Source organism: Phyllostomus hastatus, unplaced genomic scaffold, assembly GCF_019186645.2.
Source record: "Phyllostomus hastatus isolate PE091 unplaced genomic scaffold, TTU_PhHast_1.1 phas_scaffold_216, whole genome shotgun sequence".
Classification (NCBI taxonomy): domain Eukaryota; kingdom Metazoa; phylum Chordata; class Mammalia; order Chiroptera; family Phyllostomidae; genus Phyllostomus; species Phyllostomus hastatus.
Genome location: NW_025334018.1, coordinates 1221678 through 1365856, shown reverse-complemented (window position 1 = coordinate 1365856; position 144179 = coordinate 1221678). Strand labels below are relative to the sequence as shown.

Sequence of the window (144179 nt, the reverse complement as noted above, 5' to 3'; positions counted from 1 at the left end):
TGTTTGTTTGGAATGTTTCTAACTTTTTTAGGTGGGCCTGGATCCCTACAAACTTCCCTCTCAGGACTGCCTTGGCTGTGTCCCATAAGTTTTGGGTTGTTGTGAGTTCTTTTTCATTTTTTTTCCAGAAACCTTTCGATTTCTTCCCTAATATCATTCTTGACCCATTCATTGTTTAATAGCATGCTATTTAATCTCCATGATTTTTAGTGTTTTGGGTTTTTTTCCTTGGGGCTGGTTTCCAGCTTCAGTTCCTGTGGTCCGAGAAAATGCTTGGTATGATTTCAATTTTCTTGAAATTCTTGAGGGTTGTTTTGTGTCCTATTATGTGGTCAACCTTCGAAAATGTTCCGTGTACATTTGAAAAGAATGTGTATTTAGCTTCTTTTGGATGGAGGGCTCTGTATATATCAGTCAAGTGCATTTCATCAAGGGTATTGTTCAATGCCACAATATCTTTGTTGACATTTTGTTTGGAAGATCTGTCCATTTTTGATAGTGGGGTGTTAAAATTCCCCACAACAATTGTGTTGTTGTCCATATCTTTCTTGAAGTCCTCAAAGATTTTCTTTATGTATTTGGGTGCTCCTATGTGAGGTGCATATATATTTACAATATTTATCTCTTCTTGGTGGATTCTTCCCTTGAGTATTATGAAATGACCTTCTGGGTCTCTCTTTATGAACCTTTTTTGGAAGTCTATTTTGTCTGATATGAGTATTGCTACCTCAACTCCTTTTTCTTGTCTATTTGCTTGGAAGATTTGTTTCCAGCCCTTCACTTTCAGCTTGTTCAGGTCTTTTATCCTGTGGTGGGTCTCTTGTAGGCAGCATATATGTGGGTCATTTTTTCTTATCCATTCAGCTATTCTATGTCTTTTGAATGGAGCTTTTAATCCATTTACATTTAAGGTTATTATTGATAGGTATTTATTGTCTTTTATGTACGAGTGTTCCTCTCTCGCTCTTTCTTTTCCTTCTCTTCCTTAAAGCAGTCCCTTTAGAATCTCTTGCAGAGCAGGTTTGGTGGAGGTGTATTCTTTTAGACTTCTTTTGTCTGGGAAGCTTCTTTTTTGGCCTTCTATCTTTATTGAGAGCCTTGCTGGATAAAGTAGCCTTGGTTGCAGACCTCTGCTTCTTATTACATGGAGTATTTCTTGGCATTCTCTTCTGGCTTGAAGTGTTTCCATTGAGAAGTCAGCTGTTTGGCTTATTGGGGCTCCCTTGTATGTTACTTACTTTTTCTCTCTTGCTCCTTTAAGATTCTCTCTTTGTCTTGAAATTTTGCCATTTTAATTATGATGTGTCTTGAGGTGGGCCTCTTTGGGTTCCTCTTGATTGGGACTCTTTGTGTTTCTTGGATTTCTGTGACTTTTTCTCTCTTCAAATTAGGGAAGTTTTCCTTCATTACTTTTTCAAATAGGTTTTCTATGCCTTGCTCTTCTTCTGTTCCTTCTGGTATCCCTATTATACAGATATTATTATGTTTCATATTGTCTTGCATTTCTCTTAATCCCTCTTCATTCTTTCTGAGCCTCTTTTCCTTTTCTTGCTCTTTCTGGGTGTTGTTTTTAACTTTGTCCTCTAGCTCGCTAATCCAATCTTCTGCTTCATCAATCCTGCTTTTCATTTCTTCTACTGTGTTCCTCAGTTCAGAAATGGCATTCTTCATTTCCTCTTGGCCCTTGTTGAGAGTTTCTATTTCCTTTTTCATGTTTATATAGTTTCAGTGAGATTTTTGTAGCTTCCCTCTAGTTTCTGATAACTCATTGTGAGTTCATTGAATTTCCTGATAATCATTGTTTTGAACACAATATCTGATAGTTGAGTTGCCTCTATTTCATGTAGCATTTTTTTTCTGAGGCTTCCTCCTTTCCCTTCAGTTGGGGATTGTTTCTTTTTTTTTTCTCATTGTTTGTGGGTTTCTCCTTGTTAGCCTCTGTTTCTTAAATTGATCTGTTCTGGTTCCCTGTAATTATGGTGTGAACTTCTGTGGTAGAATACTTGTGAGATTCAGTGGTGCAGTCTCCTTCGTGTATCCTGGTGTTCACAACTTCCCCCTACTCTTTTTTGTGATCAGTTGGAGGAATAAGGCAAAATGGTTTAAGACAGCAAGACAGTGTACTATGATATTTACATTAGCAGCCAGTAGAGAAGAGATGGGATATCCTTTGGCTCCTTATAGTGTTAACCGTGATCCTCCACCCCACTATCCACATTTTAGAAAGGATGGAAAGAAGGTAAGACTCTTATTGGGGATGCAAGGATTGTTAGTTGGATCTAGCAAGCTGTGAGGCTGTGGGAGGTCAGATTCTAAGGTAGGGTTGAAATAAAGATTAGTAAATAGGAGTAGTGTGTAAAAGAATAGAGACAACCCCCCCAATAGTATAGGTCAGGAAATTGCAAAGTGGGCTGAGATCAGGTAGGGGTATTGAGTAGTATTTACAATTGTATGGACTAGGTCTTATTAACTGTAATAGTAAAGCAACAGTCTTATGATAGAATTGATGAGATCTAGATAACAAGAATAAGGAGTATATAACCTTGAGAGGTGTATTAATGGAACACAGATGAAGGATAGTAAATTATCAACACACTGTGATGGAGATAACAGGGGGAACCTATCAAATGACAGTATAACTAGCCAAGCAAAGAAGATTATACAGAAAGAAAAAGAATACCAAAATACTATTAAAATAAAAAATGTCGGAAAAGTGAGAAAAAGATAATACAAATTTACAGTAACTTGCAAGATCAAAATAAACGAAAAAAGGCAGAAGATGGAGTGCAGGAGAGATAAATTTGGAGTGGAAGGAATAATACTAGGATGAATGGAAGAGAAACATAAGGGATTGAGAGATATAAAAATAGTAAGAATTGAAAAATAAAATGTCACTTAAAACACAAGATAAAATCAATCAACCAACAACAACCACAAAAAGAAAAGAAAAGAAAAGAAAAGAAAAGAAAAAACAAAAAAACCTTTTGTTGGTTTCTAACTGGCCAGACCAGTTTTTCTGATCTTGCTGGCTTCAGCTGACTGAGGGAAGTTTGAAATGCTTATCACTCTTCCCAGCCAAATCTCAGTAAGTCTCTCAGGTACTATCCCCAGGGCCAATCTGACTTTCCTCTACAGGACCCTGGGCGTTCCCGAGCACACTGGCTCTCCGGAGCTCACTGCTAAGTTCTCCCCGGTTCTGGGGTCCCTGCAGGGTTCCTGCGACTTTTCGGTTTCAGGATGCAAGCTCCCGGAATTGAAAAGAGACTTGCCCTTCCATCAAATTACGCCACGGCAAGCTCTGTGATCTCAGGAAGCACTTGCGGTGTTTTGGGATTCATGGTGCCATCTCAGGGGATCATAAAAGGGCGCGCCCACCCACCAAATTTTTGAGTTTCAGGCTCTAGGAATGCACTAAGTGCCGAGTCCCTTCCAGGTTCACAGCGCCAGAGTCAGGATTCCCGATGGGGGCGCGCTTCCACAGTTCAGCACCGCAGGCTCCAGAAACCTGAGAATGCCCTGGATTGGGGCTGCTATGTCTGGGTTTTCCACCGATCCACGCTCCCACCGGGCTAGGGGTGCAGGCGCACTTCCAGGCTGCCCCTGGTTGTGCCAGCTGAAGGCACTCACTTTTTTCCAGTCCAACTGGCCTCTCTGTGCCTTCAAGCAACAAGGTCTCCCCTGGTGTTGCTCAACCCCCGTATTCCGGGGAGGGAACAGCGACTCCCCTTTCCTGGGATCCCTGAGGCAGACCCGGGAGCACCGGGCCTGGGGACTGCAATCCCCATGGTCCTTGCGCTGATCCCTGCGTCCCTTTTGTCCTGAACCAGTCTCCTTACCATCTGGTTTTTCAATGATCGCTATAATTTTTGATGTCCTGTTTTCAAAAATGTTTTGGTAACCTAGGCCACTTGCTCTGTTCCTCCACCGATTCCCGAGTTTCCCTCCTCTTCACAGAAGCTGAGAATCACACTGCATAGAGAAAAGCTGCCATCTTTCCACCCCTCCATAGTAATTTCTTACATAGTTATTTCTTACCTTGTATTTCTGTGATATCGGTTGTCATTCTGCTTCTTTCATTTCTGATTTTATTTATTTGGGTCCTCTCTCTCCTTTTTCTGATGTCTGGTTAAAGGTTGGTCAATCTTAGTTATCTTTTTAAAGAACCATTTCCTGGTTTCATTGATCTTTTGTATTGTTTTTTTAGTCTCTGTGTCATTGACTTCTACTCCAGTCTTGATTATTTCCTTCTGCTTTCTCTGGGCTTTATTTATTGTTGTTTTTCTAGTTCTTTTAGGTGTAGTGTTAGATTATTTGAGATTTTTCTTGCTACTTGAGGTATGCCTGTAGTGCTATGGACTTCTCTCTCGGGACTGTTTTCACAGTGTCCCATAGGTTTCAAGTTATTGTGGTCATTTTTCATTTGTTTCCAGGAATATTTTGATCTCCTTGGTTTCACTGGTTACCCATTCATTATTTAATAACATGGTATTTAGTCTCCAAATATTTGACTGTTTTTGAATCTTATCAAGATTGATTTCTAATTTCATGCCATTGTGATCTGAGAAAATGCTTGATATGACTTCATTTTTTTTTAATTTGTTAAAGCTTGTTTTATGGCCTAACATGTGGTCTATCTTTAAGAATGATCAATTTGCACTTGGGAAGAATGTATATACTTCTTCTTTGGGGTGAAATGTTATATAAATATCAATTAAATCCATTTTAGCTAGTGTGTTGTTTAATGTTGCTATATTCTTGTTAGTTTTTTGTTGGAACTCTGTCCATTGTTGACAGTAGTGTGTTAAATCCCCTATTATGCAACATTGTTATCAATAGCTTCCCTAAAGTCCACCAAGATTTTTTTATATATCTAGGTGCTCCTATATTGGGTGCATATATGTTTACAACATTTATGTCTTCTTGTTGAGTTGAATTCTTAAGAATTTTATAATGCCCCTGCTTGTCACTTTTGATGGATTCATTTTGAAATCTATTTTGTAAGATATAAGGATTTTTACCCTCACTTTTCTTTTTTTCATTTCCATTTGCATGGGATATTTTCCTCCAACTCTACTCTCAGCCTTTGGGAATCTTTTGCTCTGAGGTGGGTCTCTTGCAGACACCATATATATGGATCATGTTTTCTTATCCATTCAGCTACTCTATGTCTTTTGATTGGAGTTAATTCATTTATATTAAGGTTATTATAGATAAATATTTATTGGCATTTTTTTATATTGTACCTATATTTTCTTCTCCATTTCTTCTTAACATCTCTTCCAATGCTGGTTTGGTGGTAATGAACTTCTTCAGGCTTACTCTGTGTGAAAAGCTCTTTGTTTGGCCTTCTGGGTAGAGCAAGCTAGGCTGCATGTTCTCAGCTTTCATTACTCTGAATATTTCCTCCAATGTCTTTGGCGTATAGTGTTTCTGTTCAGAATCAGCTGAGATTCTAATGGGGGCTCTCTGGTATGTACTAACTGTCCCTCTCTTGCTGCCTTTAAAATATTCTCTTTGTCTTCAAGCTTTGCCATTTTAATTACGATATATCTTGGTGTAGGTCTCTTTGGATTCATCATTATTGGGACTCTCTGAACTTCCTGGACTTGTGTGCCCTTTTTCTTCATCAGCTTTGGAACATTTTCTGCCATTATTTCTCCAAATAGGTTCTCTGACCCTCTCTAACATTCATTTCTTTCTGGCACTCCTATTGTTACAGGGTGCAGCCAAGAGGGGGGACCCCAAATGGGCATTTGAAATGGGGTCCAGAACTCAAGGTGTCCAGGAGATTTTAAGATGTCTCCATCCCCCCCACCCAGGGTGTGGGTTGGGGGAAGGGACAAATGGAGCAGGGCCATTGAGAGCTGTTTTGCATAGCAACAGCCTTGCAGCTACCCTCTGGCATGGTCATTTAACATATCTATAGCCTTTGGCTGGTTGCTTAGATATGTTAAATAGCTGTGATCATCTCTGAGCCGGGGGGGAATGGAAGTAACTTCCCCACCAACACGTGATGGGGGACAGATCCCCCCCGCAAGCTACAGCGCCTGCGTGGGAGCTTGGAGAAGATTGGCTCCAGGACATGAGGCCACACCTGCCCAGACTCATGATGGCAACCCAGTAAACCTGGAAGGATACGAGTTCTGGCGTGTGAAGCCGAGTGTGGGAGGAGTCGGAAATGAGGCTGCAGAGGAAGATTGGCCGCGGGGATTTAAAACCCGGGCTTGGCGGCCATTAAAAAGAGAACCACGTGGCTTTGGCAGAGTGGGGACTCTCCCCTTCCCACAGCCCTGAGAAAGAGAACCACGCGGCTTTGGCAGAGTGGGGACTCTCCCCTTCCCACAGCCCTGAGAAAGAGAACCACGCGGCTTTGGCAGAGTGGGGACTCTCCCCTTCCCACAGCCCTGAGAGGGAGAACCACGTGGCTTTGGCAGAGTGAGGACTCTCCCTTCCCGCAGCCATAGGAGAGAGAACCACGCGGCTTTGACGGAGTGGAGACTCCTGCATCCCAGAGAGAACCGTGCTGCTTTAGGAGAGAGAATCACATGGCCTGGACAGAGTGGGGACTCTCCCCTTCCCGCAGCCCTGAGAGGGAGAACCACGAGGCCTGGACAGAGTGGGGACCCCCACAGCTTTAGAAGGGGAACCACCACCTGGTTTTAGCAGAGATCCTGGCGACTCAGCCGAGGGTGCCGGGAACCCAGGGAGGTCTCCCAGCTGAGATGGAGGACCAGAGGACTGTCTGAGCCATGGACTTCTATTTCCTTTCCTGAAATACGGTACTCTGGACTGGGCAAAGGGGGAAGGAAGGAAGGACTGTGTCTGTTTGTGGGTGTTTTGGGGGACTTTGGGATTTTTGATAAAGACATTAGGTCACTACTTTAAGTTTGTATAACATTAAATAAACATTTCCTTTCCTTTTCACGAATCTCTGGCATTGAGAGACGTCTTTCCTCGGGTGGCGGACATGACGGACCTGGGGGCCTTTTCAATAATAGTATATCGTCCCAGGCCCCACTTGTTCTGTTCTGTAACACTATGATGCAGATGTTGTTACTCTGGATGTTACCCCAAAGGTCGCTTAGGCTTTTCTGTTTCTCTTAAGTCTGTTTTCTTTTTCATTTTCTCTTTGGGTGGACACTGTCATCTTGTTGTTTAATTTGCTGATCTGATCCTCTGCTTCATCTAACCTATTGTTGATTGCTTCAAGCAAATTCTTCATTTCAGATATTGTAATCTTCATTTCTTCAGATTCTTATTTGTGTTTTCTGTATGCTTTTTAATGCTTACTGTCTCATTACTTAAGTTCTCACTAAGATAATCTACTCTTCCCCTAAGGTCATTGAACATCCTTATTACCATTATTTTAAACTCTGTATTGGTATCTGTGATGCTTACATTTCTTCTATATCTTTTCTTTCTTTTTGTGGGGATTTCTGTTGTTCTTTTGCTTGGGACCTTTTCCTTTGTTGATCCACTTGATCTGTCTGTTAGGTAGGTGTGCTATATTTCCCAAACCTACTTTGATTATTTTATGACATATGCATCTTGCTGGGATTAGTTGCCCAATCCTTTAGAACACTTGAACTCCATGGTTCAGAAGTGTCTCTTGTGGGTTCTGGGACCCTCTTTTTGTACTTGTGTCTTAAATGTCAATGGCTCCTTTGTGAGCAGAGTTTTCTCTTTGGGTTGGGTGACTGTAAGAGTAAACCTCGTTCTGTGTGCATGGAATGTTGTGCAGTTCCCACCCTTTGATATGGTGTTGTTCCCAGCAGTGCCTGGATCCTCCATGAATCCAACATTTGGGTATACTTATTGTGTGGCTAGTTTGTTCAAGCTTTGGTGTGGGCTGAAGCCTACCACTGGTTTTGTTTATTCTGGGTTCAGATGGGTAGAGTTCAGAAAAAGGTCACTTTGAGATGTTGTATGAAACCAGACATCTCTTTGTAGCTACAAGGCTGTTTGCTGCCGTATCTGTGTTTACTGGACCTGCTTGTGCATGTGAGGGCAGTGTGTAAAAGAGTCAACTCCTTTCTTCTTGGATCTGGTGGCAGCTCTGTATAAGAGCTGAGGTTCCCAAGGTCAGCCTCCTTCTTTCAGCCTCTCTGTACTTCCCTGAGGTTATTGGGGTTTTTTTCTCCAGCATGTTTGATAAGGGTTTGTAAGGTGAGACCAGGTCTGTTGAAATAGGGTTAGCAGGTGTCTGCTTTGTTATTCCTGGAGATTGTAGGTCATTCAGTGAGTGAAGGGTAGTAGCCCCTACTCATACTAACCCCTTCAGTCTTTGCCAGAGACTCCAGCACTTGCTTCCTCAGTGGGGCTAACTGCTGCTTCAGGATGGGTACATTAAATTTTCCTCTTTGCCAGAGCGAGCTCAGCAGTTCTTCAGGCGATAGATCAAAGAAGTCTCCCATTGGGGTTGAGGCAAGACTAGACTGAGGGTGGGCTGAACTCTTTCTCATTCCAAACCCTCAGTAGGATGTTAAGCTCTCTGTCCTGCTCCCAGGCGATAACCTCCAAAATTCTCACACTTTGAAATTCCTTAGTTTCTCTTTCTTCCCTCTGTGGAAATGCACCCAGTGGATGAATCTTGGACCTGTGAAGGCTGTTCCATAGAGTTTCTTTTTTGGAGGTGGTGTCTGCAACCCTGCAGGAGGGGGGTGGGCACTCCCTTCCTTTCCCAGGGGATTTTAGACTGCCAGGGGATTTGCTTCACTGAAAAGTATTACAGGCACTCAACTCTTACCCTTCTAACTCCCAGCCTACAGCCTTTGCAGGAGACACAATCCAGAACTCTCTATTCCATACAGCTCCCGGGTTGCTTGCAAGTCAAGCTGTACAGGGCCCAGAAAACCCCAGATGTGTACATTTCTGATTTTTCTGTCCAGCTGGTCTCAGTGGGAAAGTACCCAATGATCAAGAATGTCTTGGCATGGGTGAGAAAAGTTCAGAATGGGTCAAAAAACAATTTTACCATTTTGCGAGGTTTCTCTTTGCAGCCTCAGCAGCAGCAGCAGCAGTTTGTTTTCTCCATTCACTCAGCAAGCTATCTGTTTTGCTCCCCTCCCCTGCATTGCACAAATTTCTGATCTCTGGCCAGCTGGTCTCAGTGGGAAAGAACCCAAAGGTAAAGTACTCAGAACAGGTAAAAATCCCCCCACATTTCATTCATTTTGTTTATTGGGTTCCACTTATAGGTGAGACCATATGCAAACAAGCAAGCAAAATATAGTCAGAGACATTGAAATTAAGAACAAACCGACAGTAACCGGAGGGGAGGAGGGAGAGAAAAAATGGGGGGAAGAAGGGAAAGAGTCATAAAGAACATATGTAAATGACCCATGGACAAAGCCAAAGGAGGATAGGATTGAGGGTGGGAGGAGGAGGTGAGTTGGATTGGGGAAAGTGGTGGTGGAAAATGGAGACAACAGTATTTGAACATTAATAAAAATATCTTAAATAAAAAAACACAACTTTTTTCATTCTGCTAGATTTCTTTCTGCAGCCATAGTAGCTGCAGTAGGGGTAGTGCACAACGGGGCAGGGTGACAAGTTGCTTCATAGAGGCTTGAGAGTGGAGAAACTGGTTTTCTTCCACAATCACTGTTTTAATCATCCTGAGCTCGTCCCATGCAGTCAGTGATGCCCTTTGTACAATTGCTGTCTGCTATTCTCAAAACCTCTGTCGCATCAGTGTGATTTTGAAACTGAAAAAGACACCTGCGTTCGGGCTGCTTGTCACTACCAAACCCAATAAGCAATGACAGCGATTGAGTCTTTATGGGTGCTTTATTCAGATGGCCAGTGATCTGAGAAGACAGTGAACCATCTTCCCTTTTCTTTCCAGGTCAGACTTTTTACAACAGGGAGTAAACAAGGTGTGGTGAGGGCTTTTGAAATCCAGGGAAGATTAGGTGAAAGAAACTGCAACATTCCTGTCCTGGGCAGTTAGCTGTTCCCAGGGGCAGGTGGTCATCTGTCTCTCCCTGGAACACAATGGCCTGGATGCCTCCACTTGTCCCCAGGTGGTGATCTTTAGCAGTGCCCCAGGGGGGTTCACTGTTTTCCTAGGAGTCAGGGTGGGCCTTATCTATATGTAGTCTCTGAAACAAAAGTTTTAACATATACATTACTTGTTAGGCTTATAACTATTTACCTTAAACTAAAATTTTCCATCTCTTGAGTCCCCTATCATTCCCCACTGTTAGTATTAAACTATCTAATTTCTATGTGATCAGCTTCATATGGAAGTATTCACTTTGTTGTTGGGCATGTAACTTAGCATTGGACTGTCTGGTGGGGGTTTAGAAGTACACCTAATTGCAGACCCACATAAAGAGGCACATTGCATGCAACAACAAGCTATGATACTAAAGAAAATGACAAGGATAAAAAACAATAAATGCCTCTTGAAGACCGGGTATACAAGGCAGCCTGGAGGTTAGTTTAGAAAAGTCTATATGAAAGAATCCCTCTCTCTGTTTTATACTGGACACTACATCATTTACTAGCTGTACTTTATGCTCTATGAGCTGCGAACTATCAGTTAGGTTAAACAGCACAGTCCTTCAATTTCTTCACATCCATGGTTATGCCTTAAAAGAAGGTAGTCTATAGGTGCACAATTCCCCAATACTGCTTCTCTGACTTGTTCTAGTTCTTGACATTCAAATAGGTTACCACGGCTGGCATTGTAAATATATTTAGAGACACATATTCATCAGGGCTAAAAAGGCATAAATCACTGTTACGACTGGGTGTAAGGGAGAGGTCCCATCAAACCCAGGTCAGGTGGGGCTTCTGAGCCATAAACACCATCAGTCCTCCCAGAGAACATGGTCCCCCAGAGCTGTTTGATGGAACATAGGAATAGACAGTCATTCTACATATCAGAAACCATCCTGTTGGCAGTTTAACATGAGCATAAGCATGAGATACATCAGTGGTGGTGGTGCAATTCATCTTCATAACTGCTGAGAGTACAAGACAGCTTTAGTATAGTTGACAAAAGTTGTACACTCTCTAGCTGGGGGTACATTAGTGACCTTTAAGGAAAACATTTCCCTGTCCTTTATAATCACCACTGGTCCCTAGCTATAAACATCAGAGTAAGTCCTTTTCTTTTTGATATGCTCAAACACAGTATAATTTCTAAGGCTTTCCAAAGGAGTACAAACACCTTTAAGACATGAAGTGAAAGCTTGTTCAACATAAGTTCCTCCTGCAAGACAAAAGTCAGAAATGTTCAGAACATTTTTTTTTTGCCACATATACCCAAATATTTTCACCCCATTTGAAGGGAATAAGTTGTCCATAACAAGGGGTTAAACAAGAGGTAAAGAAAAGAACATAAGTCATTGTTTCCGAAAGATGACTTTTAGGTCTTCCCTCAGTGCTTTCTTTATTCTGGTGTGATGAGGCCAAGGTTTTATTTCCACCAGCTTCACCATAGTGGGAGTGGTCAGAAGTATGTCCCAAGGTCCAATCCACTTTCCTCCTAGTTGGCTTTCTGGAGATGCTGTCACCCAAATCTTGAGTAGCACCTTGTCTGCAGACTCAAAGGAATGCAGCAAACCTGTGGGGGGAGAAGAAGTCTCTAATACAGGCAAGACCATTCATCACAGCTAAGGTCTGACTTAAATGTTGTACATTTTCTTTACCATTAGTTTTTTTATCTATATACATATCTCCCACACCAATTGTGACCTGAAATGGCCACCCATACACAATTTCATAGGGGACTCCACTGAATCCCACTTCGAGGAGCCACCCTCATCCTGAGCAGGGCAGTAGGCAAAGCTTGATCCCAATGGAGATGAGTTTCTTGATGCAGCTTGGCCATATATTTCTTCAAGGTGTGATTCATCTTCTCTACCTTCCCAGAAGCCTGAGGTCTCCATGCCATGCAGAGTCTCCACTTGATTCCTAAAATTTGCTAACTTCCTGTGTAATTTCTGAAACAAAAGCAGGTCTGTTACCACTCTGGATGTTGCCAGGGAGGCCAAAGTGAGGGATTATTTCCTTCAGTAAAGCCTTCAGTTCTTCCAAGGATTTCTTCATTCTGTAGGATAAGCTTGCTTATCCTGAAAAGGTGTCAACAAAGACTAACAAGTATTTCCACTCTAAGACTCTTGGTATCCAAGTGAAGTCTATTTGCCAGTCCTAAAGTGGACACTGTCCTTGGTATTGCTTTCCTTCTCTCCTTTGATGGGGATCTCTTTTGGGGTTCTTCTGGCACATAACCCATCTAGCAATTACTTTTTTTATGGCTTTAGAAATTGCAGGACCTATAAGCCATGGTTTAACATAGGTGGTTAATGAATGTAAATGATTCATGACTGGGTCTACTAAATGTTCAGAAAAACAGTACAGCTCTTTTCTTACTCTTTTTCCATCCACTATCAGGACTTTCTTCATCAGTTATTTCAGCACAGTCATAGATTAGTGCAGCTGAGTCAGGATCCAGTAGAAGAGAGGCAGGATTTAACTTACTTACAGTTTTGAGGGAGACACTGAGATCATCAGGAAGAATGGTTTGGTACCTGCCCATTCTTCCAGCAGTGAGCCACATATTTCTCTTTTGCTCCAACAAGCTCAACACTTGCTGGGGCACGTAACTGAGGCAGGAGCTAGTTAGGAAAGAGAAAACACCAGAGGTGCCGCAGGGGCTAAGATAAAGGCTATCCATACAAGACAGAACCCTGTAAGACTGGATGTTTCTGATTTCTGGAAAAGCGCTGAATCATGGTGACTCGTGAATGCACATGCTCAGAAGACACTACATACCCCTGCTTCATTATAATAGCATTATAATAAATTAACATTGTGTGACCCCTTCTCCTGTGGCCAATCAAGGAAAATCATGGGAGACCACATGCACAGTAGCTTTAAAATACAACTACTTGTACATGCGTGATAAAAGCCTGCCAAAACTAGCCAGGAAGGATCCACCCTATAAGAATAGAATTCCTCCAGCCCATGAGGTCAATCTCTGCTCAGAGTTGGCCTACTCCCATGTTCTGTGGAGTGTACTATAGCTTAATAAATCTGCTCTTTCTCTTTACGCTATAAACTCTGTGTGTTCAGTTAAATTCTTTGTCTGCGATCACCAAGAACCTGGTTACCTGTGCCCACCTGTGACATAACTGGTATAGGCTGTCTCAAGGAAAACTTTTTCAGCTTCCTGTAAGAGCTCGCAGGTGGCTGCCACTCTTAAGCAGGCTGGCCACCCCTGGACAGCATGATTTAATTTCCTTGACAATTATGCAATGGGCTGCAAATGTCACTAAGCATTTGGGTGACAAATCCTAGGGCAATGCCCTGTCTCTCACACACATATTATTGAGAGGGCTTCAGTAGGTTTGGAAGCCCCAAGTCTGGTGCAGAAGCCAGGTGTACCTTTGTTACAGAACAGACCCAGGGGGTGAACAACACACTATTACCAAAAGGATCCCCCCTTTTTTCTCCAGGGGTTCTTCCCATGTACTTGGTTCTCTTTGCCCCCTGCCAGGGGAAAGACATCCCTCAATGCCAGAGATTGGTGAAAAAGAAACGAATTACTTACTGAAGGGTTACACCGACTTAGAGTAATGATGTAATGTCTTCATTAAAATACTAAAGTTCTTTAGAATATCCACAAATGCACAGTCCTTCCTTCACCCCTTTGCCCAGTCCGGGGTACCAAATCTCAGGGAAAAGAAGTAGAAGTCCGTGCCTCAGGCACCCCCTCAGTTCTCGCACCATCCACGGTGTTGCCCCTGCAATCTCCACGTGGTCCCAACCTCTGCTGAAGCCGTGTGACTCTTCTCATGGCTGCTGCGTCCAGGTTTAAATCCCAGCACCAATCTTCCTCTGCAGCCCCATTTCTGACTCCTCCCACAATCAGATACACCTGCCAGCATTCCTGTATTCATCCCAGCTTTACTAGGCTGCCATAGTAAGTCCAAGTAGGCATGGCCCCATGGCGTGGAGCCAGTCATGTCCAAGCTCTCATGCAGGCGCTGTAACCAGGTGGAGTTGCTTCCCAGTTACATCCTGGGTTGAAGTCACTTCCATCCCCCGGGCTCAAATCATGGCCACAGCTATTTAACATATCTATGAAACTGATAGGGTCTTAAGACTTGGGAAAATTTAGCTTAAGGTAAATAGTCACAAATCTAGCAAGTAATGTGTATGTTAAGTTTTTGTTTCAGTAACTACAGATAAGGCCTATCCTGGCGCCTAAGAATAAGCAGCTGACCTCCTAGAGACATCTGTACCAGGAAGAAGCAATCGACTACCCTTCCCCCTTGGAGGCAACTTGAATTTCAAAGGCTTTCGATGACACCTTGTTTTCCTTCCCCCAACCCCCTTATAAAAGATCTGTCCGGGGAAGAAACAGTAAGATGGTTTGTTAGGGTATAAACCCGCCATCTTCTCAGATCGCCGGCCATCTGAATAAAGCGCCTATAAAAGATTCAATCACTGTCATTGCTTATTGGATTTGGTAGTGACAGGCAGCCCAAACACTGGTGTCTTTTCCGGTTACAAAACCAGTTAAAGGTTATAGACATGTTAAGTGACCATGCCACAGGTTAGCTGCAAAGCTGTTACTGTACAAAACAGCTCTCAATGGCCCTGCTCCAGGTGCCCTACCCCCCAGCTCAGACTGGTGGGGTGAGGAATATATATATTTCTAATATTTCCTGAACACCCTGAGTTCTGAACCCCCATTACAAATGCCTATTTGCCACCCCCTCCACCTTGGCTGCACCCTGTTACACCTTCAGGGACTCAAAAACCTGAGAGCACTCTTTGTCCACTCTAAAGGGCTATATTCCGGTCCTTTCAGAGCCTCATACAGTGGTTTATCAATGAGCCCAGACTTTGGAATTCAAATGTGGCAGTCATTGCCATCCCCAGGAATCTCCTTAACTGTTTTCCTGGTGTTGGGAGGGGTACTCTGTGGACTTATTGCACTGCTTGCACCACATTCAGACTTTTCTGCTCAGGGACACCTTTCCCCATTCCCTCAAGGAGGCATCTCTTATGATGCTCTAAGAGAGGAAGGCCATTCCCATCAGGGTCCCAGTTGGGCTCAGTTACAGGTATTGCCCTAGTAGGATCAAGAGCCCCCTCTGGATTTTCTTGGTGTAACCTCCGAGCTTCTTCATTTGCCTTATCTAACACCAGCCTCTGCTCATCCCCAGCAAGCAAAGAATTCAGTAAGGCTTGTATGTCTGCCCAGTTGAGATGATGAGTGGCAAAAATTGGTGCAACCAAGTCAGTCATTTTAGCAGGATCATCTCTATAAGAAGGGTTTGAGCTTTTCCAGTTTAACAGATTTGATGTAGAAAACAGAGTACGTGCCCAACAATATCCAGCAGGCTGGCCCTCTGACCCTACTCCCACTGGAAGTCTCTGAAAAGGATATTGCCCCATCCTGGTAGGGGCTTTTCCTCCACCGAATCTTGAGACAGTGCTGCCAGTTCAGGCACACTTTCCCTATTTCCCTTATCAGAGTATGTCCTGTGGGGCTGTGGGAACTCTGACCAGCTCCGAGGGGTCCTAATATCTAGATCTTCCTGGTCCCTCTCTTCTGAGCTTCTATCTTCATATGCAAATTTCCTTTTCTTTGAGCCATTAACTGACTTCCTTATCTTTTTTTTTTTTTATTCTGTGCCTTTATCATATGAACTCAAAAAAACTTCTAGGCAAGGCATTTTGTCCCACTTCCCTGATTTTTGACAAAACAACTCCAGTTACAGTATAATACAGTGATTTAAAGACCCATTCAGTAGCCAGAGCTCTCCTGAGTCTAAATTATACAGGACACAAGCAGAACAGTACTACAATAAAACTATATTCGGTCTAGTTATATGCTCATAAGTCGATGAGTTAGCCAGAACTGGCCCCAAAGGGCTGTTTCCTCAAATGGAGGCTTTACCCCTCATTCTACCAGATGGAGCTCCAAACAACAGGTACCCAAACCAAATCAAAAGACGTTCTTTTCCACACAGACAGAGAGCTCCTTCAGACAGAAGGTACCCAAACCAAATTAGATGTCATTTTTTTTCAGAGTGAGCTCTGTAACCCAGAAACGTACCTTTACTAGATGACCTAACTTGTCACCTGGGATTCTAACCTGAACCAGAAAGTGCAACAATTGCATCAAATGTGATACACAACTAGAAGTGCTGGGAGTGAGGGCGAGAATCCCCAAGTGAAATCACTTGACAGCTGCTTGGGATTCTCCGAATCCAAACCCCTGGGGCCTCTTATGCCAGGCAGCCAACGGGACTCCCTGCCAGATACCCAGACTTACTGGAAAGCCCAAAGTCAGTGCCAGAACAGAGTTGCCAAAATATGAAACCAGAAAAGACATTGGCGTTCGGGCTGCTTGTCACTACCAAACCCAATAAGCAATGACAGCGATTGAGTCTTTATGGGTGCTTTATTCAGATGGCCAGTGATCTGAGAAGACAGTGAACCATCTTCCCTTTTCTTTCCAGGTCAGACTTTTTACAACAGGGAGTAAACAAGGTGTGGTGAGGGCTTTTGAAATCCAGGGAAGATTAGGTGAAAGAAACTGCAACATTCCTGTCCTGGGCAGTTAGCTGTTCCCAGGGGCAGGTGGTCATCTGTCTCTCCCTGGAACACAATGGCCTGGATGCCTCCACTTGTCCCCAGGTGGTGATCTTTAGCAGTGCCCCAGGGGGTTCACTGTTTTCCTAGGAGTCAGGGTGGGCCTTATCTATATGTAGTCTCTGAAACAAAAGTTTTAACATATACATTACTTGTTAGGCTTATAACTATTTACCTTAAACTAAAATTTTCCATCTCTTGAGTCCCCTATCATTCCCCACTGTTAGTATTAAACTATCTAATTTCTATGTGATCAGCTTCATATGGAAGTATTCACTTTGTTGTTGGGCATGTAACTTAGCATTGGACTGTCTGGTGGGGGTTTAGAAGTACACCTAATTGCAGACCCACATAAAGAGGCACATTGCATGCAACAACAAGCTATGATACTAAAGAAAATGACAAGGATAAAAAACAATAAATGCCTCTTGAAGACCGGGTATACAAGGCAGCCTGGAGGTTAGTTTAGAAAAGTCTATATGAAAGAATCCCTCTCTCTGTTTTATACTGGACACTACATCATTTACTAGCTGTACTTTATGCTCTATGAGCTGCGAACTATCAGTTAGGTTAAACAGCACAGTCCTTCAATTTCTTCACATCCATGGTTATGCCTTAAAAGAAGGTAGTCTATAGGTGCACAATTCCCCAATACTGCTTCTCTGACTTGTTCTAGTTCTTGACATTCAAATAGGTTACCACGGCTGGCATTGTAAATATATTTAGAGACACATATTCATCAGGGCTAAAAAGGCATAAATCACTGTTACGACTGGGTGTAAGGGAGAGGTCCCATCAAACCCAGGTCAGGTGGGGCTTCTGAGCCATAAACACCATCAGTCCTCCCAGAGAACATGGTCCCCCAGAGCTGTTTGATGGAACATAGGAATAGACAGTCATTCTACATATCAGAAACCATCCTGTTGGCAGTTTAACATGAGCATAAGCATGAGATACATCAGTGGTGGTGGTGCAATTCATCTTCATAACTGCTGAGAGTACAAGACAGCTTTAGTATAGTTGACAAAAGTTGTACACTCTCTAGCTGGGGTACATTAGTGACCTTTAAGGAAAACATTTCCCTGTCCTTTATAATCACCACTGGTCCCTAGCTATAAACATCAGAGTAAGTCCTTTTCTTTTTGATATGCTCAAACACAGTATAATTTCTAAGGCTTTCCAAAGGAGTACAAACACCTTTAAGACATGAAGTGAAAGCTTGTTCAACATAAGTTCCTCCTGCAAGACAAAAGTCAGAAATGTTCAGAACATATTTTTTTTTGCCACATATACCCAAATATTTTCACCCCATTTGAAGGGAATAAGTTGTCCATAACAAGGGGTTAAACAAGAGGTAAAGAAAAGAACATAAGTCATTGTTTCCGAAAGATGACTTTTAGGTCTTCCCTCAGTGCTTTCTTTATTCTGGTGTGATGAGGCCAAGGTTTTATTTCCACCAGCTTCACCATAGTGGGAGTGGTCAGAAGTATGTCCCAAGGTCCAATCCACTTTCCTCCTAGTTGGCTTTCTGGAGATGCTGTCACCCAAATCTTGAGTAGCACCTTGTCTGCAGACTCAAAGGAATGCAGCAAACCTGTGGGGGGGAGAAGAAGTCTCTAATACAGGCAAGACCATTCATCACAGCTAAGGTCTGACTTAAATGTTGTACATTTTCTTTACCATTAGTTTTTTTATCTATATACATATCTCCCACACCAATTGTGACCTGAAATGGCCACCCATACACAATTTCATAGGGACTCCACTGAATCCCACTTCGAGGAGCCACCCTCATCCTGAGCAGGGCAGTAGGCAAAGCTTGATCCCAATGGAGATGAGTTTCTTGATGCAGCTTGGCCATATATTTCTTCAAGGTGTGATTCATCTTCTCTACCTTCCCAGAAGCCTGAGGTCTCCATGCCATGCAGAGTCTCCACTTGATTCCTAAAATTTGCTAACTTCCTGTGTAATTTCTGAAACAAAAGCAGGTCTGTTACCACTCTGGATGTTGCCAGGGAGGCCAAAGTGAGGGATTATTTCCTTCAGTAAAGCCTTCAGTTCTTCCAAGGATTTCTTCATTCTGTAGGATAAGCTTGCTTATCCTGAAAAGGTGTCAACAAAGACTAACAAGTATTTCCACTCTAAGACTCTTGGTATCCAAGTGAAGTCTATTTGCCAGTCCTAAAGTGGACACTGTCCTTGGTATTGCTTTCCTTCTCTCCTTTGATGGGGATCTCTTTTGGGGTTCTTCTGGCACATAACCCATCTAGCAATTACTTTTTTTATGGCTTTAGAAATTGCAGGACCTATAAGCCATGGTTTAACATAGGTGGTTAATGAATGTAAATGATTCATGACTGGGTCTACTAAATGTTCAGAAAAACAGTACAGCTCTTTTCTTACTCTTTTTCCATCCACTATCAGGACTTTCTTCATCAGTTATTTCAGCACAGTCATAGATTAGTGCAGCTGAGTCAGGATCCAGTAGAAGAGAGGCAGGATTTAACTTACTTACAGTTTTGAGGGAGACACTGAGATCATCAGGAAGAATGGTTTGGTACCTGCCCATTCTTCCAGCAGTGAGCCACATATTTCTCTTTTGCTCCAACAAGCTCAACACTTGCTGGGGCACGTAACTGAGGCAGGAGCTAGTTAGGAAAGAGAAAACACCAGAGGTGCCGCAGGGCTAAGATAAAGGCTATCCATACAAGACAGAACCCTGTAAGACTGGATGTTTCTGATTTCTGGAAAAGCGCTGAATCATGGTGACTCGTGAATGCACATGCTCAGAAGACACTACATACCCCTGCTTCATTATAATAGCATTATAATAAATTAACATTGTGTGACCCCTTCTCCTGTGGCCAATCAAGGAAAATCATGGGAGACCACATGCACAGTAGCTTTAAAATACAACTACTTGTACATGCGTGATAAAAGCCTGCCAAAACTAGCCAGGAAGGATCCACCCTATAAGAATAGAATTCCTCCAGCCCATGAGGTCAATCTCTGCTCAGAGTTGGCCTACTCCCATGTTCTGTGGAGTGTACTATAGCTTAATAAATCTGCTCTTTCTCTTTACGCTATAAACTCTGTGTGTTCAGTTAAATTCTTTGTCTGCGATCACCAAGAACCTGGTTACCTGTGCCCACCTGTGACATAACTGGTATAGGCTGTCTCAAGGAAAACTTTTTCAGCTTCCTGTAAGAGCTCGCAGGTGGCTGCCACTCTTAAGCAGGCTGGCCACCCCTGGACAGCATGATTTAATTTCCTTGACAATTATGCAATGGGCTGCAAATGTCACTAAGCATTTGGGTGACAAATCCTAGGGCAATGCCCTGTCTCTCACACACATATTATTGAGAGGGCTTCAGTAGGTTTGGAAGCCCCAAGTCTGGTGCAGAAGCCAGGTGTACCTTTGTTACAGAACAGACCCAGGGGGTGAACAACACACTATTACCAAAAGGATCCCCCTTTTTCTCCAGGGGTTCTTCCCATGTACTTGGTTCTCTTTGCCCCCTGCCAGGGGAAAGACATCCCTCAATGCCAGAGATTGGTGAAAAAGAAACGAATTACTTACTGAAGGGTTACACCGACTTAGAGTAATGATGTAATGTCTTCATTAAAATACTAAAGTTCTTTAGAATATCCACAAATGCACAGTCCTTCCTTCACCCCTTTGCCCAGTCCGGGGTACCAAATCTCAGGGAAAAGAAGTAGAAGTCCGTGCCTCAGGCACCCCCCTCAGTTCTCGCACCATCCACGGTGTTGCCCCTGCAATCTCCACGTGGTCCCAACCTCTGCTGAAGCCGTGTGACTCTTCTCATGGCTGCTGCGTCCAGGTTTAAATCCCAGCACCAATCTTCCTCTGCAGCCCCATTTCTGACTCCTCCCACAATCAGATACACCTGCCAGCATTCCTGTATTCATCCCAGCTTTACTAGGCTGCCATAGTAAGTCCAAGTAGGCATGGCCCCATGGCGTGGAGCCAGTCATGTCCAAGCTCTCATGCAGGCGCTGTAACCAGGTGGAGTTGCTTCCCAGTTACATCCTGGGTTGAAGTCACTTCCATCCCCCGGGCTCAAATCATGGCCACAGCTATTTAACATATCTATGAAACTGATAGGGTCTTAAGACTTGGGAAAATTTAGCTTAAGGTAAATAGTCACAAATCTAGCAAGTAATGTGTATGTTAAGTTTTTGTTTCAGTAACTACAGATAAGGCCTATCCTGGCGCCTAAGAATAAGCAGCTGACCTCCTAGAGACATCTGTACCAGGAAGAAGCAATCGACTACCCTTCCCCCTTGGAGGCAACTTGAATTTCAAAGGCTTTCGATGACACCTTGTTTTCCTTCCCCCAACCCCCCTTATAAAAGATCTGTCCGGGGAAGAAACAGTAAGATGGTTTGTTAGGGTATAAACCCGCCATCTTCTCAGATCGCCGGCCATCTGAATAAAGCGCCTATAAAAGATTCAATCACTGTCATTGCTTATTGGATTTGGTAGTGACAGGCAGCCCAAACACTGGTGTCTTTTCCGGTTACAAAACCAGTTAAAGGTTATAGACATGTTAAGTGACCATGCCACAGGTTAGCTGCAAAGCTGTTACTGTACAAAACAGCTCTCAATGGCCCTGCTCCAGGTGCCCTACCCCCAGCTCAGACTGGTGGGGTGAGGAATATATATATTTCTAATATTTCCTGAACACCCTGAGTTCTGAACCCCATTACAAATGCCTATTTGCCACCCCCTCCACCTTGGCTGCACCCTGTTACACCTTCAGGGACTCAAAAACCTGAGAGCACTCTTTGTCCACTCTAAAGGGCTATATTCCGGTCCTTTCAGAGCCTCATACAGTGGTTTATCAATGAGCCCAGACTTTGGAATTCAAATGTGGCAGTCATTGCCATCCCCAGGAATCTCCTTAACTGTTTTCCTGGTGTTGGGAGGGGTACTCTGTGGACTTATTGCACTGCTTGCACCACATTCAGACTTTTCTGCTCAGGGACACCTTTCCCCATTCCCTCAAGGAGGCATCTCTTATGATGCTCTAAGAGAGGAAGGCCATTCCCATCAGGGTCCCAGTTGGGCTCAGTTACAGGTATTGCCCTAGTAGGATCAAGAGCCCCCCTCTGGATTTTCTTGGTGTAACCTCCGAGCTTCTTCATTTGCCTTATCTAACACCAGCCTCTGCTCATCCCCAGCAAGCAAAGAATTCAGTAAGGCTTGTATGTCTGCCCAGTTGAGATGATGAGTGGCAAAAATTGGTGCAACCAAGTCAGTCATTTTAGCAGGATCATCTCTATAAGAAGGGTTTGAGCTTTTCCAGTTTAACAGATTTGATGTAGAAAACAGAGTACGTGCCCAACAATATCCAGCAGGCTGGCCCTCTGACCCTACTCCCACTGGAAGTCTCTGAAAAGGATATTGCCCCATCCTGGTAGGGGCTTTTCCTCCACCGAATCTTGAGACAGTGCTGCCAGTTCAGGCACACTTTCCCTATTTCCCTTATCAGAGTATGTCCTGTGGGGCTGTGGGAACTCTGACCAGCTCCGAGGGGTCCTAATATCTAGATCTTCCTGGTCCCTCTCTTCTGAGCTTCTATCTTCATATGCAAATTTCCTTTTCTTTGAGCCATTAACTGACTTCCTTATCTTTTTTTTTATTCTGTGCCTTTATCATATGAACTCAAAAAAAACTTCTAGGCAAGGCATTTTGTCCCACTTCCCTGATTTTTGACAAAACAACTCCAGTTACAGTATAATACAGTGATTTAAAGACCCATTCAGTAGCCAGAGCTCTCCTGAGTCTAAATTATACAGGACACAAGCAGAACAGTACTACAATAAAACTATATTCGGTCTAGTTATATGCTCATAAGTCGATGAGTTAGCCAGAACTGGCCCCAAAGGGCTGTTTCCTCAAATGGAGGCTTTACCCCTCATTCTACCAGATGGAGCTCCAAACAACAGGTACCCAAACCAAATCAAAAGACGTTCTTTTCCACACAGACAGAGAGCTCCTTCAGACAGAAGGTACCCAAACCAAATTAGATGTCATTTTTTCAGAGTGAGCTCTGTAACCCAGAAACGTACCTTTACTAGATGACCTAACTTGTCACCTGGGATTCTAACCTGAACCAGAAAGTGCAACAATTGCATCAAATGTGATACACAACTAGAAGTGCTGGGAGTGAGGGCGAGAATCCCCAAGTGAAATCACTTGACAGCTGCTTGGGATTCTCCGAATCCAAACCCCTGGGGCCTCTTATGCCAGGCAGCCAACGGGACTCCCTGCCAGATACCCAGACTTACTGGAAAGCCCAAAGTCAGTGCCAGAACAGAGTTGCCAAAATATGAAACCAGAAAAGACATTGGCGTTCGGGCTGCTTGTCACTACCAAACCCAATAAGCAATGACAGCGATTGAGTCTTTATGGGTGCTTTATTCAGATGGCCAGTGATCTGAGAAGACAGTGAACCATCTTCCCTTTTCTTTCCAGGTCAGACTTTTTACAACAGGGAGTAAACAAGGTGTGGTGAGGGCTTTTGAAATCCAGGGAAGATTAGGTGAAAGAAACTGCAACATTCCTGTCCTGGGCAGTTAGCTGTTCCCAGGGGCAGGTGGTCATCTGTCTCTCCCTGGAACACAATGGCCTGGATGCCTCCACTTGTCCCCAGGTGGTGATCTTTAGCAGTGCCCCAGGGGGTTCACTGTTTTCCTAGGAGTCAGGGTGGGCCTTATCTATATGTAGTCTCTGAAACAAAAGTTTTAACATATACATTACTTGCTAGGCCTAAACTTTTTACCTTAAACTAAAATTTTCCAACTCTTGAGTCTTCTATCAGTTTCTGTCTTAGTCTGAGCTCATAGTGAACCCTTCTACTTGGTGCCCAAACCATGGAAGCACTTCATGCTTTGTTGGGATCTCTGCTTTTCAGGGGTGTGGTGGAACTTCACTGCATCCTAGCACCAGATACCCCACAGCCTTTCATTCCCTCCCTATTGCTATATTTTTAGACCCTACAGTTCAAAGGGGAGGGCATTCCATAGCTGCAATTTTAATCTGTTCTCTGTTGGCAGACCAGCTATGTGTGGGGTCCTTGGCCAGCCACATTTCAGTTCCTTTTAAAAAGTCCCTCTGTGGTACCCACACTGCAATACTGAGTCACTCTCTGGTTCTCCACACATACAACCTCCCAAAAAAGCAAAATGTCTCTTAAATTCATGGCTAGATGCAGCCTGCAGGTGCCTCTGAGACTCAGAAGCAGCAACATTAGTACTTAAGCTAAGCAGTCTTAGCCTCTATCTGGAGCTCACCAGGTTAGTACTCCAGTTATGGAAGTGCTGCTCACTGTGTCTATGTAGCCTAGGTCTCACAGACTCAGTAGATACCCCCAAGTCTCCCCCTGATTAGGGTTGGGGATCCCTGCATGGGACTAAGGCCCCCTGCTCTGAGCGGGGAGGGAGCTCCAAAGCTGCAGTTTCTATGTGTCTCTCTGCTGCTACAGGAGAGAGACCATACTGGATATTTCCCCTTCAACTTATAAAGTCCCCTTATTGGATAGTATTAAGCATCTTCTGTGTTCCTTGATTTCAAAACATCATATAAGCTAAGATCCCATTGACTATTCAGGTTAATTGTTGGGAGACAACCTGAAATTCCAGGTTGGGGCAGAAGCATGTGGACTTAGCTTCTACCTACTTAGCTGCCATATTCAGCCCCCTCTCCCCATGTAAAAGTTCTTATCTTTCTTTTTAAAAAGCTGTTGTTCGCTTTTGCTCTGGATTCTCTTCTCACTTTGCTCCAGAAGTCCTTTTTTTAACTAGTATTGTAACAGGACCACTGGATTCTATTGCCTGCCACCAAAAAAAAACCAACCCAAACCAAAATAACAAAAAAAAAAAAACCCCACAAAAAAACCCCATGACTCCTAATGCCAGAGTCTTATGAAAAGGAAAGAAACTATTTCAAAATTATACAGGTTCAGAATAATGGCAAAATTCTGCTTTTAAGTCCCAAGTTCCTTAAAACTAAACACCCATACACAAACACAGTCCTGCTTCCCCTTGCCAAACCAGGCCAGTCAGAGGTACTGTCTCTCAGGGAAAGAGAAGTCAGTAACGTAGTTAGGCAGATTCCCATTTTAATGTTCCACCATCTCCCAATTGTCTATGGCAGCTAGGCACCAGCTCTTAATCAAAAACCACTTTGACCCCTCCTCATGGTGGGCCAATGTGGGTCCTTCTGCATCCTTTCAAACCATGTGGCCAAGACTTAGCTGGCATGTGCTTCAGTTTAAAGATTTTGTTCATTTATTTTTAGAGAGGGGAAGGGAAGGAGAAAGAGAGGGAGAGAAACATCAATTTGTGCTTGTTTCCTGTGTGCCCCCGACTGGGGACCTGACCCACAATCCAGCCTTGAGCCTGATTGGGATTTGAGCCAGCAATGTGTTGGTTTGGAGGCCCTTGCTCAATCCATCAAGCTACACAAGACAGGGCCACATGCTTCAGTTTAAATTCCAGTACAGATCTTCCTCCATTACCCCATTTCCAATTCCTCCCACAAATGATTACAACTGCCAGTATGCTGGTTTCTTATGCCTTTCTCAGCTACAATTTTTAGTCCAGGGAACTTGGATTAAGAATAGGGGAACTGCCTTCCTGCTCTTGCATAGATTCTCTTGAATAGGTATTTCAGGATTCTTAGGGTATAATCTCAGTAGTGGGATCACTGGATCCAAAAGCAGTTCCATCTTTAGCTTTTTGAGGAAATTCCATACTGTTGTCTGCATTCCCACCAACAGTGTACTAGGATTCCCTCTTCTCCACAGCCCCTCTAGCACTTTTGTTTCTTTTATTTGTTTATGATGGCTATTCTGACTGGTGTGAAGTGGTATCTCATTGTGGTTTTAATTTGCATCTCTCTGATGGCTAGTGATGCTGACCATCCTTTCATGTGTCTCTGGGCCCTTTGTATGTCCTCCTTGGAGAAGAATCTGTTCATGTCCTTTGCCCATTTTTTGATTGGATTATTTGTCTTACTGGTGTAGAGTTGTGTGAGTTCTTTATATATGGGGATCAAAGCCTTCTCCAAGGTATGATTGGCAAATATAACTTCCCATATGGTTGGTTCTTTTTCATTTTGCTGATGTTTTCTTTTTTTTAATAAATAATTCTTTTCTTAAAGATTTTATTTATTTATTTTTAGAGAGGGAAGGGAGGGAGAAAGAGAGAGAGAGAGAAACATGAGTGTGCTGTTGCTGGGGGTCATGGCCTGTAACCCAGGCATGTACCCTGACTGGGAATCGAACCTGCAACACTTTGGTTTGCAGCCCGCGCTCAATCCACTGAGCTACGCCAGCCGGGGCGCTGATGTTTTCTTTAGATGTGCAGAAGCTTTTTATTTTGATGAAGTCCCATTTCCTTTGTATTTTCTTTATATCCCTTGCTATGGGGGACACAGTGGTGAAAATACTGCTGCACAGAATATCTGAGATTTTCCTGCTTATGTTCTCCTCTAGGACTTTTATGGTGTCACAATTTACATTGATGTCGTTTATCTACCTTGAGTTGATTTTTGTGTATGGTGTAAGTTGGAAGTCAAGGTTCATTTTTTTGCATGTAGCTGTCCAGCTCTCCCAAAACCATTTTTTAAAGACTTTATTTATTTTTAGAGAGGGAAAGGAGGGAGAAAGAGAGAGAGAGAAACATCAATGTGCAGTTGCTGGGGGCCGTGGCCTGCAACCTAGGTGTGTGCCCTGACTGGGAATCAAACCTGCGACACTTTGGTTTGCAGCCCGCGCTCAATCCACTGAGCTATGCCAGCCAGGGCTTTGAATAATAATCTTAACTATCTTATGTATCTCAAAGCCTAGGTGAGTTTTTGAGGGTTTTCATATACTTATGAGATTGCTGTCCAGGAATCACTGTACTAACTTAAATTCTGTCCAGTATATGTTCCTGTTTTACCTCATTTTTACTAATTTAAGAGACAATTACAGAACTTCTAGTCAAGATGGCAGCACAGGTAAACATGGCTTCCTCCTCACGCAACCACATCAAAATAAAATTACAACTAAACTACAGAATGACCATTCAGAACCATCAGATAATGAGCTGAATGAAAGAGGAACTATTTAAAGAAGAAACCAAATACAGAATTAAAGAAGAAACTGCATGAAGACTGGTAGGAGGGGTGGACATGGAACAGGCTAGTCCCTCACCCACATGTGGCAGATAAAAATCAGAAGGATTATCTCAGGAGAAAGGGGTCCCAGCCTCATACTAGGCTCCCCAGCCCAGGGTTCCAGTGCCAGGAATGTAAGTCCCCATAACTTCTGGCAAAAACTAGTGGGGAATGAGGCTGTGGGAGACAGAAACTGTGGGATTCTCAGGCAGTTCCTCTTAAAGGGCCCATGCACAGACTTACTTGGACTCACTGCCTCTGAGCTCCAGCATGGGACAGCAGACTGAAAGGCATCAGAACATACAGGAAGGAACTGAATTGTCTAGTATCAGGGCAAGAGCTGAAGGGCAGCATTCTCCCAGACAGAACTGCTGGCAGAGGCCACTGTTCATTTTCGGAGGCTTCCTGGACAAAGCCACAGAGCCCCATACCCCTCACTAAGTTGCCTCAGACCCAGCACTAGCAGAAACCAGCCTTGGTTTATGACTTGGCCTTACCTGGGCACCTCCAAGCCCAGCACAAGTAGCAGCCATCTGCAGATCACTTTGCAGCTTATGCCGTGTGATCTTAGAGAGAACACAGGTGGTGCCCGACCTTGGATGTGCCAACAGCAATCAAGGCTCACCTATAACAGGAGGGTATACACAAGACACATAGTGGGCATAACTTGAGTATCCAGCTTGGGTAATAGGGGAGGCTGTGCTCTGGACTCTACAGGACACCTACTACACTAGGCCACTCTACCAAGCTTGGGAGTTGTAGTAGCTCTACCTAATATACAGAAACAATTGCAAGGAGGCTGTCAACATGAGGAGACAAAGAAACATGTCCAAAATGAAAGAATAAAACAAAACTAAAAAAAAACCCCCACACACACACTAAACTAAATGGAGACAAGCAATCTACTAGGTGTAGAGTTCAAAAAACTGTAATAACAATACTCAAGGAACTTAGCAAGTACCTCAACAGCATAAAAAAATCCAGTCAGAAACAAAGGATACACTAATGAAAATAAATAACAATTTACAGGGAATCAACAGTAAAGTATATGAAGCGATAATCAAATCAGTGCTTTGGAACATAAGGAAGAAAAAACAACCAATCATAACATCAAGAAAAAATAATCCAAAAAATGAGGATAATGTGAGGAGCCTTTAGGACAACTTTAAGCATACCAACATTCTCCTTCCAGCACCCCCAACATTTGCATCATTGGGGTGCTGGAAAAAGAATAGAGAGCAAGAAATTAGAAACTTATCTGAAAAAATAATGACAGAAAACTTCCCTAACTTGGTAAAGGAAATAGATGTACAAGTCCAGAAAGCACAGAGTCCCAAACAAGATAAACCCAAAGATGTCTACACCAAGAGACACATCATAATTGAAATGCCAAAGATTAAAGACAAAGAGAGAACCTTAAAAGTGGCAAGAGGAAAAGTTAGTTGTCTACAAGGGGAGCTCCCATAAGACTGTCAGCTGATTTCTCAATGGAAACTTTGCAGGCTGAAACAAAGCAGTATGGAGATACCTCAAAAAAATTAAAAATAAATCTGCCTTTTGATGCAGCAATCCCACTTCTGGGAATATATCTGAAGGAACCCAAAACACTAACTTGAAAGAACATAAGCACCCCTATGTTCATTGCAGCATTATTTGCAATTGCCAAGATATGGAAGCAGCCCAAGTGTCCATCAGTAGATGAGTGGACTGAATAACTATGGGACATTTACACAATGGAATACTACTCAACCATAAAAAAGAAAAATTTTTACCCTTTGTGATGGTATGGATGGACCTGGAGAACATTATGCTAAGTGAAATATGCCAGTCAGAGGAAGACAAATACCATATGATTTCACTCATATGTGGAATCTAACGAACAAACCAAACTAAAAAGGAAAATGGGGACAGACTCATAGATGGAGAGAAGGATGACAGCTAGTTGGTGGGGGGGAGGTTAGGGGGATAGAGGAACTGAGTGAAAAGGAAAAAGGACTTATGAACATGGACAACAGTGTGGTGATTGCTGGGGGAGAGGAGGGTATAAAGGGACTAAATGGTAATGGAAAAAATACAATAAAGATTTAAAAAGTAATAACAATAATAAAAAGAAGGAATTGGCAAGAAATAGTCAAAGTGATAAAAATCAAGGACCTACAGCCAAGATTACTCTACCCAGTAAAGCTATCATTTAGAATTGAAGGACAGATAAAGATTTTCCCAGATAAGAAAAAGCAAAAGGAGTTCATCATCATCAAACCAGTATTATATGAAATGTTAAAGGTCTTCTTTAAGAAGAAGATAACAAACAATAAAATGGTAATAAATACATATCTATCAACAGTTGATTCTAAAGGACAAAATTAATGAACAAGCAGATCAAAAACAGAATCATAGATACAGAGAATGTTGTGATGATTGACAGATGGGAGGGGGGTCAAGGGGATGGGTGAAAAAGATAAAGGGATTAAGAAGTACAAATTGGTTGTTTCAGAATAGTCGTGGGAGTGTAAAGTACAGTATAGGCAATAAAGTAGCCAAAGAACATATATACATGACCCATGGACATGTATGATGGTGTGGGGATTGCCTGAGGGAGTGTGTGGGTAGGAGCTGGGTGGAGGAAACCAAAGGAGGGAAAACTGGGATAACTGTAATAACATAAACAATATAATATAACTTAAAAAAAGTCACCCTGGCTGGTGTAGCTCAGTGGTTTGAGTGAGAGCCTGTGAACCAAAGGGTTGCCGGTTTGATTCCCAGTCTAGGGCACATGCCTGGGTTGCAGGCCAGGTCCCCAGTAGTGGGTATGTGAGAGGCAACTGCACATTGATGTTTCTCTCTCTCTCCTTTTTCCTTTCTCCCCTCTCTAAAAGTAAATAAATAAAATCTTTTTAAAAAATGTCAATTACTCAGTGTCAGCAAAAATGAAGTAAAATTGAAACTTATGCTGGACAGAGTGTATGTAAGTTAACACAATGTGCTTTTCCACCACCAGTCATACTAACATTAGGATGAGATCAAGAATTGATGGAAACTAATGTCTTGAGAACTTATATACATGGCAGTCCCTCCTTATCAGCTTTTTGCGGTTTCAGTTACCTGCAGTTACCTTTGGTCTGAAAATAGTAAATAGTAAAGATGAACAGTAAATGGTGAATAGTAAATAGTAAAGATAGAGTTCCAAAAATAAACAATTCCTAAGTTTTAAATTTTGTGCTATTCTGAGCAGCATGATGAAATCTCATTCTGTCCTTCTTTGACCTGCCTCAAAGAGATGAATCATCTCTTTGTCTATTATATCTACACTGCATATGCTCCCTAGTCATTTATAGCCATCCTGGTTATCATATTGACTACCAGAAGTATTGCAGTGGTTGTGTTCAAGGATCACTATTTTACTTAGTAATGGCTCCAAAGTGCAAGAGTAGTTTTGCTGACAGTTCAAATGTGCCAAAGAGAAGCCATAAGTGATTTAAGTGAAAACTTGAGTATAATATAGTAAGATATTTTGAGAGAGACCACATTCATATAATTTTTTACAGTATATTATAATTGCTCTACTTTATTAATTATTGTTGTTAATCTCTTCTGTGCCTAATTTATAAATTAAACTTTATTATAGGCATGTATGTATAGGAAAAACCATAGTTTCTATAGGGTTTGGTATTATCTGTGGTTTCAGGCATCCACTGGGGATCCTGAAACATAACCCTCATAGGCATGGGGGGATAATTATTACTAGGACTTTTCAGCAATAACAAGAAGGAGGCAAGTGGTGAATCCTACTCCTGTTTGGCGGGTGGAATAGAGAAAAAGAAATAGAGATAAGAAAAGAAAATGCAAGTGATCGTATTTGAGAAGAAAAAAATACATGCTGTATCTCTGGGATCTCTCTCAAAAGAACAGATATTTCTGACATATATATACACATATACATAATATAATATCTCATATATATTAAAATACATGTAAAATATGATGTATAATATAATAGACACAGATGTGCTCTGTCTTAACATAAGTCAGAGATTTATGATAAAATATAGCTTATTTATTTTCAAGGAAGTAGTTTATAACGTGTTGAAATTTTGCCAAGAGGATAATTAGAAAAAAAACTTCAAGTTAAGACTATCAGAGAACAAGGGTAAACCACTTTGGAGATAAAAGACAAGTACCTGATGATTAGGTAGGGTGGTGGACCCTGGGATGGTGATTTCATACCTGGTCAGTAGCTGCCACATCTGGCTAGGATGTTTACCAGAGACACCAAATACATGGGCCCCACTCCAGGTCTACTGAATAATAATAACTGACACATAACACTTACTTGGTAGGTACCACAGTTGTTAATAATTGACACAATTATTCATGCACTTAATCTCCACAATAACTCTATGAAGTGCGTAGGTACTGTTTGTTATTTTCTCCTTCTTAGAGATGAAGAAACAGAAGTACAGAGAGGTTTACTGATTTTCTCCAACATGACACTGCTAATAGGTACAGACATAGAATCTGAACCCAGACTATGCTATTAAGTTCTACACTACGTTGTGGCTAGATTTCAAAAAATAGAATTTTCTATTGACTACTAAATACTAATTAACAACTTTTTCGGCCAATGCCCAAGACTGATGATGAAGACTGACTGATAGGGGAGGTGTGTGATTTGCTAAAGGATATCTACTTTAGAACTAAATAAGGACTATTGTTAAATAGAGTTAGTCCTCCAGAACAGAGCCAAGATGCAAAAGGACTGTACTGCTCAACTAAGGAATGCTATGAAGCCACTTTTAAGGAGCTGGTCAACACTGTGTCAGTTTTTATGAAATGTGAAACATATATGGATATCCCAATACCATTCACTGGTTTAGAAAGTGAGTTTAAAAGCAAACTCAATGCATGTCACTTTGGAGATCAGGAAAGGAAGTTACTATTATTTGTCATATGATAAGCTTGACTATCATTGAAGTAGATAATACCTGAACTGCTAGTAACAAGTTACAGGTCTGGATATGCATGCTAAAGCAACTCGACTTTAAAACTGAATATTTGCAAAGACAAGAAAACCCAGGTGCAGGTGTTTTTCACCTTCTTCTGAAGACAGGGCTTTGACCTACTGATTTGATTTCTCAAGTGAAGGAAAAGTTCAAAGAAAAGAAGGCAGCCAGACTTTATATTCTACCAAAGGACAAGGATTATGAGAGAATTATGTAAAGTGAACCAGAATTCAAAGAAAGAAAGGAAAGAAAAGAAAAGGAAGAAAGAAAAAGAAAGAGAGGAAGGAAAGAAGGAAGGAAGGAAGGAAGGAAGGAAGGAAGGGAGGGAGGGAGGGAGGGAGGGAGGGAGGGAGGGAGGGAGGAAAGGAAAAGAAAGGTAACAAGGTTAGAGAAGATTAAAAGGGGAGATTCCTGGAAGGAGTTGTAAGCAGGTGCTTTACATCACTTACCTACTAATGCAGACCAGGAACAACCACTCTAAATTTTCTAACCACTTTACATTTTTCTGTTTGTTATTTTGTTTTCCCCTTACTACCACCCAGTGTTCCCCTCTTCTGGATAGCAGCAAGACTCGGTAAGTGAAATGATCTCTGTGCCATTTTTCAGGACGTCGGTAAAAGAAAAACAAATGATACCTGTATTTCATTTTGCTGCCAGCCTAGGGAAAGAGGAAATCTGTACAGAAGTGATGGCTGCAGAGAAAAGGTCAGCAGACTGAATTCTAGCACATTTAACCACTGTCAAGGCCATCATATTTCCTGACACAAGATAAAATGTCACATGCTCCTACTTGCAACGAGGGTTCCAAGTATCAATAAACCAGGAGATTTACCTGGAACCTTCAGAGCCCTCAATCCACTGAGCTACGCCAGCCAGGTCTCCAAAACCATATTTTGAAGAGGCTGGTTTTACTCCATTTTATGCTTCTGCCCCTTTGTCAAATATTAATTGACCACAGAGACTTGGGTTTATTTCTGGGCTCTCTGTTCTGTTCCATTGGTCTACGTGTTTGTTCTTGTGCCACCACCAGGCTGTTTTGATTACAGTGGCCTTGTAATACAGTTTGATATCAGGTATTGTGATCCCTCCTACTTTGTTCTTTTTCCTCAAAATTGTTGTGGCTATTTGGGGTTGTTCATAGTTCCATATAAATTTTTGAATTGTTTGCTCTATATCTGTGAAATATGCCACTGGTACTTCAATAGGTGTTGCATTGAATCTGTAAATTGCTTTGTGTAGTATTGACATTTTGATAATGTTAATTCTTCCAGTCCATGAACCTGGGACATGCTTCCATTTGTTTGTCTCTTCCTTAACTTCTTTCTTCAGTGTTGTGTAGTTTTCTGAGTACAAGTTTTTTACTTCCTTGTTTAGATTTATTCCTAGGTACTTTATATTTCTTGTTGCTATATGGAATGGGATTTTTTCCTGATTTCTGCTTCTGATATTTCATTGCTGGTGTACAAAAATGCCTTTGATTTCTGAATATTTACTTTGTATCCCACTGTTTTGCCAAATTCATTTACTAGGTCAAGTAGTTTTTTGGATTATATGATTTTCTATGTGCACTATCATGTCATCTGGAAACAATGGCAGTTTTGTTTCCTCCTTTCCAATTTGGATGCCTTTTATTTGTTTTTCTTGTCCGACATTCTGGCTAGGATTTCCAAAACTACATTGAATAGAAGTGGCGAAAGCTGATATCTTTGTCTTGTTCCTGATCTTAGTCGGAAAACTTATAGTTTTTGCCTATTCAGTATGATGTTGGCTGTAGATCTCTCGCATATGGCCTTTTTTATACTGAGGAATGCTTCCTCTGTCCCCACTTTGCCTACTGTTTTCATCATAAATGGGTGCTGTACCTTATCAAATGCTTTTTCTGCATCTATTGATATGATCATGTGATTTTTGTCTTTCCTTTTCTTTATGTGATGTATTACACTTATTGATTTTTTAATATTGTACTATCCTTTCATCTCTGGGATGAGTCCCACTTGATCATGGTGTATTATACTTTTAGTGTACTGCTGGATGCGGTTTGTTAATATTTTGTTGAGTATTTTAGTGCCTATGTTTATCAGTGATATTAGCCTGTAGTTTTGTTTCTTTGTTTTGTCTTTACCTGGTTATGGGATTAGGATAATGCTGCCTTCATAAAAAGTGTTGAAGTCTTCCATCTTCCTGGATGCTTTGGAACAGTCTGAGAAGGATAGGGGTTAGCTCTTCCTTAAATGTTTTGTAAAATTTTCCTGTGAAATCATCTAGTCCAGGGCTTTTGTGTGCCAGGAGTTTTTTTGATTACTGATTCAACTTCATCAGCTGTTATTAGTCTGTTTCAGGCTTTCTGATCCTTCTTCATTCAGTTTTGGAATATTAAATTTTTCTAAAAATTTGTCCCTTCACCAGGTTTTCACATTTCTTGGCATATATTCATTCATAGTATTTTCTTATAATCCTTTGTACTTTTGTGGTATCAGTTGTAATCTGTCCTCTTTCCTTTCTGATTTTGTTTATTTGGGTCCTTTCTCTTTTTTCCCTGGTGCGTCTGTTAAAGGCTTGTTCATTTTGTTGATCTTTTCCAAGAACCAGATCTTGGATTTATTGATCCTAAAATTATACTTTTAGTTTCTATGTCATTTAATTCTGCTCTGATCTTGATTGTTTCCTTCCTTTTTGTCACTCTGGGATTTGTTTGTTGTCATTCCTCCAGTTCTTGTAGGTGTAGGGTTAGGTTGTTTATTTGAAAGTTTCTATGTTTTTTAGGTAGGCCTGTTTCACTTTGAACTTCCCTCTCAGGGCTGCCTTCACTGAGTCCCATAGGTTTTGGGTTGTTGTGTGTTCATATTCATTTGTTTCCAGAAACTTTTTGATTTCTTTCTTAATTTCATTATTAACCCATTCATTGTTCAAGAGCATGCCATTCAGTCTCCACAAATTTGAGTGCTTTTGAGTTTTTTCCTTGAGGTTGGGTTCTAGTCTTAGGCCCTTGTGGTCAGAGAGAATGCTTGGTATGATTTCATTTTTCATGAATTTGCTGAGGCTTCTTTTGTTTCCTGTCATGTGGTTTATCTTTGAAAATGTTCCATGAGCATTTGAAAAGAATGTGTATTTTGCTTCTTTGGGATGACAGGTTCTATATTAAAATTCTAGATCAAATTTAAGTACATTTGATCTAGGGCATTGTTCAATGCCGAAATACCCTTGTTGATATTTTCTTTGGAAGATTTATCCATTTCTGACAGTGGGGGTGTCAAAATCCCCTAGTGTAAGTGTATTGCTATCTATATCTTTCCTGAAGTCCTCCAAGATTTTCCATATGATTTTGGTGCTCCCATGTTGGGTGCATATATATTTAAAATGTTGATGTCTTCTTGATGAATTCTTCCCTTGAGTATTATGAAGTGTCCTTCTGTGTCTCTTTTTAGTGGCCTTTATTTTGAAGTCTATTTTGTCTGATATAAGTATTACTGCCCTGGTTATTTTTCCCTGTCCATTTGCTTGGTATATTTTTTTCCCCAACCCATCACTTTCAGTCTGTGTAGGTCTTTTGTTCTGAGGTAGGTCTCCTACAGGCAGCATACGTGTGGGTCATGTTTCCTTATCCATTCAGCTGCCCTGTGTCTTTTGTTTGGAGCATTTAATCCATTTACATTGAAGGTTACTATTGATGGGTTCTTATTCATTGCCATTTTACTCCCTTTGTACCTGTGTTCTTCTATCTCTCACTCTTTTTCTTCCTTAAGCAGCCCCTTTAGCATATCTTGCAGTGCTGGTTTGGTGGAGGAGTATTCTTTCAGCTTTGTTTTGTCTGGGGAACTCCTTATTTCCCCTTCCATTTTAATTGAGAGCCTTCCTGGAGAGTGTAGTCTTGGTTGGTGGCCTTTGCTTTTCATTACTTGAAATATTTCTTGCCAATCCCTTTTGGCTTGTTGCATTTCCATTGAGAATCAGCTGATGGCCTTTTTGGGGTTCCCTTGTATGTTATTTCCTGTTTCTCCCTTGCTGCCTTTAAGATTCTCTCTTTGTCTTGAAATTTTGCCATTTTAATTATGATGTGTCTTGGAGTGGACCTCTTTGGGTTCCTCTTAATTGGGACCCTCTCTGCTTCCTGGATTTGTGTGACTTTCTCTCTTATTAAATTAGGGAAGTTTTCCATCATTACTTTCTCAAACAGGTTTTCTATCTCTTGCTCCTCTTGTTCTCCTTCTGGTGTCACTATTATACAGATATTATTATGTGTCATGTTGTCTTGCATTTTCCTTAAGCCTTCTTTGTCCTTTTCAATTTTCTGGCTCTTTCTGGGTGTTTTTTCTACCTTGTCCTCCAGCTTGCTAATTTACATTGTTTCTTTCGTCTAGCCTGTTTTTGATTCCTTCTACTGTGTTCCTGAATTCAGAAATTGTATTCTTCATTTCCTCTTGGCTTTTGTTGATAGCTTCTATGTCCTTTTTCACACCTGTGTAATTTGCAGTAAGTTCCTTATAGCTTCCTTGTAGTCTTTGGTAAATCTCAATAAGCTCATTGAGCTTCCTTATACCCGCTGTTTTGAACTCAACATCTCATAGTTGATTGCCTCTACTTCATTTAGCATTCTTTCTGAGAATGCCTCCTCTCCTATAGTTTGGGTGTTGTTTCTTTGTCTACCCACTATTTGAGATACTCCTTTTGTTTGCCTCTGCTTCTTAAATTGATTTGTTTTGACTCCCTGAGTTTGCAGTGTGAACTTCTGTGGTAGGAGACCTGTGAGATTCAGCAGTGCAGTCTCCTTGATTTCTTGGACTTGCTGCTGTTGGGATGCCCTTTGTGCTGTTTATGTTGGCTTTCTGGATGTAACTGTTTTTTTTTTTTTATTGTTTTGGAGTAGTTCTTTGTTGGGTCATTCTCTCCAGCTGGTTGAGTGAGGGTCCCTTCACCCACTATATCTTAGATGGTGTTGTGCTGGTGCTGCCAGAATAAAACCAGAAAGCGCAGGGAATAAACTAACATCTGTAAAAATATTTCCCCCCAGCAATCCCACTATCAACCAGGTCAGGATGACCACCTACACCAGTGTTATTTAACAAAGTCCTGGAAGTTCTATCTAGAGCAATCAGTAAAAGGCATCCAAAATGGGAAGGAAGAAGTAAACTTTCACTTTTTGCAGATGAACATGATGCTTTATATACAAAACCCTAAGGACTTCACCAAAACACTTTTAGTAACAATAAACAAATATAGCAATGTTGCAGGATACAAAACCAGTATACAAAAATTCACTGCATTCCTATATACTGATAATGAAACTTCAGAAAGAGAAATGGAAAATACAATTCTTTTTTGATCAGAACGAAAAAAGTAAATACATAGGAATAAACTTAAGAAACGATGGTGAAGGACCTATATACTAAAAACTGCAAAGCTTTGTTGAAAGTGATTGAAAAATATACAATGAAAAGATATTCCATGTTCATAGACTGGAAGAATCAATATAGTTAAAATGTCCATATTACCCCCTAAAATATACATATTTAATTCAATCCCCCTGAAAATCACAATGTCATTTTTTAAAGAAGCAGAACAAAAAGTCATCAGATTTGTATGGAACAACAAAAGACCCCAAATAGTCAAAACAACCCTGAGAAGTGAGAATGAATCTGTAGGTGTCACAGTCCCTGATTTCAAATTATACTACATAGCTATGATAATCAAAACAGCATGGTATTGGCAGGAAAACAGATACACAGACCAGTGGAACAAAATTGAGTCCAGAAATACACCCACATGTATATGTACAAATAATTTGGAAAGGAACCAAAACAAACAATGGAAAAAAGAAGGCCTCTTCAATAAATGGTACTGGGAGAATTGGAAAACCACATGCACTACAATGAAACTAGATTATAGTTTTTCTGCTTGTACAAAAATTAACTCAAAATGCATCAAACACTTAAATATAAGACCCAAAACAATAAATTACATAGAATAAAACTCATGGACCTTGATCTTAGAGAGGATTTTATGAATTTGACCACAAAGACAAGGAAAGTAAAGGCAAAAATAAATCAATGGGACTACATCAAACTAAAAAGCTTCTGCACAGCAAAAGAAACCAACAAGAAAGCAAAAAGACAACTGGCTAATAGGAGAGGATATTTGCAAACAACAGCTCTGACAAGTGGTTGATAATAAATAAAGAACTCATGCAACTCAACACCACACATACAATCCAATTAAAACATGAGCAGAAGACCTAAACAGACACTTTTCCCAAGAAGACATACAAATAGCCAACAGATATATTAAAAGAAGCTCAACTTCATTAGCTTTTAGGGAAATTCACATCAAAACTACAATGAGATACCACCTCACACCTGTTAGAATAGCTATTGTAAGCAAGAGAGGTGATAACAAGTGGTGGAGAGGTTGTGGAGAGAATGGAACACTCATTCGCTGTTGGTGGAAATGTTAACTGATACAGCCACTCTGGGAAACAGTGTTGGGAGATGCCCTGCCTGGTTTCAGGAGCTGAAATCTCCCCATGGCTAAGGCTGAGTGAGTGACCTTCAGACCATAAGCCACTAAGGAGACAAAGCTTATCTCCTTGGCAGGAGCGCTGCTTCTGCTCCTTTTTCCATAACTGGCCCCCAATGCTTGATCAGTTAGCCAATGGTGGGTAAGTTTCCCCAAGGGGGGAATGACCTAAGATAGGCATGATCACATGGAGGCCCCAGGAAAGGACTTGGGGGGCTATGGAGAAAGGGGGTGATGGACCCTTGCCCCTCAGCTTTGACAAAGCCTGAGTCCTCATTCTGTCTGTGAGAAGTCTAATCTCTTGGCTGCCTTACATCCCCTGTCTGACTTAAGCCTGAAACAATGACAGAGGGTGATGCAGTCCTGTGCTGGAAAGGGCAGGCTCCCGGGGTGATCAGGCCTGAGAAAAATACATAAACTCCTGTGAAACCTGCTTCACTAAGAATGCTCTTAATTAAATGATAAAGGTCTGAGCAGGAAATGAGTTTGCTCCCATAGTTTTGTAGCCCTTTAGCTAATAGACCCTGCCTCAGAATAGGCCCTCAGAGTTTTTTTGTATGTTATCTATTGTTTGATCCTTACTGTCTGACAATGATTAATGAGCTTTACCTGTATTCCTGTGCAAATTGATCACAATAAAAACCTGTCAAGGGAAGGATGGGAGCGTCCTCCTCTTGAGAGAGTTGCCGGGCCACTCTGAGGCACCCTCCCCTTGAGAGGGGCCGTCCCTTTTCCTCCACAGGATTTGGTAGTCCATGTGAATGTCTTATGTCTCATCCATAATGCCTCGGACACTGTGGGCTGGTGTCTGTGTCAAAATAGTATGATGGTTCCTCAAAAAACTAAAATAGAGCTACCATGTGACCAAGCAATCTGTCTTCTGGATATCCACCTATAAACTTGAAACCATTTATTTACAAAGACGTATGTATCCCTATGTTATGTTAATCACAGCATTATGCATGGTGGCCAAAACCCGGAGACAACCAAAATGTCTTTCTATAGAGGACTGGATAAAAAAATACAGTACATATATACTATGGAATACTAGTCAGCCATAAGAAAAGATGAAATACTGCTATTTGCAACAATATGATGGACCTTGAGGATATTATGCTAAGTGAAATGTCAGTCAGAAAAAACTAAGAACCATATGATTTCATACTAATGTGGGATATAAAACAGAAACTCATAGGCATAGACAACAGTATGGTGGTTACCAGGGGAAGAGGTTTGTGGTGTAGTAAAGGGTAAAGGAGTCAATATATGGTGAAGAACGATGATTTGACTTTGGGTGATGGGCACACAAGGCAATACAGATCATGTATCATAGAAATGTACACTTGAAAACTATATGAACCTATAAACCAATGTCACCCCAACAAATTTAATGAAATAAAAAAAACCCTCAGAACATTAAAGACAAAAATTGCAAAGAAATATTTCCAAAAATCTGTAACATTATGATGATTGGAACAGTGTAGTAACTGTTGTGTGAAAAGATAGCTTCATGCTATTTCAAGTCATTGGAAGATGAATTTTTAATAAGTGATGTTTGTTACCTAATTGGGGAAAAGTTAAAGTTAAGTCCTGCTTTTGCACTATCTAGAAGAACAAATTCCAAAGTTAAATGTAAAAAACAAAACTAGGAAAATACTAGGACAAAATACAGATAATATTTATATAATCTGTGAGAAAAGGAAGGCCTTTCTAAGACAAAATTCAAGAAAAGTGAAGGAAACATTTTACACTCAGAAATTCAAAACTTTTGTACATAAATAATACTAGACAAGAAAAAAATCTATAAGCAGAACATATTTGCAACATATTCAACAAAAGATAAAAGTTTATGATGTGTGAAAAGCTTCCACAGAACCATAAAATATAACACAACAGAAAATAAGCAAAGGATATTAATAGACCATTTAATAAAGAAGAAATTAAAAATGGCCCATCATTTTATGAAAAGATCTTCAATCAGATGTGTAACCAAAGAAATTTGGCAATGAGATATCTGTTTTCACACTCAAAAACACAACAAAACAAAAAGATTGGTCATATTCAGTTTTGGAGAAGTGATGGAAATGAACCAACCACTGTGGAACAATTTTATCAAAATTGTATGTCCTTTTACCTATCATTCTCTTGCAGGATTTCCTGTGGAAATAGTTGCACATATGTAAAAATAAAAATGTTTATTTCAGGATTGTTTGGGGTATAACTTAAGTGATAGAGCCAGACTTTGTGGACTCTACCATCATCTAGTTTTCTAACCTAAGGCAAGTTAACATTTTTGTGTCTAAGTTTTCTCATCTCTAAAATGAGGATGCTGCAATGAACCATAAAGTTGTTATGAGAAACAAAGAAGATAATACAGAAGACAATACTAAAACAAAGAAGATAAGGTGTTCAGCACATGTCCTGGTACAATACATAGAGTTCAACAAGTATTAACTAGCATTAATAGTGAAAATTTTGAAATAACTTTATAATGTTCATCAAAATAGGGAAGGACTCTATGATGAATACCATACTATGGACTCATATATTTTTAAAAGTTTATTTTCAATGACATGAATTTGTGCTGACATAGTTTGGGAAAGATTTTAACCAGCGTGGCCCCTATTTGGTTTGTATAGTTCTCATAGCAAAGGATAGAAACAATCTAACCAAGCACATTTAGGGTTTTAATTTTTTTTAGGGTTTTAATTCATAAATTAGAGAACATCACATCCACTTGAATTTCACTGATCAAAGCAAATCACATGGACTCTGCATATTGGGAGGCACTTGAATCACATGGGGAAGGGCATGGATGTACAATCATGTTACTAGGGAGAAAGTTAATGGTAGGAAAAGTAATACAGTCTACCAAAGCTGACTGCCCATGACGTGCCATTGGGTAGATATTCCACACTGTGTGTGTGTGTTGTTCCTGTTGACCTTTAGAACCTGTATTTATGAGTCATGTGTTTGAGGAAAAACACTGTGAAACATTTGTGTGTGTATTCACCAAGAAAATGAAGTTATGACGGAACCTCAACATGAGAGATAACTCCCAATTTATTGTGTCTCCACAGGTGAGATGTAGATGTAGATACTTGGTTGATTACCAGACTCATTCCCACCTCAAGTTTGGTAAGTAGTAGAGTGTATTAAGGGAAACTTACATATGGGGTCTGTCTCAGTTGATCTGCAAGACAAAATGTATTTCCACACCATTTGACAGGTGTCAAAGAATTATACAGGGTATAAGGGGTGAATAGTAATGGGTACAAATACATGAATGCTACCAAGTATGGGAAATTACTTTACATGCTTGATCAGAACAGGACAATGTCCAGGAACCAGCATGTAGTAGGAGGCAGGAGCATGGTGCTGATTTATCTCAGAATGAATATCAATTATGGTCAAACAGTCTCTAGGCAGGGTTTGTGGTAAGCAATCTTCATTTCGACCTGTGTTTGGCTTGCAGGTCCAGAAGCAGTTACATGATGGATCAGTCTCTCCTCTTCCACACCTCTGGTTAACTCTATATCCCCTTTCAGTTACTGGTTCCAGTAATTCTTTTTCTTTTCACAGCAAAACTCTTTGAAAAAGGTGTAAGAATTCTGTCTCCACTTTCTTTCCTCCTATTCTCTCTTTTTAAATCCATTCCAGTTAGACTTTTTATTCTACAACATACAGAAATTGTTCTTGTCAAGGTCACCAATGACCACCATATTGCTCAATCAACTGGTTATTTCTCTACATGATCTTTACATTTGACACAGACATCCCACTTCCTTCTTTTTGTAACTCCTAATCATTTGTCTTCAGGTACATCACATTTTTCTCATACAATCTCACAAGCTGCTCTTATTCTCTTCTGCTGGTTCTTCCTCATCTTCCTGACTTCTAAATACTGGTTTAATTATCCAAGGCTTTGTCTCCTTTATAATTCCAGTCATCCCTCAGGTCATCCTATCTAGTATCAAGGTTTAGGGTCCATCCTATAATCATGACTCTCATATTTATATATTCTCTCCCCTGAACTTCAGACCAATCTATTTGATTATCTATTCACCATCTGAACTGGGATGTCTAATAACTTTTATGCTACTGTCAAAAATGAATTATTGATGTTTCTCAAACTTCTCATTTTCATTCTTCCCCCCTTTCATAAACAGCATCTCTATCCTATTGGTTGCTCAGGCCAAATCCCTGAAATCATCCTTTATTTCTGTACTTCTCTCAGATGCTTGATCAGGGTATCTTATAGGCTCTTCCTTTTCAACATATTGATAGTATCTGACCACTACTCACCACTCCACTGCCACCATGCTGGCCTGACAACTATCATCTCTTGGCCAGACTCCAACAGGAGTTCGTAAATGGGCCTAGCTGCTTCTACCTTTTTCCATTCTATAGACTCTGTTTCATACAGCATACAACGTAAAACTTTTATAGGCATCATCTCACAGGCTGACTTGGAGCCTCTCAGCTACCTTTCTTCGTTGTATTTTACAATAGATACCAGGCTCTCAATACACCAACAGAACACTTAGCTTATAGCTAGGACCCCTTCTCTGGTATAATGCTAAAACAAATGTAATTTAAGTTGATAATAATAAGCACCCGTTTGTTTGAGTGGCAGGTGGTTAATATTGATGCTTTAGTGGGTAAGTCTGTAGGGGAGAAAGTCAGTCAAACATAGAAACACCAATACAAAATCCATTCACAACAGCCACACAGAACAGAAACCCCTTCAGAAAAACAAGCAATGGATACACATCTATTTTAAGACTTTGAGAAAACACCCAAGTGGGAAATCAATGTAGCCCTGTTTCTCTTCCTTTTTAACATTGATCACTACATGGCTTTTATTTGCTTATTGCCTATCTCCTCCTTTAATATATAAGCTTAATTTAATTATATTGTTTGTTATTTGTAGATTCTGTCTCCAGTGCCTAAAGAGTGTGTGGCACATAGTAGGTGCTCAATCAGTATTTACAGAATGACTCAAGACACAAAATTAGCTTCACAAAACAGTGCTTTGGTTTTGAGTTTTTATAAATCAACCCAAAGTCATTTCTTTTGTAGGTCACAACCAATTTCCCTGTTCTATTTTGAGTAGGTGAGGATATGGCAAAGTGCAATTTTATTATTATTATCTTTTTAATCCTCACCTGAGGATATGTTCACTGATTTGAGAGAGGATGGGAGGGGAGGGAGGGCAAAGGAAGAGAGGAAGAGAGACAGAGAGAGAGAGAGAGAGAGAGAGAGAGAGAGAGAGAGAGAGAGAGAGAGAGAGAGACAGAGAGACAGAGAGAGAGAGAGAGAGAGAGAGAGAGAGAGAGAATATCAATCTGTTGTCTCTCCTAGGTGCCCCTATGGAGACGAACCTTGCAACCTTTTGGTGCAGGGTAGGACACTTCAATCGACTGAGCCATCAGCCTAGGGCTGAAGCGCAACTCTAATCTGAGTTCATTGAAGATGCAACCTCAAAGATTAACCTAAGTGAGAACAGTATTCTAATCACATTACCCAGAGAATAACATGGTTTCTGTTCCAACTTTGCCAATTACCATGTGCAATTTCCTCATCTGCAATGTGAGGACAATTATAGTATTTTTATGGGGTTATTGTGAGGGTTAAATGAGAATATAAATACATGTTAAGGCCTTAGGGAAGTACCTCTAACTACATCAATAAATGCAGCTATTTGGTTGTTATAATATTTGTATTGGTGGTACCCTACTAATCATAAATTACTACATTATAAATCCAAAGTTAATGTTGAGTCATGATGACCCCTAACCTAACACACTGCTTCAGTTTGCTCCCCATAATTCACTTGAGAAATCCATCTTGGCAATGACATCTTTGCGACTTTAATGTACTACGATTGGGAGGTTCCTGACTATGGCCTACAGTCAACAGTGAATAAATAAGATTTCGGGGCCCAAACCAATTTATTTTTAGTGTAAAGTGAAAGCACTCTGGCCTTTACAATCTCCCTGTCAATAACTGCAAGGCAGGGATGAAGTCTTATTGAATTCTATAGTCCCAGGTCCTAGCAGAGCACCTGGTCCTATACAATTTTGTTAAGTGAACAAGGAGCTCGTGCTAACTCCCTAATGAGTATCTCCGGCCGCAAATCGCCTACAGCGCTCTTAAGCACCACTAGAAGCACAGGAGTGAGAATCCAGCAGCCCTGGGTGCACCCACGTGCAGGAAATTCTGGGTGAGTCTGAAGGGTATAACTAACAGCTGCTATCTTCCGGAACTCAGCACCGGACGCTACGCGGAGGTGGCTGCGCCTCCGGGTCTGCCCTGCGCGTCTGGAAGGAAGTGTGGCTGGCCGGTAAGGGGCGGAGCCTCTCCGGGCTGGATGGAGAGTGCAGAGGATGCGAGAGGCCGAGGCCGGGGCGGCCTGCCCAGGTTCTTACTTCCCCTTAGGACCAAGAGCCAAGCAGTGCGGGTGCAGGAAAAGGACTTAAGGCAGTGGGGCCTTACAGGTCAGTTGCTCCGGGCGAACTTCCGCCCTGCCTGCCAGGTCTCTGGGACTAGCCTTAAAAGGGCCCGGTCCCCGGCCACGATCGGTGCTGGGCATCGCGAGTGGATCGTCCTGTGGGCTCTTTTTCCGCAGACCACACGGTCTGGTCTTTCTTCGCGCCTCTGCAGTGGGGGCTAGGCGGAGGAAGAGCTCCGCTTCGGGCCCAGTGGCCGGTGACCCCGCCTGCAAAGAGGGCGGGGCCGACGGACCTGGCAGCTCCGGGATTCCGGGCGCCAACCCTTGGCCCTGGCCTAGGTGGGGGTGGTGGGGGTGAGTAGGATCTTGGTGAAGTCTTGTCCTAAAGGGAAGACCGTTCCCTGAAGAAAAGGACGTCGTGGCGCTGCCGGGCTTGGATTTACAGTTTCTGTGCTGGCGGGTTTGCAGGCCTGGCTTGGGTGTTTCAATTGTTAGTTCTGTGGAACTATCACAACTCGGCTTCCTGCTCTAAGTGTTTTCGTTTACTGTGCACGCGCAGTTCTCGGAGAATTCTATCGCCACTGGCTAACTCCACGCTTCCCGCCCCCCCCGTGTTTTAAAGTGTGCTGTTAAACCAGGTTTACCGGTTATTACACGTAACTGCCCATTTTACACTAGTCCTTACTTTCCTAAGGTTTCCGAAGAGCAAACCTTCATTCCCCGAGGTCTGCAAGAAGCGAGGCTGAACTCTGCTTCGAAGGGAGAGCCAGTTCCTATTTCCTGGCTTGTGCATGACCTAACCTCTTCCACCCTCTTTTTCTATATTTGTAAAGTGGGGAACACAGTGCGTACTTTAACTATATGACAGAATCTTGGGTTAATAATATAGGGTGTAATGGTTAATGATTTATTGTGTGCCTCACAGAACCACATACTGTAAGGTGTTGGTACAGAGGTGAGCATAACGGGCGCTGACCTCCTAGAATTGTGGACTGACTAGGTTCTATGAGTGCTTTTAAAAAAAAAGCACAAAATAGTAAATGAAAAGTAAATACGTAGAGAGATATGGAACCTTGTTGATGGAAATGGATAAATTGGTAGTGGAGGTAAAGAAAAAAGTAGAAAACAGGTATACTAAAGTAATATTGTAACTTGAAATTTCTGTTTCTATTTACCAGATAAATTAGTATTCTGAGAAACTGTTCTTTGTGAGTTGGTTTAAAGTGCTTACTGAGCCTTCACTGTTGGGTGTCATTCAGCAGAGGAAGGGCCACTGGTTCATTTCTGGTCAGGGCATGTGCCTGGGTTTCCGATGCATCCCACGTAGGGGCACCAGCAAAAGGAGCCTGATAGATGTTTCTTTCTCACATCCATGTTTCTCTCCCTTTCTTTCTCCCTCCCTTCCATTCTCTCTCAAAAAAAATATCTAAAATCCCTTTAAAAATACTGATTTTTCTTCCTTCCGATTACAAAAGTAGTACATGATGTCTGTAGAACATTTAAGGTAATAGTCTGGGCATGAAAAAAGGTTTAATCTCCATATTTTTCTTACTGTTAACTGTTAATTATGTGTCCTGCAAGTTCGTGTTCTACACATGGGTCATATATCTTTTTTTCTTTTCTGAGTCACAGCAGGGAGCCAAGGAGGGGTGCAAAAACAGGGTCTCATGTACATATCTTTTTTTGAAACCATAATTAAAAAAATTATCACTTAGTTCTCCCTAATATCACTGTAGTGGTTATAGGTATTTCACTGTATGGAAGTGCCATAATTTAGCCAGCCTGTCTACTTAGATATTTAGCTTCTTACATTACTGCTGTTGTAAATAATATTAATAAATATCATTGTAACCAAATATTTATTAGAGTTAGGAATTTTAGAGTTCCTCAAAGGCAGCGTTTGTAGAACAAGGAGCATATAAAATTTAGGCTCATTTCTCCATACTCTCACCAACACTGATGTTTTCTAATTTGAGAAGTTAAAAATGCTGTTTTATTGTTTAATGTTTGTTTACTAGTATTGATACACTTTGATATTTGTCTGTCTTTTGTTCCTTTGTTTATGCTCCTAACCCATTTTCACTTTATTTATTTATTTATTTATTTAAATTGAGGTATTTGTTGCTTTGTAGGATCTTTCTTGCATTGACGGTGTTAAATATTTGTTATGTGTATTGGGACTATGGTTTCTAGTTTTTTATTTGCCATTTGAGTTTGGTGTATGTTTGTATTTTAGTGGTAAAGTTTAAGATTCTTTTGCTGTCAAATCTTTCAGCCTTTTCCTAGATGATTTTGCCGTTAGTGTTCCACATAGAAGGGGCTTTACCACTCTGAATTTGTAATTATTGACCTAATATTTTTCTTCTAGTATAATTATGACATCTTTATATTTTAAATTTTATTTCTCCAGAAATTTATAGAAAGAAATTTGATTCTATTTTTCCCCTCAAATATGTAACCGATTATTCACTTTTTGCTAGCTGATGACTTAAAAAATATTTTGTTCTGCAATATTTTTCTTAGTGATTCAAAAACTTTCTAGTAGGTCTTACGCCCCTTAATAGTGTTATAGATACATCCCATACATACCAGTGAACTTCAGAAATCCAAATGATCGTAATGATATGTTAGGGCTGCTTTATTTTTGGAATATGCAGACCTATTACTTGCTGCTGTTTTTGCCTGCTTTTCATTACTTCTCATTCACCTGAAAGGTGGGCAATATCCATCAACTCTTTGATGGATATTGCAGATGGACACCCTCAAATTTGTTCCTTCCTCATCCCCTATGCCTGTGTTACTGCATTCTAGAGGCTAGAAATAAAAGACTAGATTTCTCAGACTCCCTCGTAGTCTGTTGTGCCTGTGACTTGGTTTTTACAGAGCAGATAATGAGGGAGATTGTTAGGGGAAAGAGGGGGGAGGGGGAGGCTACTGTCTTGGAGGGATTTGGGTTTTCTGCATTTTTCTTGGGGACTAGTCCTAACTTCAAGGTGGTTAGATGGGTACTGAATATCCATTTAGCTGGTGTGGATTATGGCTGAGGTGGGGGTTCCGAGAGCTGACAGTTGGAGTAGTGGCCTCCTGGGTTCCCCCACTCTAAGTAACTTGTCATTTTTCTCTGGGTACTTTCAAGATATTTCATCTTTAGTTTTTAGCAGCTTAATTATGATGTGTTTTGATGTATATTTCTTTGAGTTTATTCTGTTCAAAGTTTGCTCAGCTTCTTGAATCTATAGGTCTTTTGCCAAATTTGTGGAGTTTTCAGCCCTTATTTCTTTGAATATTTTTCAGCCTCAGCCTGTTTCTTATCTCTTGCTGGGATGCCAGGGAATGAATGTGAATTTTTTGTTAGAGTCCTGCAGTCCCTGAGGCTCTGTTTATGTGTGTGTATGTGTGTTTATTCCAGAGGGGACCCAAAAAACCTGGAATTTATTTTAAAAAATTGTGTATTTTTACATGTTTAAACTTCAGTCACTTTCAAAGTACCCTCTATTGGATGCAGTGCACCTATTGAGACATTTTTTCCACTGCTCAAGACAGTTTTTGAACTCATTGATTTTGATGCCTTCTAGTGCTTCTGCCATTTTTTTGTTTCACCTTTTTTTCACATTGGTGAAACATTTCCCTTTGAGGACTTTTTTCATCCATGAAACAAAAAAAAGTCACTGCAGTTGAGATCAGGTGAATAGGGAGAGTGGGGCATAGGGGTCATGCCATTTTTTGGTCAAAAACTGCTGAACATTCAGTGCTCTGTGGGCAGATGTGCTTATAAATCAACTGTCATGAAATCGGCAGATGTGTTAAAAGAATCTTCAGAAAAAAATTCAGCCCTGGCTGACGTGGCTCAGTGGATTGAGTGCTGGACTGCAAACCAAAGGGGTGCCCATTCAATTCCCAGTCAGGGCACATGCCTGAGTTGTGGGCTACAGCCTCAGTAGGGGGTGCTCAAGAGGCAACCACACATTGATGTCTCTCTCCCTCTCTTCCTCCTTTCCCCTCCCTAAAAACAAATAAATCTTTAAACAAATTCACCGATGCTGAACGCAGCCTCCCACAATACGAACTGGCACACTGATGCGGACGGGTTCCTAGCACAATCACCTAGTGTGTGAAGCCTGTATCACAAAGGGTCTGCCCTCCAGAAAATAATTTCATTTTTTGGGCCCTCCCTCATATGTGTATATGTGTGTGTGTGTGTATGTATGTATTTATTTTTATCCTCACCTGAGGACAACATTGATGTGAGAGGGAAGCATCATCAGTTGGTCACCTCCCATATGCGCCTGTACCATAGATTGCATGTACCTGGTCCCAGGATCTTATGTGCCCTGACTGGGGGACCTATTGAACCTACAACCTAGGTATGTGCCCTGACTGGGAATTGAACGCACAATCTTTTGGCTATGGACAATGCTCCAACCAACTGAGCCATACTGACCAGGCCAAATCTTTTTTTTTTTTTTTTTTAGGAAGAAAAAAAATAGTTTAATATTTAATTGGCCAATACAGAACAGGAAGCTTGAGCTCTAAAAAACCTCAACTCCTTGATGGTGTGTAGGTTACAGATTATATAAGGCAAAACCACGAGACATCATGGGTTAGGGTTTTGAGGTCATGCTGGGGGCTGATTGTTTATAGGTCAGCTATGGGTAATAATTCATTTCTTTAGGTTTTGAGGACTGCTCTGAGGTCTTTTCCAGCATCTCTTTGTCCTGTCATGTGGGAAAGTAGCCAGAGGGGTCATCCATCTCAGGGCTCAGGAACTGAAATACAATTTAGATCAAGATGTTTTCTTTAGCCTGACTGTTAGTCAGGTCTCAGGCCACTGTCTTCTGCTGCCTCAGGGGTTGCTGGTTATCAGGTGGAAGGCTATATCTCTTTGTAGCTGGATAATCCTTTGTTGTGGGGAGCTGTCCTATGCATTGTCAGTTTGTTTTCTCTCTGTTCAGATTGACTAATTTCTATGGTTCTGTTTTATTGTTCATTGATTCTTTCTTCTCTCCATTCTGCTGTTGAGCTGACCCACTGAGGTTTATTTACTTATTTACTTATGTGATCCACTGAGGCTTATTTATTTATTTAATCAGTCCTCACCTGAGGATATGTTTATTGATTTTAGAGAGAGAACCACACATTGGGTTCTCTTAGGGAACAGAGAGAGAGAGAGAGAGAGAGAAACCATTGATGTGAGAGAAAGACATCAATCTATTGCCTCCCATATGTCCTGACTGAAAATTGAACTTGCAACCTAGATATGTGCCTTGACTGGGAATCAAACCTCCTGCCTTTTGGTGTATGGGATGACACTTCAACCAACTGAGCTACCCAGCCAGGTCAACTAAGGTTTTATTTTGTTTTGTATTTTTCAGTTATAAACTTCCATGTAGTTCTGTTTTATATCTTTTGTTTCTTTTCTGAAGTTTTCTCCTTTTTCAGTTGTTTCAAATTCATAATTTCTTGTTGAAGCATTTTAAATCATTGCTGCTTTAAAATCTGTCAGATAATTCTGACATTTGTGTCATCTGGCTGTTGGCATCTATTGATTATCTTTTTTCATTAAGTTTGAAATCTTCCTGGTTTCTGGTATGAGTGGTTTTTGATTAAATCCTGGACATTGCCCTGGCTGGGTAGCTCAGTGGACTGAGAGCAAGCTGTGAACCAAAGGTCGCCAGTTCGATTCTGAGTCTGGGTATTCACCTGGGTAGTGCGCCAGGCTGCCAGTGGAGGCCATGTGAGAGGCAATCACACATTGATGTTTCTCTCCCTCTTCTTCTCCCTCCCTCCCTCCCTTTCCCTCTCTCTAAAAATAGATAAAATCTTAAAAAAAACAAAACCCAACCCTGGACATTAGTAAATTATATTATGAGACAGCAGATCTTATTTATTTTAAAAGACTTTATTATTTTTAGAGAGGGGGGAAGGGAGAGAGAGGGAGAGAAACATCAGTGTGTGGTTGCCTCTCATGTGTCTCCCACTGTTGGGAACTGCCCTGCCTGGTTTCAGGAGCTGTAACCCACCATGGCTAAGACTGAGTGAGAGACCTTGGGACCATAAACCACTAAGGAAACAAAGCTTATCTCCTTGGCAGGGGCGCTGCCTCTGCTCCTTTTACTTCACCCTGCCTGGCCCCTGGTGCATGATTGGTTAGTCAATGGTGGGTAAGATTCCTCAAGGGAGGGATGATCTAAGACAGGCATGATCATGGGGGGACTCAGGGAAGGACTTGGAGGGCTATAGAAAAAGGGGGTGATGGATCCTCACCCCTTGGCTTTCACAAAGCCTGAGTCCTCATTCTGTCTGCAAGAAGTCTTCTAATCTCTTAGCTGCTTTACTTTCCCTGCTCAACTAAGCCTGAAACAATGCTGGAGCAGGGTGCGGCCCTGTCCTGGAAAGGATGGGTTCCCTAGGGCAATCAGGTCTAAGAAAGAATGCATAAAATAATATGAAATCTACTTTGCTAATACCCTCAATTTAAATGATAAGGGTCCAAGCAGGAAGTGAGTTTGTTCCCCAAAGTTTTATGGCCCTTTAACTATCTGACCCTGACTCAGAATAAACCCTCAGAGTTCTTTGAATGTTATCTATTGTTTAATCATTTCTGCCTGACAATGATTGATGAGCTTTATACCTGTGCAAATCGAACCCAATAAAAACCTGTTAAGGCAAGGGTCGGGGCACTCTCCTCGAGTGGCCAAGGTGCTCCAAGGTGCTCTCCCCTTGAGAGAGTGGCCGTGCTGTCCCTTTTCCTCCACATGACTCAGTAGTCCGTGTGAATTTCTTGTGCCTCATCCACAATGTGGTGGACCCCACGAGCCAGGGTCTGCATCACCCTACTGGGGCCCTGGCCTGAAACCCAGGCTTGTGCCCTCACTGGGAATTGAACTGGCAACCCTTTGGTTCACAGGCCAACACTCAATCTACTGAACCACACCTGCCAGGGCCCAGATCTTAATTTAAATCTTCTGTTTTAACAGTCTTTGTTGTATGTTGCTGTGATAGGGGAAGGGGGGTTGTTGCTTTGTTATTACCAGGTGGAAATAGAAGTTCAGGCTCCCTTTTTCAGCCTCTGTTGATGCCTGGGTATAGGGAGGGGGCTTCTCCTTACCTCTGGTTCAGAGTGATAGTAATGGCTCTCTGTTTGGTCTCCACTGAAACTGTAGGGCTGCCTTATTACCTTTGGGCAATGATAAAGGTCCTGAATCTCCACTAGGCCTCCTCTGATACCACTTATGGGGTTGGTAGTAGAGGAGGCACATTTTGATTTATACAGGTAGAATTCTAGGCATTTCTGGGTTGTTAATTTTTTCACTTCCAATCTGGGATATATGAGGCAAAAAGAAACCTGGAGCTCATCACCTTGTTTTTCTTGGATCCTGAGGTCACTAGCTGGGCTTCCTTTTCTCTCCACTTTTTCAGATTTGACTTATGTTTGTTTTCTTTGTAACATTCAGGAATTTCAGTTGTATTAGCAAGAAGAATGGGGAAAAGAAAACCTCCATCTTCCCAGAAGCCAATTTTACATGTTAATCTTCTTTGAGTATTTGAATTTTCTAACTACAAAATGGAAATAATACCTACTGCTTGGGGTCATTATAAGTATTATATGAGGTAACTTATGTAAAGTGTTTACTCTCTCCCTGGTATTTAGTAAGTGCTCAATAAAAACTTATTTTCTTTTAATGTTCTACAATTATTATATATGGCCTAGTTTCTTTTTGAAGGCTATGAGTTTAACCCAGAAAGTTATATTTTTAATAGTTAATAGTATGCTTGGGGCCTTCCCTTCCCCAAGATGGGAAGTTCTCTGAAATTGGATTTTCTGGCCCTAAGGGAGAGAGATGAGAGGCAGCAGAGGCTCCATGTGGATTGCAGACACTTCCTTCTGTTCTTGTGCACTGTTAAACACCCTCTGTGCAACATAATTTTAGTCCTAATGGCACTGTGCCTCATTTGATGCATAATTTAATCTAGTCCTGTCTCAATTTTTTTTGCAAAATTTAAATGATTTCAGTTAAGCAGGCACATGTACAATCCACGTGTTGGTGGTGGTAGTTATGTTGTATCAGTAATGCCTTATTTCCTAGAATGGACACTGGCATGAGTCTCAGGCAATAAAGAGGCCAACTCCCAAGTTGACTTTCTTGTCTGTCACGTGGATGCCGTAACACTAACAGGCTGTTTTAGGGATTTGAATATAATGGTGACTAAGTCTGCTAACAAAGTACTTTGGAAGTCAGCAAATGTTTGCATATCAATAACTTCCCAGCAGAGGATAAGGCCCAGTAAGATTCGGAGTATGGGGATTTAAGCCATATTCTTCAGTTGAAGTCTTAAAACATAGCTTGTGTGTATGTTGCAATGTCTGCTTTTTGAACTTGCTGTATTTTTTATTTCTAGGGATTCACCTACGCTCTTATCAACTGGAGGGAGTCAACTGGCTAGCCCATTGCTTCCACTGTCAGAATGGCTGCATCCTGGGAGATGAGATGGGCCTGGGTAAGACCTGTCAGGTATGTTACTGGTCACACCTGTCAGGAGTGACAGCTGCTCACTGTCACTGAAATATCTTCTTACAACTCATTACTATCTTTGACTACTTGTATATATTTTTATACTAGGTGATGAAATACCTGAACTTTTATTTAGAGATCATGACCTTGGAGCTGACTTTTCTAGTCATGGGGATAGTTTTGAACTGTATCAGTATCCTTATCTTAGCCCTTGACATGTAGGACTTTGGTTACTGGGCAGGGTTTTTCTCTTGTAAAACAAATATACATGTCCCAGGGATCAAAATGTTTCTGTCCTCCTTAGCAATATTTTATTTAGTTAAGTTAGCTGGATCACTTATAATATTAAACTCCCTTAATCAGTGAGTAGTAGGGCCACTTCCTATTTTTCTGGCATGCTAGAAAAGTACAGAGGAAGTACCCTATGTTTTCTGAAATGCCTGGGACATGGAGAATCAAACATAGCCTCTTTAGATATTGATAAACAGTGGTGTGTTGAGATAGATGCTTCTTGGTTGGATGATTACCAGTATAATCCCTGGGTTGATATATGTCAGTAGAAGGCTTGGACTGATAGAAAGTACAGACACAGACACCCCTTGAATTAGTCATAGAAGGTCTACTTGTTTGTAGGATACCAGAGAAAGTTACTGCAGTCAGGATACACAGCAGATGTGATTTTATTAGAAACTGTGGACATATGTGTAAAAGGTTTCACCAGAGAACACACAGAATGAGTGAAGGTCTCCTTAGTTCTTTTTAGAAGCTCAAGTGCTCCCTCCAACTCTAACCTTACATACACAAGTATGAAGCTGAAGCAGGCCTGCAGGTAAACTAATCTGACCATGTGTTGGAGACTAAGGCAAGTACAACTCATTAATTTTAGGGTTATTTAGAATACAGTATGATCTGTAAGTATGGTCATATGAGGATATTTCTCAGACATACAAATCCGGTTCTAGTGTATTACTGAACTGAGAGCTGTGGAACTAGAACAAAGGTAGGTTACCCAATGTTTCTGGGAACCAGGCTAACAGACTCTTGGACCAGGTACATGGCTTTCCTTGCAGCCTCCTTTTCCTTGGACGTTGGTATTGCTCTGACTTCTGCAAATTCAGAGGAAGCACATTTCACTTGTCCTATGCCTTTTCCTAGGGTGTTCATGTAGCTCTACTTTTAAGTGCACTAAAAATATCATGCCTCCAGATTCATCTTGTTAAAATCTGGTTTAGAATATTTATATCTATGTTCATAAAGCATATTGGTCTGTAATTTCCTTCTTTTGTAGTGTCTTTTTCTGGTTTTGGTATAGTGGTAAAGCTGGATCTAGAAAATGAATTGAGTATTCTCTCCTCTTCAGTTTTTTGAAGTTTGTATAGAATTGGTTTTGTTTGTTCATCAAATGTTTGGTGGAATTCCTTAGTCAATCCAAATTAATTTTGTTGTTATATCTGGTTTAGAGTAATACAAGGTAATTGTTTTCTAAATAATATCCTCAGCAAAGGCTAGGCAGAATGGCTGTAATGCAGTAATTACTTAATTGTTGGGTGATTTTTCTGGACACAGTCTGGATTGGAAAGCAATAGATAAAGAAGAAACTTATTTCCACTATAAAATTAATGTAATCTCAGTTAAAAATAACTACCACCCCATAAGCAGAGTACTGTGGCCATAACTAGTAGTATATATTTAATAAGGGTTGAAATTACAGTGTACTTATAGTATAATTATAGTGTACAGTGTACTTTGTATTTTTGTACTCTAACACTATCATTGGAATTTTCCATATTCTATTCTTCACAATCATTACTTTTTTAATTGAGGTATAATTAACATATTAATTTTAGGTATACCACGTAATGATTTGATATTTGTATATATTACAAAATGATCATCATAGTAAGTCTAGTTAAACATCAATTACCTCATTTTGTTGTTTTTTTTCCTACCACTCCAACCCATCCCAGCCATCCCCATCACCCACCTTCCATTCTTCACCCCGCTTTGGCTTTGTCCATGTGTCCTTTACACATGTTCCTTAATGACTCTTCCACTATTTCCCTCCATTATCCCCTCCCACCTCTCCTCTGGTTACTGTCAGTTTGTTCTTAATTTCAATGTCTCTGGTTATATCTTGTTGCTTGTTTGTTTTGTTGATTAGGTTCTACTTATAGGTGAGATCATATGGTATTTGTCTTTCACAGCCTGGCTTATTTCACTTAGCATAGTGCTCTCTAGATCCATCCATGCTGTTGTGAAGGGTAGGAGCTCCTTTCTTTCTGCTCTGAAGTATTCCATTGTGTAAATGTACCATAGTTTTTTGATCCACTCATTTACTGATGGGCACCTAGGCTGCTTTCAGCACTTGGCTATTCTAAATTGTGCTATTATGAACATTGGGGTGCATAGGTTCTTTTGAATTGGTGGACTTAGGGTATAATCCCAGGAGTGGAACTGCCAGGTCAAAAGACAGTTCCATTTTTAGTTTTTTGAGGAAATTCCACACTCTTTTCCATAGTGGCTGCACCAGTCTGCATTCCTACGAACAGTGCACTATGGTTCCCTTTTCTTCACAACCTCCCCAGCACTTGTTGTTTGTTGATTTGTTTATGATGGCCATTCTGACCAGTATGAAGTGATATCTCATTGAGTTTTTAATTTGCATCTCTCTGATGGCTAGTGATGCTGAGCATCTTTTAATATGTCTCTGGACCCTCTGTATGTCCTCCTTGGAGAAGTGCCTGTTCGTGTCCTTTGCCATTTTCAAATTGGATTATTTGTCTTCATGGTGTGGAGTTATGTGAATTCTTTATATATTTTGGAGATTGAACCCTTGGCCAAGGTATCATTTGTGAGTGTATTTTCCCATACGGTTGGTTCCCTTTTTCATTTTGCTGATGTTATCTTTAGTTGTACAGAAGCCTTTTATTTTGATGAGTCCCATTTGTTCATTCTTTCCTTTATGTCCCTTGCTGTAGGAGACATATCAGTGAAAATATTGCTGCGTGGAATACCTGAGATTTTCCTGCCTATGTTCTCCTCTAGGACTTTTATGGTATTGCGACTTATATTTAAGACTTTTATTCATGTTGAGCTTGTTTTTGTATATGGTGTAAGTTGGTGATCAAGTTTCATTGTTTTGCATGTAGCTGTCAAGATCTCCCAACATCACTTGTTGAAGAGGCTGGTTTTACTCCATTTTATGCTTCTTTTCCCTTCATCAAACATTAATTGACCATAGAGATGTGGGCTTATTTCTGGGCTCTCTGTTCTATTCCATTGATCTATGTGTCTGTTCTTATGCCAGTACCAGACTATTGATTATAGTGGCCTTGTAATATAGTTTGATGTCAGGTGTTGTTATCCCTCCTACTTTGTTCTTCTTTCTCAAAATTGCTGCAAGTGAATAGTTCATGGGTTGTTTATGGTTCTATATAAATTTTTGAAATGTTCTTTGTGAAATATGTCAGTGGTATTTTAATAGGGATTGTGTTGAGTCTATAAATTGCTTTGTGTAGTATGGACATTTTGATGGTGTTAATTCTTTCATTCCATAAACACAGTATATTCTTCTATTTATTTGTGTCTTCCTTAATTTCTTTCTTCAGTGTTGTATAGTTTTCTGAGTACAGTTATTTTACCTCCTCAGTTAGGTTTATTCCGAGGTATTTTATTTTCCTTGTTGCTATATCAAATAGGATTTTTTTCCTGATTTCTCTTACTGATATTTCATTGTTGGTATACAAAAATGCCTTCACACAATCATTATTTTTTATTGGCTATTTAATATTCATCAAGAAAAGTGATTGTAATTTACTTAAATGTTGTACAGTTGAGGAATGGTGAGCTCCCCTCTTTTTATTCTACTTAAATTAACCTCAGTGTGAACACCATTGGGTATTTGCTTTCTCAGGACTTTGGATTATATCTTTAGAATAGATTTTCTCAGAAATAGAGGGCTTCCCAGACTTTTTGTCGTATGAAATAGAGCCATTTTCTCTGTATATCACAGCAACCTTCTAAAGAAACTTCTAGTCAAAAGTGTGTACAGATATATCCTACAGTAGGCCTATTTGGCTTTACAAAGTTGTTTATTTTATACCCCTCTTGAAGCTTATGAGGCATTATTTATTGTTTGTTTTGCTCACTAGAATGTTTATTCCATTAGAACTAGTAGTTTTATCTGTTTTGTCACTGTTACATACCAGAGCTCAGCACCTGGTAAATAGAAGGTGCTCTATAAATGCACACAGTAGAGAGGAAGTTAGGAAGGAAAGAGAGCCTGGCAAGCAGTGGAGGCCAGCTACCACAAGGTTGGTCATTTTTACAGTTATATCTTGACACTATTTTTTATAGTATTCCTGTTCTCTTGTGCATTATTTGCATTGTTTTCATTGATTTGTATTGTCTTTCCTGATTTTTTTTCTTTGCATTAGAGGTTCAAGTGCATGAATATTAAGTACCCTTGCTTGTTACTATTGATATAGTTGAGTGCCATAGATTTCTTTGGCATTTACATTGAAGCTTACATGATTTCACTCTAGGAATGGATGACTCTCTTAATGGGTACATCACTTTTTTTATAGATTAACTCTTAAGTGAAAGTTTGTGTTCTTTACAAGATTATGGTAAACTTGTGGTTATTTGTCATGTGGAAATGTGACCAAAACTACCTTCTTTTTCTGTGTTTCAGACTATTGCTCTCTTCATTTACTTAGCAGGAAGATTAAATGATGAAGGACCATTTCTGATTCTTTGTCCCTTGTCTGTTCTGAGCAACTGGAAAGAAGAGATAGAGAGGTACATAGTAGATGTAGCTGAAATTTTATTTTTTGCATTAAGATTTTTTTCTGAGTGATATGTGAAATATGATAAAACAACATATTGTCCTAAACAGTGAGTTTATTTCTTCCAGAAAACTCTTATCTGAGGTAATGTAGATGAAGACTGAAGATCTGATGGGGAGTGGGTCCAATGGGTGTTATTGTTACTATTTGGAAATTTGAAGGTTGGTCCTCATTTTTAGTTAAATTTTGCTGAGCTAAAGGAGAAGCCATCTTTTTCATAGTGACATAGGGAGTAACCAACATGGAAAAAATACTTTTGTTTTTAGAGTTAGTACAAGGCCAATTTTTTCAGATGTTCATCTTACCCTTCCACCTCTTCACACAGGGTTTTGGAGTCCCAAGACTCTTTGTGTTTGTAGGGCACCATGAGGCCTGTGTGTCTGCAATCCTCCCATGAAATATAGTTTTCCAGATATGCATGCCCTTTTCTATTGCTCTGTGTTTGTGTTCATCTACCTTTATTCTTGGATTCAGATTTGCTCCAGGTCTTTCCTGTATAACATACACAGGTGACAAAGAGGAGAGAGCCCACCTACAGCAAGACCTAAAACAGAAGCCACATTTTCATGTGTTGCTAACTACCTATGAGGTATCCATTTGTTTCTCTATAGCAAGACCTCTTAACCTGGGACCTTAGAAGTTGTAGAATCCACTAGAATTATATTTAATGAGCAAACATTTTTCTGGGAAGTCTACTTTATTTAGATTCTCAGAATGGGGCTGTGACCAAAGGAAGTGAAGGACTACAGTGTTCCAAATTAGTTAGATATCTCCCTCTCTTTCCTGGTGTGTTGAAGGGGAAGGCTTTCCATGGAAGTGGCACTGAAGCTGCTTCTTGGTCAATGAATAGAAGGAAAGTTTTGTGGGCTGAGTCATTGTCCCTGTAACTGGAGGAAGGGAATGGAGGACACTTGGCCCATTGTGTAGTCCTTGTTCTTCATGCTGAGATGGGGTCATTATAAGCAGGACTTACTCCTGCTTCCCTTTTGCTTGTCTGTAAGGTACTGCTACTTAGAAATTATGCTCATAACATTTTTTTTACTTAGTGAAAGAGTAAGACTTAGCTAACTCCTGTAGTTTAGGAGTGTTAGCTAGAAACTAGCTCATTAATATCAGATGTATACCAGTACCAGCCTTTATAATGTATTTTCCTTAATTTTTCCAGATTTGTTTGAAAGATACATCATTCCTAAAATCGTGAGTATGTTGCACTTCTTTAGAAATTGTGTTGAATGTATCATGACAATCATGTCTTTCCATTTTAGTACTTTGCTTCTATCCTGGTATGCCTGTCTGCCATGAGTCTTATTTACAAAGAGGTAGCATAGCGGAAGTCCTACAGTCTAGTTCCCTACTCATTAGCTGCATGTCCTTGGGTTAGTTACTTAATCTCCATGAACCTCAGCCTCTTCATGTGTAAAAGGGGATAATTAAATCTCTTACTTTGGGTGGTTGTTGTGAGGATTAAATGAAATAAGGGTTGCATGGTGGGTGGTTAACAGATACTAGATTCTTTAAATTGCAACTTCAGGACTGTTGGTGTTTTGACTATAATAAAGGAGGTGACTGATTTTAAACCTTTTCCTGGAAATATATTAAAGTAGCCACCAGTGCGACAAAATTAACTTTTTAGAAAGGGAATTTTAAGTTGATTTCTAATTAATAAGCTTGCAGCCTTCATATGAGCTTATGAAGTATAGGAAACTTAGATTTAACTCTTAGTACCACCTGGTAATAGGGATGACATGTTGTGCAGTATGTGGTCAAGATAATAGTTACAATGTAGATTACACAAGAGCTAGACTACTGGTAAATAAGAAAAGAAAGATATGTTACTTTTATTCTTCATTGCATGTGTATTTATGACATGGTTAGGTGGGGATTTTCATCTTTAATATTCAAAATTAACTTATTTTCAGAGTGCTTATTAATATTTTAAATGTTACGTCTCATTCAGGTTCTTTTGACTTGGATTTCTTCAGCTTTTTTAAAAATACTAAAGACTTAGTCATAGATTTCATGACTTCCATCAAGTGTTTTTTTTCACTTTTCATTTAAGTCAGCATATGATCTTGTTTTTCATTAGAAGAGGCTATGCTTTAACCCCCCCCTCTTTAAATTAATGTTCAACTTAATATTTGTTGAAGATCTCTCCTCTGGAATGACACTGTTCTGGGAGTCATCAGAAATACCAGGAAGGTAAACCATAGAGCACCCTAAGAGGACTTAAACTCTAGGAGAGCGATAAAAAATACAGATATCCATAATACAAGGCAATATATGGGAAGTTTCAAAGTATGAGAAGATTGGGACGTAAATGTTATTAGATATTTTATGTAAATTAACCTATTTAGTCTTCATGAAAACCCCAGTAGGCAGGTATTGTCATTTGTTTTATAGGCGAGGAAAGTAAGAGATTAGGTAACCCATCTACTAGAAGATTGCAGACTGCACATCCAAACCCAGCACTTGTGCTGTGGAGCCTTTTATTAAGAGAGCTTCCCAGAGGATCTAGGTATACTGCAGTTATACATGGTTCAGCAGAAATACAGTCTTTCTATATCAGATTATCTGTCTGGAATCTATTCCAGGTGAATTTAAAAACTTAAATAATGAAGGGACATTTATAATGTTGACTCATGATATGAATCCCAAAAATACAGATACATTCTTTTGATATACAGGGGTGGACAAAAGTAGGTTTACAGTTGTGAGTACACAAAACAGTTTATTCTTGTATTATTACTTATTAATTATTGTATTATTTTTCACACAGACAAGCGTAAACCTACTTTGCCCCTCTCTTTGGCCAGGTTACACTGTGTATTATACTGTATTGCACACTCTAGAACAGCTTGGGAGTGTAATGTAATTTTTGCCCTAAAGAAATTTATTATGGATAATTAAGACTGCACATGTAACAATAGGAAAAATAGGATTTTTTTTTTTGATAACACACAATAGACTTATACAGTCTTTGGCTTAAGAAAGTTAGATGTTTCCTTATCCTACTTTATTCAGTGCAAGAATTTCCTCCACCTCTTTCTTTTCACAGAGCATCCTTTAGAGTGTCCTTTGATCAGTGCTTTGACCTACTTCCTTTCATTAAGCCAAAATCCACCTCCCTCTATCCTGTTTCATTGAATAAGCTTTTATTGGATCCTTGCTGTGTATAAAAACCTAAATATCTGGTTGTTCACAAGGGAACAGGACCTAACCTCTCTTGAATGCTAATTCAGTCAGGCACAAAGCATTATACTGTAGCTGTTTTCACACCTTATCTATGACTTGTGTCTAATTTCATCTGGACCTTTGTTCCTTATAATTCTTAAATGCCTCTCCAGCTCATGCTTTGCAGTGGGAATGATCCCAATTCCTGTGTTCTCTTTGGACCCCCAATCTCCCTCCACCTATACCACTCTTAGTAGGTGAATGGTACTAGGTATCTGTTTCTGTACCTATTTTCTGGATTTTCTCTGTAGCCTCTGATGAAGAGGACTTCCTCCTTGTAAGGCCAACCTCTGCTCAAGATCTTTCTCTAATTTTTGAGGGATTTTTATTTCTCTGCCCAATAGTCTGTTTTACTTGTATATACAGTTAATTTTTTAAATGTAAATTGATATAATTGGATTACAGAATGTTTATGAACAAAAAGTTAAAAAAATCATGTAACTTCCACTCTATCTTTTGTATGGTTTACACATTTGTATAAAAGGGTATGTAATATATATATCTTTTATAGTTATGTGGTTACCATATCTTCTTGCAACATAATCATCTTTATTATTTAAAATGCTATATAATATTTCATCACCTATAATTGGACCTATTATTATTTTTAGGGGTTTTTTTTGCTGTTTTAAATAATGCACGTGGGAGCATTTGCAGACATACATATTTTTTTATATTTTGAGTTATTTTCTGGATGAATAGCTTCCTAAGAGTGTTTGACTGAATCTCTTAAGAAATTGTAACCTACTGTGCTATAAAATGTGCTCTGGTAGTCAGTAACTTCCATTTTAACAAATCCAAAGGATGTATCTTCCTAGACATCTGTAACATTCACCACTTCCTCATTTGTAAACCATACTTTTTAAACTACTGTGACACCATTGTCTCTTGCCTTTTTTTCCTCAGTCTGAATCTCAGCTCTGCCTCATAATACCTTTATGACCTTAACTAAGTCACCTGACCTTTCTGAGCTTAAGTCGCCTTGTTGGTAAAATAAGCACAATAAGGTCTGTTCACCATATTCTTTCAGATTAAATAACATACATAAGAGCCAAGCTCAGTGACTGGCACACAGTAGGGGGTCATAAATGTTTCCTTTTTCTTTCTGTCTCTGGCTTCTTACCTTCTGCATAGGTCTTTCTTACCTTGGAAAAAAATTACTCTAATTTTAGTGCCTTAACTGGATTTTGTCTTATATATATGACAGGCTGTCAGGTAAGAAAACAATTTGAGTGTGTTTCTGATAGAATGGGCTTCATGTTCATCTTCCCAACAATAGTCACAGTTCTGTATTAAGACTTTTGGATGTGAGATACATGTTTGACTTACACAAAACTAAAAGTTGGATTTTCTCTCACAGTTTCCATTGGAGTATTCTTGTTGTGGATGAAGCTCACAGGTTGAAAAACCAAACCTCCTTGCTGCATAAGACACTTTCAGAGGTAAGCTCATAGGATAATCTTAGGTTTTATACAACTCCCTTTTAAAATATATTAGTTTTGGCTTGTAAAGAGCAAATTAAGTTGAAACATTATTTTCTGTTGCATTTCTTCAGGGATGAATGAACATTTTGTGGGTGACAGCAGAGGTACTTAATGGCTTAACTTATTCCTCTGTCTTTTACATGTTTACTAAAATCTGGTTATCCGTGAATAAGTCCCTACTCCAGTAAAATACATTGTATTTTTGGAAATGTTTGAATTCTCTTTAAAGGGGAAATTTCTTTAAAAATAATTTTTTATAATTCTTCTGTCTGTAATAGCAGACATAGGTGATATATTGTACCTCTGTCCACATTTACCTGTTTAAAAAATGTGATGGTTCACACATAGTCACAAAGCAACAGATTTCATGCCATTGAATATTACTTTGAGCCTTTCTTTCTCATTTGAGTATGACACCCTTGATGTCATTTCCTTTTCTTGATCTCTGACATCATTCTGGCAAAGTAGTTGAGAAAAGTCACTGTAGCCCAAAGTTTGCCATTTTCTCTGAGGAGCCAGTGGAACAGTTAGTGCATATGAAGTACCTTTCTCCTTGACCAAATAAAGGCTTGTTCATTCATGAGACCACATGTCTGAATTTCTGTGACCATTGTTGAAGTTTGGTTCCTGTCCTGTAAACAATTAATAAATTTGGAGATCATTTGGAGAGAAATATTAGATCTAAATTTTATATTTACTGGCTAAAAGTTTCAGTTTTTAGCATTTTAATGCAGATATGGTCACTATTATTAGCCCAGCCTCAGAGATTGCTATCCCCTAGTGAGTTCCCATCTGCTCTATGGTCCTTTGATTTCTTTTCTTTTTTTCCATGTTTTATTTATTTTTAGAGGAGAGGAGAGAGAGGGAAAAGGAGAGGGAGAGAAGGAGATGTGGGAGAGAATTGATCAGTTGCTTCTCACACATCCCTCAAACTGGACCTGGCCTGCAGCCCAGGCATGTGCCCTGACTGGTATTTGAACTGGCGACTTTCTGTGTTATAGGCCTTTACTCAGTCCACTGAGCCACACCAGCCAGGGCCAATTCCCCACTAAATCATAGTGTGGTCTTTCCTAATTTTGAATTTCATAAAAATGGCGTAGATGCATTTTTAAAATTAAGAAGAGACATAATTGTTTCACCTTATGGTTTTTTCCAATTAATATATCGTGACTATTTCTCCATGTCATCATTTTTTCAGAAGTTATTTTTCATTGCTATGTATTTGACCATATGTTTCAAAGTGATTTGTTTAATGATCCCTCAATTTTTGGACATTTGTTCTAAACTTTGTTCTAAAAATTTGCTATTTTAATATACTTTTATTTGCCTTATTTCATATCTCTCTTTTTCTTATTGTTGTTCAAGTACAGTTGTCTTCATTTACCCCCACCGATCACACCCACCCCAGCCATCCCAACCTCCCGCTCTTGACCTTACCCCACTATGGCTTTGTCCATGTGTCCTTCAGGACAGCGCCCCCTTCCCCAGCCCCCACACTTACCCCCCTGTTATCCCCTCACCTCTCCTCTGGTTACTGTCAGTTTGTTCTTCATTTCAACATCTCTGGTTATATCCTGTTGCTTGTTTGTTTTGTTGATTAGGTTCTACTTATAGGTGAGATCATATGGTATTTGTCTTTCACTGCCTGGCTTATTTCACTTAGCATAGTGTTCTCCAGATCCATCCATGCTGTTGTGAAGAGTAGGAGCTCCTTCTTTCTTTCTGCTGTGAAGTATTCCATTGTGTAAATGTACCACAGTTTTTTTATCCACTCATTTACTGATGGGCACCTAGGCTGCTTCCAGCACTTGGCTATTGTGAATTGTGCTGCTATGAAAATTGGGGTGCATAGGTTCTTTTGAATTGGTGTTTCACGATTCTTTGGGTATAATCCCAGCAGTGGAATTACCGGATCAAAAGACAGTTCCAGTTTTAGTTTTCTGAGGAAATTCCATACTGTTTTCCACAGTGGCTTACACACCAGTCTGCATTCCTACCAAGAGTGCACTATGGTTCCCTTTTCTCCACAACCTCACCAGTACTTGTAATGTTTGTTGATTTGTTTATGATGGTCATTCTGACCAGTGTGAAGTGACATCTTATGGTAGTTTTAATTTGCATCTCTCTGATGGTTAGTGATACTGAGCATCCTTTCATATGTCTCTGGGTCATCCTTCTTGGAGTAGTGTCTATTTGGGTCCTTTGTCCATTTTTTAATTGGTTTGTTTGTCTTCCTGGAGTGGAGTTGTGTGAGCTCTTTATAAATTTTGGTGACCAAATCCTTGTCCGAGGTATTATTGGCAAATACATTTTCCCATATGGTTGGTTAGTTCCCTTTTCATTTTGCTGATGTTTTCTTTAGCCGTGCAGGAGTTTTTTTTATTTTGATAAGATCCCATTTGTTTAATCTCTTCTTTATTTCCCTTGTTGTAGGAGACGTATCGGTGAAAATATTGCTGTGTAGAATATATGAGATTTTCCTGCCTGTATTTTCCTCTTGCACTGTTATGGTGTTGCAACCTATATTTATGTCTTTTATTCATCTTGAGCTTATTTTTGTATATATTGTAATTTGGTGGTCAAGTTTCTTTCCTTTTTTTTTTTTTCTACATGTAGCTGTCCAGATCTCCCAACATCATTTGTTGAACAGGCTAGGTTTATTTCATTTTATGCTTCTGCCCCCTTTGTGGAAGATTAATTGCCTGTAGAAACTCAAGTTTATTTCTGGGTTCTCTGTTCTGTTCCATTGATCTATGTATCTGTTCTTATGCTAGTACCAGACTGTTTTGATTACTGTGGCCTTGTAATATAGTTTGATACCAAGTTGTGATCTCTCCTATGTTGTTCTTTGTTCTCAAAATTGTGGCAGCTATTCGGGTTCGTTTATGGTTCCATGTAAAGTTTCAAAATGTTTGTTCTATATCTGTGAAATATGACATTGGTATTTTAATAGGGATTGCATTCAATCTATAAAATGCTTTGTTTAATATGGACATTTTGATGATGTTAATTCTTTCAGTCCATGAACACAGTATATGGTTCTATTTATTTGTGTCTTCTTTAATTTCTTTCTTTAGTTTTGTGTAGCTTTCTGAGTACAGGTATTTTACCTCCTTGTTTAGGTTTATTCCTAGGTACTTTATTTTCCTTGTTGCTATATCAAATAGGATTTTTTTCCTGATTTCTATTTCTGACATTGCATTGTTGGTGTACAAAAGTGCCTTCAATTCTGAATATTGACTTTGTATCTCTCTGTCAAATTCACTTGTTAGGTTGAGTAGTTTTTTAGTAGAGTCTATCATGCCAAATAGAAACAATGATAGGTTTGCTTCTGCTTTTCCAATTTGGTTGCCTTTTATTTCTTTTTCTTGTCTGATCGCTGTGACTAGGACTTCCAATACTCTGTTGAATAGGAGTGGTGAAAGTGGACATCCTCATCTTGTTCCTGATCTTAGTAGGAAAGCTTTTAGCTTTATCCCATTGAGTATGATGCTGGCTGTAGGTTTCTTGTATGTGGTCATAACTATGTTGAGGTATGCTCCCTCTACTCCCACTTTACTGGATGTATTTTATGATAAATGCGTGCTATACCTTATCAAATGCTTTTTCCTCATTTGTTGAAGTGATCATGTGGTTTTCCTCTTTCCTTTCGTTTATGTGATGTATTACATTTACTGATTTGCAAATATTGTACCATCCTTGTATCCGTAGGATGAACCCCACTTGATCATGGAATATGATCTGTTTAATGTATTTCTGGATGCAATTTGGCAATATTTTGTTGAGGATTTTAGCATCTATGTTCATCAGCAATATTGACCTGTAGTTTTCTTTCTTTGTTGTGTCTTTATCTGGTTTTGCAAGTAGGATTATGCTGGCTTCACACAAAGAGTTTGGGAGCCTTCCTTATTCTTGGAATTCTTGGAATAGTCTGTGAAGGATGGGGGTAACTTCCTTCTTAAATGTTTTGTAAAATTCTCCTGTGAAACGATCCAGTATAGGGCTTTTGTGTGCCGGGAGTTTTTTGATTATTGCTTTGATTTTGACAGCTGTTATTGGTCTGTTCAGGCTTTCTGATCCTTTTTCATTCATTTTTGGAATATTAATTTTTCTCGAAATTTGTCCCTTTCACTGAGGTTTCAAATTTCTTGGCTTAGTGTTCGTAGTAATTTCTTACACTCCCTTGTATTTCTGTGGTATCAGTTGTAATCTTTCTTCTTTCATTTCTGATTGTGTTTATTTGGGTCCTCTCTTTTTTTCCTGATGAGCCTGTTAAAGGCATGTCAATTTTGTTTTATTTATTCAAAGAACCAGCTCTTGGATATATTGATCCTAAAATTATTCATTTAGTTTCTATGCCATTTAATTCTGCTCTGATCTTGGTTATTTTCTTCCTTTTTCTCACTCTGGGCTTTGTTTGTTGTTGTTCCTCCAGTTTTTGTAGGGATAGGGTTAGGTTGTTTGTTTGAAAGGTTTCTATCTTTCTTAGGTGGGCCTGTATTGCTATGAACTTCTGTCTCAGGACTGCCCTTGCTGTGTCCCATAAATTTTGGATTGTTGTGAGTTCATTTTCACTTGTTTCCAGAAAAGTTCTGATTTCTTCCTTGATCTCATTCTAAACCCATTCATTGTTCAAGAGCATGCCATTCAATCTCCACAAATTTGAGTGCTTTTGAGTTTTTTCCTTGAGGTTGGGTTCTAGTCTTAGGCCCTTGTGGTCAGAGAGAATGCTTGGTATGATTTCATTTTTCATGAATTTGCTGAGGCTTCTTTTGTTTCCTTTCATGTGGTTTATCTTTGAAAATGCTCCATGAGCATTTGAAAGAATGTGTATTTTGCTTCTTTGGGATGACAGGTTCTATATTAAAATTCTAGATCAAATTTAAGTACATTTGATCTAGGGCATTGTTCAATGCCGAAATACCCTTGTTGATATTTTCTTTGGAAGATTTATCCATTTCTGACAGTGGGGTGTCAAAATCCCCTAGTGTAAGTGTATTGCTATCTATATCTTTCCTGAAGTCCTCCAAGATTTTCCATATGATTTTGGTGCTCCCATGTTGGGTGCATATATATTTAAAATGTTGATGTCTTCTTGATGAATTCTTCCCTTGAGTATTATGAAGTGTCCTTCTGTGTCTCTTTTAGTGGCCTTTATTTTGAAGTCTATTTTGTCTGATATAAGTATTACTGCCCTGGTTATTTTTCCCTGTCCATTTGCTTGGTATATTTTTTCCCAACCCATCACTTTCAGTCTGTGTAGGTCTTTTGTTCTGAGGTAGGTCTCCTACAGGCAGCATACGTGTGGGTCATGTTTCCTTATCCATTCAGCTGCCCTGTGTCTTTTGTTTGGAGCATTTAATCCATTTACATTGAAGGTTACTATTGATGGGTTCTTATTCATTGCCATTTTACTCCCTTTGTACCTGTGTTCTTCTATCTCTCACTCTTTTTCTTCCTTAAGCAGCCCCTTTAGCATATCTTGCAGTGCTGGTTTGGTGGAGGAGTATTCTTTCAGCTTTGTTTTGTCTGGGGAACTCCTTATTTCCCCTTCCATTTTAATTGAGAGCCTTCCTGGAGAGTGTAGTCTTGGTTGGTGGCCTTTGCTTTTCATTACTTGAAATATTTCTTGCCAATCCCTTTTGGCTTGTTGCATTTCCATTGAGAATCAGCTGATGGCCTTTTTGGGGGTTCCCTTGTATGTTATTTCCTGTTTCTCCCTTGCTGCCTTTAAGATTCTCTCTTTGTCTTGAAATTTTGCCATTTTAATTATGATGTGTCTTGGAGTGGACCTCTTTGGGTTCCTCTTAATTGGGACCCTCTCTGCTTCCTGGATTTGTGTGACTTTCTCTCTTATTAAATTAGGGAAGTTTTCCATCATTACTTTCTCAAACAGGTTTTCTATCTCTTGCTCCTCTTGTTCTCCTTCTGGTGTCACTATTATACAGATATTATTATGTGTCATGTTGTCTTGCATTTTCCTTAAGCCTTCTTTGTCCTTTTCGATTTTCTGGCTCTTTCTGGGTGTTTTTTTCTACCTTGTCCTCCAGCTTGCTAATTTACATTGTTTCTTTCGTCTAGCCTGTTTTTGATTCCTTCTACTGTGTTCCTGAATTCAGAAATTGTATTCTTCATTTCCTCTTGGCTTTTGTTGATAGCTTCTATGTCCTTTTTCACACCTGTGTAATTTGCAGTAAGTTCCTTATAGCTTCCTTGTAGTCTTTGGTAAATCTCAATAAGCTCATTGAGCTTCCTTATACCCGCTGTTTTGAACTCAACATCTCATAGTTGATTGCCTCTACTTCATTTAGCATTCTTTCTGAGAATGCCTCCTCTCCTATAGTTGGGTGTTGTTTCTTTGTCTACCCACTATTTGAGATACTCCTTTTGTTTGCCTCTGCTTCTTAAATTGATTTGTTTTGACTCCCTGAGTTGCGGTGTGAACTTCTGTGGTAGGAGACCTGTGAGATTCAGCAGTGCAGTCTCCTTGATTTCTTGGACTTGCTGCTGTTGGGATGCCCTTTGTGCTGTTTATGTTGGCTTTCTGGATGTAACTGTTTTTTTTTTTTTTATTGTTTTGGAGTAGTTCTTTGTTGGGTCATTCTCTCCAGCTGGTTGAGTGAGAGTCCCTCCACCATCTTGGATGGTGTTGTGCTGGTGCTGCCAGAATAAAACCACAAAGTCCAGGGAACAAACCAACATCTGTAAAAATATCTCCCCTAGTAATTCCACTATCAACAGCAAATGAACCAGTATTAATAAGAGTGTAAAGAGGTTAAGACTACTATAGGAAGGGAGAGAAATAAACTGTAGTATAAAATCTAGTGATTTAATATGCATAAACTTGCTGGAGAAGAAATGAATGTTAAAAAGCTATGCAGGAAAGAAATTATTGCTAATCATGTAGAAGACCACAGTTGCATTTGTCTAGGTAGCCTCTAGTATTTGCCAGTGTTTTTTCTTTCTGGATCAATCTCTGCAGATGTCATTTGTTTACCCCTTCTGACCTTAGACAGCCTCCCCTGAAACTGAGTCCTTCAGTTATTAATGTAGTCACTCCACACTCAGTAGTCAGGCTTAAGCCCCATAGGGCTGTCCCTCTTTGTGTTGGGGCTATTGTTTCTCTTCGGGCTGCTGCTGTTTGGAGGGGAGTGGTCTGCCTTAGCAGGATGGCTGCTGTTGTATGGGCAATGACTCTGCACCGGAATCCCAGTGGCTATTCTCTCAGTCCTCTCCCCAAAGCTTCTGTCCCCAGTCTCTCTTCAGGCATCACCATTCCACTCTGCAGCCACCTTTGCCAGAGCCCTGGGTAAGTGGTTGTAAATGAAATTTGTGCAATGGACCTTTAAACAGCTCTTTGCATCTCTAGCCATCAGTCTCTGGCAGAGAACAATCCTGCTGCTTTTCACCACCAGTTGTTATCTGTGTACTTTTTGGGTTCGGGTACTCTAGGCTTGGGAACCCTGCTTAGGGTTTCAACCCCATTTTTCTCAGGGGGATCCAACTGGCTGCTTAATTATACCTCTGGTGCTGCTGCCTGTGGACACTCAGCCAGCTTTCTTGAGTCTCTGCTTTACTCCTTACCAGTCAGTTAGTGCTCGAAGATGATTCTTCAGTCAGACTGAGGTTATCAGGCTTATCTCTTGCTATTGTTCAGTTGTTTGTTCTGGGTGATTTCTCCACATTTTAGTTGTAATTCCAGATTGGTCCTGGGAGGATGTGGCTTCTATTTACTCATCCGTCATTTTGCCTCCCCTTCCTTTGCCTTCCTTTTAGGGCCTTGTAACAGTGTCCCTCCCGAAGAGGTTTATATATGTTGGTGCCCAAGTTTATAACAGACTGCTTCATAAACTACCAAGTTGGTTTACTAATTTACAAGGGTAGAAGTACGTATAGTAAAAGAACACTAAGTTTGGAGTGGGAAAACTCAAGTTCTGTGGCTGGTTTGAGAGCCTTTTCTTGTTATTCATAAGGAAACTATAGCTTAGAGGGATTATGTGAGGAAATTGTTCTATGTCATCTAAGCATCCTTTTTAGGTGAGGTTTAAATTGCAGACAACCAATTGGTTGAAAAAATTCACTTACTAATAGAGCTGAGAAGTGCCTTTTCTCCCCTTCCTAATACTGGTTTTAGCTTGTTATAAAAGTTGGAAGTAGCCTAAATGTGAAACATGGGGAATTGGTTATACAAGTTATGCTACATTCATACACTACATTTACAAGGGAAGATTATGCTGAAAAATTATGTAGAAGAATGTTTAATAACATGGATGATATAAAATATTTTACACAAAAAAGTTAACAAAATATTATATACAAACTGGGATTGTCTCTGGATTGTTTTAAACCCAGTTATAAGTTTTGATGCCAAAACAGACACTGCTTTGAATAAAAATGTTAACTGATGTGATAGTAGAAGTTGATTGTAGTGACCAACAAACAGCCTTGGTTATCTTTATGACCTCATGTTCTTTGGTCATCTCAACTCTTTGCTTAGTGAACACATGTTGCAAAAATGTGATTTTGTTATTGGAAATTTATTTTCCACCAGTTTCCACACTTTTAATACTATGAAAACTTTGCCTCCAAAGCCAATCAGGCATGAATGGGTAGACATTGCTTACACATTTTACAAAGAAACAGTCCTGGTAATTGTTGCTCAGTTGGTTGAGTTTTGTCCTGCCAACTGAAAGGTATCAGGTTTGATTCCTGGTCAAGATACATGCCTGGGTTGTGGGTTTGGTTCCTGGTCAGAGTGCCGACTAGAGACAGCTGGTTGATATTCCTCTCTCACATTGCTGTTTCTCTCCCTCCCTTCCCCTTTAGAGTCAGAAGAAGAAAGAAAATGATTTTAATAGAGAAACAAGGAGATTACCAAAAAACTCAAAACATATTCAAGTCAGTTTTAATCATTTGTGTTATTTCATCTGTTACCTTTTCTTATGACAAAAACAGGATCTTCTTACGACTTTCTCCCAAATCACAATATAAATAATAAGATGAAAGTAAAAACTTCTAAATACCCTGACCCTCTGTATATATTAACATTTGGTGTTTCTACAACGATATCCTTTGCTGTGCTTGTTTACACTTGGACATATAAATTTGCATGTCTATTATTTTTAAAATTAAAATAAGTTATTTTAAAACCAAAATATGGTATGCACACACACGTAAGTATACACATATACATATTGTATTTTGGTACTTAAAATAATACACAACCCTGGATGGGTGGTTCAGTTGGTCATAGCCTCTTTCCATGCACCAAAAGGTTGCAGGTTTGATTCCCAGTCCAAGCACATTGCTAGGTTGCAGGTTTGATCCTTAGGGTGTGTGTAGTAGGCATCCAATCGATGTTTCTCTTTCTCTTCCTTCCTTTCTCTCTCTCTCAAATCAGTAAATGTATTCTCTGGTGAGGATCTAAATAATAGTAATATACATACATACATAGGATATAGCTTTCCCATTTTGCTGTACTGTTTTATTCAAATGTTGTATATTGTTGTTAATGGCAGGTCAGGAGTTGTTCTTTGCTTAATCTAATATGTATTGTTACTGCTTTTCCTAACCTTTTACTTCATTAGTCACTTATTCATGGTGTTGTCATCTGTTGCTCAAATGGAAAGAATTTTTTTGCATTTTGGGCTGTATATGGCCCTATGTCTGGAAACATCAGAAGTCTTGATGTGTTACATGTGATGAACTGTAAAGTTAGTATAGATCTTCTTGTTTGTGTTTGGAGTGGTGGGGCCTCTGCTATAATTTTGGGCTCCTTAAACTGCCTGAGTATATGGTATGTACTTCTGGTGCCTCAGTAGACTCCCTGACATAGGTGAGAAGATGGCTTGAATCCTCACACAGATTAAATAATAATGACCATATTGAATACTCATGTAGTAGTTCAGAGTTTACAAAATGATTTTACTTACATCCTTTTGACAGTATCTCCATTGTAGGATTATTATCTCCTTGTCAGAGTTGAACCTTAAAAGTATTATTTCATACATCAAACAGTATACAACTTGAACCTGAGCCTTTTGATTTCATATCCCTGTGGTCATTCCATTAAGTCATGCCTCTCTTTTTATGGATAAAGGTTGTGATAGGAAAATCAATCCTGCTTTCCAGTGTTATTGATTTTTAACTTTATTTTTTTTAATGTATTTGAGTTCTCAGTAGTTTTCAATCTCCTGCTGACCGGAACTCCCATCCAGAACAGCCTCCAAGAGCTCTACTCCCTTCTCAGTTTTGTGGAGCCCGATGTCTTTTCCAAGGAGCAGGTAGAAGACTTTGTTCAGCGTTACCAGGATATTGAGCAAGAGTCTGAGTCAGGCAAGTGCCCTTCTGACAAATTGTTCCCAAGAAGCCTGGGCCCAGAAACTGCCCTAGTACAAAATAGATAATGGTTATAGATAGAAAAGAGAGAATCAATATCCAGAGGATACCCTCCAGGAAGTTAAAGAGTCACACAAAAATCAGATGATGGTAGGTTACTCATGTTATTCCCAGTTGTCTGCTGTCGTGACTCTCTTATTTGTTACATGAGTCTACAATTAGCCTTCTTTGGGTCATTTTTGGAAGAAATAGAAGGTGTCTGCTGATTTTCAGACTTTTTTTTTCCAACATATAATTTCTATAAGCACTTTATTAAGTTACTGTGCTACTTCCTGAGGCGGGAAAGTATTTGGGTGTTATAGCCCCAAACTACTGTTCAGCATTCCATAGCACTGGCGCTTTCAACATGGTACCAGAACCAAAAGTCTGGGATGAATGGGTGGTGAGAGTGAAGGAGGCAAGTTTTCCTCATTCATACATCTGCCAGTTGTAGCCTTCTTCCTCTCACATCTTTGTACCTCTGCTTCATTAATTATCTCTATATCCCCGTAATATTATCCTAGGCTGTTTATTCAAGACAAATCGCAGGCATTCTGCTTAGTGAGTTTGAATGTATTTACTGAATATGAGTTGGAAAGCCTTCTCACACAAAAATCCCGGTACCTCAGGTTGAAGATTCCCTGGGAAACCTGCTCTGATTGCCCACATGCTTAGGGTTGCCAGATAAAATACATGATACCTAGTCAAATAATACATGGGACATACTCATATTAAAATTATTTGTTATTTATCTGAAATTCAGACTTATCTTGGCTCTTGTATTTTTATTTGATGTATCTGGCAGTTGTACATTTGGTGTAATTCCAATTTTGGATAGCTTTTGGAGTTTACCACACTTGGGGGATGAACAAGGGAGATTAAGTCAGAAGAACTAAGTTTGAATGCTAGCAACAGTGGCATCTAGTTTTTTGACTTTGGGTAAGATGCTTAATTTTTGTGAGCTTCACTTATCTCTAGAAATGGGGACAAGATTACTTACCTGCCCTGAATTTCTAAGATGCTATGCTGATCAATGAGATTATTGGTAAAAATGAAGTTCTTTGAGTGTTCCTAGTTCTTGTTAAGAGCTAGTAATGATTTCAGAAGGATTAGAAAGAACCCAGTGAAGGAAGAAACACTGAAAAATTACCATATTGGCTTAGAATGAGGAATTGGCATGAAAATGAGAAATAAAAATAATACTCATAAATTGCTGTATGTTCTCTAATAGTTTGTCTTACTTCCATTTCACATTTCTTGTGTTTTTTTCTTATGCAGCAAGTGAACTACATAAACTTTTGCAGCCATTTCTGCTGAGGCGAGTGAAAGCTGATGTAGCTACTGAGCTTCCTAAGAAGACAGAAGTAGTGATATACCATGGCATGTCAGCATTGCAGAAAAAATACTACAAGGCCATTTTGATGAAAGATCTAGGTACTCAGAGGGCACTTGTCTGTTTGGAAACTAAATAAAGATGTGGTCTTCATGCAGGAAATTATTTTATAATCATAGTTACTTTGTATGGGAAGACTATGGGATGGAATTTTGTATTCTGCATATATTCAGGTCATCTGCAGTGAAACTGGCTGAGTGTCTTTAGTATAGCTCACACTTTATTTGTTGCTGCAGTTGTGAAATTTCCTCCCTCTCCCCCCAGCTCAATTTTTGTTATTGTCTGTGGTTAAGCACACACTTCTAGGTGTTGCAGTAATGCCTTTCATTTTCCTACCTTGTTAGATACTTAATTTTTAAAATGTTTTTGTTGAATCAAATTTACTGGGAGAAATTGGGAGTGAAAAGGAGAAATAGAAGTGGAACAGTTTCTAAGTTTGTATTTTTCTGTCCCTTGGCTCCAGAGCAGTGATTAAAGAAGGAAATTTAGAATACAAAAGAGTAACAAAGTACTCCTGAGTTTAAATTATGGTTAGGGTCCTTAACACAAAGTGGTGGTTGAGGAAATTTCATATGGACACACTATTAATTCTTACTGTAATTCAGTGAAATTTGGGAGGTTAATATAGGTTTGAAAGGTATATTAAAATGAGTAAGATTATTTATGGAAACTTAGAGGGTTTGTTTTTTTGTTCAGTAGTCCATCTCTCTGCCTCCTTCTTATTTATTTATTTTTTTACATTTCAGATGCATTTGAAAATGAGATGGCAAAGAAAGTTAAACTTCAGAATGTCTTGTCCCAGCTTCGAAAGTGTGTGGATCACCCATATTTATTTGATGGTGAGGCAGTTCCCCTTTTCTCACATTATTTTTTGTTAATATTTCTGTGGCCAACATAACAAATTTTTTCAAAAGAATTGCTTGTATTTGCTGTCTATTTTTCGCCATTTTATTAATATTTTATGTTGATGTTATTTAATATATTGATCATACTCAATTTTTTCAGTTGTCCCTTATAGTATCCCTAAGACTGTTTTACTTTTTCCTTTTTCAATTTAAGATTCATTCATAAACTCTGCTTGCGTTTGTCATGTTTCTTTATTTTCCTGTAATTTAGAATCATCTCTTACCTTGTTTAGCCCTTTTTGCCTTTCATGAAATTGACAGTTTTGAAGAATCAAGGCCATTTATTTTAGGGGATGTCTTATAATTTGGATTTATCTAATCATTTTTATATGATAAGACATCCCTTTGTCTTGAACCCACTCAGCCTGTCATTACTACTGTTCTTAGTTTACCAATGTTCTCCATGTTGCCCAAGCAGTGATTGGCAGTTAACTTTTTTTTTATTAATAAAGTGTGCATTTTTTAAAAAGATTTTATTTATTTATTTTTAGAGGGAGAGGAAGGGAAGGACAAAGTGAGGGAGAGAAACATCAATGTGTGGTTGCTTCTTGTGCGCCTCTTGGCTGGGGTAACCCAGGCATGTGCCCTGACTGGGAATCGAACTGCAGCCCTTTGGTTCTCAGGCCCACGCTCAGTCCACTGAGCTCCACCAGCCAGGCTGTCAGTTTACACTTTAATTAATGCCTCAAAACTTTTGACATAGTTGATCACTTCTTTCTTGTTCTTCACTTGGTTTTTGGGACAGTACTTTCTCTTTTCTGCCTTGTTACATCTGCTTCTTCTCAGCCTACTTTGCTGCTTCCCTTTCCTCTTACAGATGTCTGTACATTCTCTCTAAGTGCTGTGTTAGCTGTATTCTGTACATTTTGATATGTAATATTTTCATTTTCATTCAAACCGTTTTGTTTTCTTTTTAATTTATTGTTGCTCACTTACAGTTGTCCCACCTTTTTTCCCATTGCTCACCCCTATGCCCCTCCTACTCCCACAGTCAGTCCCCCCATTGTCTGTGCCCATGAGTCCTCTATTTGTGTTCCTTTTCTTGCCCCTTCCCCTTCTTTCACCTATTATCCTCCTCCCCCCACCCCTCTGGTCACTGCCAGTCAAACTGTTTTTTTTTTATTCACTCTGGTAGCCTTTGGGAAAGTTTCAGGACTCCTGTGGTGGTAGGGGCTCTGCTATGGATAGAACCAATGCAGAAGGTTGCTGCAGTCATTTTAAGGGCATCTTTGCCAAGTAGCACTAAAAATTGTTTTAAAATGTCACAGCATCCTAATTAGGTGCATATTGGGACTTTTTTTTTTCCAGGAAGGGGTATGTTGGGAACATGTACATTTTAAAAGAAGCCCTCCAGGTTAATCTGACTGCTGTCCTCCACCTTGAGAATTACTAGTTTATACAGCTAAGCCTATTTCTTGATTTGTTTTCTAGAGCAAAAGACTCTAGATTTCAATTTTGGGTGTCTTTGGTCTCCCTGTGCCTCAGTTTCCTAGAGTTGGTTTGTTCCTTGGATAAACAGTTATTAGGCATATAGGTATATCAGGCTCTGTGATTGATAATAAGCAGCACTAAGATCTTCATGCAAACAATTATAAATTGCCTCAAAGAGAGATGAGACTTGGGCCCATTATCAATTAGAGGGAGCTGGGCCATGAGCCTCTCCATTCACAGAGTCTGGCCTGACTGAGGACACACTGTTGAGAGTGGGTTCTTTCTTTTCCAGGTGTGGAACCAGAGCCTTTTGAAATTGGAGAACACCTGATTGAGGCCAGTGGGAAACTTCATCTGCTGGATAAGCTGTTGGCATACCTGTATTCCAGGTAGGTGGTAGGATCACGTGTTCTGCTCTGAGCTGGTAACTGTTGAAATGAGTATAATCAGCAACTCACTGATTTTTTGAGACTATTTCCAGTTTTACTTTTTTCAAGACCCTGATTCAGGTTCTACTTGTACTATACCTTCTACCCCATTCCTTCCCATCCTACCCCATCTCCTCCATAATCATCCTTTCCTTTCCTGAATTATTACAGCACTTAGGATCCTAATCCAGCACGTGGCCATATACTGCCTTAATCTGCTAGCTAATTAATTGGCAGTATATTAACTGTATCACTGCAGCTATGTTGTTCAGTTCCACAGGGACAGAGGTAACATCAAGCATATCTTTTTTAGTTTACTTCTGGTGCCTTGTATTGAATTGATACATAGTAAGGGCATAGTAAATATTCACTTTTGTTAACGTGTGGTTTTTTAAAAAAGATTTTATTTATTTATTTTTTGAGAGAGGGAAAGGGAGGAAGAAAGAGAGGGAGAGTAATATCTATTGATTGTTTCTTATATGCACCCCGACCTGAGACTGAATCCCCAACCCAGGCATGTGCCCTGACTGCTAATCAAACTGGCAGTGTTCACTTTGTAGAATGACACCCACCAACTGAGCCACACAGGTCAGGGTGATGTTTTGGTTTTAACTTAGAACTTGGGAGACTTGATCTCAGAGACATGAGTTGGGCATTGGAAGACCAAGTCATTTTTGGAGCATCTAAGAGTTCAGCTAAGTGTTCAGTATCCTGGTGTGCAGCCTGTATCAGATCCTCCTAGTCCTCAGAGAAGTCTCATTTTCCAAAGAATTTCACAGTTGTCCCTAGGAACTACTACCCCAAGTGGGCCTCAACCAACCTAATACCTCAAATTTGGCAAAAGCACCCAACATTAGGAATGTGCTAGTCAAATAATTGCATGTCTTACTATATGTTTTTTGGCTTTGATATATCTACTGTGAGTGCATTAGAGTTGGAAAAGACCCATAAATGTCTTCTCTCTAATCATTTTATTTCACAGGTGTTGAAATAGGCTTAGAGAGGTCGTGTGACTTGTCTAAGGTCGTATAGCCAGCAGTTGACAGAGATGGGATTAGGATTGAGGTCCTCAACTTTTAAATTTAATGCCTTTTCCTATTTTGGACTAGAATCTTTAAGGAATTCTTTATAATTCTTCCTCTTACAACCACTGCAAGCTCAGATTAAATTAGGTTTCCTAGTGAGAGTATTTAATTGACAGTGCCATACTTCTTTACGCAAACTTAAAATAACAGGTGATAACATGGGGCTCTAGGCTTGACTTAATTGTTGACTTAATCCATTTTGTCTCTTCCTCTCCTCTCTTCTCCCTAATATATAAGTTTTCTCATGTATCATATGGGATATAACCTGCCCCTTGTATCTCTAAAGTGATGTTTCACAGACTTTTCAACAATCATAGCTGTATAGAAGAGGATAGTGACTTTATACCTCCAAGTAGAGAATAGTTGTAGATGGCTGACCACGAGCTCTTTAGAGTTTTCAATTTTTGGAGTTTTTTTGCTTGTTTTTGTGCAGTCAAATTTTGCGTTTTACTTTTAACATATCTTTATTTGCTGTTAAAAGTGTATTCTTTTCCATTTTGTAAATTGATAAAGAGGCACCTTGGTTATCCTAGGGCTTTGTACACTCCTTGGTGCATTGACACATGCCTCCAGGAATATCCCCACTCTGGTTTGAGAACTATTGCTCTGAAGGATACAGTTACATTTGGACCTATGTCCTTACATAAGGCATTTAGCATTTCTGAGAAAGTCTCTGTCAATGATTATGACATTTATATTTCTAGTTTAGTATTTCATGTATTTACAAACTTGCATTCTTTGGTAAGTTTCACCTGAAACTTTTATTTTTCTTGCTAGGGGCCATCGAGTTTTACTTTTCTCCCAAATGACCCAGATGTTGGACATTCTCCAAGACTACATGGATTATAGAGGTGACATTTCTTGGCTGCTACGTTACTCAGCCTATTTTAGACTTAATAGTTCAGATAGGTCCATGAAGAGTAATCTAGGGTATGGGGATGTTACAGAGGAAAGTAGTAAAAGAAAATTACTCAGAACCAAAGGAAGATTGAAAGTAAGGAGAGGAGTATGTGACATAAGGATTGACAGCAGGGTGGAGACATGTAGGCAGAACTAAACACATATTCCCATTGGTGATGTGATTTAAAAATATGGGTACTGGAGAACATGTGTGTTGAAGAAATGTTGAGAATTTTTGAAAATATATGATATAACAGTTTCAGTTACAGTTGCTGTCAGTGTTCTGTAACATTTATCTCAACAGTTGAGTAACTGTTCGGGATCAGTAGAAAAGATGCATACTGAAATTATATAGATCCCACTTATCAACCAAGAAAAAGGTAAAGGAAATTTTTATTCTATATAGACAAAGACATAAGGAATGTAAGTTATTACCAGAGACTCTATTTAATGTATAATAAAATTTGTGTGGGATGATGGGAAGCGGCTATAATATTGGTTGATTAAGATCAGTTGTGAAGAAGTAGCCACTCCAGACCTTCCTATTTAAGAAATGAACTTGAGACTCTGGTCAGGATAGCAGTATAGGTGAATGAGGTTCTCAAATCCTTCCACAACTACATCAAAATTATAACTAAACTATAAATAACCATTATTCAGAACCACCTTAAATCTTAAAGGAAATCCTACAAGTAGAGATTTAAAGAAGGAGCCACATCGAGATAGGTAGGAGAGTGGAGACCCAGATGGGCTGGCCCCACACCCAAGTGTAGTAATTTAAGAACAAGAGGGCTATCTCGGCTGCAGAGGTCCACCCTGAGGAGCATGGGGTCCCAGCCCGACACCAGGCCACCTTGCCCAGGGTTCCAGAGTCAGAAAGAGATGTCCTTATAACTACTGGCTATAAAAATTAGCAAGGATTGGAGGCTTCTGGAGTCCCAGCCAGTTCCTCTTAAAGGGCCTGTGTACATACTTATTCACATTCACTCTCTCTGAACTCCAGCACTGGGGCAGCAGCTTGAAAGGAAGCACGGGTATACGGGGGAATTGAATTGTTCTGGCATTAAGGCTAGAGGTGGTGGGGGGCAGCTTTATGCTGGATAAGAGTGCTGGCAGAGGCCATTGTTCCTTTTCTGAGACCTGTCTCTATAGAGCTGGCAGGCAGGTGCCATATTTGAGTCTTTTGTTAACTTGGCTCACAGTGTTTGTTCCACCCTACTTGTGGACCCACCCAAGCTGTTTCCAGTGGCTTTTCCATACAAATGTCCTCTCTTGTGTTGTGCTTTGGACTTTTCTAAAATCTCTCAAACAACTAGCATCTGGCCTCAGAATGCATCTGGCCACAGAAAACCCCATACCTTTTGCTAAGTGGCCTCAGGCCAGCCACTAGCAGCAGCTGTCCTTGGTTTGTAGTTTGGCCTCTCCTGGGTACCTCCAAGCCCAGCACAAGTAGCAGCCATCTGAAGATCACTCTGTAGCTTGTGCTGGGTGGCTTCAGGCAGGACATGGACAGTGGCTAACCTTGCACTTCTTGGGAAGCCCCAGAACCAGTGCACCTGGAAAGCTTTATTTATTTATTTAAGATTTCAAAAAATTTATTTTTAGACAGAGGGGAAGGGAGGGAGAGAAATATCAACGTGTGGTTGCACTTGTGCAGCCCCTTCTGGGGACCTTGCCCACAACCTATGCATGTGTCCTGACTGGGAATCGAAACAATGACCCTTTGGTTTGCAGGCCGGCACTCAATCCACTGAGCCACACCAGCCAGGGCACTGGACAGCTTTAGATCATGCCAATTACAACCTACCACCTCCACAAGCAACACTCTTAAGGGGCAGACTCAGTGACGACCAAAGTCCCACTAAAGCAAGTTCTTGTAGGGTCCATTTCTGCTGTGTGCAGCCAGTCCTGCAGCTGATTGCCCTGGGGGTCAATTCCTTTGATGCCAACAACAATTAAAGCTCAACTGCAACAGAACAGTGCATATAGCCCACATGGGTACACCTGGAGCACCCAACTTGGGTGACTGGGGAAGCTGTGCCACAGGGCCCTACAAGATACCTACTTCACAAGACCAAGTCTGGGAGATGTAGCAGCTCTACCTAATACATATAAACAAACACTGGGAAGCAACCAGTATGAGGAGACAGAAACAGGTCCCAAATGAAAAACCTTGAGAAATCTCCAGAAAAGAAATAAATGAAATGGAGGCAAACTGCCAGATACAGAATTCAAAAAAATGGTTATAAGGTTGCTGAAGGAACTTAGTAAGAACTTAAATAGCATGAAAAAGGATGTAGAAACCATAAAAAAGAACCAGTTCAAAATAAATGGTATAGTAACTGAAATTAAGAATAATTTATGGAGAATTAACAGTAGAGTAGATGAAGCCAGGAATCAAACAGTGATTTGGAATATAAGAAGCAGGAAACACCCAATCAGAACAGCAAAAAGAAAAAAGAATTAAAAAAAACAAAGATAGTATAAGGAGGTCCTGGAAAAACTTCAAGCTTACCAACGTTTGTATCATGGGTGCCAGAAGGAAAAGAGAGAAGAAAATAAAAACCTACTTAAAAAAACAAGGACTAAAAAATTCATTAACCTGGTGAAGGAAATAGACATACAAGTCCAGGAAGCACAGATAGTCCCACACCAAGACATGTCATAATTAAAATGGCAAAAGTTAAAGATAGAATCTTAAAAATAACAAGAGGAAAGCAGTTAGTTACCTACAAGGGAGATCTCATTAAGATTGTCAACTGACCTGGCTGGTGTAGCTCAGTGGATTAAGCATGGGCCTGTGAGCCAAAGTATTGTTGGTTCAGTTTCCAGTTGGGGCATGTGCCTGGGTTGTGGGCCACCCAATAGGGGACATGCAAGAGGCAACCACACATTCATGTTTCTCTCCCTTTCTTTCTCCATCCCTTCCCCTTTCTTTAAAAATAATAAATAAAATCTTAAAAACAAAAGAGTGCCAGCTGATTTCTCAACAGAAACTTTGCAGGCCAGAAGGGAATGGCAAGAAATAGGCAAAATGATAAGAGGCAAGAACCTACAACCAAGATTACTCTACCCAGCAAGGATATCTTTTAGAATTGAAAGACAGATAAAGAGATTATCAGACAAGGAAAAGCTAAAAGAGTTCATCACTACCAAACCAATATTACATGAAATGTTAATGGGTCTTTTTTAAGACAAAGAAAAAAAGATAAAAACATGAAAATAAAATTGCAATAAGTGCATATCAATAATTGAATTTAAAAAACAAATGAACAACTAGTACAGAAACAGACTCATAGGTACAGAGAACATTTTGACAGTTGACAAATAGGGAGAGTGTGAGGGGATGGGTTGAAAAAGCGAAGGGATTAAGAAGTGTAAATTGGTTGTTAGAGAATAGTCATGCGGATGTAAAGTAATAACTGTATGGTGTTAGATGGGTATGAGATTTATCAGGGTGATCACTTAGTAAGTTGTATAATGTCTAATCACTGGGTGACATAGCAGCTCTACCTAATACCTATAAACAAACCTGAAACTAATGCAATATTTTATGTCAACTGTAATTGAAAAATTAAAAATGATTAAAAAAATAAATGAACTCATAGTCTTTCAGAGCCACTTGCTGCCCCACCCGTGGACACCTAGTTCAGTGGACACTTGCAGGAAATGCCATTGGCACATTAAGGAATCTCCAGATTTACAAACAAGACTTGAGCATATAATTCCCCTTCTCAAGGTGGATCTGTGGTAGAGCCTGAAGTGTTAATAAAAGGCAGCTGCTGGGCTATCAAGCAGGCTCACTTACCATCTCCCAAGTGTTGGTCTTACTGTTTATGTATCTAAGAATTGTGTCTTAGCAAAATTGGAAACTGCCCCACAACATGTTCACAGTGTGCTTCAGGGTTGCTTGGATAGTCAGAATTGAATATTAAGTCCAGGAATGGCAAGTAGATCAATTGCGTGTATTTAAAAAATCCAGAGGAGAGTATATTATGGTAAGTTCTTTGGTAAAACAATAAAATGACCCTTAGATTTATATTTTGTCCATGGGATTTGGTTAAAGTAGGGGCATGCCTATATGTGGAAAGGGACAAAAAGTAGCATTTGGTTTTGATCTGACAATGTTTTATTCTGTACAGAGTATTTGAAAAGGGTTAATATTTGTTTTATTCCCATGTGTGAAGGTTACAGCTACGAGCGTGTGGATGGTTCTGTGAGAGGAGAAGAGAGATACCTGGCCATTAAGAACTTTGGTCAGCAGCCCGTTTTTATATTTCTTCTGAGTACCAGAGCAGGTAAGCCAGGGCTTTATCATCCCAACACTTGGTGTCTGTTTTTCTTATTTTTCTAAAAGTTGAGGTCACTAACCCAAAAGTATAAAAAAGGGGGATTTAGGTAGTTGTCAAAAATTTATAAAGGTACTGGATTTGGCATGGTATTTCCTTTATATTCAGCCTATCTAAGCTCTCATGTCACTGAAGAAGTAAGGCTGAAATCTGAGGTTGTTGAGGAATAATTCTAATCTGCTTTAACCATTGACCTGGGATTGTCTCAGATTTCAATAATTTTGTGGAAAGTTTTATTCATAATTCAGTAGAGGTAGCTCTCCTCAGCCATGAATCTCAAAATGAGATAACAACTTATCCACTACCTAGCTCCCTTCTCCATAAGTAGCTCTGAAATAGTGTAACAGGTTAAAACTCTAGGTTTTTTTAAAAATTAGGATTATGGGTTTCTAAGATGGCTGTGGAGTAGATAGAAGCTACACTTGCCTCTTCTCAGTGCTAAACCAGATTTACAACTAAATTAAAGATCAACCAACCTGAATTACCAACTGAAGACTAGCTGAACCCAAAGTCTTGTAGCCAAGAATTTACAAAAGAAGCCACATAGAGACTGGTAGGAAGGATGGAGATGCTGGGAGGGCTGGCCCTAAACCCATGTGTGGCAGTTGCTGGGATCCCCAGCCTAGAACACCAAAGCTAGGAAGAGGAGCCCACATAATATCTGGCCGTGAAAATCAGTGGGGATTCTGTGTTTCAGCGAGAGATGGGAGGCTGATAGGAACTCAGGTACTCTCTTAAGGAGCCAGCACTCAAAATCTCATTCTCAGCCACTTATCCAGTGCTCAGAGGAAAGGGAAGGTGATTCAGAACAAATTGGAGTCATATAGAGAACTGTGTTGTGTGATCCTAAGGAGAGACTTGGAGAATCAGCCACCAAGTCCTTGTGCTGTGTTGCCATCTTTCCTGCATTGGACTCTACAATACATATAGCACCAACCTGTAGAGTATACTAACTCTGTGCCCCTGACTCTCAGTGACCCCACCCTACGGAATTCATGCCCTGTAGAAAAGTCTGCTGCAGCTTGGGTGCAGTGTGCTTTGTCTTGTGGAGCAATTAATGAGATTTAGGCAAACCCAGGAGTTGTCAGAGACTTGGGCAGTCACTGAATTGTGTAGCTCTCAAGTGGATCCATTTCTCTACTGCCTATGTGCCACTGGTGCTGCTCCCCCAAGGGGAGACCTGCTAACTCTGTCCTCCCAGCACCCAGTGTTACTTCCCCACCAAGCTTACATCCTGCAGAAACGTCTTCTGTTTGCATCCAGCCAGGACATTTGGTGTGCTTTTTTCTTGAGGAGCTCTTGTTGGAGATTTGGAGAGATGCTGAGTTGTATGGCACCAGAGTGGGGGCCATCTCCCCTCCCCCAGCCCCCCCCCCCCCATATACTACTAGCTCCATTCATCCAACTCCTGGTAACCCTGTACTGCTGAGCTCATGTTCTGCAGAAAAGTCTGCTGGCTGCACCCAGTCTGGACCTGTGGTGCACTTTTTCTTGGGAACCTCTGTTGGAAACTTGGAAGACACTGAGTTTTGTGGTTTTGGAGTGGGGGCTGTTCCCCCAGCACACACGTCATTGGCACTGTACCCCAATTGCAGATCCACTCACCCTGGCCTCCTAACTACTGGTGGCCCTGCCCTACTGAGCTCACACCCTGCAGAAATGTCTGATGGATGCACCCAACCTGGATCTGCATGCTCTCTTTGTTAGGGAGCTCTGGTTAAAGACTTGGGCAGAGACTGAGTTGTGTGGATCTGGAGTAAGTGCTATTCCCACTGTACTCTCCACCTCCTACCCTCCAGTGACTGACCAGAGCTGTCCCCACACTGGAGATCTCTTAGACTGGTCCTCCTGACCCCTGGTTTCTTCACCTTGCTGAACTTGCATCTTTGGGAAGAAACTGTGGGTTGCAGCCACCCTGGACCCACCCTATAGACTTTATTCAGAAGGCTTTTGAGGAAGTCCAGGCTGCCTCAGGGCAGCAGAGTAGCCAATAGGTGGAGGCAGTACTCAGGGTACCTTGGGCATTTTATTGACCTGCCCCCAAGCTCAGAGCTGGTGGAGGCAGACCTTGCTACACAGCTTGGTCCCTCCCAATTGTACCCAAGCCCACCATAGGCAGCCACAAACTGAGAATTGCTTGGTAGCTCCAGACAGGTAGCCCAAGGCCTGTTATAGGTAGTGTCTGACATTGATTTGCACTGGTGTCCCTCCCAAGAGTACCCAGAACCAACACAATAGGTGGTGAGCTTTGGACCACACAAGAGCATGACCCATCTAGCCACATAAGTGGCACACCCCAAGGGAGATCCTGGCAGTCACCAGACCCTGCTGGGGCCAACTCTGTTATTGGGGGAAGGGGAGCATCTACACAGTGACTCATTACTGTGGTCAGGGTCAATCCTTGTAGTCAGCCAGACTGAGAGTCAGTCCCATTCATGGAGAGGTCAACAGCAATCAGTTCAAGACTCAACTAAAATAGGAACCCTCACATAACCCACACAACGGACAATCCTGGAACACTTAGCTCAGATGATCAGGAAAATTGCACCACCAAGCCCCACAAGACATCTACTATATAAGACCACCATATCACGATTGTGAGACATAGCAGATCTACCTAATAACACAGACAAAACAAAAAGGCAGATGAAATGGGTGATAAAGAGACATGATTCAAATGAAAGAAGAAGAGAAATACCCAGAAAAAACTGAAAGAAATGGAGGCAACCATGCTACCAGATGCAGAGTGTAGAACACTTATAACGATGCTCAGGGAACTTCGGGAAACAATGGATGAAATCAATGAGAGAAATAAACGACAGTAATACAATTATAGTAGGAGATTTTAACACTCTACTGACATCAATGGATATATCATCCAGAAGAAGAAATTAACAAGGGAACCGTGGCCATAAATGACATTAGACAAGATGAATTTAATTGATATTTTTGGAGCATTTCATCCCCCAGCAGCAGAATATACATTCTGTTCCAGTGCACATAGAACATTTTCTGGCATAGACAACATGTTTGGACACGAAACAAGTCTCAGTAAATTTCAGAAGGTTAATATCATACCAAGTATTTTCTTAGACCACAATGTTATGAAAATAGAAATCAAATACAGGAAAAGAATGAACAAACATATACATATATGGAGGCTGAATAACATCTTACTAAGCAATGAATGAATTATCAATGAGATCAAGAAAGAAGTCAGAAGTTATCATGAGACAAATGAAAGAAAAACACAACACCCAAAATTCTGTGGAACACAACAAAAGCAGTCCTAAGAAGAAAATTTATTCCAATACTCACCTACCTCAAGAAGCAAGGAAAATCTCAAACATCTAACCTTATACCAAAATGAGCTAGAAAAAGAACAACAAAGTCCAAAGTGAATAGAAGGAATGAAATAATAAAGATCAGAACAGAAATAAAATACAACCCCCCAAAACAATCCCAAATATCAATGAAACCAAGAGTTAGTTCTTTGAGAAGATAAACAAGATTCATAAATCTTTAACCAACTCATCAAGAAACAGAATGAGAAGACCCAAATAAAATCAGAAATGAAAGTGGAGAAATAACAACTGACATCACAGAAGTACAAAGGATTATAAGAAAATATGATGAACAACTAACTATATGCCAACATTTAGACAAAGTGACATAAATAAATAAATTACTAGAAATATTCAGTGTTCCAAAAGTGAATCAAGAAGAAACAGAAAACCTGAACATACTGATTGCAGCTAATGAAATCAAAGCTGTGGAAAAAACAAACTCACTCTCAAAAAAAAAATAAGTGAAAGTCCTGGACTGGATGGCTTCACAGGTAAATTTTACCATACATTTCAAGAACTAACATCTATCCTTCTGAAACTATTCCAGAATTTTAGTAGGAGGGAAGACCCCCAAGCTCATTGTGCAAGGCTAGCATTGTCCTAATTCCAAAACCAGATAAAGACCTAACAATGGAAGAATATTATACGCCCATATCCCTGATGGACATAGATGCAGAAATTCTCAACAAAATACTAGCAAATTGAATTCAGCAGAACATCAGAAAGATCATACCCCATGATCAAGTGGGATTTATTCTGAGGATGTAAGGTTTATACAATATCTGCAAACCAGTTTTTGTGATACACCACATAAACAAAATAAAGGATAAAAATCATATGATTATATCAATACATGCAGAAAAAGCATTTTACAAAGTTCACCCATTTATGATAAAAACTTTAAGCAGTGTAGGAATAGAGGGAACATACTTCAACATAATAAAGGCCATGTATGGCAAACCCACAACCAATGTCATATTCCTTGGGGGAATAAACAGAACATTTAAGTCAGGAGCAAGACAGGGATGTCTACTTTCACCACTTTTATTCAATGTAGTACTGGAAGTCCTACATACAGCAATTAGACAAGAAATAAAGGCACCCAAATTGGAAAGGAAATGAAACTCATTATTTGCAGTTGAAATTATATTGTATATAGAGAAACCTATATATTTCACCAACATCTACTAGAACTAATAAATCAGTAAAGTAGCAGGATACAAAATTAATATTCAGAAATTGGTTCACCTTATACACCAATAATGAATTATAAAAAACAGAAACTAAGAAGACAATCCATTTATAATTGATTGCATCAAAAAATAAAGTGCCTAGGAATAAATTTAACTGAGAAGGTAAAAGATCTGTACTTAGAAGATTATAACATACTGAAGAAGGAAATTGAACAAGGTACCAATAAGCCGTGTTCATGGATAGGAAGAAATAACATCGTTAAAGTGATCATAATACCTAAAGCAATTTATAGATTCAGTGTGAATCTTATCAATATGCCAGTAGTGTACTTTACCAAATGTATTAAATAATCCAAAAAATTTTGTGGAACCACAAAAAACCCTGAATAGCCATAGAAATCTTGAGAAAGAAGAACAACATTGGAAGTATCACATTACCTGATGTCAAACTTTATTACAAGGCCTTAGTAATCACAACAGCATGAGAGTGTCATAAAAAGTAAAAATCAATGGAACAGAATGGAGATCCTAGAAATCAACCCATGCCTGTATGGCCAATTAATATTTGACAGAGGAGGCAAGAACATGCAATGGGGTGAAGATAGTCTATTCAAAATTTGGTGCTGGGAAAATTAAACAGATAAATACAAAATAAACTAGACCACCTTCTTACACCACATACAAGAATAAACTCAAAATGGGTTAAAGACTTCAATGTAAGACTTGAAACCATATAATTCCTTGAAGAAAATATTGGCAGTAAAATCTTGAACATTGGTCATAGCAATATTTTATCTATCTACTCACACAAGGGAAAGTCAAGAAAAAAATAAATGGGACTACACCAAACTGAAAATTTATTGCAGGGTAAAAGAAACCATTAAGAAAACAAGACCATCTATGGAATGGGAGGAGATACTGTCCCATGATACCATCTCTAGTATGTCTGATGAGGGGTTCATATCCAGAATTTATTAAGAACTCAGAGAACTTAACACCAGACAACCCAATTAAAAGTGGGCAGAAGGCCTGAATAGACACTCTTCCAAGTAAGACATATAGATGGCCAATAGACATATGAAAAGTTGCTCAATATCACTAGTCATCAGAGAAATACAAGTAAAAATCACAATGAGATACCGCCTCACACCTCTTGGGTTGGCTGTCATAAAAAAATCAACAGGTGTCATTGAAGATGTGGAGAAAAGGGAACCTTCATGCACTCTTTCTTGTTGGGAATGTAGTTGGTACAGCTACTGTGGAAAGCAATATGGAGTTACCTCAAAAAATTAATAATAGAACTGCCTTATGATCCAGTGATTAAATTGTGGGGATAAAACTGAATAAAGCTAAAACTCTTCAAAAACCCAAATAAATATATAAGTGTGTGTGTGTGTGTGTGTGTGTGTAAACGCCCCATGTTCATTGCAGCATTATTTACAGTAGCCAATATTTGGAAGCAATCTAAGTACCTACTGATAATTGAGTAGGTTGAAAAGCCGTGGGACATTTATACAATGGAATAATATTTAGCCTAAAAAAGGAAAAAATCTAACATCTGTGACAGCATGGATGGATCTGGAGGTATTATGCTAAGTGAAATCAGAGAAGGATAAATACTATATGATTTCACTTCTGTATAGAATCTAATGAACAAAATTGACAGACAAAATAGAAAAGAACTCAAAGATACAAAGGACAGAATGACAGTTGTAAAAGGGTAGGTGGCTTGGAAATTTGGGTGAAAAAGGTTAAAGGATTAAGTACAAATTGGTAATTACCAGTCACTTATATGTAGATTACAGCATAGGGCATAGAGTCAATAAAACTGTAATAAGTATTTATGGTGCCAGTTGGGTACTTGAAACATTGAGGGTTCCACTCTGTAAAGTACAAGATCTTCTAACCACTGTACTATACATCTGAAACTAATACAGAATAATGTTGAATGTAAACTGTAATTTTAAAAAGATTTAGACTATAGAGGGTGCAAGATGGTAGAGTGGGAGGGTAGATTGCACACTTCCTCCAGCACCAGCCTGGAATTAAAACTAAAGAGGGGAGTAGTCACCTGAAATAAACCCAAAACTGTCTAAAAAAGAGACTTAACCACCTCAATAACAGTAGGAAGGGCAGGCTCAATTAAGAGCCCAGCTCCATTCACATGGGTGGCAGTCCGAGGTGGTAGCACGGCTGCGGGAGCTTCCCCTTAAGAGGAAGGAAGCCAGATCCACAAATGTGGCCACCTGGGCTGGAGTGTGACAGTGGGATCAGCTGACCACCCAGCATCCAGCAGTGAAGGGCTTCAGGGTTTTTCTCTGCTGGGGAAAGATGAAACCTGCTGGAGACAAGGCCATTATTTTTTTTTTTACTTTAACTCTTAAAGGGGCCAAAACACAGATTTTGTGTTCACAACCAGTCATCTGGGCCCCAGTAAAGGGAAGGCAGCATGGACTGCAGTTGTGCTAGGAGAGTCTAGAGAGGGAGGGCCTGAGGAGAGATGTGGGCGAGCAGCTGTAGGACTTTTGGTGCTGGGGTATACCTGGATTCTACAGCAGCCATCTTTCTTGAGAAGAGCAAGTCCCTCCCATGGGGAGAGCAATTACCATACCTTGTGGGATACTACTCCCCCCTCCCTCTAGAATTCTGCATCTTTTTTCCCTTTTTATTTGGTTTGTTCAGTTTTTTGTTTTGTGTGGGTTTTCTTTTATTTTTTTTTTCCTCTTATCCTGCAACTTAACACCTGCTGAGGAGACAGCAATATCCACACACTCAGGGTGTCAGAGACTAGCTGTAGGGCGCAGCCATACTATATACTCACCCAGGATACAAACTAGTGCTTCCCCCTCATGGGAGAGACTCAGAAACACTCTCCTTGTTTCCAGAAAACCCAAAACCTGGACTCTGGAGGCCTTACCCATTAGCCCGTAGGGGCTCCGTCCTGCTAAGTTAAGGGAAATAATCTTGGACAGACTCAGACTACTGCTTCATGGTAATCACACTCATCATCTTCCTTGATGTGGAAAGGCACCTGCCACAGGAGATTCAGTAGTCCCTTCCCCCAAATCCCACCAGAAGCCCTCTCAGAAATAGTTTGGTCTATAGCTAGTCTGAGGCTGATAGCAGGACAGCAGACAGAGGCAGAATAGAATAATCCACCTGTCTAGGCGGATTTGGTGATGACTTGGGTTGTTTGCTGGCACACACCTGGACCCAGTGGTGATAAAATGCAGCTCTACTGAGCAGTTTGGCCCATCCTGGGCACAGTTTAGCCAGAATAATAAACCACAAACTGTGGGTCTTGTAGCTTTGAACAGGATGCTGAGGCCTAGACTTGGGTAGCACCTGATACTGGCTTACACCAGCCTCAGATGCATCAGAGTCATATCCAAAGGGAGAGCCCAGCAGGCAAGCACTGAACTCTGCTGAATTTCTCACTGAGTCCTTTTTAATTATTTTCACGATGTTTTCTTTTTCATAGACTTGTTATATTTTCTTTTTCTTCTATTTTTTGAATATATATTTTTTCATATACTTATTTTACCCTTACCTTTGGTTAACCTGTTTTTCCCTTCTTTCCTTTTCTTATTTATTGTTACTTTTCTTTGTCCCATTTTCCTCTTTCAGCTTATTTGTTGTATTAGTTCTCATCCCTTTTCTCCTCTCATAATCACTTTCTTTCCCTTGATCTTCTCTAATTCTGTTTATTTTTGTCTCCCCTTTTTCTATTCTATTTTTCTTCCCACTTTTATTCTTTGCTCTTTTGTCATTGATATTGCTGTTGCAGTTGGGATGGGGTTTCTTGTTTGGCTTATGTTTTTTATGTCATTTTGCTTCATTCTGTCAGCATCTGCACAACAGCATATAAGATGTGGTAGAGGTAAAACCTCACAGCCAGCCAACCAGAGGGGAGATACAACCAGTGAGTGAGCCAACAACAATCAGGGTCCAAATATAACAGGAGGTCAACATAACCCACACAAAGAGCATCCCTAGAATATCTACATCAAGAGATCAATGAGACTGCACCACTGGATACTATAGGACTCCTACCACATAAGGCTACCACTCAAGATGTGGAGTCAAAGCAGATCTGTCTAATACATAGAAACAAAGAAAAGGAGATGGCTAAAGTGGGGAGTCAAAAAAACAATCTCCAAATGAAGGAAAAGGAGGGATTCCCAGAAAAAGAGCTAAGTGAAATTGAGGCAAGCAAATTATCAGACACAGAGTTCAAAGTAATGGTTATAAGGATGCTCAAAGAACTTAAGAAGAACTGCATCAGCATGAAAAAGAACATAGAAGCTATGAATAATAACCAGTTGGAAATTAAAGATGCAATACCTAAAATGAAGAATACACTAGAATAAATTAAAAGCAGGCTAGATGAAGCCAAGGATAGACTCAGCAATTTGGAAGACAATTCAAAAAACAAACAAACAAACAAACAAAAACACCCAGTCAGAGCAACAAAAAAAGACTTGGAAGGAATGAGAGTTTAAGGGAGTTTTGAGACAACATGAAATGTATCAATACTAGTTCATAGGGATAACAGGAGAAGAAAGGAAATAAGGGATAGAAAACCTGTTTGAAGAAATAATGACAAAAGTTCCCTAGCTTGGTGAAGGAAAAAGTCATGCAAGTTCAGGAAGCACAGAAAATCCCAAGCAAGATAAACCCAAAGAATCCTTAGCCCTGGCTGGTGTGGCTCAGTGGATTGAGTGCCAGCCTGCGAACCAAAGGATTGCAAGTTTGATTCCTAGTCTAGGGCACATGCCTGGGTTGCAGGCCAGGTCTCCAGTTGGGGGCACTTGAGAAGCAACCACACACTGATGTTTCTCTCCCTCTCTTTCTCCCTCCCTTCCCCTTTCTAAAAAAATGAATCTTTTAAAAAAGGGAAAAAAAAAGTCCTTCACCAAGGCATATCACAATTCAAATGGAAAAGTTTAAAGTTGAGAGAGCATCTTAAAAATAGCAAGAGAGAAACAGTTGGTTCCCTCCAAGAGTTCCCTGATAAGGGTGTCAGCTGAGTTTTCAACAGAAACACTAAAGGCCAGAAGGAATTGCATGAAATATTCCAGGTAATGAAGAGGAAGCATATGCAATGAAAATCTCTCTATCCAGGAAGGCTCTTACTTTAAAATGGAAGGCAAAATAAAGAGCTACCCAAACAAAACAAAACAAAAATATAAAAAGGCTAAAGGATAGTACATTAACACCAAACTAACATTGTAGGAGATGTTAAAGGGACTGCTTTAAGATGAAGAAAAGTAGAGGAACACAGGTACAAAGGGAAAAATATCCATGAATAATAACCTTAAATGTAAAAGTACTAAATGCTTCAATAAAAGACATAGGGTAGCTGAATAGATAGGAAAACACAACCCACATGTATGCCGTCTGCAAGAGACCCACAATACCAAAGCTGCACACAGGCTGAAATCGAAGGGAGGAAAAAATATTTCATGCAAATGCAGATGATAAAAAGCTGGGGTAGCAATACTTCTGACAAAATAGACTTCAAAACAAAGGTCATAATAAAGACAAAGAAGGTCCCTACAAAATACTTAAGAGTTCAACCCAACAAGAAGACATACTGTTGTAAACATATATGCATCCAATATAGGATAATCTAAATATATAAAGAAAATCTGGAGCACTTTAATGAAGATATTGACAGCAATACAGTCATAGCAGTGGATTTTAGCACCCCACTTCCAACAATGGACATATGGTATGATGAAATAATCAACAATATAGTGGCATTAAAAAACATTATATCAAGTGGATTTAATTGATATCTATAGAACATTTTATCCCAAAGAAGCAAATCACACATTCATCTCAGATGTGCATAAATCATTCTCAAAGATGGACCACATGGTAGGACACAATAATAAGTCTTAAGTAATTTGAGGAAGTTGAAATCATATGAAGCATTTTTTTGGATCACAATGGCCTGAAACTGAACTCAACCTGAAGAAAAAAACCCAAGACATTCAAATGTATGGAGGCTAAATAACATGTTATTAAATAATGAATGGGTTAACAGTATGATCAAGGAAGAAATCAAAAAGTATCTGAGAACATGAAAATAAACACACAACAACCTTAAACTATGGGGCACAATGAAAGCAGTACTGAGAGGGAAGCATCACCATTCTAACTAAGGAAGACAGGAAAAAATCTCAAACAATATAACTCTATAAGAACTAGAGGGACAACAACAACAAACAAAGCCCAGAGCGAGTAGAAGGAAGGGAATAATCAAGATCACAGCAAAAATAAATGACATAGAGACAAAAAAAATCAATTCAAAAGATCAACAAATCTAGCAGCTGGTTCTTTGAACAGATGAACAAAATTGGCAAACCTTTTACCAGACTTATCAAGAAAAAAAGAGGGTCCAAATAAGTAAAATCAGAAATGAATGGGAAAAAGTAACAAATGATATCACAGAAATTCAAAGATTGTAAGAAATTACTATGAACAATTATATAAAAACAAATTGGATGACTTGGACAAAAAGGATAAATGTCTAGAAACATACAGTCTTCCAAAACAATCAGGAAAGCCAGAAAACCTGAATAGATTGATAACAACTAATGAAATTGAATCAGTAATCAAAAAACTCACAGCACACAAAAGCCCTGGACCAGATCAGTGTACAGGCAAATTTTACCATTCATTCAAAGAAGAGCTAACACCTATCCTGAAACTATTCCAAAGAATTGAAGAGAGAAAATTCCCCAGCTCTTTTTATGAGGTTGTATTGTCTTAATTCCAAAACCAGGCAAAGGCACAATAAGAAAGACAATTACAGGCTAATATATCTGATGAGCATAGATGCTAAAATCCTTAACAAAATATTACCAAACCAGACCCAACAGTACATGAAAGAGATCATACATCATGATCTATTGGGATTTATTCTAGGGATGCATGGGTGGTACAATATCTACAAATCAATAAATGTGATATATCACATAAACAAAATGAAAAACAAAAATCACAGGATCATATCAATAGATGCAGAAAAACATTTGATAAGGTACAGCACCCATTTATGATAAATACATTCAGTAAAGTGGGAATAAAGGGAGATTTATGGCCATAAACCTCAACATAATAAGGCCATATATGAAAAAACCTACTGCCATCATCATAGTCAATGGACAGAAACTAAAAGTGTTTCTATTAGCATTAGGAAAAAGGCAGAGAAGTCCACTTTCACCAGTCTTATTCCACATAGTACTGGAAGTCCTAGCCACAATGATCAGATAAGAAGAAATAAAAAGGCATCTAAATTTGAAAGAAGGAATTAAAACTGTATTTGTAGTCAACATGATATTGTACATAGAAAACTGTATAGGCTCCACCCAAACACTGCTTGACCAGAGAAATGAATTTGGTAAAGTAGCAAGAGACAAAGTCAATATTCAGAAATTGGTGGCATTTTTATAAACCAATAATTATCTAACAGAGAAACTTAGACAACAATCCCATTTACTTTTGGAACAAAGATAATAAAGTACCTAGGAAGAAATTTAACTAAGGAGCTAACAGACCTGTACTTGGAAAACTTTAGGACACTGAAGAAAAAAATGAAGATTCACATAAGTGGAAAAAGTATACCATATTCATGGATTGGAAGAATTAACATCATTAAAATATCCATAGTAGTAAAAGCAATCTATACATTCAATTTCTATTGAGATATCAATGTCAAATTTTATAGAACTAGAACAAATATTTCAAAAATTTATGTGGAATCAAAAAGACCTCTAACAGCCTCAGCAATCCTGATAAAGAACAAAGTAGGAGAAATCATAATACCTGATACCAAACAATACTATAAGGCCACTGTAATGAAAACAGTGTGGTACTGGCATAGGAACAGACACATAGATTAATGGAACCAGAATAGAGAGCCCAGAAATAAATCCATGTCTTTATGGTCAATTAATATTTGACAAAGGAGGCAAGAGCATACAATGGAATAAAGAATGAAATCTCTTCAATAAATGGTGTTGGGAGAATTGGACTGATATCTACAAAACTAGACCACCATCTTATACACCAAAATAAACTCAAAATGGATAAAAGATTTAAATATAAGTCGTGATACCCTTAAAGTCCTAGAGGAAAATATAAGCAGTAAAATTTCGTATATCTCGAGTAACAATATTTTTGCTGATATGTCCCCTTGAGTAAGGGAAATAAAGGACAAATAAATAAATGGGACTACATCAAGTTAAAAAGCTTCTGCATAGCTAAAGAAACTAATGCCAAATTGAAAAGGGAACTGACTGCATGGAATAACATATTTGCCAGTGATACATCGGACAAGGGTTTAATCTCCAAAATATGTAAAGAGCTCATACAACTCAACACCAGAAAGACAGACAGTCCAATTAATAAATGGGCAAAGAACCTGGACAGACACACGTCCATGGAGGACATACAGATGGCCCGTAGATGTATGAAAAAATGCTCAACATCACTAGTCATCAGAGAGATGCAAATTAAAGCTAAAACAATATACCTCACGCCTGTCAAAATGGTTATCACTAATAAATCAAACAATAGGTGCTGGAAAGGATGTGGAGAAAAGATGGGAATGCAGGCTAGCGTAGCCACTGTGGAAAACAGAATGAATTTCCTCAAAGAAGTAAAAATGGAACTGCCTTTTGACCCAGCAATTCCACTACTTGGAATATACTTGAAGAGTCTCGAAACACCAATTCAAAAGAATTATGCATCCCAGTGTTCATAGCAGCGGTTTCCATAGTAGCCAAGATTTGGAGACAGCCTAAGTCTCTTCAGTAGGTGAGTTGATTAAAAAACAAAATGGTGGTACATCTATACAATGGAATACTACGCAGCAGAAAGAGAGGAGTTCCTGCTTTTTGTGACTACCTGGATAGAACTGGTGACTTACGCTAAGTAAAATAAGCCAGTCGGTGAAAGACATACACCATATGATCCATTAGAAGAATATAATGAACAAAGTAAACTAATGAGCAAAATAGAACCAGAGGCATAGAATCATGGAACAGACTGACAACTGTAAGAGAGGGGTGGGGGGAGGTGGGGACTGATTGGAAGAAGGTGAAGGGATTTGTTGAAGTTCATGTATGAAGGACCCATGGACATGGACAACGTTTTGGGGATTGACTGGGAGTGGGTGAGGTGTGCTAGGTGGAGGGGGACAAAGGAGGAAAAACTGACAGCTCTAATAGTATAAACAATATAATATTTTAATGAAATAAAATAAAAATTAAAAAATGTAAATGTTTATAGTGAAATTGCCAGTTCTTTAGAATTATTTATAAAAGTATCTTTATGACTGAAGTCATCGATACTACATATGACATGCGTATTGCTTTACCAATTAGAGAATGCTTTCATTATACTGTTAAATCATTTGAAATTTGTTCCTGGAAATTATTCTCACAACATGAAGTAAATGGACCTCAAATCATTTTTTAACTTATAGACTCTTAGTTTCATTATTTCCTTTTTTTTTTTTTTTTTTGGTAGATCTAAATCTTGATAGATCTGGATAGATGGAGGAACACTAAAGCAATATGTATCTTCTGTTATATATAGAGATCAATATCTTTATAAAAATGGAATTTGGTGTTAATTAGAAAGCATTCATTAAGTGTCTAGTACTTTAAAAGTGCTAACACTTTAAAAGAAGTGTTAGTTATAATCCTTGACTGTAAGGAGATTGTTTCACCTGTGTAAGTGTTTTTTCTGTATTTCAAAAGATATAACCAGATTTATTTGGCCTCACTCTACCAAAGTTATAGATTGCATTTTGAATCTCAGCCCTGCATTCGTGTTGTCATTGTCTCAGGGGGTAGTCTTGGATGAAACTGTCAGAATCATGGAAACATATCTTTGGTGTTGGGAACACAGCTCTATTTATGCCTTAGTGGTTTTATTTATCTTTGTATTCTGAGAGCAGCATTATGTTTGCTATGTGTAAAATTAAGAAGAAAGAGACCTCTTTGTTTCAATTAATCTCCTTAGAGCACTCAGAATCAGTCAAAATAGAGTTCTCAGGAACCAAAGCAGACCCAGGTACGAGCCTTTTCCAAATACTGTCGTGTTTGCTATCACTTTCTAGCTGCAGATTTACAGTATTATCATTTAGTCAACAGGTTTTTCTCCAACTTTCAAATATCTCTGTGATTGAGTCATATTGCCACCAGATGGCAGGTAGCTCAGAAACATGTCCCAAATAAGGAGATAAGCTTATTTATCAAATAACTTGTACAACTTTTAAATGAAGAAGAACCGAACTTAGACAACATTAACCCTAGAATAAGGTTATTTTTATGGAGAACACTTAAATAAGTGCCTGGGAAATATGGTACAGTGGGTAAAAGTATAGGTTCTGGAGCCAGACTATGTGGGATTGAATCCTGGCTCTCACTTTCTTACTGTGCAACCTCTGATTAAGTCCCTTAACTTTTCTGTGCTTCCATTTCAGCATCGATAAAATGAGGATAATAATAGTAACTACTCATAGGGTATTTGTTAATACCCTGTGAACTTGTTAATATATGTAAATTGCTTAGAAGAGTGCCTAGCAAGTAGTAAGCTGGTGTTATTATAAGGTACAATATAACATCTCTCAGTAATCAGTCTTTATTATCTCTTTATTCCAACTTTAATTTTATTTGAAGGCTTTAATTAGAATGCTCCTGCCTGGCTTGTTTTGAGATCCAGCATAGAGTTCATAGCCAGTCTCAAAAGTTAGTCATCGGTTCAGTCTCTTGGAACAAGCCTTTTTAGGCTTGCTTGTTTCAGCAGTGAGCTGTAACAACCCTGGCCAGCAGAAGTCCCTTTTGTACTTGTTTCCACACTAGTCGAAGAGAAGGCTGTAATTTGTCTTCATGGTGCTTTTAATTAATTCTCATAGTCAAGGAGCCCTTTTCCAGCAGTGCTGAAGGCAGTTCAGAAAGCTGATGCATGGAATATTCTTGTTCAGAGATTAGCTTTGTTATTTTTTCTTTGATTAATGTGGAAGCAAGTACAGAGGGAAGTATTTCGTGCTCTGCTTAGGAGTCTAATAAATGTCATCCCCCCCTTGCATTAGCTTATGTCAGAGATCTTAGTACTTAGTTATAACTTGCAATGGATGTTAAGAACTGTTCTTTTAACAGTGCCCACAGCAGAAGAGCTCTCTCAGGTTTAAAACTTTTCTGAAAGAGCATGCGTCCTTTTCCACAGACTGTTCTAAATGAACCAATCAAGATTTTTAAACAAGAGATATAAAATGGTTTCATAGCACTAACTTAAGTATCCACTTTTTCTGCTTACCCCTGCTCCTTGCATTCTGTTACTTTCAGTAGTTAAATTTTCCAAGTCAGACAGTAGGAATTCAGGGAGTAGTTTTAACCACAACAAGTTTCTGGTGTTGGAGGTAGAGGTGAGTTTGAAGGAAGGAGTCACTTATTTTGATGATCCCAGTTTGTAATCTGACCTCTGTAGCCTGTGTCTTTCTTTTCTAGAGCCTAGTCCATGTACTGCTTGTCACATTCCTTTGTGCATTGTTTTCAGGTGGAGTTGGCATGAACTTAACGGCAGCCGATACTGTTATTTTTGTTGACAGTGATTTCAACCCTCAGAATGACTTGCAAGCAGCTTCCAGGGCTCACCGAATTGGCCAGAACAAGTAAGAGACTTAAGCATCAGCACTTTTCTACTTCTTGGCTTCTCAGTAGTTCTGGGTTGGGGAGGAAGGTGAAGACCACAGTCCCGGTGACAGTCCCAGATGAGGCTGAGAGACCACTCGGTAGATGTTAGCCCAGGTTTGCTACTCACTGGGCAGGGCACGTTCTCACTCCAGACTTGCTTGGTTCAAAAGAGCAAAATCAAATTGTGAAAGGACTAGAAGGAACCTTCAGAAATTATTTAACTCATCCTTCCTGAGTTAATATGTAATTAAGTTAAAATATAGAATTAGGGTATTACGGAACTAAGCTAAAAAGATGGGTCTTATCTTTTGACCTAAGGATCATACATGGCACGTTGGGTTTACTTCCTTTTCGCTGCATCAGCCTTCCATGTTTGCACCCATCTTTGCAGACTCTGATACCACCTCCTCTCCTTTGACTTTTGTACAGGTCTGTTAAAGTTATTCGGCTGATTGGCAGAGACACTGTGGAAGAAATAATCTGTCGGAAGGCCACCTCCAAGCTGCAGCTTACCAGCACAGTCATAGAGGGCGGCCATTTTACTCTGGGAGCCCAGAAACCTGCAGCTGATGCTAATCTCCAGGTATAAGAGGTTGTTCTTCATTTCAGAATGTGTCAGAATATGTCAATGCTCTCTGTGGATGAGAAAGTAAATGAAAGGAATTAGCATTAACCACCCATTCTCCTAATTACACATCTGTTCCCTGGCCAGACTCTATCTCCCGAAGTACCTAATGTGTGCAGGCTGCTGTAGGAGATAGACATGAATATGATATTAAAAGGCAGAAGAACATAGAATAATGATACACTTTGGATCCATCTGACTTGGATTCAAATCCAAGCCTTGTCACTTATTGAATGTAGCTTCGAAAGATGTCTTAATCTCCTAGATCTACTCTGTTAACTTTTCTGAAAAAGGGTACTGCAAGTTACCTCAGTGGGATGTTAAGAGAATTAGGTAAAATAAAGAATTCCTTGTAATAAATACTGGTTAATCTCATGCGTCCATCGTAACCCCACACCCTTTGATTAGAGATTTACATTACTTTCTACTCAGAGAAGGATGTATATTTATATAGGAAGAATGGAGGAAAGAACTAGAGTTAATTACCAGAAGGGGATACTGGATTGGAAACAAATGCAAGGTTGAAAGACTTTAGAGAAAGCGCTTTTCTGGAAGAGGGCTTAATGTTGCTCTGTTGCAGCCCTTGGGTTAAAATTAGAATCAGTATTATGATTCAGAGATGAGGGACTGGAAGCAGAATGACCAACTAAGATACAGGAAAGGTCCACATAGAATACAGGAAAGGTCTAGGCATGAAGTGAGCAATAAATCTCTGAGAGGGGCAGTAGCAGTGGGAGGGTCTGGGTGAGAAACATTTCAAAAGAAGAAATGATAGGCATTACTGTTTAGAGGTGGGTAACTAGGGAGATGGAAATTCAAAGATGGCTATAAGGTTTTAAACCTGATTGATGAGGATAGGAATTAGGGAGATAGAAGGTAGGGCAAAGTTCTAGGAAAATGAAGCAATTTAGGCTTTAGTCAACAGTTTTCTGTAAACGATAAAATATGAACAAACTACTGTTAGAGGAAAACTCGACAGACAGGAATTTCATTTGCAAAAGTTTGTGAGAACAGTTTTAAAAGGGCTGATTTATCAAACAAAATACACAAGTATTTATAAGAAAAAAATTACAAAATATTATAAGGGAAGTTACCAGGTTTAGAATTAGTCTGAGCATAGATTAAAAACAAATAAATCATTTTCTTAACATGATTTTATATGGTAAAGGCCATACATATCTTTACACATTAGCTCTGCAAAGTACAGGGCTTACTTTGGTTTTATTAGGGAGTCAGTGGCTCACAGGAAAGGCTCAAGGTTTCATTTATTTTGGGACTAGTACTAGGAAGAGTTACCCTGGGTTTTATGTGTTCACTTGTTTGGTTTTTGTTTATCTTAAAGTGTAAAGTGTGTTTTTTCTTTTTTTGTATTTTTCCTATCAGTTCTTTTTGTATTTTGTATCAGTTCCCAACTGATACTTACATGTTTAACCATGGTGGTGGCAGGGCAAGCTGTACATTTTGTTTTCACATTGTTTAGGAGATAATTATAAATGTTGGATGAAAGCTTGACTAGGTAAAATATAGAAATTCTTAGATACAGTTCTCCGTACACCAGTTCTCCATAGGAACTTGATAGTGATGAGTTCAGTGATAAGTTCAAGTTGGGTGAGGTAAAGGGGTGAATGACAGAGCCTCAAGAGTGCCCATGTTCTAGCTGTTGGAGGAGGAAAAGTTATAAAATTTTTGAGCTCTCTCCCAGAAAGGGTAGAGCTTAGAGGATTCTGTCAGGGTGTCCCTGTGGAGCAGGCTGCTGGGCACATCAGTGTAAATTGTATAGACATACCTCTGTGCAAAGGCTGAATACTAGTGGGATCGTAGACCACTGGTTGTTTGAGAGGGTCTCTGTCATAATCTTGCCCAACTCATGGTTACTGGAAGGTTATGTTTTGGCTCCAGTGCTTGATGGATCTCTTCCCCTACACAGACTGTACCCATTATCTCTGGTTGCTAAAAACAAAGGTGTCAACTATTGCCCTTGTCTCAGAGGAAAGCAGTTTTGGTTTTGGGGGGTTTTTGTAAAACAAAAGGAATCCAGTAGTAAACAAAGTGAGTGTGGTTTAGTAATTCTAAGCCATTTAGGATTCTGAAGTCCTCAAAAGAGGTTCATCATCCTGCAAGAGAACACAGTAGAAACTAAGAGAGAGATGCAGATAATAGTGAAGATTTATTGAATGCTTATTGTGTGCTAAGTATTTTATTACATGAAGTGCTTCTTTCCAGTTGTTTTTTTCTGAGTATGAACAACAACATAATGAGATAGGCACTATCTTTATTCCCATGTTAAATAATTTGCCCAAGCACGTTCACACTTAGGACTCCATTGCAAGTACGCCCTAACCTCCAAGCATGTGCCCGTAATTACTGCAATGTATTGCTTCTCTGAAAACACATGGAGTCCCTTAATGACTGAGACATATCACAAGTGAAAGTGTAAATACAGGTGAACTGAAGGGAGTGCCCCAGTATGGACCAATCTTTATCATAAATAGTGGACATTTTTCTGTTTTTGATGCCAGTTGACAAAGCCAGTCACCATGTTCTATATACCAAGGTTAAATAATTGTGTAGCCAGGTGTGTTCATGCTTAGAGCAAAGTTTTTTCCAAGCTATTACAGAATACCTTAAGATTTCCACGTTACTCACAGAATAGACCATCTAGAGATAACTGACCCAATTATCTCTAAAAGGACAAGGTGTGAATGAGGAGTCAAGATGTGAATGCAGCTTGATTTAGAATCTCAGAGTTAGTGCACAGTTGGAAGTAGGATGCTTAAGTCAGGAAAAGTGATCTGAACTTCTTTGGGTGGTTCCTATAGCCCTAGGGAACATGCAGAGGGTACTAGCAAGAGGGAAGAGAAGCAGTATAGCACAGCACCAGAGGAACAACTGGGAAAATGAGAAATGGTCTTCACATCCAGCAGTCAAGAGTTGTAACTGGTTTTTGTGAGGATGGTTTCCATAGAGCACTGTGGTAGGAGACCAAATTACCAAAGGAAAAAAAAAAACAGTTAATGGCAGAGGTTAAGTACCTTGTGTATGTAGCCTTCTCTTTCCAAGAAGTTGGCAGTAGGAGAGGTGGGAGAGTAGCTAATAGCATCTCTGACTTCTCATGTGGCTGTTGGGAATGCTTATGAAAGAGGCTCAGTCAGAAGTGCTAAGGTAATGCAAGAAATTACTGTTATTCTTCAAAGGTTGGAGGCTCATAAATTGTTTTTTGTTAATGAGAATTGTCAAAGTCAACATCTCTGATCATTTATCACCTTTCTGTTTATCCATTATCCAGATACTAAATGACCCTATTGGTTTCTTAGGGGAGAGAAGAAAGGCCAACATTAAGGAAGGAACATGCCTAGTGTCCTTAAGCCACTTAGCAAACCCCTGGATACCCAATGTTTGTTTTCATGAGAACTGACTGGACTTTGTTTTCTCCATTCAAGTTGGGGGAGATACTCAAATTCGGTTTGGATAAACTGTTGTCCTCTGAGGGGAGCTCCATAGATGAAATAGACCTGGAGTCTATACTGGGAGAAACCAAAGATGGCCAGTGGATCTCTGGTGCCTTGCCTCTAGCAGAAGAAGGAAGCAGAGAGCAAGAGGAAGGAAGTAAGTAGGGGGTGAGAGCAGCACAAAGGGCACAGCCACCCTAAACTAGCATGAGAGTGGTCCCCATTGAAAGTCCTCAGTGCTGCTCCCTGGGACATTTTTTTCCTACCCAGACCTGTTCTCATCTTGTAAACTGTTTAAGACTGACTTAATCTGAGAACTCTTTCTAGACAGATTGGACATTGTCTGGCTGTTCTTTTATAGCTGAACTTTGAACCAAATTGATGATATTGATGCCATGGTAGTATCAATCCCAAGTATTTTAACTTGTACTTTTCCTCCCTTGGTTGCAAACATCTTCTCCTTTTTTAGTAAAACCTACTGTCCCTAGTATGGTGCTTTTCATATAGTGATTCCTTTATGAATGGTACAGTGATTTATTTTTTAAATTATAGTTAACATTGATTATTCTTTGCTCAATCAAAAGTGTATACTGTGTCATGTGCTTTATACCTGTATTTTCATTTAATCTTCACAATACCCTGTGTGGTATAAGTACCATTAATTGTATTTTATTAGCAAAGCAATACATGTAAATCATGAGATGATTTTGTCTTTCTCTTAATTTTTCTGAATTTGGTTAACGTTTGTCTGTTTCTGTTCTGAATATTTCAATTTCTGATTTGAAGAGTTTTTCACATGATAGCTTTGTAACGATGTTCTCTGATATCTATAGTTTTTGTGTTTTTTTTTAAATGACTTTAATTTTCTGTGCCAGTGGCAGCAGGAATTCAATGTGGACTCAGGTGTGAGGTTAAGACACCTCTTACTAGGTGTCTTAATTCAAGAGAACCTTATTTCATGAGTACAGAGAAGTACAGTGTCTTTACTAGATGGTGCTTCTGTTTTTCTTAGTGGGGAGTAGGGTTGCTGTAACTTCTGGTTTTGTGTTCTCTTTTGTTTTTGTAGGACCCTGAATTTCTATCATTTGCTTCCATCTTTTTTTTTAATTGTCATTCAACTATAGTTGTCTCCATTTTCCTGCCACTGCTTTCCCCCACCCCACCACCCCTACCTCCCCACCTCAATCCTACCCCCCTTTGGTTTTGACCGTGGATCCTTTACAGCTGTTCCTTGATGACCCTTTCCCTTCTTTCCCTCTTCATCCCCCTCCCCATACCCTTCTCCCCTTGGGTCACTGTCAGTTCTTCATTTCATTGCCTCTTATTATATTTTGCTTATTTGTTTTGTTGATTAGGTTCCATTTATAGGTGAGATCATATGGCATTTGTCTTTCACCGTCTGACTTACTTCACTTAGCATAATGCTCTCCAGTTCCATCCATGCTGTCACCAAGGGTAAGAGCTCCTCCATTCTTTCTGCTGTGTAGTATTCCATTGTGTACATGCACGAGAGTTTTTTGATCCACTCATTTACTGATGGGTACTTAGGTTGCTTCCAACACTTGGCTAATGTGAATTGTGTTGCTATGAATATTGGGGTACATAGGTTCTTTTCAGTTGATGTTTTAGGATTCCTAGGGTATAATCCAAGCAGTGGAATTGCCAGGTCAAAAGGCAGTTCCATTCTTAGTTTTTTGAGGAAAATTCATACTATTTTCCATAGTGTCTGTGGAAATAGTGTGCTATTTCCTACCAGTCTGCATTCCCACCAACACTGTACTAAGGTTCCCTTTTCTCTATAACCTTGCCAGCATTTGTTTGCTGTATTGTTTATGATGGCCATTCTGACCAGAGTGAAGTGGTATCTTATGGTAGTTTTAATTTGCATCTCTCTGTCTCTCTGGTGGCTAGTGTGCAGAGCATCCTTTCATGTCTCTGGGCCCTCTTGTATGTCCTACTTGGAGAAATGTCTGTTCAGGTCCTTTGCCCATTTTCTAATTGGTTTGTTTGTCTTCCTGGAATGGAGTCATGTGAGTTCTTTATATATATTGGAGACCCAACTCTTCTTGCCTGACTTATCATTGACAAATATATTTTCCTATATGGTCAGTTCTGTTTTCATTTTGCTGATGTTTTCTTTAGCCGTGCAGAAGCTTTTTATTTTGATGACGTCCCATTTGTTTATTCTTTCCTTTTTGTCCCTTGCTGTAGGGGACATATCGGTGAAAATACTGCTTCATGGAATATCTGAGATGTTCTTACCTATGTTCTCCTCTAAAACTTTTATGGTGTTGTGACTTATATTTAAGTGTGTCATCCATCTTGAGTTGATTTTTGTGTGTGGTGTAAGTTGGTGGTCCACTTTCATTATTTTGCATGTAGCTGTCTGATTCTCTCAACACCATTTGTTGGAGAGGCTATTTTTACTTCATTTTATGCTTCTGTGCCCTGTGTCAAATATTAATTGACCTTAAAAACTTGGGATTATTTCTGGACTCTCAATTCTGTTCCATTGCTCTATATGTCTGTTCTTATGGCAATACCAGACTGTTTTGATTATAGTGGCCTTATAATATAGTTTGGTGTCAGGTATTGTGATCCCATCTACTTCGTTCTTCTTTCATAAAGTTGCCTCAGCTATTCAGGGTCATTTGTGTTTCCATATCAATTTTTGAAATGTTTGTCCTATATCTGTGAAATATGTCATTGGTATTTTAATAGGGATTGCATTGAATCTGTAAATTGCTTTGGGTAGTATTGACATTTTGATGATGTTAATTCTTCCAATCCATGAACATGGGCTTCCATTTGTTTGTATGTTCCTTAATTTCTTTCTTCAGTGTTGTGTAGTTTTCTGAGTATAGGTCTTTTACTTCCTTGGTTAGGTTTATTCCTAGGTACACTATTTTTCTTTTGCTATAACAAATGGGATTTTTTCCCTGATTTCTGTTCCTGATATTTCATTCTTGGTGTACAAAAATGCCTTCAATTTCTGAATATTGACCTTGTGTCACACTGCTTTGCTAAATTCACTTAAGGTTGAATAGTTTTTTGGTGGAGTGTATAGGGTATTCTATGTAAACTATCATGTCATCTGCAAACAGTGACAGTTTTGCTTCCTTCTTTTCAAATTAGATGCCTTTTATTTCTTTTTCTTGTCTGATCACTATGGCTAGAATTTCCAGTACTATATTGAATAGAAGTGGTGAAAGTGGACAGCCTTGTCTTGTTCCTGATCTTAGTGGAAAAGATTTTAGTTTTTGCCCATTGAGTATGATGTTGGCTGTAGGTCTCTCATATATGGCCTTTATTATGTTGAGGAATGCTCCCTCCACTTCCACTTTGATGAGTGTCTTTATCATAAATGGGTGCTATACTTTATCAAATGGTTTTTCTGCATCTATTGATATGATCATGTGATTTTTGTCTTTCCTTTTCTTTATGTGATGTATTACATTTATTGATTTGCGAATATTGTACCATCTTTGCATTCCTGGGATGAATCTCACTTGCTCATGGTGTATGATCTTTTTAATGTATTGCTGGATGCAGTTTGCCAATATTTTGTTGAGGATTTTAGTATCTGTGTTCATCAGCGATATTAGCCTGTAGTTTTGTTTCTTTGTTGTGTCATTATCTGGTTATGGGATTAGGATGATGATGCTTTCATAAAACGTGTTGGAGTCTGCCATCTTCTTGGATGTTTTAGAATAGTCTGAGAAGGATTGTGGTTAGCTCTTCCTTAAATGTTTTGTGAAATTCTCCTGTAAAACAATCCAGTCCAGGGCTTTTGTGTGCCAGGCTTTTTTGATTACTGCTTCACTGTCTTCAGCTATTATTGGTCTGTTCAGGCTTTCTGTTTCTTGATTGAGTTTTGTAAGATTATGTTTTCCTGGAAATTTGTCCATTTCACCCAGGTTTTCAAATTTCTTGGTATATAATTATTCATAGTGATTTCTTACAATCCTTTGTATGTCCTTTGCATTTCTCTGGTTTCAGTTGGCATTTCTCCTCTTTCATTTCTGAATTTACTTATTTTGGTCCTCTTTTTCTTTTGATAAATCTGGTTAAAGGCTTGTTGATTTTGTTTTATCTCTTCAAAAAACCAGCTCCTGGATTGATTGATCCTTTGAATTGTTCTTTTCAACTCTATGTTGTTTAATTATGCTTTAATTTTTATTATTTCCTTCCTTTTACTCATTCTGGGCTTTGTTTGTTGTTGTTCCTTCAGTTCTTGTAGATGTAGGGTTAGACTGTTTATTTGTAATGTTTTTATCTTTTTTAGATAGGCCCATGTTGCTTTGAACTTCCCTCTCAGGACTGCCTTCACTGTGTCCTACAGGTTTTGGACTGTTGTTTGTTCATTTTCATGCCTTTCCAGAAACGTTCTGATTTCTTCCTTGATCTCTTTCTTAACCCATTCATTGTTTAATAGCATGCTACTTAATCTACATGAATTTGAGTGTTTTTGAGTTTTTTCCTTGAGGTTGGTTTCTAGTTTCAAGCCCTTGTGGTCTGAGAAAATGCTTGATATGATTTCAATTTTCTTAAATTTGTTGAGGTTTGTTTTGTGTCCTATCATGTGGTCTATCTTTGATAATGTTCCATGTGCATTTGAAAAGAATGTGTATTTTGCTTCTTTGGGATGAAAAGTTCTGTACATATCAGTTAAGTCCTTTGTATCTAACGCATTGTTCAGTTCCACAATATCCTTGTTGACATTTTGTTTGGAAGATGTATCTATTTTTGACAGTGGGGTGGTAAAATCCCGTACTATAATTGCATTGTTATCAGTATCCTTCTTGAAGTCCTCCAAGATTTTCCTTATATATTTGGGTGCTCCTATGGTGGGTGCATATATGTTTACATTATTTATGCCTTCTTGATGGATTCTTCCCTTGAGTATTATGAGGTGTCCTTCTGTGTCTCTTTTTATGGCCTTTGTTCTGAAGTCTATTTTGTCTGATATAAGTATTGCTACCCTGGCTTTTTTTCCCTGTCTATTTGCTTGGAATATTTTTTTCCACCCCTTCACTTTTAGTCTGCATAGGTCTTTTCTTTTGGGTGGGTCTCTTCTAGGCAGCATATGTGCAGGTGATGATTTCCTATCCATTCTGCTACCATATGTGTTTTAATTGGGGTATTTAATTAATCTATATTTAAAGTTATTATTGATAGGTACTTATTCATTGCCATTTAACTCCCTTTTTTACCTGTGTTCCTCTGTCTCTCATTCTTTTTCTTCATCTTCTTAAAGCAGTCTCTTTAGCATATCTTGCGATGCTGGATTGGTGGAGTTGTATTCTTTTAGCCTTCTTTTGTCTGAGAAACTCTGTATTTCACCTCCATTTTAACTGAGAGCCTTGCTGAATAGAGTAGTCTTGGTTGCAGGCCTTTGCTTTTCATTATTTGAAATATTTCTTGCCACTCTCTTCTGGTTTGTAGTGTTTCTGTTGAGAAGTCAGCTGCTAGCCTTACTGGGGCTCCCTTGTATATTATATTACTTCTTGGTTCTCCCTTGCTGCCTTTAATATTCTCTCTTTGTGTTGGAATTTTGCCATTTTAATTATGATGCGTCTTGGAGTAGGCCTCTTTGGATTCCTCTTGATCAGGACCCTCTGTGTATACTGGATTTGTACAACTCTCTCTCTCACCAAATTAGGGAAGTTTTCCACCATTACTTTTTCTCACATATTTTCTATCCCTTGCTCCTGTTGTTCTCCTTCTGGTACCCCTATTATATGGATATTACTACGTGTCATGTTGTCCTGAAGTTCCCTTAACTCCTCTTCATTCTTTTTAAATCTTTTTTCCTTTTCTTGCTTTCTTGGGAGTTTTCTGCCTTGTCCTCCAGCTTGCTGATTTGATCTTCTGCTTCACCTAGCCTGCTTTTGAGTCTTTCTACTGTGTTCTTCAATTCTCAAATTATATCCTTCATTTCCTCTTGGCTCTTGTTGATTGCTTCTATGTCCTTTTTCATGCTGATATAGTTTGCAGTAAGTTTTCCTGTAGTTTTTTGTAATTCTCACTGAGCTCATTGAGCTGCCTTATAACCATTGTTTTGAACTCATTATCTCCTAGTTGACTTTCCTCTATTTTATATAGCACTCTTTCTGAAGATTCTTCCTTTCCTTTCAGTTAGAGGTTGTTTGTTTTTCTTCCTATTACTTGTGAGACTCTCCTTGTTTGCTTCTGCTTCTTAAATTGATCTCTTTTGACTCACTGCCTTCTTGGTAGGAGACCTGTGAGGTTTAGCGATGCAGTCTCCTTGATCTCCTGAACTTGATGCTGTTGGGATGCCCTTTATGCCATTTATGTTGGCTTTGTGGATGCAATTGGGTTTTGATTGTTGTTGGAACTTTCTTTGTTGGGTCCGTCCCTCCAGCTGGTTGACTGCAGTTCACTCTTCCTGCCACATGTTGTATGCTGTTGTGCAAGTGCTGCCAGAACAAAACCAGAAAACCCGGAAAGTAAACCCACACCTGCAAAAAAAGTCCCCTTCCCCCCTGCAATCCCATTGTCAACAACAAACGTGTTGGTATTAATAAGGGTGTAAAGAGATTAAGACTATTATAAGTAATGAGAGAGACTATGAGGTGAGCTACTCAAAGAAAAATTATTTTGAGAGGGTAGAGGGAGGAGCACTAATAGCTGGGAGTCGGAGCAATGTGAAGAGAGACTATAAAATTTACATCATGAATAAAAAAGGGAATGAAGGAGGCGTGATATACACAAACTTGATGGTCAAGAAATGAATGTTAAAAAGCTATACATGAAGGAAAATATCACAGATCATGGAGAAGACCACAGTTGGTTTCATCTTGGTAGCCTCTATTATTTACCACCATTTTTTCTTTCTGGATCCACCTCTGGTGATGTCAGATGTCCCCATCTCTCTAACCTTAGGCAGCCTGATCCAGACTTCCAGGGATCTACTGTCTGTGGCTGAGTCCATCAGCTGTTAATCTAGTCAGTCTGTACTCAGCAGCCTGGCTTAGGTACCATAGGGAAGGGCAGAGTCCCTCCTGGTGTTTGAGCCTGCTGTTTCTCCTCAGGCTGTTGCTGTTCGAAGGGGAGTAGTCTGCCTGAGCAAGCAGGCTATTGCCTGCGGGATGTATCCCAGCGGCTACTCTTTCAGTTCTTTCCACAAAGCCTCTGTCCCAAGTCTCTTTAAGGCATCTCTAGTCTACTCTGCCCCTACTTTTCCAGGGACCTACTGTCTGTGTCTGACTCCTTCAGTTGTTAATCTAGTCATTCTGTACTCAGCAGTCTGGCCTAAGCATCACAGGTCGAGGACAGAGTCCTTCCTGTGGTTGGGGCTATTGTTGTCCCTCAGACTACTGCTGCTGCTGTATGGGGGATGGCTCAGCACTGGGATTCCAGCAGCTACTCTCTCAGTTCTCTCCCCAAAGCTTCTGACCTCAGTTTCTTCACAGGCATCTCTAGCCCACTGTGCCCCCACCTTTGCCAGAGTTCATGGTAAGTGGCTGTAAATGAAAATGTGTGTGTTGCAAGTTACAATAGCCAAGTGCTGGAAGAAACCTAAGTGCCCATCAGTAAATAAATGGATCAAAAATTATACATTTACATGATGGAATACTATGCAGCAGAAAGAAAGAAGGAGCTCATACCCTTTGCAACAGCGTGGATGGATCTGGAGAGCATTATGCTAAATGAAATAAGCCAGGCAGTGAAAGACAAATATCATTTGATCTCACCTATAAGTGGGACCTAATCAACAAAACCAACAAGCAAGCAAAATATAACCAGAAACTTTGAAATTAAGAACAAACTGACAGTAACCAGGGGGAGGTAAGAAGCAATGATGGGGGGAACAAGGGGAAGGGTTTTCAGGAACATGTACAAAGGACATGTGGACAAATCTAAAGGTGGGTAGGATGAAGGATGAGAATTGGGGATGGCTGGGTGGTAGGAGTGGTGGGGGGAAAATGGAGACAACTATATGAACAACAATAAAGAAAATGTGAAAAATAAATAAATAAATAATTGAATTAAAAATTAAAACAAAACAAAAAAGGAAATAAAATATGTATATTGGCCCTTTAAAATGGCCCTTTGAATCTCCAGCCATCCATCTCTGGCAGAGAGCAAAACTGTAGCCTTTTGTCACTGGTTGTTATCTGTGTACTTTCCATGCTCTGGTGCTCTAGGCTGGGGATCCCAGCTTAGGGTTTAGACCCCATTCTTCTCAGGGGGATCCAATTGGCTGCTTAATTGTCCTGCTGGAGCTGCTGCCTGTGCGCGCCCAGCCAGCCCTCTCAAGTCTCCACCACACTCCTTACCAGTCAGGTTGTGCTGAAGCTGATTCCTCTGTCTAAGGTTATAAGGCTTCTCTCTATTATTCAGTTTGTTTGGGTGATTTCTCCATAATTCAGTTATAATTCCAGATTAGTTCTGGGTGGAGGTTAATGTATCTTCCATTCACTCCCCCTCCATCTTGTCTGTTCCTACTTACTTCCTTCTTATTCTTTGTCATAAAGCTGCCAAAGCATATCTTCCTCTTCTATGATGTCTCACTCTCGTCCCCAGAAGCAATTTCTTTCCAAATTGCTACCAGTATGTACTTTCTAGCTCCTTCATTTCAATTTCTTAGTAGCCACTGCTGTGATCTGCCAGGTCTGAGACCTATCCTCCTTATTTTTGTATTTGAGGTTCAGCCTATCCTCTTTCTGTACAGTCTCTCCTGTCACTCTGTACTCTAGGTGGGTGTGGGAGTGGCTCCATCTGGTTTTGAATGTTCATTTCTCTATTTACCTGCAAATTGAAGTTTGTAGTATTCTCTGACTCCTAATTTTATAGCCAGCATGGGTTTGGGTAGTTTTATCTTTTTTTTTTTTATCTGGGTGGTTCTTACAAGATGTGGGGAGACTGGCATGCAGGTAGCTGGCACTGTTCTGTAGGACACCAGTCTTTGACTTTTCTTGTAGTTTCTCTTTTACCTTTTAAATTTACCTTTCATTAAGTTTAAATCCTCAAGGGGTGCAACATTACAAGGATTCTGTTCAGTGGCCTTTTCAGGAACTTTGTTTGAAAATTTAACATGAACCATGCCATGAGCAAAAGTTACCTTTCCCCAGATGACTGGTTTTGTTCGGTTTGCCATGAAAGGAGTCACTGTATTGTTCTTTGCTTTGCAGACACAAGTACATCTCTTGCATAGATAGAACTCAGTTTCATCTCAGGCATAAACACCTTCAATTTTAAGAAGAGCTGTGTGCTCCCTCTGGTTCCAGACACACCACTTAAGCCAGCAGAAATTACCTTGGACCACAGCCTTCGATATGTATTTGTCATTTTGAAGTCCTGTTCCTAGAAACCTTCATAGGCTCCAACATGGTGGAACAAGCTATCTTTTACATTTTTTAATGTTACTATCTTTTTTTATTCTTCAAGTACTCTTTTCGTTCTCTGCTAGATACAATTATAACAATTATAATTGTATCCTGTTTTATTTTAGGGATGTAATATCTTCTCTGAGGACATTTATTGTAATAAATATTCTCTCTGGAATACTTTTAAAAAGCTTTATATTTTTAGAAAGTATTCCTCTGCCTCCTGCATTGTCTCTTTTTCCTCCAGTTACTGCTGCTGCTGGGTTTTTTTTTTCTTTTCAAAATTTGTTTTGGAATCCATGCTTTTGTTGGTAATTTCCTTGAAATATCAGGTGTACTCTGGCTGTCTGATTACATGTGCTGGTGAAATGCTATGGCTGACGGGCAGCTCTGGCCTGAACAGGTATATGGGCCCTAGGCCCTTATTCCAGTATTACTGGCTGGCAAGCTGGGCTTTCGCATTGAGGGTCCTTCCCACATATCTGTATGTGAAGTCTATTCACTGGGTAACTCAGTTTCTCCAGAGATGAGTCCTTCAAAATCCCTTTCTTGGAAGACAAGGGATAAGGGTTGGAATAAACCTGTTTATTCAAATTGAAGAGACAGTGTGAGTCAGGGCTCATGGTACTCGCATTTTTGGTGTGCAGAATTTCTCTCACTGCCCCTGCCCTGTGGTACCTTGTCCTTGTAATGCCTTAAGCTTTTAGAGGATTGAAAGGGTCTCTATCTCATAATCACCCCTTGGCTAGGCATTTGTGTTTTGCTTCCACTGTTCTTGACCTGTTATCACCCTCCAGCCAACCTCCATTTTCCAATGAGTCGAACTTTTCATTTACTGTTGCTTTGCATATCTTTTAAAAATCCCCTTACTGCCAGTTAGTGGTTTTAGGTAGGAGAAGAAATAGATGCATGTGGTAGTTTTTAATTTGCATTTTGATTACATTAAATACTGAAGTGTTGACTCATTTCTACACTCATCTAGATTAATTTCAGCTTATTTTTCTAATGTTTACTAGAACAAAATAAACTTCACTGTTTTTTAGAAAAATAATTATATTTCTTTGACAGTTCAACTGCTAAAAAAACAATTATTTTTTTCAGTCAGTCCAGCATGTTTGTAAGTTGAGAATTCATGCAATGTGTAGCTAAATGTGTTGATCATATTTGACACTTCTCAGGTCTTTATCTTTTCCTCATGTTGATAGAGTACCTCGTTGAAAGTCCACTGCTGATTTAATTAGCAAATGTCATTAGAAATACATCTGGTTGTATTCGGGTACAAGTGTGAAGCAATTGATCTCTGGGGAATTAAAATGTTTTGCTTTCGTACTCTCTAGAGAAAACATACTTATAGCTAATTTCATGATGCTCTGAAAATACTTTCTTTGGTAACATATGCTATTAAATACATTTCACTTAGAATCATTATCCCCCATCTCTTTGGTTGCTAGTTTTGTTTTGTCATGAGTTTCTTTTATCAGTGTTTCATGACCTTGGCCTGTCACCCAACCTCTTTGAACTTTTGGTGCTGTTAATGTCTGCTTCTCTTTTTTATACAGTTGCAGAAATCAAATGTGATAATGATGTGAAACTGCTCTGATAGCTTACAGTGCTATTCAAGATTACACTCTTGGTATTGTTATTGCTATAGTTATTATTTGCTGACCTATTATCTCTCCCTCCTTTTATAGACAATAATATACTGAAGTGAGCACACAGGTCTTAGGGTCAGAAAATTCTGCCTTCTGTATGTATTAGCAATAAGAATTGGGGAGTCCCTTAATCCCTGTCTGAGTCTCAGTTTTCCCTTTCTTAAGTGGGATTGGTTATACCAGGATTGTGGTGAGTCTCATGAGCTTCATGAGATCTAGAAAAATTATTGTCAATCTAAGGGATTATATTTATGATTCTTAATTTTTCTCATCAATTTGCCACTTTTAAAAAATATTATAAAAGGGGGAAAAGTTGAGTTTTAAATGTGCATTCAGAATATGTTCTTGGTTACCTTAATGTCAGGAGATTTATGTTGAGGAATAGTGTGGCATGATGAGTGATGAGTGATTCAAGACTCAACAGGATGGAGGTATCACAGACCATCTAGAGATGACAAAAAGGGCTTTAGCCATATCCTGTCCTATGAAAAGCAAATATGTGAGACCTCCATATGGACCCCAAACCTGTCAGTGCCAGTGGCATTGGAAATGCAATACCTTCATCATAATCTAGTCTTAGCCAGTTTAGAATACAGGCTGTTCTTTTTTGTAATGCTCATCCAGGACCATGTTTATTAATTTTAGAGAGAGGGGAAGGGAGGGGGAAAGAGAGAGAGGGAAACATCAATGTGAGGGAGAAACATTAATTGATTGATTGCCTCCCATACACACCCCAACTGAAAATCAACCAGCAACCTCGATATGTGCCCTAACTGGGGATTGAACCTGCAACTCCTTGGTTCCCAGGATGACTCTTCAACCAACTGAGCCACACAGCCAGGGACAGGCTGTTCTTTTGTTCACCCTAGTTATTTCTTTGAATAGAACTAATTCACTTTTCTTTAGTATCTAACATTTCTTTTTTGTGTGTTTTATGTTTTTAGAAAATCATATGTACTTATTTGAAGGGAAAGACTATTCTAGGGAGCCCAGTAAAGAAGACAGAAAATCATTTGAGCAATTGGTGAATCTTCAGAAAACCCTTTTGGAGAAAACTAGTCAAGAGGGCCGGTTACTCCGAAATAAAGGCAGTGTAAGAACTATTAATTTATGTAAAATAATAAACTTTTCCAAAATCTCATTCTAAGAGAATAAAAAATGATGGTGGTTGTGATTTATTAAGAAAGAACTTGTAAGTAATTGTTGAAATGTAAGTATAATTACCTCAGCTAGTGTGTGGAGTGGTCTCCCTCCAGCTCTCTGCCGTTCTCCAGCCTTCAAGCCTTCAAGCCTTCAGTCTTTCTTTAGTCAAGATGAATGATGAGCCAGACTTGTTTGAGGTGTAGTTTGACAAATCAAAACTGAGTAAAACTCATACTGAAGAAAAAAGTATTCTCCCCTCAAAGGAAACTATGCAGCAGGAGAAAGAGCGTGATTAGGCATCATAAAACGAGGATCTTCTCCCAAGAACAAATATGGGTTTGAGCATGTTTTTTTGTAAACCTTTGTGTTGTAGAGATTTTAGGCCTTTTCTGATGTCTTCTCACTCATACCCCCTGGCTGGCAGATCGGGGTGACCAATATTCCCTTACATACATTTTTTAAACTTTCCATTTGTGCATAAATTACACTGGTAGATGCTGTTGACAGTTTCACTGTTGATGACCTCTGTGTATGTAGTCCTTGCACCCCCTATGGATAAGTCACTTGTCATTGCTTCATAATCTTCATGAAATGACTTGCTTTTGCAGCTTCTCACAGTTTATTTTAATTCCTAATGTAGCAATAAAATAATACATATAATCACTAAAAACAAGAAGTATAAGTGTAACTCACTGTACTGTAGTATAAAAACCATGTAGAAAGTTGGCATAAAAAACATTAGCCAGGAGAATCTATTTTGCCATTTAATATAGGTAAAAGCATCCCTGTCCATCTAAGCCCCCTCCCTTGGGGGGATCACTTTATTACAGCAAAATACATACACTGCTCTTAATAATCATGACTCCATGTCATGGGAGACACTAGCAATCAATATCTCCAATTTCCACATTAATTGGCACTTAGTGTGTGGTCATTGAATACTAGCTACCATTAAGATAATCATGATGTTGAAATACTGTGTTTAAGAAAGAAATATGATACATTGTAGAAAGATTCCCATTAAAAATCGTTAAATCTAAAATGACATCCCGCAAGGTAAGCTTTCAATTTTTTAAAAATTACTTTTCTGAAGTTCCTTATTCCTAATGAAATTAACCAAAATGATATACTGCTATATGAACCATTCCAGTGCTTTGGTTAAGTTTAGAGCACCATGTCCTGGTTGCCATGCCTGTGCGGAGATGTATGATGGAAGTGTAAATTCAAATGTCTTCCTACCACGCCAGGTGGCATGGAGATGTGGTGTTTTGTGAAATTTTAAGCATGTTGCCTCCATACAGAGTGTCTTCTAGGGATAAATGAAGTTCATGAAGGAACAGGCAGCCCCCAAACTTCTTGCTTATGGATCTTGTTCTTCCTACAGGTTCTCATCCCAGGCCTTGTGGAAAGGTCTACCAAGAGGAAGCGGATTCTAAGTCCAGAAGAGCTGGAGGACAGAAGGCAGAAAAGACAAGAAGCAGCAGCCAAGAGAAAGGGACTAATAGAGGAGAAGAAGAGGATAAAGGAAAAAGTGGAACATAAGAAAAAGTATGTGTGTACTATTTGGCTGTATTATTCTATAAAGCAGAGAGTCACAATTGGTAAAGGAATCACTACTTTATAGTGAGTCCACAGTTGAACATCACTTTTTAAAAATTTTTTATTTATTGATTTTAGGGGGGGGGAGAGAGGGAAAAACATCAATTTGTTTTCCACTTATTTATGCATTCATTGATTGATTCTTGTATGCGCCCTGACCAGGGCATGCCACATCCTCAGCATGTCAGGATGATGCTGTAACCAGCTGAGCTACCAAGCCAGGGCTTGAACATCACTTTAAAATTGCAGAAAATTTCTATAAAGCTGGTAGCTCCTATTGGTACTAGAATATTTTTTTAAAGACTAAACTTTAACCTAAACAGTTTACTTAAATGAAAAGTCCTGACTGCCTAAAACAGAGAAGTGTTCAGGTGAGGGAAGAAAATTTAAGATTTTACTGTAGCTAACAAAAAGTAGTTTACTCACAGTCTTTTTTAGTCATATTCTTAAAAACAGGAATATTTGGTACCTGCTTGTTATTGAAGTATAGTCAGGAAGCATTAAGCTAATTGGGTAAGCCTGCTTGTTTATTTATAAATAGGCAGAAAACTCAATTGGGTTGAGTTTCTAATTACATTTCCACTTGGCACTTACTGTTTCTAAACTGTAATACAAACTGTACTCCAAGAGAAATTGTGATTTGCCCAGTTAATTTCCTTTTCTCTCTGTCTGGTTGAAGAATGGCCTGGTGGGAGTCCAACAATTACCAGTCCTTCTGCCTGCCTTCGGAGGAAAGTGAATCAGAAGACCTAGAGGATGGGGAAGATGAGAGCTCAGCTCAACTAGATTACGAAAATTCAGATTCAAACTCCATCAAGTATGTCATTGGTGATGTCACCCACCCACAGGCCGGGGTGGAGGATGCTGTGATCGTGCAGTGCGTAGGTAGGAGAAGTGATACGGGCCCAGGGTGGGGTCCTTAATCTTTATGATGCCAAGAACTGGGGAGGATGAAGCAGAGTCCTGACCTAGTGGTGATTGATGGGCCCAGTACAGTCTGGTGTGGTCACAAAAAATGTGAATTTTAGAATTAAGAGACTTGGATTTGACTCTTATCTCTTGTTTACCTCCTTGAGTAACCCAGCCTCCCTGAGCCTCGACTTCCTTATCCATATAATGGGATAATATCTACATTATTCTTCTCACAAGGTTTTTAAGAGGGTAAAAGGAGGCAACATGTAGAAGACAAATGTAGTCTTTCAGAAGCAGCAAAATTCTAAGCATTTATCACTTTAATGATCTTTGCACTTTTTATTTTTTACCTCCTCTGTCTGGAACCTGTCAAGCATTGTTTAAATGTCTGTGTTTCAGAGAGATCTCCCCTGATTGCCTTGTATAGAACAGACCCCATCCTCATCCCTGCATTTTTCTCTGTCCCCTTTTCTACCTTATTTTACTTGATGACACACATCATCATCTGACATATTACATATGTATTTGCTTATTCGACTGTTTCATGGAACTAGAAAAGAAGCTTCATGGGAGCGGGGTTTTCTGTTGTCCACTGCTATAACCCTAGTGCTAGAACAACACCTGATACATAATATATCCTAACTAATTTCAGTAGTATGAATGAGTAACTCTAAATGCAAGGTATTAACTGGCTGTGTTAGCACCAGCTTGAATAAGTCATTTAACCTTTCCTCTTCCTTACCTGTAAAATGGGAGTCATGTGTTGTTGTAGTAGCAGTGCTTCAGTGCTCTTTGTTATATTGTATTTATTCTTCATCATTCCTCAGTCATCTTCCAGGAATTACAGAAGTACCACAGAGATACTGCTCTTTCAGTACACCAATTTTTTCAGTGCTTTCCTGTTGTGATGGCCAGGTATATTACAGAAAACCTAAACATATTTGAGAAGTGCAACCTATGATATGCCTAGGAGATTAGATTGATTTTCAAAGGGAAGAAAAAACTTTTTTCTGCAAGTCTATTTGGTGTACCTTTCTTTTTTGTTTGTTTGTTTGTTTTTGTTTTTTAAATTATGGATTGGACTTTGCCTCCTATAGAAGAAAATTTTCTCTTCTATCAGATGACTCTGGCCACTGGGGCAGAGGTGGCTTATTCACAGCTCTGGAAAAACGATCCACTGAGCCAAGAAAAATATATGAGCTGGCTGGGAAAATGAAAGGTAAGGAGCACAGAAAGAAGAAGGGTTAGGGATGGAGTAAGGGGACATTTAAGATAGGTGTCATGTGGCTTTAAAAAGCAGTAGATAAGGAATCAGAAAGGCTGGTTGGAGTCTGAATTCTGTCACCAATGAGCTCATTGTAATGTGACTTTGAGGCAATCCTTTACCCCCCCCCCCCCCGTGCCTGTTTTCTCGTTTGTAATTTGTGAATAATATTTATTCCACCTACCTCATGGAACTATAGTGAGATAAGGAATTTGCAAGTATTTTGATAAATGTTGATCCCTACATGCATGTTAAAGTTTAGCATTTCATTACTTACCCAACTTACCCCATTTTCTTAAGTGAATCTCTTAAGAGATTCACTTAAGATTGAATTTATTAATCAAAAGGCACAGAGTGGCTAGATGGATTAAAAAAACAAAACAAAACAAGACCTAACTATATGCTTCCTACAAGAGATTCACTTGAGCCTTAAAAACACACAAACTTGAAGTGAAGGGATAGAAAAAGATTCCATGTAAGTGGAAACCAAAAGAAAGAGGAGATAGCTATACTTATATCAGCCTGTGAGAGAGAAATCAGACACATCATTAATGTGTTAACAAGAGCTGGGTGCTGAGGGAAGGAAGTTATATGTAAGGTTATATGTAAAGTTATATGTAAGGTTAGCACAGGCTGTGATAAAGCTTTTTGGTGCTAGGGGTACGTGGAATTCTGAACAGTATTCTCCTTTGGTGTAGAGAAGGGGTAAGTGCACCTTCTTTTATGAGCAGAAATCACAAAGTGGCAAAAGGAGTAAAACTGTTATTGTGATTATTTCACAGGAAACTTAAGCTGAAGGACCTTATCTGATCAGAAGGGCCCTTCATATTTCTCAGAAATTGGTTTTTCCTAATTCTTCTGTCATTTCTCTAGGGTGGAAAGTGATTAAAGACTTAAAATGAATAGAATACTCTTTGTACTAAAACAAATTACTGGAAGAAGGTTTTTAACATGTGTTGAAATAATTAACCCAGATCTAGATATTGATTGGACAGTTGGAAAAACAGAGTCCAGGAGAGGTCAGAGCCAAAGGGTAGACTTAAGGACCCAGTTTAGATCCTTGTTTGAAACCACGAGGGAGACATGATGGAGATCAGACAGAATGCATGTCCTTTCAGCCTAAAATGCACTGTTTTATGTATAAAAACTTTTATGTAAATCCCATTGTAACCACAAAACAGAAACTTAGAGCAGATTCAGAAAAGCCAAAGAAAGAGGAAAGACAGCATATCACCACAGACAATAACCAATTTAGAAAGGTAGGCAGAAACAAAGGGAAAAGAAGAAACAATGGAAATAGAAAATAGCTAGAAAGCAATTAACAAGATGGCATTAGTAAGTTCTTTTTACATACCAGTAATTACTTTAAATGTAAATAAATTGAATTTATTAATCAAAAGGCACAGAGTGGCTAGATGGATTAAAAAAAAAAACAAGACCTAACTATATGCTTCCTACAAGAGATTCACTTGAGCCTTAAAAACACACAAACTTGAAGTAAAGGGATAGAAAAAGATTCCATGTAAGTGGAAACCAAAAGAAAGAGGAGATAGCTATACTTATATCAGACAAAATAGACTTTAAGCCAAAAATGGTAATAAGAGATGAGGAAGGTCATAATATAATGATAAAGGGATTGATTCATCAAGAAAATATAGCAGTCATAAATATATAAATATCCAACATTGGCACACCTAAGTATATTGAGCAAATGTTAGCAATATGAAGGGAGAAATAGACAACAATTCAATAATAGTAGGGGACTTCAGTATCCCACTTCAGCCATGGACAGAGCATACAGACAAAAAAAATCAGCAAGGAGGTAATGTGCTGGAACCAAACATTAGACCAAATAGACCTAACAGACATCTCGAGGACATTTCGAGGACATTTCATCCAACAGCAGCAGAATATTCTCTAGTGCGCATGGGGCATTTTCCAGGATAGATCATATGAGAGGACACAAAACAAGTCTTAGCAAAATAAAACTGAAATCATATTAAATATCTTTTCTGACTGCAGTGGTATGAAGGTAGGCATCAACGACATGAGGAAAGCTGGAAAATTCTGTGGTAATTAAATAACACAATCCTGAAAACCAGTGGGGTCAAAGAAGAAACCAAAAGGAAAACCAAAGAATATCTCAAAAAAATGAAGCACAGCATACCAAAACCTATGGGATGCTGCCAAATCAGTTCTGAGAGGGAAGTTTATAGTGATAAATGAGTACACTAAAAAATTAGAAAGATTGCAAAATAATCAACATAATGTTACATATACTACAAGGACCTAGAAAAGAAAAACAAAGTTAAGCCCAAAATTAGCAGAAAGAAGAAAATAGCAAAAATTAAAATGGAAGGAAATTAGAGTCCAGAAAAACAAGAGAAAAAAAATCAACAAAACTAAGAGCTGTTTTTTCAGAAAGATAAATAAAATTGACAAACCTTTAGTGAGATGAAGAAATAAAGAAAACTCAAATCTGAAATGAAAGAGGAGAAATTATAACTGAACCTACAGAAATACGTAGGATTACAAGAGATTAGATAATCCTTAATGGATAAATTTGTAGAATCTCTTCAATAAGTGGTGTTGGGCAAACTGGAAAGATACATGCAAAAGAATGAAATCGGACCACTTTCTTATACCACATATGAAAATAAACTCAAAATTGATTAAAGATGTAAATGTAAGACCTGAAAACATAAAGTCCTAGAAGATAACATAGGCAATAAACTCTTTGATATTGCTCTTAGCAATATCTTTCTGGATATGTCTTTTTGGCAAGGGAAACAAAAGGAAAAATAAATGGAATTATATCAAACTAAAAAGTTTTTGCACAAAAGAAGGAAACCATTTAAACAAAAAGAAAACTGACTGGAAGAAAATTTTAGCAAATGATACATCAGATATAGGGTTAATATTCAAAATATATAAGGAACTTGCACAACTTAACACCCCCAAAATTGTAGGCAATCCAATTAAAAAATGAGCAGAGGCCCTGAATAGACATTTTTCCAAAGAGGACATACAGATGGCCAGCAGACTTGAATAGGTGCTGACCATCACTAATCATCAGGGAAATGTAAATTAAACCACAATAAGATACCACCTCACACCTGTCAGAATAGCTAGCACCAATAAAAAAACAAATAACAACTGGTGGTAAAGATGTAGAGAAAAGGGAACTCTTGTTCACTGTTGGTGGAATTGTAAATTAGTGTAGTCGCTATGGAGAACAGTATGGAAAGTCCTCAAAAAGTAAAAATAGAGCTGCCGCATGATCCAACAATTCCATTTCTGGGCATTGATCAAAGAAAACAAAAACACTAATTCAAAAAGAGATATGCATTCCTATATTTATTGAAGAATTACTAGCAATAGCCAAGTTATGGAAGCAACCCAAATGTCTATCAGTAGATGAATGGATAGAGATCTGGTACATGTATTTGTATTATTCAGCAATAAAAAAGAATGAAATTCTGCCATTCATGACAACATGGATGGACCTAGAGGGTATTATGCTAAACGAAGTAAGTCAGAGAAAGGCAAATACCAGTACTCTATGATTTCACTCATATGTGGAATCTGAAAACAATACAAAACAAGTGAATAAACAAACACAAAACAGAAATATACCCATAGATACAGAGAATAAGCTGATGGTTGCCAAAGGGTTGGGGGAAGGTAGGAGGATGGGAATAAAAAAAAAACTTAAAAGTGCTTCTAACAATATTCCTCACTTCAACATGCTGGTCACAGAGTAGGGGAAAAAAACATGTGGAAATACCTTTACAACCTAATGCTAAACGTGAGTTCCAGAATATGTCAGGCCCTCTGCAGCCAAACGTGTGCATAGTCCTTGCCCAAGAAACAGGTAACTTGTTCTGAATCTTACTTATTTTAAAAAATGCACCATTTAATTGCTTGCAGAGAGTTTTAAAAGGTAATACTTTCTTCTTCTTGCTTTTATTTTCCTGTAGACAAACAAGAAAAAGTGAATTGCCAATTTGTTTGGGTGAATTATTCCAATTGTAGCCTTTACCTTGAAACTTATCAGATAACTTTTAAACAGATTTAACAGACATTTTTCTTTCAATCCTTAGTGATTCCATTTGTATTTCTGAATAAAGAGTAACATTTTTATACTATTAAACCTTGTACATAAGGCAGGAAAGAAACCTGTTAATCAACCTTTGCGAAGTAATTTCTGTTCAAAAAGTATTATTGTATTATTTTCTGTGTGTAAAATACTGTGCCAGGATCTGGAGGCATATTTTTGTCAAAATTGATCTTTTTTGGGAAGTAAGCCCTACCTTCATGACAGTGGTAAACATAAATATCAGGCAAAAATGATTCAGCTTGCAAATGGCTCGGGTGATACTGAATTGAGAGCAGGAAGCTGCTCTGAGGACTGAACTCCTTAAAGACACAGTAATTGGGGCATTTACACAGAATGTTGTCATATTCAGCTTTGAATCCCCAGGGTTAGAGCACAATGACTAGAATTGTAGGTTGGTCAATAAATGTAAATAGTAAACTACTCACACTGAGTGAGCCCAGGAGAGTGAGAAAAGGCAGGTTTGAAACCTGACTGGACACAGTCTTTAGTGAACTTAATGTTCTTCCTGTTGCCCCTTTTTATGTTGCCTCAGACTTGAGTTTGGGAAGTGTCCTTTTATTTCCTATTGATGATAAAGAGTCAAGAAGCAAAGGTCAAGATTTGGTAAGTGAAAAAACTGTAACTCTTACAAGAGCTAAAATGTGGCTCCTATCACCTCCTCTTGAAACTGCTCCTACTTGCATTGGCCTCTGGCTGTATATCAGTTTGCTAGGACTGCCATAAAATACCATAGACTGGGTGGCTTAAAAAACTAAAACATACTTTCTCGCAGTTCTGGAGGCCACAGGTCCAAGGTTAAGGTGCTGCCAAGGTTGGTTTTCTCTGAGTCCTCTCTCCTTGGCTTGCAGGTATTTGGCTTCATGATGTGTCCTCACATGTTCTTTCCTCTGTCTGAATCTGAATTTCTTCTTCCTATGAGGACAGCAGTCAGATTGAATTAAGCCCCACCCTAAAGGCCTTTTTAATTTAATTGCCTTTTTAAAGGTCTTATCTCCAGATAGAATCACTTTCTGAAGTACTGAAGGCTTAGGGCTTCGACACATGAAACCTGGGGGACATAATTCAGCCCATAATAAACAGGTGGAGCCTTGCCTTCCATTGCTCTCCCCCAGCCCCCATGAAACTTCTGGAGCACTGTCCCCTACTTCCTTGTACCTTCCACTTACCTAGAGGGTAGGCCCCTCCTAATTGCAGAGAGTTTAATTTTGGTCTTTTTATCCTCAACACCTCATGAAGTATGTATGGCTCATAGGAAATACTTAATAAACATTTACTGAACAAATAAGAAAACATGACTAGAAACTCTTAGGGTTTCATCATTTGTTATATCAAAAGTTCTATAAAAGATCTTATTTTCTAGCCAAGAAGAACAAATCCACATTTCCTCTGCCTACATTAAAGTTCTTTTCCATCTTAAGTGTCTCCCACTTGTCTGTCATTTGGAATTCTTGTAAGATGTTTACTTCCCATACCTGCTTTTTTCTTCAAGGCCTGAATTCATATTCAAATTTCAAGCCAAACTTTACTGACTTAGAAAAGACATTTAGAAACTAGGCTGAAAGTCATGTGTTCTTGAGTTTAGTGGCCTGCACGTCTAACAACAAAGTGGTTTCTGCTTTTTCAGTCATTCATTTATTCGTTTCATAAAAGCTAAAAAAATGAGAATGACACAATGGTTGTGCATAAGCAGCTCAGAATCCAGTGACTCAAGAAAACTGTTTACAGTGAGGAGAACACCAAGACTATGGTGTGACTAGTGATGTCAGCCCCAGATGCTCCCTTGACATTCTCTCCACCTGTACCCCACTTAGGTTAGGAGGGTGGGAAACACTTGGCATTTTGAACAGAGATAGAATGGTTGCTTATCCCAGTGGTTGCAGAGCTTACTTGAGCATCAGCTAGTGGGGGGCTGGCCTTGAGCATCAGCTAGTGGGCTGGAGTACAAGAACCTCAAGAGGCTTTTCTGCTCCTAAGATGCTCAAAAATTCCTTCTTTATCTTGGAAAGCATTGCCAGCCTGTCCTGGATTCAGGTTTTAATATATCTTGACAAGAGTAAGAAAGGCTTATATAAAGTTGCCACAAAATAAGATAAAACAGTTATGATGGCCTGTGAAATCATACATTTGGTAGTGTGTGGCCATTCAGGCAAAGCATTCCAAAGAGGAGGAGCCAAAGCCTGAATGATCCATAAAGGGCTAAACCTATTTGGAGACTGCTCACACCCCCTCCAAGGGCAAGTCATTTAGTTGGCTGTGTAGCCATCTCATGCCATGTCAGCCATTAATGATGGTTTCTCCTAGTTGGCCTTGATTGTGGCTCAGCACCGTGATCGCTCCAATGTCCTGTCTGGCATCAAGGTGGCAGCCCTAGAAGAGGGTCTGAAGAAGATATTTTCAGCAGCAAAGAAAAAGAAAGGTAAACTCTTCAATTTGTGCTCAGGAGTACACGGGTTTCTTTTTTCAAGCGTGTGGTGTGATTTTTAAGGGGTAGTGAGAGTCAAGAACCCATTCAATCTATATGGTAAAAGTAAGTCCCGATATGAGAGGCAACAGAAGTAACTAGCTTGTCATTTTGTATTTGTAAAGCCCTTTTTCCTTTCCAAATCACTGGGGTATTTATATCATGATTTTACAGATTAGGAAGCAGAGCACCAGTGATGAACTGGTCATAGGCAGTTGGAAAACTGCCTATCATGACCTGTTTTGGAGAGTCACAGTTCATGTAAGCAGACAGTTCTCTGTCAAAGACCATAGTTTAGTATTGTTCCAAACCTGGTGTATCTCAGAGTTTATTGAACTGATTGACTTTTTAAAGAGTCTTTGTTTATTTTAATTACATCTCAACCACTGATCATGTTCTGTTTCCAGTCCCATAGGTCCTTGTGTTCAATAGAATTATTTTTCTGTATTACAATCCCTCCCCAGAGTATTTTTTGACATAATTGTATGCTTTGAGTGTGACACTCCATGATTATATACATTTGGTTCATTGGAAACCACACAGTGACTAAGTAAAAATTATTTTCTCCTATGAATATATTACACCCATCTGTCATTTTTTGATGAAGGAAGACATCATCATCTTCTTTTCTTTTCAACAGCAAGTGTCCATCTTCCACGCATTGGACATGCCACAAAAGGTTTTAACTGGTATGGTACTGAGCGACTTATACGGAAATACTTGGCTGCAAAAGGCATCCCAACTTACATGTATCCTTTTGTTACTCTAGTAGTGTCCCCTCCCAGCTCAAAAGTGAAAATGTCTTACATTTTCTGGTATCACTATTTAATCCAAGACCAAGTCCTCCTCTGCCACACTTTTCATTCTTCCTGTCTCTAATGAGAGAAATTCTAAGAAGCACTTTCTCACTTGTATATATGGAAGGAAATAAGTACATCCAAGCCATTCTGGGTGCCAACAGCTAGACTATCATTTGAACAGTTGCCATTTGGTAACATTGAATCTTTTCACATCACTTCCCTAGAGCACCTTCAGATCTATATAGACCCAGGTCTAATACTGGTAACTTCACTCAGTTTACTAAAATAAACAAGTAAACTACTTTATTTTTTAACCTTTTCAGTGTATCCCTAAGGAGCACTGGGAAATTCATATTGACCATTAGGATATAATCTAGTTTTGCTAGACTAGTATTTTCTTATAATGACCTCCTTGCTGTGTAAGTTAGAATTGTTCAAACTATTACACTCAGTCCGAAATCATTAGAAGAAGCAGAATTGACACATAAGTGTTATAATTATATAAAAACTCTTTTTACTTACTGAAATTACCTCACTCAGTGGCTGTTTTCAAGGTATTTAAATCACTATAAAAACTTAGCAAAGAAGCTAAATTTTATACCTGTGCACAGTTCAAGCAGTGTCAAAAATGTACCAGCACATCAACAATAGCAGTAATAAGTACTAACAGCATCTGAAGGATTTATGATATGGTGAAAGGTAATTAAAGGCATACTACTTCTAAAGTGGTTTTTTCAACAATTACTAAACTAGATAACTAGTAGTTTTAGTGAAGTCCATCTTAAATATAGGAAGTATAGCTTCCTTAACTATGCATATCAGATATTACTTTCCTAGAAACAAGTCTACCATCCCTCATTCACAGTCCTCATCTTCCTCCTCAGGACAGCTGGTGCCTTAATAGCTAGTCCACCCAGCGTCACATCCAGACTTCAGCAACCAGACAAGATTTTTGCCAGAACTACTAATAGAGTATTTCAAAAAGGAATTGGGATCTGGTGGGCCTCTGAGTTACTCCTTTCTCTGAATTCTAATTTGTTCTCTTGGATGTGTTACTCTGATTTGGTACCTGTAGTACAGACATGCACAGCTTAGTTGGGAATGTTCTTTGTCACCCTCTTCAGGCCCCAGTTTGCATAGCTATTTGAATTATAATAAATTTTCTATCTTTAGTGTTTTTTTTTATTTTAATCATTGTTCAAATACAGTTTTCTCCTTTTTACTCCCAATCCAGTCCCCCCTCCCACCCCTCCTCACTTCCCTCCTATTACCACCCTCCCCTTAGTTTATGACCATCTGTCCTTTAAGTTTGTTCCTGTGAACGCTTCCCACTGTCCCCTTAAATTCCCTCTACTCTCTTCTGTGGGCACTGTCAGCCTGGCCTCTATTTCAGTGTCTTTGGTTATATTTTGCTTGTTTCTTTGTTTTATTATTTAGGTTCCTGTTAAAGGTGAGATCATATGGTATTTGTCTTTCACTGCCTGGCTTGTTTCGCTTAGCATAATGTTTTCCAGCTCCATCCACGCTGTTGCAAAGGGTAGGAGCTCCTTCTTTCCTTCTGCTGCATAGAATTCCATTGTGTAAATGTACCATAGTTTTTGGATCCATTCATTTACTGATGGGCATCTAGGTTGCTTCCAGCATCTAGCTATTGTACATTGTGCTGCTATGAACATTGGGATGCATAGGTTCTTTTGAATTGGTGTTTTAGTATTCTTAGGATAGAGTCCCAACAGTGGAATTGCAGGGTCAAAAGGCAAATCCATTTTTAGTTTTCTGAGGAAGTTCCATACTGCTTTCCGTAGTGGTTGTACCAGTCTGCAGTCCCACCAGCAGTGCACTAGGGATCCCTTTTCTCCACATCCTCTCCAACACTTGTTGTTTGTTGCTTTGTTTATGATGGCCATTCTGACTGGTGTGAAGTGGTATCTCATTGTGGTTTTAATTTGCATCTCTCTGATAGGTAGCGATATTGAACATCGTTTCATGTGTCTTTGGATTTTCTGTATGTCCTTTTTGGAGAAGTGTCTGTTCAAGTCCTTTGCCCACTTTTTAATTGGATTCCTTGTCTTCCTAGAGTACAGTCTTGTAAGTTCTTTATATATTTTGGAGATTAAACCCTTGTCTGAGGTGTCATCGGCAAATTTGTTTTCCCATACAGTTGGTTCTCTTTTAATTTTGATACAGTTTTCTTTAGCTGTGCAGAAGCTTTTAATTTTGATGAGGTCCCATTTGTTTATTCTTTCCTTTATGTCCCTTGCTCTAGGGGACATGTCAGTAAAAAAGTTTCTGTGTGAAATATCTGAGATTTTCCTACCTACGTTCTCCTCTAGGACTTTAATGGTGTCACGTTTTATATTTAAGTCTTTTATCCACCTTGAATTTATTTTTGGATATGGTGTAAGTTGGTGCTCAAGTTTCATTTTTTTTACACGTGGCTGTCCAGTTCTCCCAACACCATTTGTTGAAGAGGCTATTTTTAATCCATTTTATGTTGCTGCCTCCTTTGTCAAATATTAATTGACCACAGAGACTTGGCCTTATTTCTGGGCTCTCTGTTCTGTCCCATTGGTCCATGTGCCTGTTTTTATGCCAGTACCAGGCTGTTTTGATCACAATGGCCTTGTAGTATAGTTTAGTGTCAGGTATTGTGATCCCTCCTACTTTACTCTTCTTTCTCAAAATTGCAGCAGCTATTCGGGGTTGTTTATAATTCCATATAAATTTTTGAAGTGTTTGTTCTATGTCTGTGAAATATGCCATTGGTACTTTAATAGGAATTGCATTGAATGTGTAAATTGCTTTGGGTAGTATGGACATTTTGATGATATTAATTATTCCAATCCATGAACACGGTATATGTTTCCATTTGTTTGTGTCTTCCTTGATTTCTTTCCTGAGTGTTATGTAGTTTTCTGAATACAGGTCTTTTACCTCTTTGGTTAGGCTTATTCCTAGATATTTTATTTTTTCTTTTTTGCTATTTCAAATGGGATTTTTTTTCCTTGATCTCTGCTTCTGCTGTTTCATTGTTGGTGTACAGAAATGCCTTTGATTTCTGGATATTGACTTTGTATCCCACTGTTTTGCCAAATTCATTTATTAGGTCAAGCAGTTTTTTGGTAGAGTCTGTAGGATTTTCTATGTACACTGTCATGTCATCTGTGAACAGTGACAGCTTTGTTTCCTCCTTTCCGATTTGGATGCCTTTTATTTCTTTTTCTTGTCTGATTGCTGTGGCTAAAACTTCCAGTACTATATTGAATAGAAGTGGTGAAATTGGACAGCCTTGTCTTGTTCCTGATCTTAGTGGAAAAGATTTAAATTTTTGCCCATTGAGTATGATGTTGGCTGTAGGTCTCTCATATATGGCCTTTATTATGTTGAGGAATGCTCCCTCTATTCCCACTTTGCCGAGTGTTTTTATCATGAATGGGTGCTGTACCTTGTCAAATGCTTTTTCTGCATCAATTGATATACTCATGTGGTTTTTGTCTTTGCTTTTGTTTATGTGATGTATTACATTTACTGACTTGCGAATATTGAACCATCCTTGCATCCCTGGAATGAATCCCTCTTGGTCATGGTGTATGATCCTTTTAATGTATTGTTGGATGCGTTTTGCCAGTATTTTTTTGGTGATTTTAGCATCAATGTTCATCAGTGATATTGGCCTGAAGTTTTCTTTCTTTGTTGTGTCTTTATCTGGTTTTGGAATTAGGATGATGTTGGCCTCATAAAAAGAGTTTGGGAGTCTCCCATCTTTTTGGATTTTTTGGAATAGTGTGTGAAGGGTAGGGGTTAGCTCTTCCTTAAATGCTTTGTAGAATTCTCCTGTGAAACCATCTGGTCCAGGGCTTTTGTGTGTTGGGAGTTTTTTGATTACTGCTTCAGTTTCTTTTGTTGTTATTGGTCTGTTCAGGCTTTCTGCTCCTTTTTCATTGAGTTTTGGAAGATTATATTTTTCTAGAAATTTGTCCATTTCACCTAGGTTTTCAAATGTCTTGGCATACAGTTCTTCCTAGTAATTTCTTACAATCCTTTGTATTTCTGTGGTATCACTTGTAATCTCTCCTCTCTCATTTCTGATTGTGTTTATTTGGGTCTTCTCTCCTTTTTTCTTGATTTGTCTGCTTAAAGGCTTGTCGATTTTGTTTATCTTTTCAAAGAAGCAGCTCTTGGATTCATTGATCCTTAGAATTGTGCTCTTAGTCTCTATGTCATTTAATTCTGCTCTGATCTTGGTTATTTCCTTCCTTCTGCTTGCTCTGGGCTGCCTTTGTTGTTGTTCCTCGAGTTCTTGTAGACGTAGAGTTAGGTTGTTTGTTTGGAATGTTTCTAACCTTTTTAGGTGGGCCTGTATCGCTATGAACTTCCCTCTCAGGACTGCCTTGGCTTGTGTCCCATAAGTTTTGGGTTGTTGTGAGTTCTTTTTCATTTGTTTCCAGAAACCTTTTGGTTTCATCGCTAATATTATTCTTGACCCATTCATTGTTTAATAGCATGCTATTTAATCTCCATGATTTTTAGTGTTTTTGGTTTTTTCCCTTGGGGTTGGTTTCTAGCTTCAGTCCCTTGTGGTCTGAGAAAATGCTTGGTACGATTTCAATTTTCTTGAAATTCTTGAGGCTTGTTTTGTGACCTATCATGTGGTCTGTCTTTGAGAATGTTCCGTGTACATTTGAGAAGAATGTATATTTAGCTTCTTTTGGATGGAGGGCTCTGTATATATCAGTAAATTCCATTTCCTTAAGGGTATTGTTCAATGCCACAATATCTTTGTTGATATTTTGTTTAGAAGATCTGTCCATTTTTGATAGAGGGGTGTTAAAATCTCCCACTATAATTGTGTTGCTCTCCATATCTTTCTTGAAGTCCTCTAAGATTTTCTTTATGTATTTGGGTGCTCCTATGTTGGGTGCATATATAGTTACAATATTTATGTTTTCTTGGTGGATTCTTCCCTTGAGTATTATGAAGTGACCTTCTGGGTCTGTCTTTATGGACCTTGTTTGGAAGTCTATTTTGTCTGATATGAGTATTGCTACCTCGGCTTTTTTTTCCTGTCCATTTGCTTGGAAGATTTGTTTTTAGCCCTTCACTTTCAGCCTGTGTAGCTCTTTTATCCTGAGGTGGGTCTCTTGTAGATAGCAGATATGTGGGTCATTTTTTCTTATCCATTCAGCTATTCTGTGTCTTTTGATTGGAGCATTTAATCCATTTACGTTTAAGGTTATTATTGATAGGAACTTATTCATTTTGTTTTAGGTACATGTGTTCCTCTCTCTCTCTCTCTCTCTCTCTCTCTCTCTCTCTCTCTCTCTCTCTCTCTTTTCCTTCCCTTCCTTAAAGCAGTCCCTTTAGAATCTCTTGCAGAGCTGGTTTGGTGAAGGTGTATTCTTTTAGAATTCTTTTGTCTGGGAAGCTTCTTATTTGGCCTTCTATCTTGATCGAGAGCCTTGCTGGATATAGTAGCCTTGGTTGCAGACCTCTGGTTCTCATTACCTGGAGTATTTCTTGCCATTCTCTTCTGGCTTGAAGTGTTTCCATTGAGAAGTCAGCTGTTAGCCTTATTGGGGCTCCCTTGTATGTTACTTCCTTTTTCTCCCTTGCTGCCTTTAAGATTCGCTCTTTGTCTTGAAATTTTGCCATTTTAATTATGATGTGTCTTGAGGTGGGCCTCTTTGGGTTCCTCTTGATTAGGACTCTCTGTGTTTCCTGGATTTGTGTGACTTTTTCTCTCATCAAATTAGGGAAGTTCTCCTTCATTACTTGTTCAACTAGGTTTTCGATCCCTTGCTCTTCTTCTGTTCCTTCTGGTATCCCTATTATACGGATATTATTACATTTCATATTGTCTTGCATTTCTCTTAATCCCTCTTCATTCTTTCTGAGCCTCTTTTCCTTTTCTTGCTCTTTCTGGATGTTGTTTTCTACTTTGTCCTCCACCTTGCTAATCTGATCTTCTGCTTCATTGATCTTGCTTTTCATTCCTTCTACTGTGTTCTTCAGTTCAGAAATTGTATTCTTCATTTCCTCTTGACCTTTGTTGAGAGTTTCTATTTCCTTTTTTCATGTTTATATAGTTTGCAGTGAGATTGATGTAATTTCTCTCTAATTTCTGAAAGCTCAATGTGAGTTCATTGAACTTCCTGGTAATCATTGTTTTGAACTCACTATCTGATAGTTGAGTTGCCTCTATTTCATTTAGCATTTTTCCTGAGGCTTCCTCGTTTCCCTTCAATTGGGGGTTGTTTCTTTGTTTTGTCATTGTTCGTGTGTTTCTTCTTTTTTCTTCTTGTTTGTTAATTTGATCTGTTCTGATTCCCTGTAATTATGGTGTGAACTTCTGTGGTAGAATATTTGTGAGATTCAGTGCTGCAATCTCCTTCGTGTATCCTGGTGTTCACAGCTTCCCCCTACTCTTTTTTGTGATCAGTTGGAGGAATAAGGCAAAATGGTTTAAGACAGCAAGACAGTATACTATGATATTTACATTAGCAGCCAGTAGAGAAGAGATGGGTTATCCGTTGGCTCCTTATAGTGTTAACTGTGATCCTCCACCTCACTATCCACGTTTTAGAAAGGATAGAAAGAAGGTAAGACTCTTATTGGGGACGAGAGGATTGTTAGTTGGAATTTGAAAGCTGTGAGGCTGTGGGAGGTCAGATTCTAAGGTAGGGTTGGATTAAAGATTAGTATATAGGAGTAGTGTGTAAAAGAATAGAGACAACCCCCACAATAGTATAGTTCAGAAAATTGCAAAGTGGGCTGAGATCAGGTAGGGGTATTGAGAAGTATTTACAATTGTATAGACTAGGTCTTACTAACAGTAATAGTAAAGTGACAGTCTTGTGGCAGAATCAAGGAGGTCTAGACAACAAGAATAAAGAGTATAGAACCTTGAGAGGTGTATTGATGGAACACAGATGAAGGATAGTAACTTATCAACACCTTGTGAGTGAGATACCAGGGGGAACCTATCAAATGACAGTATAACCAGCCAAGCAAAGAAGATTATACAGAAATAAAAAGAATACCAAAATATTATTAAAATAAAAAATGTCAGAAAAGTGAGAAAAAGATAATACAAATTTACAGTAACTTGCAAGATTAAAAAAAAAGGAAAGAAAAGCGGAAGATGTAGTGCAGGAGAGATAAAGTTGGAGTGGAAAGAATAATACTAGGATGAATGGAAGAGAAACATAAGGGATTGCGAGATAAAAATAATAAGAATTGAAAAATAAAATGTCACATAAAACACATGATAAAATCAATCAACTAACAATAGCCACAAAAACCAAACCAAACCAAACCAAACACACACACACACACGCACACACACACACACACACACACACAAAACAAACAAACTAACAAAAAACCCACAAAAACCTCTTGTTGGTTTCTAACTGGCCAGACTAATTTTTCTGATCTTGCTGGCTTCAGCTGGTTGAGGGACCTTTGAAATGCTTCTCTCTCTCCCAGCCCAAATCTCAGCAAGTCTGTTAGAATACAGACTTGCTGTACCCTGGGCGCTCCTGAGCACACTGGCTCTCTGGATCTCACTTCCACGTTCTTCCAGACTCCGGGGTCCTGCAGGGTTCCAGCTCTATGATCTCAGGAGGCACCGACGATGTTTTGGGATTCACTGCGCCCTCCCTGGGAATCGTAAAAGGGCATGCCCCTCCCCCAAACTTTTGAAATTCGGGGTCTAGGATCGCCCTAAGCGTCTTGCCGCGACCCTTCTGGGTCCACAGCGAGCGCGAGACAGTTTTCCCAATGGTGCGCAAGCCGAGCCCTTTCCAGCTCCGTGATCCCTGCCGAACCGCACTCTGACCGGGTGTTGGCACCTTTCCTGGCTCCCCCGGTCGGGCTGGCTGGAAATTTCTGAGTCATTACTGTACGAACGCACCAAGTGCCACGTCCCTCTCGGGATCACGGCGCGCGATTCAGGCCTTCCCATGGGGCTCGAGCTGAGCGCAGCCCCGCTCTGTGCTCTCCACCGATCTGCACTTCCACCGGGCTAGGGGTGCGTGTGCTCTTCCAGGCTGCCCCTGGTCCTGTCGGCTAGAGGCCCTCACTTCTCCCAAGTCTCTGGGCAGGTGTTCATAGTCCCTGGGCGATTTTTTCCCAGTCCAACTGGCCAATCTGTTCCTTCTAGCAACACGTTCTCCCCTGGAGTTGCTCCCCCCCCCCCCGTATTCGGGGGAGGGAGCAGCGACTCCCCTCTCCCGGGAGCCCCGAGGCAGACCCGGGAGCCCCGAGGCAGACCCGGGAGCACCGGGCTTGGAGACTGCACACCCCTAGTCCCCGCACTGATCCCTGGGCCCCTTTTGTCCTGAAGCAGTCTCCTTACCATCTGGTTTTTTCGTGATCACAATAATTTTTGATGTCCTGCTTTCAAAAGTGATTCGGTAACCTAGTCCACTTGCTCTGTTTCTCCACTGATCCACGAGTTTCCCTCCTCTTCACAGAAGCCAAGAAAAATGCTGCCTAGAGTAAAGCCGCCATCTTCCGTCCCCCTCTTTAGTGGTTTTATTGCTTTCTTTCCCCCAATCTAGTTTTCTTTTACTCCATCAGACTGATTTCTTTACTAAGGTAAAGGCCATATGAATTAAGAAGAAATAAAAGATAATAGAGCAGGCTTACACTGGGAGAAGGAAACACCCTCAGCCAATTCATGCCTTGGAAAGATTGGACTGAGGGGCAGAGGCTGAGAAATGAGGTTCCTGATCTAGAGAAGTAGGGTCTCTCCTGCCCTTCTTTTCACTCTCCTCAGCCTATGGAGCTAAAAGAATATACATTGGCCCTGGCCAGTGTGGCTCAGTTGGTTGGAGCGTTGTCCTTTAAACAGAAAAGGTTGCAGGTTCAATCCCTGGTCAGAGCACATACCTAGGATTTGGGTTAGGGTGCGTGCCGGAGGCAACCAATCAATATTTTTCTCTCACATTGATGTTCCTGTATCCCTCTTTCTCTCAAAGCAATGAAAACAATATCCTTGGATGAGGATTAAAAAATTAATAAATTAAGAATACACATTAAGAATGTACATTGGCCTAGGAACCCTTCAAATGTGACATCAGAAAAACAAGATCTCCTTTCTCCCTCCCTCTAAATTTAGTTTAACTTCGAGAAAAGGGGATTGTGGAAATGCCAAAAGCTGACACAGAAGGTCTGAATGGGGAGGGGAAGGGTCTGAGACCACCAGAGTAGGAGTCATGGGGTAGATACCATATACTGTAGCTTTTTTGTCACTATTAATTTATTGAATTTATTGGGGTAACATTAGTAAGATTTTATATAGGTTTTAGGTGTACAGTTCTATAATACATCGTCTGTATGTCACAACTTGTGCCCATCACCCAAAGCAAAATCTTCTCTATCACTATTTGAATCCCTTTATCCTTTTACTATCCCTCACTCCCATTCACTTTGGTAACCACCACACTGTTGTCTCTGTGTGTGTGTGTTTTCTTGTTTGTCCATTTGTCACATTCAGTTTTTATATTACATATAAGTGAAATCATATGGTTCTTAACTTTTTTCTTCTGACTTATTTTGCTTAGCACAGTATTCTCAAGATCCCAACAGTATTGTGATAACTATGCATGGTGCTCACTGGGGTACTGGGAATATCAAGGGGAACACTATGTAAACTATACAATTGTCTAACCACTAAGCTGTACACCCAAAATTAATATATAATGGATTTTTTTAAAAAACACCCATTCATGTTGTCACAAATTGTGGTATTGCATCTTTTCTTATGGCTGAGTAGTATCCTGTCTGGTATGCGTGCCACATCTTCTTTATACAATCATCTATCAAAAGACATTTGGGTTGTTTCCATGTCTTGACCACCACGTATGATGCTGCAGTGAATATAGGGGTGTATCTGTCTTTGTGAATAAATGTTTTCAAATTTTGAGGGTAGATACCCAGAAGAGGGGTTGCTGAGTCATATAGTAACTCTGTTCTTAATTTTTTGAGGAGCCTCCATCCTGCTTTCCATAGTGGCTGTACCAGTTTACATTCCCACCAGCAGTGAATGAGGGTTCCTTTTTCTCCACACCCTCTGCAATACTTGTTATTACCTGTCTTGTTGATAACAGTCATCCTGACAGGAGTGAGGTGGTACCTCATTGTCGTTTTGATTTGCATTTCCCTAATGGTGAAGTTGAGTGTCTTTTTGTGTATCTGTTGGCCATTCGTATGTCTTCCTGGGAAAGGTGTCTGTTCAGAGCCTCTGCCCATTTTTTAATTGGATTGTTTGTTTGGTATTGACTTGTATGAATTCTTTATATATTTTGGATATCAACCCCTTGTCAGAGCTGTTTGAAAATGTTTTCTTCTCCCATTCAGTTAGTTACTTTTTTGTTTTGTCTTTGATTTCTTTTGCTGTGCAGAAGCTTTTTAGTTTGGTATGGTCCCATTGATTTTTTTCATCTTTATTTCCCTTGCCTTTGGGGTCAAATTAATAAAATCCTCTCTAAAACCAAGGTCTGTAAGTTTTCTTCTGTGTAATATACTGTTTCAGGTCCTATATTTAGGTCTTTTATCCATTTTGAGTTAATTTTTATATATGGGAAAAAACAGTAATCCAGTTTCATTCTTTTGCCTGTGGCTTTCTACTTTCCCAGTATCATTTATTAAAGAGGCTTTCTTTACTCCATTGTATGTTTTTGGCTCCTTTCTCAAAAATTATTTGCCCATATACTTGTGGGTTTATTTCTGGGCTCTCAGTTCTGTTCCATGAGTCTGTATATCTGTCTTTCTGACAATACCATGCTGTTTTGATTATCATAGCTCTGTGGTATAATGTGAAGTCAGGGAGTGTGACACCTATGGCTTCTTTTCTTCCTTATCAGGATTGCTTTGCTATTCGGGGTCTATTTGTGGTTCCATATAAATCTGATGATTTTTTGTTTTATTTCTTTAAAAAAATGGCATTGGGATTTTGATGGGGGTTGCATTAAATCTGTATATTGCTTTGGATAATATGGATATTTAACTATGTTGATTCTTTTTCAATCACTTTTAATAATGCTTTGTAATTTTCAGTATGTAGATCCTTTACATGCTTTAAGTCTATTTCTAGGTATTTTATTCTTTTTGGTGCAATTGCAAAAGGAAATTTTTTTCCCATTTTTTCCCCTGAAGTTTCATTGTTAGTGTATAGGAATGCAGTGTATTTTAGTATATTAATTTTGTATCCTACAACTTTACTGTATTTGTTTATTTCTTCTAATAGTTTTTTGGTGGAGTTTTTAGGGTTTTCTGTATAAAGAATCGTGTCATCTGCCAAAAGTGATACTTTTACTTCTTCATTCCAAATTTACATGTCTTTTATTTCTTTCTCTTGCCTGATTACAAGGATTTCCATTACTTTGCTGAATAAGAGTGGTGAGAATGGACATCCTTGTCTTGTTCCTGATCTGAAAAGAAAAGTTTTCAGTTTCCCATCATTGAGCATGCTATTGGCTGAGAGTTTGTCATATGTGGTCTTTACTATGTTGAGGTACTTTCTTTCTATAAATGGATATTGTATCTTATCAAATGCTTTTTCTGCATCTATTGATATGATCATATGATTTTAATCCTTTGTTTTGTTAATGTGGTGTATTATATTGAGTGCTATGCATATGTTGAACCATCCTTTTCCCCCTGAAATAATTCCCACTTGATTGTGATGTATTATTTTTTAATGTATTGTTGTATTTGATTTGCTAGGATTTTGCATCCATACCCATCAAAGATACTGGCCTGTAGTGTCTGAGTGTGTGTGTATGTATGTTATCCTTGCCAGATTTTGATATCAGGGTTATAAGGGATTTTATAAGGATTGGCCTTATAAAATGTGTTAGGAAATATTGCCTCTTGTTCATTTTTTTTGAAGAATTTGAGAAGGATAGGTATCAAGTGTTCCTTGAATATTTGGTAGAATTCACTAGTGAAGCCATCTGGTCCTGAATTTTTTTGGGGGGGGTGGTTAATGATTTTTTTCAATTTGTTCACTGTTTATCAGTTTATTTAGATTTTCTATTTCTTCATGATCAGTCTAGGAAGGTTATATATTTCTAGGAACTTATCCCTTTCTTCTAGGTTATTGAATTTGGTGGCATGTAGTCTTTCATAGTATTCTTTTATGAGCCTTTGCATTTCTGTAAGGTCTGTGTTAACTTCTCTTTCATTTATTATTTTGTTTGAGCCTTTTCTCTTTTTTAGTGAGTCTAGTCAGAGTTTTGTTAATTTCATTGATATGTTCACAGAACCAGCTCTTTATTGATTATTTTTTTGTATAGTCTTTTTGTTCTCTATTTCACTTAATTCTACTCTCTTATTATTTCCTTTCTTCTGCTGACTTTGAGTTGCTTTTGTTGTTCTTTTTCTAGTTCTTTAAGATAAAATGTTAAGTTGTTTACTTGAGATAGGCCTATAATGACATAAACTTACCTGTTATTACTGCTTTTACTGTATCCCATAAGTTTTGATACATCATATTGTCATTTTTCTATATATCATTTGATCTCACCATTTATTTCCACTGTTACCCAGTCATTTTTTAGTGGCATGTTGTTTAATCACCACATATTTATGAGGTTTTTTAATTTCTTTTTACAGTTGATTTTTATTTCAAAGCATTGTGGCCAGAGAATATACATGGTATGATTTCAGTTTCCTTAAATTTGTTGAGACTAGTTTTGTATACCAACATATTCTACTCTTGAGAATATTCCATGTGCACTAGAGAAGAATGTATAATTTGGTGTTCTGGGATGAAAGGCTCTATAAATATCCATTATGTCCAGTTGGTCTAATATGTCATTTATGGCTGATATTTCTTTATTGATTTTCTGTTTGGAAGATTTGTCTATAGCTGTCGATGGGGTATTTAGGTCACTAACTATGATTGTGCTTTTGTCTCTTTAGTTTCTTTAGTTCTGTTAGTTTCTAGTTGCTTTATATACTTTGGTGCTCTCTGATTGAGTATGTATATATGGAGAAGTTTTATGACGTCTTGACAGTGTCTGCTTATTATAAAGTGTCCCTCTTTGTCTCCTGTTACCTTTTTTCTTTTGAAATCCATTTGGTCAGGTATAAATATGGCTACACCTGCTTTTCTGTGGATTCTGTTTGCTTGGAGAATTAACTTTCCACCCTTTCACTTTGAGTCTGTCTTGTCTTTGCAGCTGAGGTGTGCCTCTGGAAGGCAGCATATGGTTGGGTTTTGTTTTAATTCAGTGTACTACTCTCTGCCTCTTTACTGGTGAGTTCAGTTGATTTACATTTAGGGTAATTATTGATATATGAGGATTTTCTATAGCCATTTTATCTTTTGTTTTCTGGTAGCTTTGTGCCTCCAGTGGTTCTTCTTTGTGTTTGTTGTTTTTGTTTGGTGGCATTCTATACTTTTTTTCCTCTGTTTTCCTCTGTTTCCTTTTTTTTTTAAGTTTTAAGTTTAAGCTGTGGCTTTTCACACTTTTGTACATGAAGTCTCAGTCTTGGTTGTCTATCCTCAACCAGCCTGATTTCTGTTCCCCCAGGCCCTAAACAACCAGAGTGCTACAAAGGCCTCTTCAGAAGCCTTGGGTCCTTGATTCAGGGAACTCTGGCTAATGGAAGACTCAGAGCCACAACCATGATGTTCTAAAGAAGTTAGTGTACCTGTAGTACCTGGGTTATGCAGTTCTGTTTGACTCTCTCACTGGCACATATCACCCTTCAACATCTAGCATCTGTGTTGAAGACCTGTTAGATCTTAAATCCATGATTCCTTCATTTTTATCTTCTGAAATTCTTTCATTTTTACTGCCTCCTGCCTACTACTCTACCACCAGCCCTTGACATATAGGTTGTTATAAGGACTTTAACCTCTTGACTAGCACCTTAAGTCTCTCCTACAATTAGAGGCAGTATTGGAATCCATCCAAAAAGGGACACTGTAGTGAAACCTAACCTCGTGATCAGGTAAGTTGCCATGCCTTCAATAGTAGCCAAAGTCCAAGTAGGTGGGATATTAGGGAGGGAAAAACTTGATTGTCTAAAAGCTGTATATCCTCCTGAAAAGCTGCATGTACTTGCTTATGAGGGCATGGTATATAGGGATAGCTGTAACAGGTTCTGAACATTTGAGAGATGCATCAGAGCAGCTAATTCACTCCCAAAGAGAGCTTAGCTGACCCTTTCAGGGGCACAATTGATTTTTTTGTTGTTTATTTTAGGAGAGAGTGGCTTCTTTTTCACCCTACATTCTGTCCCGCATGCTTCAGCCACAGAGGCTTTTTCTCTGGATGGATGCCCTGGGCCCCAAATCACTGTCTCCTGGTAAGCTAGGCAGAACAACACAGAAGGTCAAAAAACACACAGCACATTTCCCCTTAGGTGTGGGGTCACCCTTCAGTGGCAGCCCCCTGCTTTTCTTGTCTACCTTGCTGAACTCTTCAGAGTCAAAAACACTGCCCTACTATATCTCTGTCTTACATGTCTTTTATTATCTTTTCACTCTTCCCATCAAAGTGGTGTCATTCTCTGGGAAGGAAGAATGAGAGAAGCTGCCTGTTATATTTATCCCAAGGGGTTTGTAATTTTTTCCCCACACATATCTTTGATGACATCTGACCCTTCCTTTTGAGGAGGCTAAGGCAGGGCCAAGAGGACACTACAAGAGTTAATTCACTAATGAGCTTGTGTAGAGAAGTTTGTGCCCCAAACATCAGTATAAAAACTCTGCTTATTGAAATAATGAAGAACTTAAGTCTACTGAAATTTTTCCACATGTGAAATACTATGTTCTCTTGGTTTTTCGTAAACTTACTTTGTAACATGCTCATAACTTATTTTTTTTGTCCCAGCAACTTAAACTACATTGTTAACTAACTCCAAGTAGTCCTTGAATCAGCTATTTTTGAGCCCCAAATCATCTCTAGACCAGTGTGTTCCATGTTTTTCCCTGTACTAACTGAAGTATAAACTCACTCCAGCATTGTTACCATCCATATCTACCTTATTTCCCAAAGACATCCTGCAGTTTCTCACTGGGGCCTTTGGTCCTATTGGTGCCTCTCCCTAGGCTACCTTACTCCTCTAAACCTCTTCCCCTATCTCCAACCCCCTAATTCCCCTGTCAAATCTGGTATTTTTTAAGAATCAAGAAAAATGTAATCTCTGTATTGGAACTACAAATGGAAATTGGGTTTCTGGCATGGAACAGACTGACAGTGACCAAACGGGTGGGGAAGGGGGGATAATGGTGAAAAGAATGGGAAGGGAGTAGTCAAAAAAACATGTATGTATGACCTATGGACATGGACAACAGTCTTGGGATTAACTGGGAGTTGGGTGGGCTGAGTAGAAGAGGGCAAAGGGGGAAAAATGGGACAACTGTAATAGAATAACAAAATTTAAAAAAAATTGTTGCATTTCCTATTATACTCATTGGTATATTAACCCTTGCCTAAATACTAAGGTATTTGAGAAAGATGATTTCTCATTTACTTTTCATATCACATGAAGCAATTAGTAGATACTTAAATAGTGAAATGTTATGAGAATAACTGGCTGGCAATTTGGAGAAACTGTTAGACTTCTGCATATATCATAAATTTCAGATGGTTAAGTATTTAAATATAAAACTTAAGAATAGGGAAAGAGACTTGTCATTTTTATGGTGTCTGACTAGCAACTGCCCGTAGAAGCTTCTTACTAAAATACTCAGTGGCATTAAGGTGAAAACTGATAACCACACTGGAAATAGACAACCAAACATCAGAATATGAGGAAATGTTATAAGGCAAAGTTAAACTGAAATTTCACTTTAGGAAGGAAAGATTGATTTAAAACCTTGGGCCATCATCAGCCAGAAAATAAGCAACCATTCTTTTATACTCTCCCTATGTTAGCAAGAAGGTCAACCCCCACTCCTCAACCTCTGCGGTGAGCTGTCCCTTCTAGCCTTCTCAAGAATATTATTCTACCAATTACTTCTGTTATGTACTCAATTTCTTCCTTTAAATTTGAACATTTCCTTTGATTTATAAACAAGGTCAAGTCTCTCCTATTAAAAAAAAAATCCCTGAATTCCTGATTCTCTCCCATCAGTCAAAGCTCAAAACAGTGTCTATAATCATTGTTTCCACCTCTTCACCTCTTACTTATAAACCCACAACATTCTGACTTTCTGCACTATCATCGCTCCACCAAGAGTCTGTTAAGACTACCAATGACCTGAGTCACTAAATCCAGAGAACATTTTTCAGCTCTCATTTTGCCCTTTCTGCAGAGTTCAACACCATTGACTGCTTCCTACCTCTTGAAATGCTTGTCTTGGCTTTTGTGACAAGGTACTGCAGCATAATCTCTGGGACTTTATCTTCTACCATCTTTATACAATTTTTCCCATAAATATTTATGTGGTATATTAGTTTGGTAGGGCTGCCATAACAAAATACCACAGAATGAGTGGCTTCAAAAAAAATTATTTTCTCACAGTTCTAGAGACTTGAAGTTCAAAATCAAGATATCAGCAAGTCTGATTTTTTTCTGAGGCCTTTCTCCTTGGCTTGCAGATGTCTGCCTTCTCCCTATATCCTCACATGGTCTTTCCTCTTTACACACATATCCTTGGTGTTTGTGTCCAAATTTCCTCTCAGCTTGGATTAGACCCCACCTGAACAGGCTCTTTTAACTTAATGTCTCTATAAAAGCACTATCTATCAATGCAGTCACATTCTGGGGTACTGGGGATTAATGCTTCAACATAAGAATTTTGGATATCACAATTCTGCCCATAATACCAAGCCATTAAACACTGATGTTCCTTCCCTGA

General features: G+C 39.3%; 1 protein-coding gene across 2 annotated transcripts; it reads left to right on the top strand.

The window, feature by feature from the left end:
* Positions 1-44644: 44644 nt before the first annotated feature.
* CHD1L (chromodomain helicase DNA binding protein 1 like) lies at positions 44645-128523 on the top strand. 2 transcript variants are annotated; one of them, XM_045817102.1, is made up of 23 exons: positions 44645-44822; positions 53177-53289; positions 57983-58089; positions 58611-58725; positions 59302-59333; positions 62728-62809; positions 73024-73186; positions 74507-74662; positions 75368-75460; positions 77250-77346; positions 79248-79321; positions 83558-83668; positions 99837-99951; positions 100403-100556; positions 104039-104204; positions 115997-116145; positions 117580-117743; positions 118474-118679; positions 119827-119925; positions 124623-124693; positions 126392-126506; positions 127192-127300; positions 128174-128523. In XM_045817102.1, the coding sequence occupies exons 1-23, from the start codon at positions 44696-44698 to the stop codon at positions 128250-128252; spliced, it is 2697 nt and encodes an 898-aa protein (XP_045673058.1). In that variant the 5' UTR covers positions 44645-44695; the 3' UTR covers positions 128253-128523. The 2 variants fall into 2 exon arrangements, with proteins under 2 accessions (XP_045673058.1, XP_045673059.1); XM_045817103.1 differs by lacking the exons at positions 57983-58089; positions 58611-58725.
* The last annotated feature ends 15656 nt before the right edge of the window (positions 128524-144179 follow it).

Bases quoted from the DNA above. Each gene is read 5' to 3' on its own strand.
- CHD1L (XM_045817102.1), top strand. From the start codon at position 44,696: ATGGAGAGTGCAGAGGATGCGAGAGGCCGAGGCCGGGGCGGCCTGCCC. The intron at 75,461-77,249 runs GTGAGGCAGTTC...TTTCTTTTCCAG, and splicing joins TCACCCATATTTATTTGATG to GTGTGGAACCAGAGCCTTTT. The intron at 77,347-79,247 runs GTAGGTGGTAGG...TTTTCTTGCTAG, and splicing joins TTGGCATACCTGTATTCCAG to GGGCCATCGAGTTTTACTTT.